The 134,471-nt window shown below is 54.8% G+C and overlaps 10 protein-coding genes and 1 long non-coding RNA gene across 33 annotated transcripts in view; 3 read left to right on the plus strand and 8 right to left on the minus strand.

The window, feature by feature from the left end:
• Positions 1-11,791: 11,791 nt before the first annotated feature.
• Positions 11,792-50,994, minus strand: CNTFR (ciliary neurotrophic factor receptor). Of its 3 annotated transcripts, none has more exons than XM_060013495.1 (10): positions 50,885-50,994; positions 41,893-42,003; positions 29,817-29,901; positions 25,469-25,702; positions 18,092-18,209; positions 17,752-17,918; positions 16,538-16,701; positions 12,998-13,178; positions 12,505-12,673; positions 11,792-12,413 (listed from the first exon to the last, which is right to left on the minus strand). In XM_060013495.1, coding segments are annotated over exons 3-10 (1,119 nt in total). In that variant the 5' UTR covers positions 41,893-42,003; positions 50,885-50,994; the 3' UTR covers positions 11,792-12,412. The 3 variants fall into 3 exon arrangements, with proteins under 3 accessions (XP_059869478.1, XP_059869477.1, XP_059869480.1); XM_060013494.1 differs by lacking the exon at positions 50,885-50,994 and adding an exon at positions 49,701-49,892; XM_060013497.1 differs by lacking the exon at positions 50,885-50,994 and adding an exon at positions 42,373-42,636.
• Positions 50,995-67,602: 16,608 nt separating this feature from the next.
• On the minus strand, positions 67,603-69,821 carry RPP25L (ribonuclease P/MRP subunit p25 like). Of its 3 annotated transcripts, none has more exons than XM_060013498.1 (2): positions 69,750-69,821; positions 67,603-68,942 (listed from the first exon to the last, which is right to left on the minus strand). In XM_060013498.1, the coding sequence occupies exon 2, from the start codon at positions 68,907-68,909 to the stop codon at positions 68,418-68,420; it is 492 nt and encodes a 163-aa protein (XP_059869481.1). In that variant the 5' UTR covers positions 68,910-68,942; positions 69,750-69,821; the 3' UTR covers positions 67,603-68,417. The 3 variants fall into 3 exon arrangements, with proteins under 3 accessions (XP_059869481.1, XP_059869483.1, XP_059869482.1); XM_060013500.1 differs by having other exon boundaries at positions 69,712-69,773; XM_060013499.1 differs by lacking the exon at positions 69,750-69,821 and adding an exon at positions 69,321-69,671.
• Positions 69,822-70,419: 598 nt separating this feature from the next.
• Positions 70,420-77,673, minus strand: DCTN3 (dynactin subunit 3). Of its 3 annotated transcripts, XM_060013502.1 has the most exons (7): positions 77,536-77,673; positions 76,225-76,309; positions 75,457-75,543; positions 73,519-73,602; positions 72,497-72,555; positions 71,826-71,885; positions 70,420-71,634 (listed from the first exon to the last, which is right to left on the minus strand). In XM_060013502.1, exons 1-7 carry the CDS (start codon positions 77,629-77,631, stop codon positions 71,545-71,547), a joined length of 561 nt encoding a protein of 186 aa, XP_059869485.1. In that variant the 5' UTR covers positions 77,632-77,673; the 3' UTR covers positions 70,420-71,544. The 3 variants fall into 3 exon arrangements, with proteins under 3 accessions (XP_059869485.1, XP_059869486.1, XP_059869484.1); XM_060013503.1 differs by lacking the exon at positions 73,519-73,602; XM_060013501.1 differs by lacking the exon at positions 70,420-71,634 and having other exon boundaries at positions 71,678-71,885.
• Positions 77,674-78,279: 606 nt separating this feature from the next.
• Positions 78,280-84,944, minus strand: ARID3C (AT-rich interaction domain 3C). 2 transcript variants are annotated; one of them, XM_060013504.1, is made up of 7 exons: positions 84,627-84,944; positions 82,719-82,791; positions 80,742-80,925; positions 80,303-80,592; positions 79,559-79,741; positions 79,237-79,326; positions 78,280-78,778 (listed from the first exon to the last, which is right to left on the minus strand). In XM_060013504.1, the coding sequence occupies exons 1-7, from the start codon at positions 84,942-84,944 to the stop codon at positions 78,678-78,680; spliced, it is 1,239 nt and encodes a 412-aa protein (XP_059869487.1). In that variant the 3' UTR covers positions 78,280-78,677. The 2 variants fall into 2 exon arrangements, with proteins under 2 accessions (XP_059869487.1, XP_059869488.1); XM_060013505.1 differs by lacking the exon at positions 79,559-79,741.
• Positions 84,945-92,555: 7,611 nt separating this feature from the next.
• Positions 92,556-95,164, minus strand: SIGMAR1 (sigma non-opioid intracellular receptor 1). Of its 4 annotated transcripts, none has more exons than XM_060014919.2 (4): positions 94,323-95,158; positions 93,997-94,197; positions 93,771-93,863; positions 92,556-92,721 (listed from the first exon to the last, which is right to left on the minus strand). In XM_060014919.2, the coding sequence occupies exons 1-4, from the start codon at positions 94,657-94,659 to the stop codon at positions 92,699-92,701; spliced, it is 654 nt and encodes a 217-aa protein (XP_059870902.1). In that variant the 5' UTR covers positions 94,660-95,158; the 3' UTR covers positions 92,556-92,698. The 4 variants fall into 4 exon arrangements, 2 of the variants coding, with proteins under 2 accessions (XP_059870902.1, XP_059870901.1); XM_060014918.2 differs by having other exon boundaries at positions 92,579-92,939; positions 94,323-95,152; XR_009519910.2 differs by having other exon boundaries at positions 92,594-92,721; positions 94,044-94,197; positions 94,323-95,164.
• Positions 95,165-98,083: 2,919 nt separating this feature from the next.
• GALT (galactose-1-phosphate uridylyltransferase) lies at positions 98,084-101,437 on the plus strand. Of its 4 annotated transcripts, none has more exons than XM_060013506.1 (11): positions 98,084-98,240; positions 98,540-98,709; positions 98,966-99,041; positions 99,132-99,180; positions 99,305-99,434; positions 99,586-99,642; positions 99,796-99,918; positions 100,203-100,335; positions 100,438-100,521; positions 100,842-100,996; positions 101,264-101,437. In XM_060013506.1, the coding sequence occupies exons 1-11, from the start codon at positions 98,216-98,218 to the stop codon at positions 101,342-101,344; spliced, it is 1,083 nt and encodes a 360-aa protein (XP_059869489.1). In that variant the 5' UTR covers positions 98,084-98,215; the 3' UTR covers positions 101,345-101,437. The 4 variants fall into 4 exon arrangements, with proteins under 4 accessions (XP_059869489.1, XP_059869492.1, XP_059869490.1 ...); XM_060013509.1 differs by having other exon boundaries at positions 98,105-98,435; XM_060013507.1 differs by having other exon boundaries at positions 98,105-98,344.
• Positions 101,438-103,041: 1,604 nt separating this feature from the next.
• On the plus strand, positions 103,042-112,533 carry IL11RA (interleukin 11 receptor subunit alpha). Of its 7 annotated transcripts, none has more exons than XM_060014923.1 (13): positions 103,042-103,099; positions 106,355-106,454; positions 106,740-106,800; positions 107,481-107,650; positions 107,788-107,902; positions 108,053-108,085; positions 108,171-108,337; positions 109,527-109,690; positions 110,495-110,636; positions 110,982-111,101; positions 111,220-111,316; positions 111,570-111,652; positions 112,117-112,533. In XM_060014923.1, the coding sequence occupies exons 2-13, from the start codon at positions 106,355-106,357 to the stop codon at positions 112,131-112,133; spliced, it is 1,269 nt and encodes a 422-aa protein (XP_059870906.1). In that variant the 5' UTR covers positions 103,042-103,099; the 3' UTR covers positions 112,134-112,533. The 7 variants fall into 7 exon arrangements, 6 of the variants coding, with proteins under 6 accessions (XP_059870906.1, XP_059870903.1, XP_059870909.1 ...); XM_060014920.1 differs by lacking the exon at positions 103,042-103,099 and adding an exon at positions 103,200-103,277; XM_060014924.1 differs by lacking the exon at positions 103,042-103,099 and adding an exon at positions 103,878-103,897.
• Positions 112,534-112,608: 75 nt separating this feature from the next.
• CCL27 (C-C motif chemokine ligand 27) lies at positions 112,609-113,331 on the minus strand. Its single transcript, XM_060013511.1, has 3 exons — positions 113,262-113,331; positions 112,986-113,121; positions 112,609-112,792 (listed from the first exon to the last, which is right to left on the minus strand). Exons 1-3 carry the CDS (start codon positions 113,329-113,331, stop codon positions 112,732-112,734), a joined length of 267 nt encoding a protein of 88 aa, XP_059869494.1. The 3' UTR covers positions 112,609-112,731.
• A 3,270-nt stretch (positions 113,332-116,601) lies between these two features.
• LOC132427453 (uncharacterized) lies at positions 116,602-119,483 on the minus strand. Its single transcript, XM_060014932.1, has 4 exons — positions 117,559-119,483; positions 117,193-117,260; positions 116,883-116,942; positions 116,602-116,759 (listed from the first exon to the last, which is right to left on the minus strand). The coding sequence occupies exons 2-4, from the start codon at positions 117,237-117,239 to the stop codon at positions 116,603-116,605; spliced, it is 264 nt and encodes an 87-aa protein (XP_059870915.1). The 5' UTR covers positions 117,240-117,260; positions 117,559-119,483; the 3' UTR covers position 116,602.
• Positions 117,209-134,471, plus strand: part of LOC132427455 (uncharacterized) — a 23,980-nt gene continuing 6,717 nt past the window's right edge. Inside the window, exons 1-4 of one of the 3 annotated variants that reach the window (XR_009519912.1) lie at positions 117,240-117,347; positions 124,957-125,084; positions 127,291-127,550; positions 127,641-127,753. This is a non-coding gene — a long non-coding RNA (uncharacterized lncRNA). Of the gene's footprint in view, positions 117,400-124,956; positions 125,085-127,290; positions 127,551-127,640; positions 127,754-134,471 lie in introns of all 3 variants that reach the window. The other 2 variants (XR_009519913.1, XR_009519914.1) reach the window with 2 other exon arrangements.
• CCL19 (C-C motif chemokine ligand 19) lies at positions 131,792-134,404 on the minus strand. 2 transcript variants are annotated; one of them, XM_060014929.1, is made up of 4 exons: positions 133,269-134,404; positions 132,465-132,591; positions 132,144-132,237; positions 131,792-132,053 (listed from the first exon to the last, which is right to left on the minus strand). In XM_060014929.1, the coding sequence occupies exons 1-4, from the start codon at positions 133,504-133,506 to the stop codon at positions 132,033-132,035; spliced, it is 480 nt and encodes a 159-aa protein (XP_059870912.1). In that variant the 5' UTR covers positions 133,507-134,404; the 3' UTR covers positions 131,792-132,032. The 2 variants fall into 2 exon arrangements, with proteins under 2 accessions (XP_059870912.1, XP_059870911.1); XM_060014928.1 differs by lacking the exon at positions 131,792-132,053 and having other exon boundaries at positions 132,078-132,237.

Below are 134,471 nucleotides of genomic sequence, written 5' to 3' on the forward strand. Positions count from 1 at the left end.
GAGGAGGTGCCTGGCCTCAGCATTGGGTGACCCAGGTTGGGGCCCAGGGAGTACCCAAGGCCCTGGGATCGTACCATGGTCTGTGCCCAGACAGAGAGGCCTTGTGTAGAGAACAAAGGGGCCCAGGGCTGCAGCCAGCAAGTGGGGGCAGGGTAGACACAAAGCAGTTACACTCTGGGACAGGCAAACTTGCCATGTTCTGGGGTTCCTATCTCAGAACCGTGCCTGTCGCTGCCCCCTCCGCACTTACTCCTTCCTCCTCCTGCTTTCTCAGCTCCCCTTCCCCGCCTCCCATCACTCCTCAGCCGCTGCCCCCAACTTCTGCTCTCAGCATCCCTGAAGCTGGCTCACCAAGGTCACTTTCATCTCCTTGTCACAGCCAATGAATACTTTTCTGCCTTTATCTTTGTTGACTTCTTGGCAGCAGGGAGGCTGTTGAGCAGTGAGGCCCTTCTTGAAACCCTACCTTTCCTTGACTTCCACGAAGCCACTCTCTCTGGGAACGTTTATTCCTCCTCCTAAAATGACAACTATTGTTTATGAAGCACCCAGAGCTGTACGTGCACCACAGATATCCCTCACCTTCATACAGACCAGGTCCATGGAGCAGATGAGGGAACCGGGGCTCAAGGCAATCAGGGGGCTTTCCTAAGGCTCTACAGCAGCAGTGATAGCCTGGATTATAACCCGAATTTGCTGCATTGCCCCCAGCTCCGGCATGCTGCTTGGCTGCCTCACCTCTCGGGTCCCTCCTCAGCCTCCTTGGTGGGCTGTGCTCTCTGCACCCACTCCCCTCCCCTCCCCTCCCCTCCCCTCCCCTGCTGCTGCTGTTGTTACAATATTAAGAGCTAAGATTTATGGAGTGTTTACAACATAGTAGGCACTGTGCTAAGTTCTTTATACACATCATCTCATAAAATCCTTACAGCCCTATGAGGTAGGTGCTGTTTTCCCATTTTCCACTTAAGGAAACTGAGCCTTAGAGAGATTAATCACCAGGTCAAAAGGAGCCCGGGTTTGTCTGACCCCAGAGCGCATTCTTGTAACAACTGGCCAGATGGTTTCGTGCCTTACATTTGACATGTCTACATCTGACCTCGGCTACCCCTTACGTGCTATGTAACTGCAGGCAAGTGATTGAATGTCTGAGCCATGGTTATTATCAACTTCCCCAGAGTCTGTACTCCTTCTGTGCTCACCAGTTCAATAAACAGTCCTACCATCTTCCAAATCAACAGGGGTTGCAAGTGACTCTTCCCTCTCCACCCCACATTCATCAAGACGTGGGGTGGAGAGGGAAGGGAGAGGGCAGACTGTGTGCTCTTCAAAGCACAGTTCTCCAAACTGGTGGTTACCAGTGGGGAAAGGGAAGTGGGGAGGGAAAACAGAGAGGTAGGGGAGTAAGAGGTACAAACTATTAGGTATAAAATAAGCTACAAGGATATACTGTACAACACATAGAATATAGCCAATATTTTATAAAAATTATAAATGGAGCACAACCTTTAAAAATTGGGCTTCCCTGGTGGCGCAGTGGTTGAGAGTCCGCCTGCCGATGCAGGGGACGCAGGTTCGTGCCCCGGTCCGGGAAGATCCCACATGCCGCGGAGTGGCTGGGCCGGTGAGCCGTGGCCGCTGAGCCTGCGCGTCCGGAGCCTGTGCTCCACAATGGGAGAGGCCACAACAGTGAGAGGCCCGCGTACCGCAAAAAAAAAAAAAAAAAAAAATTGTGAGTCACTATATTGTATGCCTATAACATATAATATTGTACAGCAACTATACTTCAATTTTTTTAAGAATGAAAAAAAGGCCAGGAAAAGCTCAGTAGTCACTGCCCCAGCCCTAGTCCTTCGACCTGCTCTCAGGCCTCACACATCATTCACTCAAAGCGCCTCACTCAGGCCTGCTGCTGCTCTCATCACCATGGGTTCCACATTCTCTTCCTCCTTCCCATCCTCTGCATGGCCCCCAGAGCAATCTTTCCCAAACACAAACCTGGCCAGGCCTCCCCAGCCCCCAGGGCCCCCTGACTCTCAGCAGAAGCCCCTGAACCTCAGCCTGGCTTTCAAAGCCCAGCCTGCCCAGCCCCACCTCCTCTGCTACCCCAGCTCCCGCAGGAGGGGCCTCACATTCCTGCCCTTACCACCCCCCACCCCGGGGCCGTGTCCCCTCCCTCTCCACAGTCCTCCCCACAACTGGTATGTGTTCCTTCTGGTGACACTGAGCCCAGAGGTGGGTGTGCTCAGGTGTGCAAAACTGGTGATGTTTCTCTATTTTAGAAACTAAATAATTATATACACGAAATATATATTTATATATAAATTATATACATTTACATAAATATATAACTGTATTTTATAAACTAAATATATGGTTGCACAACAATGCGAATATACTTAACAGCACAGAACTATACACTAAAATGGTTAAAGTGGTAAAACCAAACCAAACCAAACTAAATGTAACTCCTCTCCAAGGTCCCAGTCCCTGGAGCAGTAGGAAGGTCATTTTGGGGGCCCCTCCTCACCCCATCCTCTCTAACTGTGCAGAGGTCCTGGGTATTTGATGCTGTGATTCACATGGTCTCTGCTGAGATTCCCAGGCTGGAGCTCAATGTCCAGGAGCCTCCCTTCCCAAGCCCACCCTGACCCCTCTCCTAGGGCATCTTTAGGGAGTGTTTATGGGTCCCATCTGCCCATGCAAACGCAGACCCCCTCTTCATTTGGAGGGACTCTCTGGATGGCTTTGCCCCCTCTCCCCTCTCCTTAGCAAAATCCCCGCAAGAAGCTTAGGCCTTCAGAAGGCAGAGTCAGGAAGATGTCTGTGGCTGGCTCAGCCTCGGGCCTGAGATCCTCACCCCACGAGACAGGGAGAAAAAAAGGCCCAGCCTTCTGCCTGAGACAGGAAATAGAAGACAGGCGGCAACTCAGCGAGCTAAGCCGGCACACCAACACCTGCCTCAGGCGGTCAGATCTCTAGGGGGCAGCAATCAAAAGGTATCTTTTCCTGCTTGTACAGACACACACTAACACACAGACACATAACCCATAATCAGAGACACACAGCATACAAGCAGAGACCTGTATGCAGAAACAAGCTTAGCCACAGACACGGGCATGTGCATGAAAACACACATCCACATGGGACACATGTGTCTAACACTCACTACACACATATTACATATCCAGGAAAACACACTTAAAGAGGTTCACAGGTCTCCATAATGCACACACACACACACACACACACACACACACACAGACGTGCCCGCCCAAAGGTAAACCTACCAACAGACTCAACAGTTGTCAGCAAATGTGTTTTGGACCAATGACCGAGGAAAGAAGTCAGAGAGAAAGACCCAGATCAGTTTTCTAGAGATTGGAAGAGTGTGTGTTATGTGGAGGAGAGGCTGGTGGGAGAGAGCCAGGTAGAAACAGGGAAGGAAGAGATCCTGACACCAAGGAACGAGTGTAATGATTATTTATATGGTTCCACCTACTCACCTAGCCCTCATTTACCCATCTGTTCATTTAATAGTTACTGAGCTGGGTTCTCTGCTGGGCTTGGTAGGCAGAGAGCCTGGTCCCCAGCCCTGTCCTCGCAGGCATGAGCTGTGAGGGAGGGAGGCCTATCCGTGAGCAGCTGTAACAGAGATGGCAAGTGCTGTGATGGGGGATACACACTCTGGGCAGCAGTGGAAGGTAGGCAATGTCAGGGAAACTTGAATTGAATAGTGAACAAGTAGGAGTTGGGGGGATGAAAGAGATGGGTGAGGAGCTCAACTTAGGCTAAAGGAACAGCATATAGGAATGTCTGATATTAGTTTTCTGTTGCTGTTTTAATAAATTATCATACATTTAGTGGCTTCAAACAACGCAGATTATTCTCTTACAGTCTGAAGGTCAGAGGTCTGAAATCAGTTTCACTGGGCTAACGTCAAGGTGTGGGCAGACTTGGTTCCTTTTGGAGGCTCTGAGAGGACAATCAATTTCCTTGCCCTTTCAGCTTCTAGTGGCTGCATGTGTTCTTTGGCTTGCGGACCCTTCCTACATCTTCCAGCCTCTGCTTCCATCATCCCATCACCTTCCCCCCTGACTCCGAGGACTCCTGCCTCGTTTCTATTTGGATGGCTGTGATTACATCCACAGCACCTGATAATCCAGGATAATCTTCCCATTTTAAGAGCCTTAACTTAATCACAGTTGTAAAATCCTTTTACCATGTAAATTAACATTCCCAGGTTTGGGGAATTAGGATATGACTTTATTTGGGGGCCATTATTCAGCCTACCACGGGGTGGGGGTGGGGTATATGATCTCACAATTTTCAAAACATCCTCTAATGTAAATCTTGTTATCTGCAGATTGAAGAGGAATCTGAGGCTCGAGATTAGGTGATTTACCTTAAACCAGAAGAGATAGATAGATTGATAGATAGATAGATGATAGTCTTTTAAAACTGAAACAAGTTACATGCTTATTATTTTTAAATGATTTATAAGCCCTATAAAAGAATACAGAGAAAAATGCAAGAAGTCACTCAAAAATCTCACCACCCAGAAATGGTCAGTATTAACATTTGTGTGCAAAAAGCATTGAGAGATTGAGAGAGAGAGGTAGAAATAGAGCCAGACAGATAGAAAAATGAATGAGACATACTACAGAAGCTATTTTCTTAACCAAAGTACAAAGTGTACCGTTACTTGAATTTAATAGAGGGGAAAGAAACTAAAGCGAAAATGAAGGAACAGCTGAACTTCAGCTAATATTCCTTCACCTCAAAAAAATATTCATTCTTAAAAGACCCCTCTCAAGAAAAACGATTTCAGTTAAGAGATTGGAGTAGGAGTTTTACAATTATGTTTCAGTTTTATACGCATATGAGTCACTCTGAACTGTGAAAGAAAATGTGATTAGTACTTCTGCCCTCCTTCGCACTCCTTTTCTCCATTCCAGATTATATTGCCAGTGTTGTTTTTACTTTATCAGGCTTTATAATATTTACATTCTGTTCTGCAACTAAAATTCCTAAGGTTGAATCTTAATCTAAATGGAGTTAAGTCCTTTTCCCATGAATTTCCCTTTCTCAGCCCCTTGTTTTGATTCATCTCTTGGCCGATTGGATTTTGTCATTGAGTAGTTTTTCCAGAAGGGCTCACGAGTTCTGTATCCCCAAATTCATGACTGAGAGCAACCCCTTGGTTGGTTAGGTTTTGGGGTGATACTTTCTACCCTCAGAACTTTGTAGATTTTGATTCATTATCTTCATTTGATGAATGTTATCTTGGAGAAATCTGAGATCAGACTGAATTTTCCCCCTGAGATGACTTGCCTTTTCTGCCTAGATTCCTAAAGTATTCTTATTTTATCCTCTAAGTTTGGTTACTAAATCAGTGTGTCTTAATGTCAGTGCTATTCCGTATCAATTCTTCTAGCATATGGTGTGCACTTCCAATCTGAATATTCAGTTCTTCCTTCATTTCAGGGAAAGCTTTCCTGTGTTTCATACCTTAATAACTTTTTCTGTTCCATTTTTGGAACCTCAACTTTAGGGCTGCTAACAGTTATGCTTATGGTAGCTTGTCTTCATCCTATCTATTAACTTCACTCTAATTGCTTTAATATCTTTACCTTTTCCCATCACATTTACTCGATCTCTCAAGCCTTTCCTACACATTACTTTGGTGTCTAGTCGTATCCATTCTGTGTTTTGCTGTTCCTGGTTTATTTATTACATCTGTAATGGTATTGTTTTGGTCCTTTATTATTTTCCCTTAGTTCCGTGATCTCCCTTTTCATCTCATTCTGTTGTTTTTATCTTGTCTTTGAGTTCTTGTTCTATTGATTTCATGCTATTATTAAGGCCTTTTATAACAGGAAGAACTTGCCAGGAATCTGCTTTTATTCCTTTGGTTGTGTTTTCTTCTAGATTGGGCTCTTTATCTATTTTTGCATTCTGTCCTCCTTGTTCCTTTCCTTCCCTCCCTCCCTCCCTTCCTTCTTTCCTTCCTTCCCACCTGCATCGTGGCTGTGGTCTCTGTGCCTAGAGGCCATGCCCTTTCCTTCCCTCTTACATCTGCCATGGCTCACATTTGGCACACCTCTCCTTGCTCCGGAGTTGAGCCCCTTCCCATCTTGTCTGGACCAGTTTATCTTCCCCTGGGAGCTACGGTTTAAACGTGGACTGTTGCTCTCACACCCACCCGCCCCATTTCTGCAGCCTGAGGGTGGCTTTGCTGGGGCTGCCTGCTGACCTTGATGGGGCCTGAGCGCTGCCTCTCCTCTGAGGCCCTGTTAGACATGCTGCTCCAGCTGGCGGGTGGGGCACATCCGATCCTGTGGGCTTTGGCTTGCCGCCCTAACCTCAGCCCAGCACCCTGGAAGATGCAGAGCCAAGGCAGCTCTTCCTGCCTCTCCCGAGGTCTCGTGGAGGAACATAGGGGCTTCCATTTACAAAGGGTTTTTTCCCCCAGATTTTTCCTAAGGCTACCTACTTACTCAACAGTCCACATCTCTCAGATTACAGTATATTAGTGAGAATTCTTGGTGTTCTGTTGACTTGCCTTTTCTCAATGCTACTTTGGGGCATGGGGTTAGGAGACACACCACTCACTCATTGCACCAGAATCTTCTGTTATTTTCCTTGGCTATCACATTTTAAGGTTTATAAAAGGAATTTCCAGGCTTCCCTGGTGGCGCAGTGATTGGGAGTCCGCTGCCAATGCAGGCGGCACAGGTTCGAATCCTGGTCTGGGAAGATCCCACGTGCCGTGGAGAAACTAAGCCCGTGCCCCACAACTACTGAGCCCGCGTGCCTAGAGCCCGTGTTCCGCGGCGGGAGAAGCCACCGCAGTGAGGGGCAGGCGCACCGCAGCGAAGAGTGGCCCCCGCTCGCTGCAACTAGAGAAGGCCTGCGTGCAGCAACGAAGACCTAACGCAGTCAAAAATAAATAAATGAAATAAATACATTTAAAAAAAAGAAGAATTATTTCCTTGTTTGGTTGGACTTGAGCTGGTAACAGCATTTTTGTTTTGGTTTGTTTTGGCTTTTGTTCAGTTGTTAGTGGGTGGGTAGGATGGAGTGGAGTGATTCTGTGACTGTGGCGTCACTTTGCCGTCCTGTCTCCGAGATTCCCAGACTTGCTCTGTCCATACCTCCCCCCTCAGAGCCCTCCTCTGAGCAAGATCCTAGCAGCACCGCCCCCATCACTTTCAGGTCCCAGAGGTGAGACAGGGGCCCGCCGGACTAGGCCTCAGCACACAGTGGGTGCCCAGCCCACGGTAAAGCGGAATGAGCAGGGAGTGTCTCATGCGGGCAGCATCAGAGGGACCTCAAATGCTTCACAGGAGCGCATCGGGCAGGGAACAGCATGAACCAGGGCACGGTGATAGGAGAGGTAGAAACAATGATCGGGGATCGGGGTAGGGTGGGGTGAGGGTGAGGTGTCCAGCTGAAGGAGTGCCAGCTGAAGGGAGCAGAAGGAGAGAAGCTGGAGAGGAGGGCAGGCAGGGCCTAGGCGTGCAGACTGGCCTGGGGGCTGCCCCTGTGTGTGACCAAAGCCCTTAGTGTCTGGACTCTCGGGGATACTCTAGTGGGCAGGGGCGGGCACAGGTAGGGGAAGCCTGGTCCTACCTCTTCTCCCCATCTCAGCCCCTGCCAGGGAAACTTCTCTGACTGAGCCACTCCCATGGCCTCCCTGTCCTGGTGTCCCAAGAGGCTCCTGCTCTCTCCACCACAGCCACAGGCAAGGCCTCCGCCCAGCCACACTGGGCACACACGGACACATCACAGACATGCCCCCTGCTCACCCAGTCACACAAAAGCATAACTGCACAGCCGTAAACTTGCCCGTGATGGCGCAGTGACACACGCTATTGCCAGCACACTTTGCACACAGCCCTGCACTGTCTGGCTCCCTCTGGGGCCTTTGGCTCTGATTCTCCTGAGAGCTTGCCCTGCCCCCTGGTGGCCACTCCCCAAGCCACTGACCTTCTGGAAGGACCCAAACGGTCCACCCCCTCCAGGGCCTGGTTCCTGTGCAGAGAAGCTTCTAGCCTTAACAACCTCTCCCCTCAGACTGGTGCCGTCTGACAAGCCGTCTCGGACCCACTTGCTCCCAGGTAGGCCTCTCCTATCAGGCCAGCGCTGTTAGGTGAGGCCTTCTCAAACAGGCTGACCAACTCTCTCAGTCTCCTGGGGCTGAGGGGTATTCGGTGCTAAAACTGGGCAAGTCCCAGGCAAACTACGACGAGTTGGTGAGCCTATTCTGGGACCTGTCTGCCTCCAGAGTAGCTTCTCCTGAGACTGGACCCTTCAGATGCTCTCTGGATCAGCCTATCCCCTCAGACTGGCCCTCCCAAACACGATCTCTTCAGCAGTGTGTCACGCACCAGTCTCCCCTCAAACTAACCCTGTCACGCAGGCCCTCTCAGACCCGCTCAACTTCAGGTTAGCCTTCCCCATCATAGTGGCTGTGTCAGATAAAGCCCCTTCCAGCCTCTCTCCTCAGACTGGCTCCATCCGACTCCTCTCCTCAGACCTCCTTCCCCTCCACCCTCCTCTGAGGAGAGGAGAGGGATGTGAGGACTACACTCCAGCCCTTCTTGCCCCCAGGTCTTTAGCCTTACATCCACAGGCAGGTGCTACCACCTGAAGGTCCTTTCTCTACCTGTCCACATCCAGTAGCTCTGGCCTGTGGGCACAGTGAACACGTGGGCCCCAAGACATAGAGACACACAGGTGCAGGACACGGGGCTGGGTTTGCAGCCAAGCATTCCGTTCTCACCATGTGACAATGAACTTTCTCAGAGTCCCAGCCTAGGGAGTTAAGTGAGCTCACCGGCTCTGAGGGGTTCTCAAAGCCAGAGGCTGCACGGAGGTATTCCTGCCTGCTGTCTCCCGACCACCTTCCCCCTCCTGGCTGGCTGCTGGGAGGCAGACATGGGATGCATGTGCTGACAGCTGCCTGCCCGGGAGACTGAAGGGCAGGCAGGCGGCCGAGAGGGGGCAGCAGAAGCCAGGACAGCCCCCGGCTCAGGCCAGAGAGGCACAGCAGTCACAGGCTGGGGTCTGGACCAGGGCAGGAACACACAGAGGGAGGCAGAGAGGGAAGGACTGCCAGACTCAGGGAAGAGGAACAGAGACACAGAGCTGGTGATGGAGATAGACACACAGAGAGACAGAAACACAGAGAGACAGAGAGACTCTGAGATGGAGATAGACCCGGAGAGACAGAGGGAGGAAGGCAGAAAAAGAGAAGACTGAGAAATAGGAAGGAGGGACAGAGGCAAAGACAGGGATGGCGACAGAGAAAGAGACGGCTAGAGAGACAAAGAGGGCAGCAGAGACAGGAGACGTAGAGAGAGAGAGATGGGAGAGGGACATGCAGAGAGAAACACAAGGACAGGGACCAGGACAAAGACATGTTCAGCGATAGGCATGGGACGGAGACAGAGACAGGAATGGGTTCAGAGAGGAGAGGATGGGGCAGAGACAAGTTAGTGTTATAGGAATGGGGCACAGAGGAGGGTTCCCATCCCCAGTGCCCCTTGAAGGAGGAAGGAGAACTGTAGTGAGCTGAAAGGCTGGGCTGCTGTGCACCTTGGGCCTGGGATCCAAGTCTCCCCCTGCAGTGCCCCCAACCCCCAACAGCAGTGTTTTCATTCTCCACGTTCTGATCTAGCTCCAAGAACTGATGCCTATAGTTGTCCCCAGCTCCCCAGAACCGCGATGAGCTACAACGGATGTGGAAGGGACAGCAGGCAGAGGCGGCAGCAGACAGACGGCAGCCAAGACCCTCCAAGGCGAGCAGCCCCTGTGACCTCGAGGGCCAGGACCCCCAAGGAGGGATGACCACCTCCGGGCTGAGGTCCAGTCTGGTCAGAGGCAATGACACTGCCCCTCCGGCCACCTCAGGGCTTAGGATGGGGCTGGGTCTCTCCCTTGGGGTTGGGGGCAGGGAGACGGCCCAGTCCTCCTCTCCATCGGCCTCTGAGGCTCCAGCAGTCCCCCTCCCCTCCATCTCCTCCCCAGGCCCCACGTAATTGCTTTCCCATGTTGCTAATGATGCCCAAGCCCTGGGTGGGCGGCGGGTGGGTCAGGGCTGACCAGGGCTCTCAAGGCAGGAAGGCAGCACAGGCCAGAGACTCCTTAATTCAGCCCTCCTACCGCAAGGACGGGGAAGGGGGAGGTTCAGACCCACCCCGGGAATACAATGTCCTTCGTGAGAGTAGGGGACCCACTACTCCCTCCACCCCTGCTGGACCTGGAGTGCAGGTTTCAGGCCCGAGCCACACCTCAGAGACCAGACAGACAGAACTGGGGGTCCAGGACACAGAGACAGGTCCACAGCCACTGCTCAGGATGTCCATCCTGGGAGCCTCTTCCTGTGGATGAGCCGTGTGCTCCCACAGCTGGGGCTAAGCTATTCGGCTTGAAACGCCACAGGCCTCTCTCCCCTGACACCGGCCTTCGCTTTCCATGCCATCTCCCGCCTGGAACACCCGTCTCGTCCTCTAGTGCCCAGCCTGGAGGAGAGCCAGCCACCTTCGCTCTCAGCCCCTCACCCGCCCGGAGTCCTGTCCAGGCCTGACTCATCAGTACTCCTGGAACTGTGAACCCCTCCTCCCAGGGCATCATCCCAGGCTGGAAGCGAGACCAGCAAAGGAATGCTCATTTCCTGACCCTGGTCTGAGGAGGAGGGTTTGAACTGGGGTGCACGTGTGACTCGGCGGCAGCAGCTCAGTGGCGGTGCGCGGCTCCGTGCCTGCCTGGGCGGTGGGGGCTTGGCTGTGCGTGGACCAGCGTGTTCTGGCTTCGACTCCACTTCTCTTTTTGCTCCAGCCGCCTGGAGCGTGGCCAAGCCCGGCTCCCGGGTTGGGGCTGTGGCCTAACCCTTTGCCCCCACCCCCAGGCCAGAGGTGCCGGCCAACTTGGCCCCAGCCCCGGGGATTCTCAGCCAAGGAGCTGCAGGGAGGCGGCTCCGACGAGGGGGCCTGGACCTGAGGCAGCCGGGGGCCTCTCCTCCCGAGGGGAAATCAAAGGGATCCTGGAGTCCCGGTTTGGGGACCGGAAGGGCGTGGCGCTGGCCCAGAGCCTGAGTACCCTGTAAAGCCGAAGCCCGCTCCCCTCCCACTCACACTGAGTCCTCACTGCAGTCTAACCCTGGGGTAAACCTCGCACTCCACGCTTCCCGTCCTGAAGCACCAGGCCAATGCCTGGTCACGTGCCAAGTGGCCTCCTTCGGGCAACCTCCCTGCCTGCCCAGGCTACTCTGCGCTCTGCACGCTCAGCCCTGGCTGAGCTCCAGGCCTGACCTGCTGGAACCCCGGCCTGTGTCTCCTGAATGGCAGGGATGACAACCCCTCCACCCCGAGGATGAAACCCGGCCTCCTCCCCTTCTTGCACCTCTGCCCCGTGGGTAAAGCCAGGCCTGGGCACCCGTGGAAGGCAGCTCCGGAGATGACCCCTGACAGACCTTGGCCCTGCCAGGATTCAGTAGCCCCCGGCGATGACTGGATGCCCCCGGCGTGGGACCTGCCTCACTGGGGCCCCTCGTTCCCCAAAACTCTGCCCATGGCCTCCAGGGAGCTCTACACTCCAAAGAGGCGGGAAGCCCTGTCCACGGACACACCTGCCTGAGAGCTGAGCTGCCTCTCCCCACCTGTCTGGAGAGGGCTGTCTCTCTCCAACTCTAACTGCTTCCCTCCTCCAGGCCTGGAAGGGGAGAGGTCCTTGGACAAGGGCTACCCTCCCAAAGTGGGTCCGGTCCAAGGACTCATGAAATGGTGACGTTTAATGAGAACCCCCCACCCCCGTATATACATCTGTAAAAAATTCAAATACAGCAAGTTACCACTGAGTCAGACTACAGGGGACTGACAGGGCATTAAATACTGCGGGGCAGGAGCAGGAAAAGGGGAGGGTCGTACAAAACAGGGGCGGAGGCGGGGCACTGAAGAGTGTGGGTGCCGGGGGAAGGGGATGGCCGGGCCCCCCCAGCGCCAGGAGCTTATAATCTGATGGTGGCAACAGAGACCCTGGAACAGACAGGAGGCTGGGACAGGAGGCGAGACTGTGATGTGAGGGGCTCCCCTCAGGCCCCCCAAGGGCTCCTGGGAGTCGCTGGCGTTGGAGGGCCCAGCCCCAGGGCTTAGGACGGAGGTGTGGGTGCTCTTTGGTGGGTGGGTTAGCTGCATGGCCCCCTGCCCTGAGCAGGGAGGGGGGCCGGCGTGGTGTGGCGGGGCTGGGGGGCGGCAGGCCCGGGCCTGCCGGGGTCTCTACAAATTGTGTCTCGAGAGAATGCCGAAGGTCCTCCTGCCCGTGTGCAAAATAGAAACCAGGGTGTTCAGGCTCAGCTCCGGCCTCCTGCTCCTCTGCAGGTGCGCTGGCATGTCCTCACGGGATGCCGGGCTCTGGGGGGACAGGGCAGGAGACTGTGAGGGAAGAGGGTGGGGTCGGGGTCCCCTCGGGCTCCCCTCCACCACCCAGCCTCACTCCACTTACCAGATCAGGAGACTGCCGGCAGCGGCGGCAGCGGCAGCCAGGGCCAGGGTGACAAGGACACTGATGAAGAAGGGCGCCGAGGGTCCTCCGCCGCTGCCCAGCTCCCCGGGGTCACAGATCTTCGTGGTAGGCGGGGGTGCCAGGGAGCTGGTGGTGCTGGCCGTGGTCTCTGGGGAACACGGGGGAAACTCAGAGCCGGGCCGGGCCGGGGCTGGAGTCCCACCTCCATCTGGGGTCCACAGGCACACTGCTCCTGCTTCTCCTGTCAGACAGCCCCTGCCTCACCCATCAGGCAGGTCTTTGCTTCCCCAAGGCACCCAGAGGCCCCCTCCATCAGAGGCCCCTACCGAGAATGTGCAGACAGCAAGGACGAGTGACAGCGGGGGCTGGACAGACCGACGGGAGTGTGCCAGCCGCACAGACTGTGGAGACCCCTGGGGCAGATGCTCCAAGTCCCGGGAGGAGAAGGAGGGAGGCCAGGGGGCGGGCTCACCGGGGGCCTGGGCCTCGGTGGTGAGGTGTCGTGGCTCCTCAGTCCAGGGTGTGGCGTGGGCGGCCACACTCCAGTCACTCCACGTCCCAATCTCATTGTCCTTGGCGGCCACCTGGATGATGTACTCCTTTCCAGCGTAGGCGTCCGTGATGGTGTGCGCCGTGCCATCCGACAGCTCCACCTGCAGCCAAATCACGGGGTGGGAGTGTATAGGGACGGCGGACCCTGGGGGGAGGACACTGAGCATATCCCTGGGAGAGTGAAGACTTCTCCGGGAGGAGACCGCACCCCCCCCACCCCGCCTACCAACAGGGAGCAAAGACAGTCCTGGGGGAGGAGATCTTTAAGGAGATGAGAAATGCCCCGAGGGGAGAGTGAGGAGGACTTTAATCAGTGTCTTCACTCTGCTGTCACCCCAGCTCTCTCACTAGCCCCAGCCCAGCCCCGACTTCAGTTCCAGCTGGAGGCGACAAGAGGAATGGGGTGAGACAGGCGTAATGTTGTGCTGCCCTCTCCCACTCCATCAAGGAGCTGTTTAAAGGGAAGGTTACAAACGCAGGCATGGAGCTAGGCTGCCCGAGTCCAAATTTTAGCTCCATCCCCTACTAACTAGGTGACTAAGTTACCTAACTTCCACATGCCCTGCGGTCCTCATCTGTAAAATGGCGTTAATGATCGCTCTCACAGGGTTGTAAGGAGGACTCAGGCACATGGTGAGCACCAGAGAGACTTCAGCCAGCTCTGTCGTTACCACGGGTTCCAGCTCAGAGCCTGGGCTCCCAGATGCCTGGTGCACCCACCAGCCTGGCCCCGGCGGGGTTTCCCCCTCAGGGTGGCCTCACTTACAGTCATCGCCCTGCCTGAGGTGGAAAAGGGGTGGGGGGGGCAGCTCCTGGGGCGGCAGGACAGCAGGACAGCTGCTCCACTTCCTCCTGGAGGCATGGCCACCCCACCCCTGCCCTGGCCGGCCCCATCCTGAGGGTCTCCCCGCACCCTCCAGGCTGGCCTGCCTGTCCGGCGCCCCTCCCAGGCCCAGGCTGGGCTCTGGTTCATCTCAGCGGCACCCGCCGCCTCATTAAGGCGCCTCGTAAACAGGGGCAGCCGGCAGGGGCGGAGGAGGGCCCCCCCCCCCGCCCCTGCTCTGGGCCACGTCTGGCTTCAGGGCATTTTTGGTCCCTGTTACACTCTTCCCCCAAGAAAACCAGGGTCTGGGCTACCTGACCTGACAGTCTGTGAGCCCATGTGCGTGTGTGTATGTGGATTCGTGTGTGGGCAGCTGGGTCCAAGTGGGGCAGGAAAGCCTCCCAGTTCCTCCAGGGGTTGTGAGCCTGAGATAGGAGGTACTGGTAAAGGCCAGAGTCGGTATGAGAGCCATTTTGGGCCCAGATCTGGGCTCAGTTAAGTTCTACTCCCAGCCCTGGAAGATCGGTGGGCCCCAGAGACCCCCCTCTCCTGGAGTTGGGGCCCAGTTCCACCTCTGGTCCCCCAGGCCCCTTCTGCTCTGCAAAAACCCCCTCTGGCTAAGTAGCCCTAGCTCATTCCGCTCCTTCTCCCTCTTCCCAGGATTTGACCCTCGGGCCTCCTCCTTTGATTCTGTCCCCCGGATCTCCACATCTGTCTTTCCCCAAAGGGAGAGGGCCATGGGGAGCAGATCAAATTACCACCTCACTGGTGGGCTTACGGTGGGCAACCAACCATACCTCTAGGAATGTAGCCTAGAAGCACAGTGCCCTCCTGGAAGCCACATCTCCTAGGCCTGGGCCCTTCTTGTTAGGTTGTCACTGATCCCTTAATCCACCCCCTTAAGAGAATGGCTCCACAACTGTCAGGAATTCCCTAGTTGCTGGCATCCGCCTTTCCTAGGAGTCCTCCATCCAGTCTGTGGCAGCAGACATCAAACATGCCCTCCCAGCCTTCCTGCTGAGTTAGGCCCAGAGCAGAAGATGCAGGGAACCCATGCTGGGTCCCAGTACTCACCTCCCCCTTGTCCATGCTGAGACAGCCCCTGCCAGACCTCACGGTGCCCATTCTTGTGTAATTCCTGACCTGTATCTCTCACATCCTCCTGAAAATCCAAGTGATGTTTTTCTCTGCTCTCCCCTCCACTGCCCCTCCCAATCATACACCTGCCTCTCTCCAAGCTTAAGGACTGGGGAGAGTCCATTCTGTTCAGAGCAAAACTCAAGTTCAAAAGAGCCATAAATCTAGTCAACCACAATACCAATGTGACATGGAGCAGGGATAACTTGTGCCACAGGCCACTCATGTTCTTGCCACAGAGCCCACATATTTTGCTCTGCCCGCCTCAGCGTTGGGGTCAGCTCTGCCCACGGTGCAGGCCAGTGGGTGGCCTTGGCATGTTAGTCACACGCACGTAGGGAGCATGGTTCCTGCTGGGGGCCACGTGTGTGCGTGCATGTTCCCGTGTGTGTGTGGTAGGCAGTGTGCCAGGTCCACTGCAAGGCGTGTGCACTGCGACGCGCAGGGCTGCTGCCTGTAGCTAGTTAGCAGGAGGGGGGGGCTTGTGAAACTAGACCCTGGTTATTAGCGATGCATTAGTCGCGGGCAGCTGGCCAGGCGGGAGGGACTCCGGACTCTGTCAGGGAACATATGAGCATGTAAGCAGCCTTTGTGGGAGCCAGGCCTGCAACCAGGACAGGCGCCCTGGAATCGAATTACGCGCTTTAAAGGCCAGCTGGGAGAGGCGCAGGAGGAGATGAGGTTGGAACCAGGTGGATGCAGTGGGGGCACAGGTTGACCCTGGGTGCCAGCCTGGGTTGCCCCAGGGCGCACCTTCCCAGCCCCAGACCTAGCCCACAGCCCTATGGGCCACATAGCGCCCACAGCCCTATGGGCCCAGGGCCCTCAAGGAGAGAGAAACTCAAGTCTGCCCCAAGCCCCTGGCTGCTCCCCAGAGCTCGCTCTCGTAGCTTGATCAATATCCCAGACCACAGCCCCCTGTCCACTGCTTCGTTCCCGGTCCAGACCACCTTCTGACCCATAACTTTAAGCTGACCTCTAAGGTGGACTTGACTTTGGGGAGCCATGACACTAATCACGGCCTGAGCTCACACCCTGGATTGAGCTTGACTCTATTGCCTGATTCTGACCCCTTGAGCCCATCTGTGAGTCCTTGAGGACAGGGACTATCGTGCCCCTTGGGTCCAGCACAGGCTCAGAGCCTGGCCCAGAGTGTAAGAGGGAGATGTCTGATCAGGGCTGAAGCCAGAGGTAAGAAAAGGGAAACACTGCCTGCCATCTGCCTCCCAGCATTTCTCTCCACTACCATGCGGCGCCACAACGACAGATGCGTTCCTGTTGCCCTAATGGGGGTCACCAGGAACCCCTAAGGACCTTAGATCAGGACACCTCCCTCAGCTCCATCCATCCTTCCAGGCCCACCTGGTCCCTTCTTTCCCCCGGAAAGCCTCTCTGACTGCCCTCAGGCTTCACATGGGAACAGCCGGCAGCAGGGATACAGGGGCCTCCCACACCGTGTGGCTCTGATTCAGGCTCTCGGGATCTGGGCAGGGTACTCACATGCTGCCACTGGTCCAGGATGAGGGGTCGATAGCGCAGAAAGAACTTGAGAGGAAAGGACTCGGGGTCAGGCCAGGTCGAGGGGGTCTGCCATGTCACCTCTAGCCGGCGAGGGTTGCTGGGCACTGGCCGGGCTACCACGTTTTCTGGAGGGTCAGGCTTCACTGTTGAGGAAACACAGCTTCAGCACCACACTGATCTCTTGGAACAACCCCATTTCGTCAACCCCAGCCGCCATGTCAACCAATGCACATCAGTAATCATCGCTCTTCTCTGTTGTCCATTTTGGCAACCACCGTTAACAACCGTCTCATTACTTCCACCTTTCACATCCCTGTCATCACCAATGACGGTCACTACAGTCACTGTCACCAGCTCATGCTATCAACATCCTAAATTTCATCCCATCATCAACCCCATCCTCATGATGACCAGCACCCCAATTACCAAGCCTATGTCATGCCCTTCCACTACCCTCGTCATCACCTGGATCGCCCCAGCCTGTACCAGCATCATACACTGCCCCAAGCCTGGCTTTTCACCTCAACTTTTCCAGCTCCAAACTGAGACACGGCCTAGCTTGGAAGAGGCTGGGTTTGAAGCTGCTTTGTGGGTCAAAGGTAAAAGACAGTCCACAGGTGTTGCAGATCTGGGTTGGAAGTGGGCTGAGAATCTGATGAGAGCATCTAAGGGCCCAGCTCACATAGCAAGAGACTGGCTGGGGATCCAGCCATGCTGGGGTGGGGGCAGGCGGAGGCACAGGGTCTGGCTGGGATGGGGCAGGGGCGGGCAGAGGGTCTGGCTGGGATGGGGGTGGGGGGAGGGCGGTATCTGTCCCAGTCCTGTCTCCTGTTCTGACACCTCGTTCATCACAGGCCGTAAGGAAGCCATTAACGTGGGGGGGGGGCGGAGTGGAGGCTGCAGCTGCACAGGGGTCTGGCCCAGCCTGCCCCCCTCCCCCTCCTGCATGCTCTGGGAGCCAGAGAGACGATGGGAAGAGCCGCTGGAGAGGTCTCTTGGCCCCGGCAGGTGAAGGACATCCACTCAGATGTTCACGGGTATATGCATGCCACGCACATGTGTACACATTATACGTTCCACATATACCTGGGCACACAATGTGGACACCCCCACCAATGCTCATATACACGTTGGCAAACATCCACTTACTCCCACTGGAGCATGCAGTGGGGACCCGCCCCCTCCCCACGCACCAATGGTGAACTCATCGAAGGTGATAGCTGTGGTGTTGTGGCCCAGAGCGTTGCTGACACTTATCGAGACCTTGTACTTGACGGTGGAGAACAGGTGCATGTAGCGGATGTGGCAGCGGTTCTTGAGGGCCGGGTCCTTCTCACAGACCATAATCTTGGAGCCATGCCTGGGGAGGGATGAAGCCCAGGCACCGTTACCAACATCAAGGTCGGGTAGGGCAGAGGCTGGGGGAAGGTCAAGCCCAAGGCTGGGCTAGGGTCTGGACTGAGGGCATGGTGGGGGGCCGGGGGAGAGGTCAGAGGTCAGGGTCGGAACCAGGTCACAGGTGCATCTACTCACAGCACAGTCACATTGAAGGTGTTGGGGATGTAGGTGGGAGAGGGCAGATGCCAGCTGCAGTAGAAGCCCTTGGGATAAGTGTTGGAGCGGCAGCTGAGTACGGGCTCCCGCGGCGGCACTGGGGGTGAGGACAGCACAGTCAGGACATTCTTGGAGCCCCCAGTCCCCTGCGTTAGTGTGGGGACAGGTGGGCCCCAGAACCCCAGCTCTCCCCCTTCAACCCATCAGCAATGCCAGAGATGGCGGGGGGAGAGTGCTGTCAGCGAGGGTCTGAGGCTTCCCAGGCCACAGAGAGCCAGATGTTTAATTAAAGGAAAACAAGGGCTGTATGGAGAGAGCCCCCCCACCTGCTCAATGGAGGCGGGAACGTGGGGAGCAGGGGGCTGCAGGCCTCAGCTCATCGATCACAGGATGGAGGTGATGTCTGGGGGAACCGGCCCCAGCCCCAAATCTCCTGCCACACTGCATCCATTTCCAGAGGAAGATTGTGCAACAGAGGCCAAGGGGGGTTCTTGACCGGGTCCTCTGGTTGGTGGGGTGATCAGGGTGCACTCCCTGGAGAAGAGACATCCCAGGCTTCCCCTCGGGAGAGAATGAGAAACACGAGGACAGGCCTGGTGGCTCCACATGAACGACAGCACTGGGCGGCTGTTCATATGCATACATGTCACATATGTGTCTGTGTGTGACGTGAATGAGTGACGTGTGATGGAATGTGGGTACGTATGTAGGAATGTCTATGTGTGTGGCTCTCAGAGCACATGTCTATGTGTGACTGCATGTGTGTGCAGAGAGAAAGCTGCTGTTCCCTTGGTGTGTACCTCACCCCAGCCCCAGCCCCCAGCTTCTCCATCACAGACACCTAAGGAAGCCCTTTAGGAAACTTCCTTGGTGATGCAGTGGTTAAGAATCCACCTGCCAATGCAGGGGACATGGGTTTGAGCCCTGGTCCGGGAAGATCGCACATGCAGCGGAGCAACTAAGCCCGTGCGCCACAACTGAGCCTGCACTCTAGAACCTGCGAGCCACAACTACTGAGCCCGTGTGCCACAAATACTGAAGCCCATGACCCTAGAGCCGGCGCTCCGCAACAAGAGCAGCCACTGCAGTGAGAAGCCCGCGCACTGCAACAAAGAGTAGCCCCCACTCGCCACAACTAGAGAAAGCCCGAGCGCATCAACGAAGACCCAACACAGCCAAATATAAATAAATAAATAAATTTATTTTAAAAAAGAAAAAAGCAGCCCTTTATGTGGTCAGCACCTGCCTTTACTCTGGGGAACGCGGAGGGCCAGAGAGGGATGGGAACCTACCTGTGGTCACACAGCAAGCCAGAGCTGGTACTAAACACCAGGACGGGGATACCCACCAACACGACCACACACACATACTTGGGAAGTCCTCTCTGCTGTCTAACCACTCTTTTTGCTGCTGTGAGCACTTAGACCAGCTGTCCCACCCTCGGGCATTCGGTAAGGCATGAGGACAGCCGGCTCAGGTTCCTGGAAGGAGGCAGCTTCTGTGATCTGACCCAGGCAAGGCATGTCCGTCCACGGCTCCAGGGACACTGACACCTCCCTCCTGTGCCCCCCCACCCCGCCCTCTGCCTGACAGGTGGACAGGAAATGGGAGGGGGGCAGCTCAATAAGCCAGGGACGGTGAGGGGGAGTGCATGTCCACGCTTGCTGAGTGGCCGTGGTGATACTTGGGGAGCCGTGGGCTTCCATCCAGTGTGCACGGGATTGTGAATGGCTGTGTGTGACTGCATGTACACGTCCAGTATATGTGAGGTATGTATGTATTGGGGCCGAACCCCCAGGGCCCAATCTGGCTTTGCAGCAGGAGAGATGAAGGCGTCAGAGAGGCATGAGGGGAGCTTGTATGTGGCAGGTGGCATGGGCTACGCTGTGGGCAGAGGTGGCTCCAGCCCCTGGCCTGCAGGGGAGAGCTGGAGGCCAGCTGAGCCTGCACGATGGGCAGCCTGCTTTCTGCCCGCTGCCGCCTGCCTCCCCGGGGAAGCCTTCCTGGCCCCACGTCCATCTTGTGTCTCTTCCATGTTCATTCTGCGCGCCTCACGTACGCCGTGCCTATCTGCCCAGGGACACAGAGGCATGGTAGGGGGGGGTGGCCAAGGACACAGGAAGCGCCTCGTGGGGGCCTGTGGGCCAGGCCAGAGTTGGCAGCCACCCCAGGAGGAAAGGACATTCCGAGGTTGGCTGAGAAGCCTCCACTGCCCCCTCCTACCACCACCCTCCCTTACCCCCAGCTTCAAAGGAGAAGGGCACTGGGCGGGGGGCGGGGGGGGGGGGGACTGAAGCCTGCAGAGTCAGCTCCCTGCCACCTGGGACTCTTCGGAGGGCAGAGCGGGCCATGGCACTGGACTCGCAGGCCCCCGCCCCCGCCCAGCCTCCCCACTGGCTGGTTTCCTCCATTTCCCTCTGACCGTCCTCTCTCCCCTCGGACCAGTCTCCCCTCAGACATCCCCCCGCAAACCAGTTCCCCTCTCTGACTGGGCAGGTCATGGGGGGCGGGGGGGAGGGCAGGCAGGGCTTTGTCTGTCATCTGGCTACTCTTGCCTGGCCCTGGGCCCTGAGTAGGGAAGGGCTTGGGTTTCCTGACAGGGACCAGGTTTCTCAGAGGGAAAAGGAGGAAAGAAAAACAAAGAAAAGGAAGAAAAGGAGTGACTTGCTGCAGCTGGAGCCCAGCTGAGCGGCCGGGTGGGCGGAGGTGGGGGTGCTGAGAGAGACCAAGTGTGAGGCTGTGGGACAGTATGCAGTGAGGAGGCCTGCTGGGAGCGCGCTGCAAGTCAGGGGAGAAGCTGTTTGTAAGAGACGGCCATTGTGAGGCTGTGTGCGTAACTCCGAGAGGCTTCCTGTGTGTAACTGGGACTCCGCAGCAGCGTCACTGCGATTGGCTGTGCGTGGCTGGGTGACTGCATTTGTGTGGGGCTCGGGGTGAGGCTGTGTGACTTAGGGATTGTCTACACGTGTGAGGCTGTGTGGCTGAGGTCCTCCGTGCAAATGCGTGTAAATGCGCTGCTGTGTGTGAAACGGTGACAGCAGGACTACAAACCTGAGACCCTGCGTATGAGACGGAACTTAGGTCTGAATGCATTTTTCAAATGGTGGGTGTGGGAAGGTGCCCAGAATTCCAAGTGTGTGCACACGTATGAGCTGAACACCGTGTGAGAGCGTGTTAGAGGCTGTGTGTGAGCAAAAGCCCATACACATACGTGTCATGATATCACATACAGGCATGCTCCTGGATGCCCAGCCTTCCTGAGTTGCCCCCATGGGGGCTCCTGAGATGCCCAAGTGACAGCATCAGCCCGTGGCAGGGTGTCCCTGAGTCCCACACGGGGGCTGTGTGTGCGTGTGCATGCGTGCGTGTACCCCCGCTGGCCCAGGATTTGTTTGTTTTCCTAACTGGCTTGTTTTTCCATGTCCAGCCCACCAAACCGCATGTTTTTCCTCTCATCTCGCCAGCCCGCCTGGGCTGGAGCCCCCGGCATGCACGAGACCTGCCCGCCGGCTCCGAGAGGAGGAGGGGCAGGCTGCCCACACCCCTGGCCAGGCCAGATCAGGCCAGGCGGGGCGGGGTGACCCTTGCAGCTCCAGCCCTGCCCGGGCCGCACCCACACTCCTCCTCCTGCCTGGCATTCAAGGCCCACGGCCTGTGCTAACCTTATCTCGTGACATCCCTCAAGGCACCCCAACTTCTGGACTCCTAAATGCCCGCCTTCTACCCGTCTTTTCTCTCCAATTTCTTCTTCAACCACAGGCTGCTCTCTCCTTCCCCACCAAACAGAGCTGAGGAGGAAGCGATGCTGAACCAGGGGTTCGGGAGTTCCTGTCCTGATCCATCAAATACAAATATTTTAAAACTGGACAAAGAACTGTCTATTTAAAATTAGTCACTTAATCTCTGATTTATTTCAGCTTAAAATCAGAATGACATGGAATTAGCAGTGTCTAAGGAAACAAAAGGATGCTACTAAAAGGAACCTTGCGATCCTGTTTCCTAATGTGGGGGATCCTTTCATCACCCCGGGTAGGGGCCTCCTTGCTGGTTGTGACCATCTGCCTGAGGGCAGGAAGGTGGGTCAGGAGGAAGCAGTTCAGGGATCAGCCTGGTTAAGGGGACTTCCAACGGAATATTTTTATGATCAGGTTCCCTTGGAAATAGAGACATGAAAATCTTACATGTTTAGGATAAATACTGAATAATTTTTAGTTTGAATGGCCCACAAATCAGGGGTAGCTCTGTCCTGTTCTCTGAGCACTGGCGAGAAGGATAATTTGATATTGAGTGTTGCCAAACCCAGTCTCTTGTTACTAATATAAAGTGACTGAAACAATCATGGTTAATGTCCCCTGTTCCTCTGACCAACTCTTTAGAAGGAAACAAGGCAATGAGAGATAAGTATCTGTAACTAATGCTACAGCCAACTCATGGCCAGCTCTCCTCTGACAGGCAGGGCCTGGGGAGTGGTCAGCACTATATATAAAAGGTCTGGGGCTTCCCTGGTGGCGCAGTGGTTGAGAATCTGCCTGCCGATGCAAAGGACATGGGTTCAAGCCCTGGTCTGGGTAGATCCCACATGCCGTGGAGCAGTTAGGCCCGTGAGCCTCAACTACTGAGCCTGTGCGTCTGGAGCCTGTGCTCCGCAACTAAGAGAGGCCGCGATAGTAAGAGGCCCGTGCACCGTGATGAAGAGTGGCCCCTGCTTGCTGCGAAGACCCAACACAGCCAAAAATAAATAAATAAATTAATTAATTTAAAAACTTATAAAAAAAAAGGTCTGGGCTCTGGTCACAAAGGGCAGCTGTGGGTATGGCTGCAGGCATTACATCTAGACCCAATCCCCTTCCAATGACCTCTCAAAGAAAATCGAGTCATCAGGAATGGGGGCCCAGAGCCACCAAGGCCCAGCCATCACATCCAGCCTTGTCCATCCTGAGGACTTCTGGGACTCGAACTGAGAAGACAAGGGTATGGGTGACTTGTACCAAGTTGGCCTCATACTCCTTGCATGCCACTCAATATATGGCCTTTTCCCCATGTAAGGGCCCAGGGCTAGGCTGCGTGGTCCACTTCTAACACACCCTGTGGTGGGCCAGGGAGGACTCTGGTGGGCTGATCCTGCATATCTCAAGCTGGCCGACAGGGGTCACTCCACCCTCGGTTTGCAACTAAGGCGTTTCGTGATGACTGCCATCTCTCCAGTTTAAACACATAAAAAAGCTTTTCTGTGGGGAAAGGAACATCCCTACCAAAACATACGTGTACCTCTCCTCTAGCCCCACTGACGGGTCAGTGTTGTGGCGGACCCCGAGCAACACTTCAGCCTAACATTTCCCACGGTTGTCCACACCAGTCTCCTGATAGTGGGGAAAGGGCCTGCTCCCAGGTCCCTCAAGCATCTCCTCCCCTCAGTATCTCCCAGGAGTAAAGAAACCATCTCCAGACAGTGGGGTGCATCACCCAAGTGGGATGAGGCCGGAGAAGCTTGAATCCTTGGCTCAAGAAGAAAAGAAACTATTTTCAGAGTATTTACTCTGTCAGTTGGTGCCCCTGGCTGACCTCCAGAGGCCTGCCCAGACGACCGCCAGCAACACTGATAACCTCACCGTCCCGATTCTGCAAATGCCTCCTCGGAATCACACTCACCTGCTCTTCCTTCTACCTTCCTGCTGGCTCCTTGTGATCTTTCATCTCTTTTTGTGGCTCGTTTCTTCCATCAACCCCTTTTACAGTGATGGTCTTCAGGGCTGGGTTCTGGGTCCTCTTCTCTCCTTACCCCACAATCTCACCCTTGGCCATCTCACCCCCTCCCAGAGAGTTAATGCTGACAACCCCCCCCCAAATTCCCATCTCCAGCACAGGCCTCTCTCCCCGAGTCCCAGACCCTTAGATTCACTGGCTACCAGCCATCAACTCCCGGCTGTCCCCCGGGGACCACAACCCAACATGTCTACAGCAGATGGTGGTGCCGCAGATCCCTCACCCGTACCCGCTGACCGCTTCTGCAGTTATTTGCCTCAGAGCTTTCTTTGGCCACCAAAACCTGCATTGCCTGTCAGGGCATCAGGCCAAAAGTGCTGGGGAATTAAAGCAGCCCCACCCCGACCCCTTAGTGTATAAGCATCTGAGGCCCCGCACTCCCCAGGCAGGAGAACTCTGAGGCACACATTCTGCCTCGGCTCCCAGGGCTCCCCCAGCGGGTTAAGCGCCAGTTGCCCAGAAGCAGTGGCTAGATAACTCCCCCTTTAATGGCTAGCTTAACTTCCTTTTCTATCACTTTCCCATTCCCTTGTGATGTTTCTGTCACCTGCCAAATAGACCACCTGTATGCAAACTCTCACCTGATTCTAGGGAAACCAAAACTGAGACACCGTGTAAACGGAACACGCCATCTCCTCCTCCAGCTGACCCTTCCACCTTGTCTCTGTTGCAGCGACTGGTACCACCAGCCGTCTTGACTCCTCCCCCTTTCTATTCTCCTGTCCTCCCTACCTCCAATCCATCACCAACTCCTGGAGGTCCAATCACCCCCTCTCAACTTCCCCAACTCTATGCCCCGGTCCTAGGTCCCCCTCATCTCTCCCGCATCCCAGCAACAGCCTCCTTCCTGGCCCTGCCTTTGCCCATCCACCTGCCTCCCCTCAGCACAGAGAGAGGGACCTTTTAACATGACTCTGATCGTGTCACTCCCCAGCTTCTAGGATCATGATCTGCCCCGTCCCCTCCTTCAGCAACCTTCTGCCATTTATACCAACCCAAGTGGCCTTTTCATGCCCTCCCAGCCTCTGAAACCTATGGTCACACTCAGCTCTCTGCCAGAAAGAACTTTTTCAGTGTTTCTTCCAAATCTTCCAAGTCTCCATGTGCTTCACACTCCAGGAAGCCCTCCTTCTTCCCTGGAGCTTCCCAGAGTGCCACACCTCTACCTGCATAACCGTATACCCCATTTTCTTCCCTAAGGTCCTCAGGGCCAGACCCTGTGAGAGGACACAGTGGAGTGAGGCCACTCCAGCTCGGAGCTGTGACTCTAGGATTCTTCCCCACCAGGCCCCAGGTGGGCCATGCCTGCCAGCCCTCCTGTGCCCATCTTGTCATAGGGAACAGGATTTTAGGATCTCAAAGATCTCCAGTGGGGGTGGATACAAGTGCAAAATGCCAGGGGTCCGCACTTGGGGTGAGACTGGGCTCAGAGGTCAGAAGAGCAGGCTCAAATAGGATCAGAGGGCAAGGGTCAGGGCCTCCACCACTACCACCAGGAAGGGGCTTTGAACCGGGCCAAGGGTCTGGGCCTCGTGGACAACGCCCTTGAGTGAAGTGGGAGGTCAAATGAGGGGTGCTGGGAGTAACACTTACAGCCCACATTTAGGAGGACTTGGTGGCGCAGGTGCCAGGAGTCGCGGTGGAAGCAGGCATAGAGGCCGCTGTGGCCCAGTTCCAGGCCACGGAGCACGAGCTGAGAGCCGTTGAGCAGGTCAGGGGCCAGGTCTGTCCCATTCACCCGCCACGTCACAGCTGCATCCCAGTTCGCCGTCCCACACGGCAGAGTCACGTCTGAGCCCAGGCGTTCGTACTGCACGTGGGGTGTCTCTGTGGGGGCCGGGGAGGGCACAAGGCAAAAGCCACAGGTCACAGCCCCGCCCAGCACCCCCAGGCAAACGTGCACGGATGAGAGCCCGTGAATGTGCGAAAGTGAGGAGTCCAGGCTGAGACGCTATGAGTCTCACGGTGTGAGTGTCCTGGGGAGATGAGGGGTATGCAAAATTCCTGTGCGGCCGTACAAGGGTACAGGCATGTGAGTGCCTCCAAATTCGCACGTGTGTGTGCACATCTGGGGACTGTGTGTATGTGTGTATGTGTAGAGAGTTTGTGTAGCATGCTGCGAGAGAAGACCCAGTTCACCTCCAGTCCCCAGGTCCTTTTAAAAGTTTTCCTGATCCCCATGACCCCAACGTCTTGCCACCAACAGGCCCAGCTCCAGTCACTGACATCTGCTACCCAGGCAAGCTGGGGCTGAGGGGCCCCTCTCCTGAACTCCTCCCTCTGTCTCTTCCCATCTCTTCATCTTCCCCATCCTCGTCTTTCTGTCCTGCCTCTCTCCCTCTCCCTGACTCTGAGTCCCTGACAAGTCCCCCGCTCCCAACCACACAGGGCTGGGGCAGCAGCAGGAGAAGGGAGAATGGGCAGGGTCCCGGACAGGAGCCCTAGGGAACTCCTAGCAGCTGTCAACATCATCATGAGGCAGGAACTGCTCAGGGTGTGGGTCGGGGAGTGCTGGGACTGAGGGAGCTCTCTGACCATTCCTCTCTTGCCCCCAGGAGGGGCCTGTCAGAGGCAAAAGCAAACCCCAGCCCCGGCCTCGGCAACCCAGGCGTGATGGACAGAGCCCAGGAGACTGGAGTGGAAGGGCCGGAGGGAGCACCTGTCGAGAGGCAGCGCTAGGTGGGGGGGGCGAGTGGGACAGAGGAAGTCTAAGGCACCGGTTCTACAGACAGCCCCAGAGAAGCGGGCACCAGGAGATGCGAACCTACCCTCCTCATCCTGCCCCCCAAGCCTGGAAGGACAGATGCTTCCCTGGTCCCAGCCAGATCTGTGGAGTGAGGGTGGGAGGGGCAGAGCGAGGGGGAGGGGGGCGGGGTGGTGGTGGCAGCGGTATGCCTTGTTAACACTCCTTCACATTTCCCCTCCAGAGAGCCACCCTGCCTAGCTGGGGGATTTTCAGAGGCAATTCCTGTTAACAAGCCAATTAAGTTGGGCCAGTGGCCTCTTAATTAGACTTGTTAACACCACCAGGACTGCAGGGGGTCGGGATACCCCACCCCACCCCGCCCCCGGCCCCATGCCGCCGCCCCCTTCCCTCCTTTATAGACCCCTCCCCAGTTCTGCTTTTCTCTGTGCTGAAACATCTGTCCCTGTTTGCTGCCTCGGTCACCCTCCCTGGGCCGGGGATCTCTCTGTATCTCCAGCTCTCTCCCCCGCTGCCTGTCTCTGTCTCACCCCTCTCTGAGCCTCTCTGTCCCTGTCAAAGGAGAGGGAAGCAGGAAACCCAGCCAGACCTGACCACTCGTCTGTGGGGCCTGGGACCAGCCGAACAGAGGATGAACAGGCGGAAGGGTGGTGGCCGGGGGGCCTTGGAGGCCACAGCTGTGAGGCTGGACCAGAGACTGACTGGGGGCCTCCCTCTGACCAGAGGCCCAGTGTCCACGGCTCAAGCCATAGAGCCCCCCCAGTCCACCAGCCCTAGCCACGGAGCCCCCCTCCAGCCTCCCTTCCAAAAACCTGGAGCTTCCAGGAAACACGCCAAGCCCCTCTCTCTGCACACACACCGCCCGCCCCCCCCACCCCCGCCCCAGCAGAGAGACTGCATCCAGCGGCCTGAGGAGGAGGCTGAAAACTGACCGTCGTGGAGGGGGCGTGGCCAACACGGTCCCAGCAGCAACACATCGACACTGACCAACAGCAGCTCAGAACTAACACGGCCCCAGTATGGGCCTTTAAAACTGGGGGGCAGGTACAAGCCGCAAGATGAGGAAACCAACCCAACAGCACAACGGATGCAATGGCAGTGGGGTAACACGTGGGGAACCCTGTCTGCCTCACAAAGGAAACGGAAACACAACCTGACAACAGTGACAAACCAACCATGTAAGGGCAGGGCAGGAATGAAAAAATGACAACACAATGACAGATGACAACTACAGGCCACAACGCAGAGGCAGAGGGGGTAATGTGACATGACAATCACACAGTGCCACAACTGTTACAATACACACAGCCATGCAACAGCTCCAGAGATGGCAGTGATTTAATCCTTTGTCTCTGGACAGCTTTCCTCCCACCCCGTGGGTGCCCCTACTGATGTGCTGTCCATTTCAGAAATTAAATCAAGCAGCAGGGGGAGGATGGGGTTCTTGGCCCTGACGCGGTGACAAATGCTCCAAAGGAATCAGCTGTGAAAAGGTTGTTAGAAGCCAGGATAAGAGACAGAGACAGGATGAGGTCATGGACATCGAAAACACACAGGGATAGAGCTGACAGCTCCCTCACACCTGTGCACATGGGCTCACATGGGGACCACACGCCGGAAACAGTCCCCCCAGGCGTCCTAAGCAACTTCACATCACCACACACAGGATGAAGACAGTCACCACAAAGAAGAAAAAGCACACCCAAGACAACCATCCACAAGGTCACAGCTACGCAGGGACACTGTCCCACTTCAGGGACGGTAACACCTGATAAAAGGTCACGTGCATGCACAGGAAGGGCACTGTCACATGGGGACATGGTCTCACACACAGAGAGACAGTTTAACAGGGACACGAACACACGAAGAGACAGAAACAAAGAGAAACTAACAAACTATCACACATGGGGTACAGTCTAAACCATAAGGACACAACCCCACAAAGGCCACGGTCACACATCAACTATGTCACACACAGGGCACAGCCCACAAGGATATAACTACACAGAGAAACACACCCAAACAGCGACAGTCTCGCTCACACAAGAACACAGTCTAACGCACAAGGACAGTCTCACACTCTCAGAGATGCCGCTTACGCCCACACACAGGGCAGGGGCGAGGCCAACGGGAAAGACCGCTGGTGGGCCTAGGCTGGTCTGGTCAGCACAGAAGCCCCAGGCAGGCCGACTGCAGGTGGGGGTCGATGGGCTGGCCTGGTGGTCCCTTCAGTCCCTGCCCACTGCGGAGCAGCCCTGGGGCAGGCCAGGCTCTCTCTGGGCCTCGGTGCTGGGCTCATGAGGAAGAGGCCACAGGAGCCTCGACCTACTGCCCTCCTTGAACCCACAGCCTTGAGGGTCATGGAGCTCAGCCATTAGCGTCTGCTCTGCGCCTGGGCCCCAGAGATGCCCCCACCTTCTCTGCCTCTACCTGAGCCAACTGAGGTGGGGGGCAGGACACAACCAAGGGGGAAGCTCCCTACACTTGGAGCCTCCCTTGTTCAAGGAGTTTCGAGGTCAGACCTCGTACTGACGTGGCTGTCTGAGGTGCTGCCTCAGACGCAGAAGGGCTAGTGGTAAAGTTTCCCAGCAGGGGTGCAGCTCCTTGCCCCGTGGAGTGTGAGGACTCAGTACTCACTGGACAGGTGGTAGGGGAAGGGCAGGAGGCTGCCAGTGGCGCAGCCTGAGTGATCCCTGCCCCCTCCAGCCAACCCAGCTCACTGACTGGGCCCCTTCCTCGATGTGCCAGCCCTCTCCCACTCGTCACCCTGCCCATCCCCACACCTTGTTCTCAGTCTACCACCTCTGTCCCTGTATTCCTTCTGGGATAAGGAGAAATATTCTTACCCACTGTCTCAGTGCCTCCCACTGCACCCCCATAAATCCGAGGGGACCCCATTTCACCAGATACCGTACAGGGCCCTACCCCTAGCTGCCCCCAACTCCCATCCCACCCACCTGTACCTTGTATCAGTGCTAGTGGGCAGAGGGACAGATCATCTCAAGCCAGAGATACCATCAGCATGAGACCGCCCAGGAGTGACTGGGGGACTGTGTTTACGGGACGACATCAGTGGGTCACCCTGTATATCAGTGTCACATGACTCATGTTCACGTGTGACGATGCCAGCCTACGGCAGTACGTGGCTCTGGGGTGGGTGAGTACAGCTATGCTGGGGAGGGTTCACGCTCAGTTCCCAGAGGGGGTCAGCAGGGAGCTCCCCCACCCAGCACTCACCCTGTGGACTGTGTCTCTGGGCGTAGACCACGGCAGCGGCAGCAGCAAGCACGGCACAACAGGCCCACGGGACAGGAACAGCCATCTGTTGGGAAAGAGTGGGCGGCGGGGAAAGGGGCAGCATCAGCCGAGGCAGGAGCCTCCTGGGGAGCCCCCACTCCTCTCAGGCAAGACTGGGAAACCCCAGCCCCAGGGCCAGGGCACCTTGACCCCAAATGCCCTTCTTTCTTTTTTTTTTTTTTTTTGCTGTATGCGGGCCTCTCACTGCTGTGGCCTCTCCCGTTGCGGAGCACAGGCTCTGGACGCGCAGGCTCAGCGGCCATGGCTCACGGGCCCAGCCGCTCCGCGGCATGTGGGATCTTCCCGGACCGGGGCACGAACCCGCGTCCCCTGCATCGGCAGGCGGACTCTCAACCACTGCGCCACCAGGGAAGCCCCCAAATGCCCTTCTTAATGGGGCTCAGGATCCTCTTCAAGCAACAGAAAACATTATTGGCATCTGTAGGCAGAGGTCTGCGAAGATGGTAGAAGGCAACCTACAATGGTTTGTTGTTCATTACAGCCGCTGGAGGCAGGATGGCTTACAGATCACTGGTAATGCTAGGGCCATTTTTCTAGGAAAAAAATAACTTCACTGGTAAGGTTAGCTAATTAGCCATAAACATCACAAACTGAAAGGGTGATGTTCTAACTTGATTGGAGGTCTACACTTCTCCAAATTGCCTTGAAGAAAAGGCCGCCTGCCACGCTCCTGGGGAGAGAGCCCCTCGGATCTGCCCCTGCCATGTTCCCCCTACCCACCCCCATCCCCGGGTGAGTCTTGCCCCACTGGGCTCTGGGAAGTTCACAGAGCAGCAGGGTACCAGGGCAGTGGTACATTGTGACCAGGTCAGATGTGGCTTTTGCTTTAGTGGACACTAAGGATCATGAGAAGGATGAGGGGTCCCTGTCAGGGACCACAGCTCGTCCTTCAGCCCAGAAGCCTGGGAGCCCCAGCCCAGCAGATACGCATCAGTGTCTACACGCTCCCATGTGGGAACACAAAGCACACTCAGGACATGTTCCCAGAAGCCAGGATGGATCCAGTGGCCCCCCTACCTGCTGTCCTGCTTCCTGGGATGGGTCCAGCTGCCCTCATCCCACTCCACCCCAGCACATGCCCATACCTGAGGGCAGGGAAATAACTATTTCCTGCAGGAAAGGTTCCAAACCTGATTCTCCTGCCCCAGTCTGAGGAGAGAGGGGGACTGTCAGCAAGACAGAAGCAGAGATCCAGAGAGGGACACTGCCAGACACTCAACCACGGCCACTACCAGAGGTACAGCCAGACACACAGCAAAGACACTAGCCAGAGACACTGCCCAAAACAAGAGACAGAGCCCCAGGAAAAGAGCCCACACACAGACTGGAGAGACTGTGTCAGGCACGATCAGACAAAGCCAGAGAAACAGGTAGACAAACCAGATAACCGGCCAGAAACACGGCCAACACACAGCCAAAGGGCCCGCAAGAAACCCTGTGAAAGACTCGGCCAGACGCAGGCAGACATATCAGAGAAAGAGTAAGCAGCACAGGCAGAGAAACCATCAGCAACAGAGCCAGAGAGCCAGAGACACTGTCAGAAACCATGCCAGAGAAACTGCCTGACACACAGGCAGAGAAATACCAGAGGAACTGATAGACACAAACAGGCATACACCCAGGAAAACTGCCACTGAGAGAGCCAGAGACACAGTCAGATGCTCAGTCAGGAAGTAGCCATACCACTCAAAACACTGCCAGGGGCATGCAGGCACACAGTCGGACACACTGCCAGACAAACAGCCAGAGACACTGCAGACAGAGCTACAGCAGGGGAGACGAGTGTGGCCGTCAGCCTGGAGCGGCGGGTGGGGGAGCCGGAGAGAAATCTGACTTCCAGGGCCTCCTTTATGGGAAGGGCTCCTGCCTACCCACTGCTACACTCGCCCCTCACCAGGCGAGCCCTCCCCTCTGCACCTGGTGCTCCTCCAGCTACAGCCGCAGGAGCTCTGGCTGCCCCTCCCTGGCACAGCTCATCTCTCTAGGCCCCAACTGGCCTCGGCTACCCCTCCCACATCTGTGACCCCTGAGGCCTTTGCTACCACCTGGCCTAGCTCCTGACCCTCTGCCACTCCCCCATCTTTAGCTACTCCTCAGGCCTAGGAGGGTAAGACAATGGCCAAAGTCACAGTCAGCAAGTCGTGGGGCGAAGAAAGGAACCCAGGATGAACCAGTGCCAAACTCAGAGCAAACGAACCCAGGATGAACCAGTGCTAAACTCAGAGCAAACGAACCCAGGATGAACCAGTGCCAAACTCAGAGCAAACGAACCCAGGATGAACCAGTGCTAAACTCAGAGCAACCGAACCCAGGATGAACCAGTGCTAAACTCAGAGCAAACGAACCCAGGATGAACCAGTGCCAAACTCAGAGCTGGGGCTGGAGAAAGGGAGATAGGAGGCTGGAGGCCTATGTGGTTCCCCAGCTCAACCCCTGCAGGGCGCCCTCAGACCCTCCCCGACCCTCTCTGCCGTCCACCCATGCCGTCTCCTCAGAGCCAGCCCACTGCCCACCACATGGGAGAGGAACCAGGCAGAGTGGACAGAGGTTAGATCACAGAATGGGAGTAGAGGGACAGGGTGGTCCTCTGCTCCCTGCTCCTTCCTGGTCCCAGTTGGGAGGGCCATGTGGGTGAGGAGATGGCCTGGCATGAGTGTAAGGCATACAAGCAAACACACACACACACACACACACACACACACCCGGGTCCTCACAGGGGGAGGGGAGGCTTCTTCATCAAAGTCGCCTCCATCAGCCCGATGAGTTACTGTAAGGGCCGGGCCCTGGGCCAACGGGGCTGCAGCCATGGGAGACGGGCGCTGCTGAGAGCAAGCGCTGCAGAGAGGGGGGATGGGGTACCACGACAGATGCTGCACGGTTGGGGACACCCAGAAAAGGGAGAGACCCAGGGAAGGGGGAACAGAGAGGCAAGGAGAGAGGGAAAGCAGTGAGCAGAGACCCTGAGGGACAAGAAAAGAACAAGACAGGGAGAAATGGAAGAAGAGGCACAGGAAGAGAGATAGGGAGCATAGGAGATGGGCAGAGATTCAAGGACAGAGGGAGAGACAGACCCAGAGAGAGTGACAGAGACCCCAACAGGGTCTCTGTGCCCACCTAGAGCATCTCTCCAAGCCCATCCACCTCCTGCAGTGTGAGGAGAGGATGCCATCAGTGCAGCAGTGCTGGTTGATCTGAGACAAGAGCAGGGCTTCCTGGGGGCGGGAGGGCTTCTGCCTATGAATCCAGGAGCCCAGCCCCCAGGGCATAAGGGCGGACAAAACCCCCATCCCATCCCACCTGCAGGTCCAGGGGGCCCCAGGCCAATTTCACTTCCCTCTTCCCTCCAAGTCCCCGCTGGACCCATTCCCTGGTAGGGAAGCTGAGGCCAGAGGCATCCAAGCTACACCTCTGCCCTACCCTAGCTCACCTCAGGCCACCCATCCCAGGGCAAAGAGCATCTTTCCCAGAAACTTTCCAAGTCCACACCCCATGGCTCTGGGATAGATCTGGAGCCTAAACCCCATAAAGCCCCAGATGAGGGCTATGCAAACTGGCCCAGGCTCCCTGCAGACCCTTCCAGAGGCCCAGCCTGGCCGCCAGCCCCAGACCCAGAAATGAGGAGGGAACAGAGGGCACCCCACTAGCAAGTGCCCAGCAGCCCAAATCCCTTGTAAACAGAAGCCCAGCACCTCTCCTGACACAGAACCCCACAGTGTTGCCACACACATACACACACACACAGGTGACACATCAAGAGACAACCCTGGGCCCCCAACTTACTGTCACTGTTCCACCATGACACAAAGACATTACACACTGACAACACCACCCAGTGAAAATTACACAGTTGCACAGTTGACAATGACACACAGGGATAATGACAGTCACCACAGTGACAATGATGCAGTGAGTGACAGCCACACACAATGACATCAACAAACAAGGCAATGACACCTGTTGACACTGACACAGTCACAATGACAGTAACCTCAGAATCAAAGATGCAATGAGACTGACAGTCACATAGGCTAACAATGACAGTGACATCCACAGTGACACAGGGATGTTGGCAGACTCAGTAAGACAGACAGTCACGCAGAGTAACACCAGCCCTCAGTAACGCTGACACCACGGAGGCTGACAGTCGCCAGCAGGGACACTGACACAGTGATGTGTTCCAGATCAAGGACCTCAACTACCCAGTTTCTGGCTTAGGATCCAGGGCCCAAGACCCTTTTTGCCAGCCCCAGCAGGAGCTCAGGTGCCCTGCACCTCAACCCTCAGCCCCTGCCCAGCTGAAGGCAAAACCTAAGAAAGGGAAGTGTGAGTCTGGGAAAGCCTCTATTCACCCCCGCATTAAGTTATTCAGCCCAACCCTGGGGAACCCCTGCCACATCCAGGATGGGACTGGGGGTTCTGGGCACCACTGCCTGGGGCCCAGCTCTGACTGTGTGTGTGTCGACGTGCAATAGCGTGTTCTGAGCTTCGGGCTTCAGGGTGCTGGTTGGTGTGGGTGTGTTGAGGGTCAGGTAGGTTCAATCTGGCCTGGACAATGAATGAATGGGGAGGCCCCACGTGGTACCTCCGAGAAACTGAGATCCAATGAAGGTCACTGGCCTGGACCCCACCCCCCTCGGCCTGGGGCTGGGGTGAGGTCAGAAGCATCCCTCTGAGGGAGGGCATCTGGCCCACAGCAGGGGCCAAGGTGACATCTCCATAGCTTCCAGTCTCCCTTGGCAACCCCAGACTCCAGGATCCCCCAGGGTAAGGGAAAAGGCACTCCGTGTTGGGGCCTCATCCCCTTCTTCTCTCCCTACCACAGCCCTAGAAGATGCATCCTGGGAATGAGGCAAGAACCCAGGGCAGGACGACCCGCTGATTCAAAGGCCTAGGAAACTCTAGGGGCCTCAGACCTGCAGAGGAATTAGGATGGGGGAAGACAGACACCTACACTTGGAGACAGAGAAGGAAAATGAAAGACAGGGCAGGGGCAGAGACAGGGACAAGGACATGGTGGACAGGGAGGAACAGTGCTGGCTGAGGGGGCGGCTGGGAGAGACAGTCTGGGCGGGCGGGAAGCTCCAGGATGGGGAGGAGGGGCTGAGGCCAGGAGGCCCCCAGATCCCACCAGGCCTAGGCAGCCTGGACAGCGTGGGCGGTGGGGGGGGCAGAGGCCTGAGCGGTCCAGAGGCTGGGGGTGGGGCGGAGGCCAAGGATGGAGGCCTGGCCCCTGGCAGCTGGCCCAGCAGGCCCCCCATGAGGGAGGGGGCGGGCCTGGGTCAGGGGCCAGCTCCTGGGCTGGGGCCGGCTGGCCATGGGGCAGCCTCCTACTCCCCATGGTGTCTCCCCCTGTCTCTTCCTCCTTTCTCTCTGAATCCAGATCTGGCCCTCCTCTCAGCTCTCAGTGCCCCCACCCTAAGTGGCACAGGACCCAGAAGCCATGCCTGGGTTTAGGACTCAAGCCGTATCTCCTCCTGGGCTACCCATCCCCACCCGCTCCGGGAGCAAGCCCCCATGCTCAGGGGAAAGGACCCCACCCAAACATATGCCCCCCCTCCCCCACAGAAGGGGGCAGGAGAAGCTGAGCACCAGCGGGAGGGAGGCCAGGAGGGAGGCAGGGGGAGCGGTCCCCCAGCTCCAGCCTCTGGCTGAGGCTGTGGAAAAGGAGGCGGCCCAATGTGAGTGAGTTGGGGGGGGGTATCCGCACCTGCTGTTGTGACCTCCACAGCCGGAGATGGGGGCCTGGGGGGGGGACAAGATTCCGATGGATTTTGGCAGCAGCCCGGACTCTGAGCGCTCAAACCCCCCACCCCCCAGCCTCTTGCACCGTGGGGACCCTGAGATCAGCATGTGCGTGCCCTGCTGCACGTGTGTGCGGGCGTGTTGCGGGCCTCCCATATGACGGGCCTGGCTGGGCAGCTGGGAGGTGTCCTGGGGAGATGGGTGTCTGAATCCCACCAGCCGTGCGCACATGTGGAGCCCCACTCGGGGCCCTGCATGCTGCCTGATGACCTGGGCACCGGCTTGTATATGCTCACATATGCAGGCCTGGACTTAAGCAGCCCTCTCGGTGCAAAAGGTCTGGGCTTTCCCCCTCAAAAGTCATCTGATCCAGCCCCCTGCCTCTCAAATGGGAAGCAGGAAGGGGCAGATAAGTTCATATCCTCCCTTTGGGCACATGGGCTCTGGATAGCTTCACAGCACCTGAGGTGCAAAGCTCCAAATCCCTCATCCCCTAACCCCAGTCCAGAATCCCTTGTGGCTTCTAGAAGAATCAGGAGGATCCCTCTATCCAGAAAAGGCCCACACACCAGTCGGGTTAAGTCTAGGGGGAGTGGGGGCTTGGGGGCTGGCCTTCTTGGAGGGACAGATGCTGCAGCAGGAGGTTAGACAGCTGGAAGAACTCCATGAAAGGCGGGGGATGGGCAGAGCAACAGGGTTGACTGAGACCTCCCTCCGCCAACAGGGGTGTGGGCTCGCAGCAGATGAGGCAGGGGCAGGAAGGAGGCTGCTGAGCCCTCCATGGAGACAGAAGGATGGACAGAATAGCTTTCCAGACTTGGGGGCTGGGACAAAGACCTATTTGCCTCAGCATCTCCCACTACACCCCACCCCTGGCCCCATCACTGCTATGGTGCAGACACACCCTCGAGTATATACACAGAGGTTGATGCTTTGCAAGCTTGTGTGTACACGTGCGCGCGTGCACACGTGCGCACACGAACACACACACACACAAAGGGGGGGTGGGGGTGGGCAGTGCATGTGAAGCATTGATGTGTAACGAAAAGAACTGAAGATGGTCTTTCCGACAGAGCCAGAGGTGAGCAGGGGAACAGAAATGTCAACTGTCTTCACGTGCGCTGCTCTCCCTGCCCCCCCAACACGCACGCACACTGCACACACTACTTCTGAGGAAGCTTCTGGTCTGCTGGGCAAAAGCAAGCCGTCCTTCCTCCCCCTTCCTCCCCTCCGCACAGTGGGGAAGCCAGAGCAATCTGTTCCTGATGGGTAAACACAGGCATGAGTATGCGCGCACACATGCTCACACACACACCCGCGATTCAGGGGTGCGTGACACCCAGTGCTCACTTCACCCCAAGATGGGACGCACACTCGGGCTCTCACTACCACTGGCAGAGCCTCCCAAAGTCCCCCACCTCCACCACACACAGCCAGAGCTTCACAGACACACCCAGGCAGCCTGTCGCTGACACAGGCACTTGGAGTCTCCCATCACAGCCACTCATCACGGCCTCCCACGTGGACACCCGCTGCCACAGCCTCGCACATGCTGGTATGCGCGCACACACGAATCACAGTCACAGTCACACACAACAGACTCTCTCACACGCACTCAATCAAAACAGTCCTGGTCTCACATATGGATACCAGCACACACTCAGAACACTCACCCTTCCACACAGATAACAGAGCACCTCCAGAAACGCGGAGCCCCCCTCACCCCCCGGCACCCTCAGCCCTCACACCCCTACGCTCGGCAGTGGGAAATAGATACACACTCCATGCTGGGACCTCGGGTTGCCTGGCCTGTGCCTGGGGGAAGACAGGATAAAGCTCAGGGTGGCCTAAAGCAGGAAGGGAAAGTTCCTGAAAATCGAGGAAACAGACTATTCCCTACTCGGCTCCTTCCTCTCCTAACCCTGCTTTTGCCAGTATTTGGGAATGAGGGGAGATCCTGGCCAGAGCAGAGGGGTGAGGGAGCCCCCAGGTGAAGAGATGGTGGCACTGGTGGCAGCAGGAGCCAGCAAACCCCAGAAACCAGCCTGCCCCCAGGGCCCTCCTGCCTCACCTCCTCACCCCCTCTTTTCCAGGATGAGGAGAAGCAGCAGCTCTCAGCCTAGCCACCTGCTGAGTGACCCCAGGCCTCTTCAAAACCTCTCTGTGCCTACAACTGTCTATAGGGCACCTGAATGTCAGGCCTGGCTGCAGGAAGGGAGGCAAGGGGAAGGAGATGAGGCCTCGACCTCAACCCCCAGCCCCTGCCAAAGCCCTGTCATCACTGTCAGACCCCAAAGAGAGATGGGGACAGCACTGGCCAAGCCAGTGCTCCTCTGACAAACCACTGAGGACAAGAATCCTAAAGTGTCCTTGGACCCTGCAGCCCCACCTCCCATCACAAGAGAGGACGCTGTGTCGCTGTCCAGGCAGAAAGGAATCCAGGCTGTGCTGGCAGGGCCCCAACTGGAGAACAATTGGCAATGCTGTTGACATCCTCACCACTTGCCACTCCAGGTGTAGCTTGAGCCCTGATGCCCCATCCAAAAGTGAGTCTGAGAGGGCTCCATGGAAGCCAGGCGGGGGAGCAAACACCGGGCAGCAGAACCTAAGGAAACCAGGCAGGGCGACCCCATAAAGCCAGGTGATGGGGACTTAGGAAAAGCAGGCCGTGGGGACAAAAGAAATCAGGCAGCAAGGTCTGTGGAAACTAGGCGACAGGGCCCAGAAGAACATAGGCTGTGGGGGCCAAATGAAGCCAGGCCGCGGGGACTGAAGTTAGCTAGGAGGTGGGGACAAATGAAGCCAGGCGAGAGGCCCACAGAATGGGAGAAAAGAAAGCTATCAGGAGCTCATGCCCTCTGTCTAGATGTCCCCCACACCCTGGGCCTCTCTCTCAGTAGCCCCCTTCCCACCCAGGTGCTGGTCCCCTCCCCCAGGCCAATGCACACAGCCAGAGCCCCCTCCTCGCTCAGAGGCCTGGTCCAGTTGCAGCCACTGGGCCCCGGCCCCATCCCTGGGACCTCAGGAAGTCCCAGCCCCTCCCACCGGCTGCAGAGGAGGGGGGCTGGGGGGGGGAGAAAGAGAAGAGAAGAGAGACAGCTTGGCAGAGGGAGGGCCGAGCAGCCGCGGGGGGCGGGGGCCGAGAAAGGAGCGGGAAGCGGCGAGGCGGGCTGGCGGGCGGCGCGGGCGGGGGCGTCTCTGCCGCGGGAGCGGGGGTGACAAGTTCTCCGGCCCTGCGGCTGCGCGGCCACTGACCTGGGTCCCCGTGCAGGCGCCCAGTAGGTGCCTCCGGCGCTCCGCGGGTGCGCCCGGCCGCCCGCGGTCATCGGGCCCCTGGGGTTCGGGGCTGGGGCCCGGGCGGCCCGGGGAGCAGGCGTGTCCCCCCCCCCCCCGCCTACCCCCACCCCCGAGAGTCCCGGCGGGCGGGCGGGCGGGCGAGGCGGCGAGCGGGCCGGGAGGAGGGGAGGAAGGAGCGCGCGGCGAGCGAGCGAGCCGAGCTAGCGGAGGGAGCGAGTGAGGGACGGCAGGCAGTGAGGTCATCCTTTGAATCTAATTGTCTGAGTCAGGAGGAGATGTGGCACTCGATGCAGGGGGAGGGGAGGGGGAAGGGACCCTCCCGGCTCCGGGCCGGGGCCCCTCCTCACACCCAGGGCCGGCCGCGGCCTCCCTTCCCCCGCCCAGGGCCAAGTTGTCTCGGGCCAACTGGGACAAACCCCTGCCCGTCTCACTCAAGGCTGACCTCTGCTGCCATGGGGGCTCCAACCCACATCGCCCCCAGAGAGCAGCCACCTTTCTATTCTCTGGGGGTGATGGGGACCCCCTCCCGGCCCAGGTTGCCCTCCCGCATGTCTGAGGGTAATGGGAAGCCCCCATCCCACCCCCAGGTCGTATTTCTGCCCTGTGAGGATAAAGGGGGAACTTCCACCAGCCTTGCAAGGGACCTTCGTGCACTCTAGAAACGTGGAGTCCCCAACTCTACTCCCCAGGTGACTTCTTGCACTGGGAATTTGGGGGAATCTGGACATTGAACCGAAGCTCCCCTTCCTGCCTCCTGAGAATGACAGTGCAATGCCTCCCAGTCCTGCACTTTGGGGGGCATGAGGACCCCCAACGGAGCCCAGGGTCTCTACTCTGCATGCCCAACTCTTCAGGAGGGGCAGGAGCCAGGCCCGAACCCCAAGGTCCCCAGAGGCTGCTCAGGGGAGCAGGTCACTCAAGTGGTGGGAGGGCAAGACGACAGTTGGGCCCTGGGCCTGTCAGGTGTGCACGCACAAGCACATGCACACATGTGTACACGCACATGGGGGGAGACCAGGCGGCTGGGGACACTCACACCGAGGGCCACACACCCCTCCCCTCGCCCCCATGGAGGAGGGGTGATAAATATTTAAGCGGCTTTTAGCTCTGAAGGGGCTGAAGCTGGGGGAGGGAGGGGGATCCACAATGCCTGATTAATGGGGTTACCGGCTTGGATCAATCCATCTGCCCGCCGCTCCCTCTTCCCTCCTCCCTCCTCCTCCCTCCCTCCGCCTAATGCGCTTTATCAGGAGACGCTTTTCTGACTTGGCAGCGTCGGGTGTTTTAAATAGACCCATTTAGAGCAGGGGTTGGGGGAGAAAGGAGGGGGGGAAGGGAGACAGAGATTGAGACAGGCTGGGAGACAGAGATGAATCAGGAGAGAGAGACAAGCCCCGGAAGAGAGAGACTGGGAGCGGAGAGACAGAAGGAGATACTGAGACACGGAAATAAGAGGCTGCGGATGACACTCCCACGGAGGCTGAATGGGGCCGGGGGGTGGGGGGGTGATGGTGAGGCCGAGGGGAAGCTGGGGGGCTGAAGAGTAGAAACAAACAAACTAACAAAAGAGACAGACAGAGAGAGAGGAAAGGAGTCACCGACAGCAGGAAGAAACCCAGAGACAGGTTCTCTGCAAGGGCTGAGTGCTAGCCTGGGAGACAGCAGATATCTTTTATTTCCAAAAACAGTTTTTCATCCACTTTGTTAAATTAAAAAGCTGTCTTTAAAGTGGTGCTGGAGGTGCTGCTGCGGGAGGGTGGACGGAACTGCCAAGTCTTCCCTCTCAGCCTCCTCGTCTGCCCCCACAGAAGCTGCCTCAGCCCTAGCCCCCAGGGGTATTCTCCAGCTCCCCTGCTCTCTGTGATCCTCTGGGATCCCCAGGGACAGGGTCAGGGCATCTGAGCTACTGTTCATTGGCAGAAAGTCCTTCCTGCTGTCTGGCCTCAGTCCCTCCTGCTGCAGGGAGCCCATTCTCTTGCCTGACCACTAGCCTTCTCTTCTCTGGTCCCAGTTCCAACGCCCTAAGATGTCCCCAGTCGGAGGGAGGATTATGGTCCTCACAGCTGAGCAGCTCACTTTCCCAACCGGCCATCACACTCCTTCCAGGTGTGCTCCCTAATACTGGGTAAATCTGAACTTCTGTCAGACACCCCACTCCAAGTCCCTAGGTCTTCTGGGAACAGTGAGACAGAAGCTTAACTCTCTCCAGCCTTCTGGAGCCTCCCTTCCTCCTCTTCAGAACCCCAGCTCCATTTTGTCCCTTTTATGGCCATGTTGTCAGCCTGGATACCCCCCCCCCCGCACCCTCAACAACACCCCATTCCTAGTTCTGAAGGGTCAGCAACCCACCCCACCCCCCCAACTCCCAGGCCAGGAAAATGGCCAGTCTGTTTGGGAGCTGAGATGAAAAGCCTGGCCGGCCTTTGTGGGCCTCTGGCGGGTTTCGGACAATAGGCCCTTCCGTTCCGCTCCAGCGCGCCTCGATCCCATGGACACCCCCACCCTGGGGGCTGCCAATCCGGGGGCCTTGCCTGGTCGGAATGAAAGGCGGGGAGAGTCAGGCCCAGCCTCCGAGGCTGGCCTCAGAAGATTCTGGACTTTCTGACCCTCTATCCTGCCTCCTCCAAGCCCAGCTGCTCCCTGTTGTCAAGCCAGAGAGATGCTTTGGGGGCAGAGAGGGAGCCTGACAATGAGACGAAACATACTCCCACATCCAGATTCAGCTCCCTCAGTGCAGAACCCAATTTTCTGACCCGGCTTTGCCCTTGCCTGTGTGACTGTGGGTAAGTCTCTTCCCCTTTACTGGCCTGTCATGAAAAGCCTCAGGAGGAAGGAGGAGGGGAGAGCAGGAAGAGATCTCAGGCCCTCCTTCACTCACATCCCCAGACCTACAGCCCCAATGCACCTGCCAGATGCCCTGAAACTCACCCGCCTCCCCTGGGTCCCCAGCACACACCTCTTCACCGCTGGCCGCACACGGAGCACATCAACGTCCTCCTCCTCCAGACCAAACTCTTCCTGAGACTTCCAAAACCAAGGGGGCGGGATGATGTGACAAGGCTCGATTCTAGAAGGGCAAAGGGCACAAATCAGAGGCTACAGAGGAGACCTTAGTCCAACTCAGAGCTCACTTCACACTCACAACCCCACTGTGAGAAGGAGAGACTGAGGCAGGCAGCAGGGAAGTGTCTAGAAGAGAAAAAGTTGGGAGTGGTCCAGACTCCCTGCAGCACCCTTTGCAGACCTTAGGTTCTGAACCACAGGGACAAAAGTAGGCCAGAAGCCAGTGGCCTGACACCACACATAGATACACACCCAAAGACAATCCAAAATCCCCACAACCAGTTCACAGACACAAGCACCTCCATGTCACACACATTCTCCCATGCGTACTCATACAGAGACCCATGGCCCCCAGCAGGGCATAAACACCCACCATCATACTGTTTTCTCCTCATCACCACTACGATTTATTGAGCATCTGTTACGTGTCAGGAACTGTTAGGCACTTTATATGCATGATCTCATTTAATCTTCATGACTTCTCCGTGAGGTAGGTTCTACTATTATTCCCATTTGACAGCTGAAAAAACTGAGATTCGGGGAGGTTAACTTGCCCAAGACGACACAGCTGATCCGTTCCAGAGCATAGATATGAGTGCAAGTCTAGCTCCAAAGCCCTTCTGCTATACCAGTCTGCCTCTGCAGATCTCTCTCCCACCAGCACAGTGCCTTTCCCAATAACAATAGGAACAGCTAACACTTGCTCAGGGTCCTTGATGAGCCAGATACCATGCTGAGGACTTAACACACAGTTTTGGCAGATGAGAAAACTGAGGCTCAGAGAACAAAAGCGCCTTGCCCCAAGTCACATGACTGGTAGTTGGTAAGAAAGCTGGCTGTTCTGAAAGTCACTGTTGCTTCTAGGACTCCACTTACTTAACAGAGCCCTCGACGTCTACAAGACCCCGGGAGACTCTCAGGGTTCAACTGCTCCTCTCCCCGCCAAAACAGGTCCCAGATGTGTCTGCCAAAGGCATGATCAAGTGCCTAAACACATACCCATGAGAAAGGGACTCCATGTCATCCAACCCTGCCCAGAGAGGCAGAGGTACCACCAAACAGGGAGAGATGGCCAGAAACGAAAACAAGGTGTTAGAGACAGGCTGGCTGGTGGTAACAGATACAGACACACCAACAGATAGGGAGGCCCAAAGAGAGGAAGACAGAGACAGACACACGGGACCAAGGAATGACAGAGACAGTGGGAAAAGGAGACAATAGAGGGAGAGGAGGATACAGGCAGACGTGAAAAAAACACTGAAGGATAGACGCAGACATACAGACACGTATGGAACCATCCCACCTTCACAAGAAGAAAACTGTGAAAACAAACAAGACTCAGGCAGTGTGTGGTACGTGTGTAAGTGTGCGTTCGAGTGTGCCTGTGTTGGGGGCATGCAGAGTCTGTATCGCTACACACATTACACCAGCTGCTTCCAGCAATTTCATCTGATTAATAATAAATGCCCCGTAATTACAGCCACTCCCCCAGCCCTTCTTCCTGTTTTTTTGTCAGCTGCCACCAGGCCAGCCCCCTGTGGACCCCATGGCCCCCTCCATCCTCACCTGCTGTCTTCTACAGGGCTGAGAGGACATGGGCTAGGGAAGGAGACCAGACTCCCAACCTGAGGGAGAATACCCATTTCTCTATCTTGGATTAATGCCCAATGCTCCCAAGCAAAAGGTCATTTCCCTTAGGTCTCACTCAGAACTCTCCCCCCTTCCCTGGGTATAACCTGTAACCCCTAATGTGGCCTAGAGGCCCAGGTCTGGGGACACAGAGAAAAATGAACTCTGGACTCCCCTTGCCCACTCTTCATCACTCACTGGCTGAAAGAAGTCTCCATTCACAAAGCTTCCCCAGCCTCGGAACCCCACAGGCTCAAAGGAGGAAGGGACCAGGACAGCCCCCCTTTTCCCACCCCATCATTCCAACCCAGGCAGCCCCAAAGTCTCTGCCCACTTGTGTACTCTCACGCTTTGGACACGCCATGGCTCCGCCTCCATTCCTGAGCCCCCCCAGGTCCACCTCCTTCCAGGCCTCCCACCCTAGCTCTCCAAGGCAGCTCTATCAGAATCAGCTGCGGGTTTGTGCTGATCTGTTTCTAATCGCTGGGGCCTGGTTCACGCTGGCCCCCACCCCCCAATATTGATTCCATTATTTGGAGAGTCATTGACGTCAAGGACCTGGATGGGTGCCAAAACCGCCTTCTCTCAGGGCCTGGGCCAGGGCCCAGCCACTCATCTCGCGATTTCACGGAGGGGCCCAGAAAGGTCAGCTCACCGGCCAGGGTCACGTGACATCTGCCCTCAGAGGCTGGGGCTCTTCTTACCTTTTGGGGCCCACTGTGCAGTTCCTTTCTCCTGGGGGAGAGGGGCTACACAGAGGCATGGGGGTCAGAAGTGAGGTGGGGACCTATAGAATAGGGTGTGGAAGAACCTCATTGGGTCTTGGGCTGCAAGGAAGAGCTCTAGGAGGTAGGGATGGAGGCAGTGGCTCAGAAAAGGCTACTTGGGGAAGATTTTGTTCTTTGCCACACACTATTTTGGAACATCCTGAAGCTGGACTTGAAATGACTATTAGAGTACTATTGACTACTCGATTTTTATGTCTGATATCAGATGTATCTCCAGGCTCTCTGAGAAAGAAATTCTCTGCAGTGCAGGGTAACAGTTTACCCTAAATGTTGCCATCATTTGACTAAGCGGCACCACTATTTTATAAACCTTTGTTCCAGATAAAACAAAGGCTCTGTCTCCTGTGCAACTCTCGCCCATGCTGCCTCAGTTTCCCCACACTCTCCCAGTCTCTCGTGCCTCTGTGCCTATCCCATCAAGATGCAGCCACTGCTACACTGACCCACACCAGCAACTCCCTGGCTCTGGCTGGACAGGGTATTTTTAGGATCCGAACCCTGTGTTCTCAGACAGACATTAATAACCAATACAGACAGTCCGTGGTGCCCACAGCAGCTAAACAAACTCGGAACCCAGCCTCAAAGGCTCAGACATGGGGTCCACTGCCTTAGCTACAGTCCAAGAAACCCAGACCTAGAGAGAGCAAGGGACATGACATGCTCACAACCACGTGGGGAGAAAAGGACTTTCCCATCTTCTGAAAAATCCTGAAGCTGAGGAGCGGACAGAGGTGACCTCTGACCTCTGCCACAGAAGCAGGGTCATTGCCCTGCCCCAGTCTCACCTAGTCCAGACCTTTTCAAGGAAGAAGCTGCCTATCCTTTGCACTCCTTCCCTGAAGGCAGGGAAGTCCTTCCTTTAGTCTAGCTGCAAATCACTCAGGGGTCCTTTGAGCCAAACAGGGTTATACAACAGAGGCTGTTGGGTCTCAAGACACAAACCCCAGAGAGTCCCCTCTCCCCATGGTCTGTCCCACTCAATGTTCATTCCTCAACATTTCCTGAGTGCCTAATCCCTGCCAGGTCCTGTGCCAGGAGTTAGGGACATGGTCCTGCCCACCAACAACACTCAGTCTGGCAGGAGAGAAAAAGATGTATTATTTACTCAGCAGTGCCCCCCCACTGTGCCCCTGGTCTGTGACAGGGGCAGGGTGGGTGGATGGTAAGCAAAGCAGACCCCAGTCCCTAGGTCCCAGAGTTCACAGGCAATTACTATGCAGCCTTGGTGAGTATTGTGAAGAGGAAGTACAGGTAGCGTATGGTGGGGCATGCTGACTTCTTCCAGGACTGAGGATGCTTCAGTCCATTCCTAAACCCCAGGACGGGCCCTTGGACTGCCCAGAAGTCACCACCGTAGTCTAACTTCAGTTCCTTCCACTGTAGCTCCAGCCCCAGCTTCTGGGAGCTGGTTCCCCGCAGCAGCAGGGTCTAACTCTTCCCCACATCTGCCCCAGCTCTTCCTCCCACTCCTTGGCTCTGGTGACCCCAAACCCAGCATGCCCTACGCTTTGGGGGTTCTCTTTGCCCTCTGCAGAGGTAAAGGGGGGTGACGACCTCAGGGCTCTCAGCTCACAGGGACCACTAGGCTCCCCAGCCCCTCCCCACAGGAAGCCAGGAGCCAGGGTGGGTGTGGTCACCCCGGGCCACGGGAGTTTACACAGCTGAGGTCTCCACCACTCCCCCCAACCCCACAGCGGGTCTGGAGGAGGGGTCAGCTCTCTCTTCTTAGCCTCCTTGTTCTCTGGGACGCCCCCCCTCCCAACCAGGCACACAGGGTTCCCCCCCACAACCATCTGCATTTCAAAGAAAATACGCTCCATCTGTTTCCGATTCATTTACACTTCAGCTCGCCACGGGGCGGCAGAGCAGGGTGCTTTGCCTTCGAGCGCACCACCCCCATAGGGGGGCTGGAGAGCACGTGTCCCCCTCTGGGACAAGGAGCAGTTAACAGCCTAGCCATCTGAGCCTGAGGGCCAGGTCCCTACTTCTTGGCTCCCAAGGGGTGCTCCTGTACTTCAGCAGCCCCGCCCACTGGCCTCCACAGCGGGAAGGTATATAAAGCCCCCGGCAGTGTCTCCAAGGCAGGTGCAGGCCTAAGGTTGGTTGCAACCTGACTCAATTGCCCCCCCTCCCCAGGGCTATTGCTCTTTCGGGAAGAAGCAGAGTGGAGAACGCTGGGCATACCCTGGAGACAGGATAAGGACTCAGGCATTCCAGGAGACACTGTGAGATATAACATAACTTGGTCCAACCCCTTTCCAGCCAGGGCAGAGGAGAGAGAGGCGGGTGGGTTCCAGTCCAGTCTCCTCCTCCAGCCACCTTCTCACCACAGATCTGGGGCTACCATCTCCCTTAGAATCAGAGATTCACCAACCTGGAAAGGTCAAAGGAGCCAGAGGTCTACCCCTCACCAAGTCAATCTTCACACCTCTCCCAACCTAAGGATGATTGGGATGGGGGAGATGCCTTGGGAGGACATGAATCTCATTTCCCCATACCTGACCCTCTCTATCACAGGAAGGGTACCCAAAACTATTTAAGGGGGATGTACATGGGGAACTCTAAGGGTACATGTCACCCCTGTACCAAAAGAGCCACTCAACCTTCCTGCTGTGAGAGCCTAGTCTCCTCTGGAAGAAAAGGCAGAAAAATTTAACTGGGTCAGTGTTTCCCACCGCCCCCTCCATCAGCCCACAACCCAAGTAAGAGATGTGACCAAACATGTTATCTCCTCCCCTCTCCACCTTTGGAGAGGACAGATCTTGTTCCTGTCCCCAACTTCCCTGAGACACACCTTAGCATGGGTGTATTTAACTGTGAGTTCTAAGTTCCACTGGGAGTGTGAACACAATCCTAATGTGGGTTTGAATGTGAGCCCCAGATGGAAGGGTAACTGTGTGTGATTCTAAGTGTGAACCCCAGGGCTCCCATGTGAATATGAAAGCCTCAAGGTGCAAGCATGAGTCTGAGTGTGAGCCCTAGGTCCCTAGTGTGGGTCTGAGCACAAGCCCCAAGATGGAAGCAAGTTTAATGTAATTGACAGGGATGTCAATCTGAGTGTGAACTCCAAGAGGCAAGTATACGTTTGACTGTGAATGTAGGTCCCAGTGTGCATGTGACTGTAAGCCCCAGGACGGAAGTAGGAGTCTGTGAACCCCAGGATTCCCAAACAAGTCAGTATAGGCATTAGAGACTTAGTGTTCGTGTGAATGTGAGCCCCTGGTCTTCACGGCTTTCTGAATGTGAGCTACGTTTCCCCATGTGAGTCTGAGTGTGAGCGCTGGGGTCCCTTTATAAGTCTGGGTCCCTAAGTGATCCCAGGATGGAAGTGAGAATCTTGCATGTCCTAGTGTGAATCTGAGGGTGAACTGATGTGAGCATGAGTGTATCATCCCCAGTGTCCTACGTGAGTCCTTGAGTTCAAATGTGGGCCCCAGGTTCTCCATGTGAGTCTGAGTGTGAGCCTCAGAATGCGTGAATCTGAGAAAGCTCCAGGGTCCTAGTGTGAGTCCCACTGTGAGCCCTAGGCCTCCAGTGTGTTCTGAGCCTGGGCTCTAGGTCTCAATGTTAGCCTATGAGCCTCAGGACAGAAATGTGAATCTAAAGTGTGAGCCTAGAGTCCCAATGTGAGTCTGAGTGTAAACTACAGGACTGAAGTGTATCACTGGACATGACAAGAACATAAGTGTGAATCTGAGTGCAAGTCCATTGTCCTGGTGTAATTCTTGGTGCACGTCCATATGAGTTTAAGTGTCCCAGAGGAAAGCTGAGGATGAATTCCAGAGCCCCTAGAAGTCTTGAGTATTAACTTTAAATTCCTACTTTTCACATAAGGCTCAGGGTCCCAGTTGGAGTATTAACTGTGATGGAGTGTGAACTTTGGCTGCATGTCACTGATCCTGACCAGGAGCCCTAAGAACCAGTCCAGAAGATTTGTGTGGGTTTTGGCAGTGGAGCAGGGATGCGCAGTTTATTGAGACACAGCCCCCTCCACCCGCCAAGCCCCGGCTAGCCCTACAGCCGTAGGAATATCCAATTGTTCAAGTCCCACCACCCCCGTACATACATTGGTACACCATCACACCCAGAGTTAGACACACAAAAATGCACTCAGTGTTTCAGACCCCCTGGACAAACAGCAGTTACAGATGCACAAACACACCCAGCATTTCATACTCCCACCACTTCAGTGATTACAGCCACACGAATACCCTACCGACACAGACACAAATATACCAAGTATTACAGGCAACACAACTAGTGTTGCAGACACACTCCTACAGCGGCATGCAGACACACACCCAGTGTTGCAGACAAGCTGCCAGACACACAGACACACACAGAGGCTTCTCAAAGAGAGAGACTAGACGGAAAGAGAAAGAAAATCCTGAATTTTCAACAAGGCGTGAAATAGTCCTACCCGCCTGAAGCTACTGAAGGGGGGGAGGGGGTCTAGGGAGCGCTAGAGGAGAGGCTCGGGAGAGGAGAGAAGAGGAGGCGAGGAGGAGAGCTGTCCGTCTGGTGACCTCCGCGCGGCCCAGCCCCCACGCACGGGGAGATACACTCCTCCGAGCAATACAGGGATACCCAGGCCGGCTCATGTAGAGCCGCACTGTGGGAGACACACACCGGCGGACTCACAAAGAGACGGGGATACACCACAGGCGGACCCACACGGACACACAACACAGGAACACTTACAAAGAGATACTGGAGGAGACCCACTAAATGGAGATACATCCAGGCGGACTCACGAGAAAACCACAGGCGGGCTCACGCTGACACACACACACACACACACACACACAAGCGGATTCACACGGACATACATACACTGGCAGACGCGCAACCGTCCATTCACACCCCTGGGCGCTTTGAAGTCCAGATTTCTGCTGGAGAAAGAAGCCGCCTCTGGGCGCGCGGGGGTCACTGCGACCCCCCAGCTCCGTAATTTTCCCAGACCCTGCGCGCGGTGCTGAGCGGTGAGGGAGAACAGGGAGGCTAGGGCAGTTGGCCCCTGCCACCTCCCGCCAGCCGATTGTCCGCCCCCCCCCTCCCACCACGCCCAACCCCCGGCGCGCCCGGACGTGGGGGGCAGCTTCTCCTGCGCCCCCGCCCCCGAGTTTACGGGCAAAGTTTCCCGTGAACTTTCCTGTCCCCTCCCCCCCGGTCTCGGGCCCATGCACGTCCCCTCCCTCTTCCCGCGCGCACGAGGGCCGCGGGTCTGTAGGTCAGCCGGAGGGTTTGAGGGTCCGGCCGCGCGCGCTCCGCGCTGGGTACTCACCGCGCCCTCGGGCCGCCGGGGCTCCGCGCCTCGACCTTCGACCGCTCCCGGCAGGGAGCGACGCAGGGAGCGCGGAGCTAGCACCGCTGCCAGATCCTGCCGCCGAGCCCCGCGCCGCGCCGGCTGGAGCCGCCGCGTCCGCTGCCGCCGCCGCCGCCGCCGCCCGCTCTGCACCGGCTCCCCGGCGCTCGGCGGCTTTAACCCCCCCATCCTCCTCCCTCCCTCGCGCGCTCCCTCCCTCCTTCCCTCGCCCATGTGACCGCGGGCGCCCGCTCGGCCGCGCGCGCCCTCGCTCCCCTCCCCCTCCCGCCTGGTCTCCCCGCGCCTCGGCGGCCGCGCGCCACGACCCCCTCCCGGCCACGGCCCCCGCGTGCCTCCGCCTTGGCACGCTCCCGCGCCTGGCACGCGCGGCCCGCTCGAGCGGGCACACTCATCCTGCGTAGGCCTGTGAGCCCCCGCTCCCATTCGCCTCGTGCTGGCACGCACCCTCCCCACCGCGGGCACACTCGCCCGCACTGGCACGCTTGGCCCCCTCGCATTCGCCCTCTCTCGGAAACGCCTTCCAGACTGCTGTAGTCCCCGCGCTTCATGTGCAGCCCCGACCGCGGGTCTCAAAAACGCGCACGCACACACACCCACACCCACTCCGCTGGCTCCCCCAGGGCCGCTGGGCGCACACCCAGTCCCCCCGGGTCGCTCATTCACACTCACTCGCTCACTCAGCCTTGGCCAGGTCTCCGCTGCGCACACTCCCGCACGTTCAGGCCCTGACTGCCTCGCACCGACACCCTGGCACACCCCGGGCCAACTCTCGGGGTCCTCTGGCCGGCATCTCCGTGAGAAGAGCGCGAGCCAGGGCCCCCAGGCCCCACTTTGGTCAGGGTAGGCCATAGGTCTCCGCGCCTCCCTTCTTCCTATCGCCCCCCAACAACGACCCCACCTCACACCCCGCCCAGGCACAGACACTTACACCCCTCGCGCTGAAGGGAGGAGGCTATTTGCTCGCATGACCCAGCATGGACCAGGCTGGGAACCTAGGCCCTTGCCTCCCACCAAGTCTCCGGTGACACGCCACAATTACCCTCTCCTTTTTCACCCCACCCCCCACCCCTGGACACACGGCCTGAGGAGTGACCGCCAATGGGATGCGGGTCTTAGGGAGGGTGCGCCCTTTATGCCTGGACCTGCAGTGCCGGAGCGCGAGTGCCAGAGTTTGGCGCTGGAGGTTCACCCCTCGAGTTTCCCTTCGCAGCCTGGGCCTCTGAGGGGCGGGTGTGCTCACTGCACTGGCCCCCGCGCCTCCGGTCTGGCTATTACATGGGGGATTAAGGTTAGACAACCTGACTCCTTCTGAGGCCACAGGAGAGCGCAACAGAAAGGGTGAATGCCAGCGGCGGAGAACGAGTGACCCGCCCCCATTCCCACCCCACGGATTTTTCACCTGACCTTTGACCCATAATCCCTGCTCCTAGCCCCTCCCAGGAGCTGCGCAAGGCCTGGGGGCGGGGAGCGGGGAAGGAAGTATCTCGCTGCTTCCTCACACCCTTCCCTAGTAGGCTGCCCAGAGCGCCCGGGCCCTTTCCCAACAAATGCCTCAGGGACTCCCATTGCAGAGGAAAAACCTTCTTCCCGCCACTGCCCGGGCTTTTCACTTTCACTTCCGTGGCCGCAGAATCCCCTCAGTGCAACCGGCAGGGGTCAGTCGGGGCTGTGGCTCAGAGAGAGCCGGCTGGGGCTTAGGGACACACAGAGAAATAGTGGCGCCCAGCTGAGATCCAGCTCACCCCCACCCACAGTAGGTGTCCTTTATCTGGTCTCCCCGGGCCCGGAGCTTCCAAGTACCCAGGCCGCGGGCGGGGACGAGGTGGTGGGCACCAGGAAGGAATAGAGACGGTGCGACAGAATCTGTGTTGGGGGGGGGCGGAATTACCCCTCCCCCGGCGCCGAAACTAGGCCTGGGAGAGGTTGGGTTCTGGGGCGGGGGGGCCCCTCCCCTCGAGGCGCCGACGGGCGTCGAGATCTGCGGGTGGGGTGACTTGACCTCCGGATACCCCCGTGTCCTGGACTCAGCCTCTTTCTGCCAGGTTGAGAGCAGTGGGGAGTTCCGCCCCGGACCAACGTCACCTCTCCACCTGGGACGCCTGGGCTGCCGACGGCAGTGCCCAAGTCCGCGGGTGCTGGGGCAGGGTCCCTGCGGGGCAACCGGGGTCTGGCAGCCGGATAAATCGGTGTGTCAGAGGATTAGCCAGGACCAGAGGCGTACGTCGGACCGGATCCCGGCGTCGGTCGATCTCTAGCTTCTCCCGGCTCAGTACCCGGCGGCCGCGCCCGCTTCCCCAGGGCCGCAGCGACACCTGGCGGGCGGTGCGAGACGCGCGTTCTCTCTCAAGCTGCGGCTCCAACAGAGAGGCAGCGCCCACCTACTGAGCAACCGGGGTGCGGCCCCCCTCTCCCTCCCTCCGCTACCGCCTGGTCCAAAAGCGATTCTCCTTGCATCTCAGCTGGGGCAACAGATTACTCGTGGGTTTCTGCTCCTGCTGGCTCCAATGCTTTATCTGCACATGAGCTTCTGAGCTTTCTAAGCTTCCGTGTTGAACCCTCCTGGACCCCATTTCCCTGGGGCAAAGCCAAGCCTTGTTGGCGGCTCTTCAAAGCCTTGCAAGAACTGGCCCTGTCTCCTCTCCAGCTTTATTAGGCGCCCCTATCCCCAGTATCCCCAGCTCTGCACCAGCCCCCCTCTGTCTCATGGCACCGCTATCCTTAAGCCAAACCCCAATTCGCTGACACCCTCTCCCAGCCCTACCCCATCTTCACCATCTGCCTCTCCTATGAGGGGCAGTGGGAAATAACGCCCCCAGTTCAGAGCCCTAGTGTCCTGCAAGTGATGGTTATCCCAGATTTGATAATTCTGGAAGGCCTTGGGAAACTGGGGAGGGGAGAGGTTCCCTGGAACCTTGACTTTGTAAAACTTCCTGGAATTTTACACCCACCATGAAAGACTTTTGGCTCCACCCTGGCAAGTGACCTTAACTTGAACCACCTCCCATCCCCCTTCCCCAGAAGATAACTGTGCCATCCCAAGCCTTTGGGTAGCAAGGACCCTTCCCCATTCCTGCTGTCCTCAAGGAAAGAGAGCCCCCACCCCACCTACCTTTTCCAGTACTCCTTCGGGAAATGGTGTTTATTTCTAACCTGCTATGCCATCAAAAAGGTCCACCGTGAGGCACATACCTGGCTACCCAGCATCACAGACACTCACACGAGCCTCTATCTCACCTACAAATGCCAGGCATAGGCTTCCCTCGTGGCGCAGTGGTTAAGAATCCACCTGCGAACGCAGGAGACACAGATTCGAGCCCTGCCTGGTCCGGGAAGATCCCACCTGCCGCGGAGCAACTAAGCCAGAGCGCCACAACTACTGAGCCTGCGCTCTAGAGTCCGCGAGCTACAACTACTGCACCTGCGTGCCACAACTACTGAAGCCCGTGCACCTAGAGCCTGTGCTCCGCAACAAGAGAAACCACCGCAGTGAGAAGCCCGTGCACTGCGATGAAGAGTAGCCCCCGCTCGCCGCAACTAGAGCAAAGCCCACGGGCAGCAACAAAGACCCAACGCAACCAAATATAAAATAAATTTTAAAAAAAATGCCGGACACACATTATGTAAAGTCACACACCTGGCCTCAAAGAGTCAAACTTGTATATTGAACCTCACTATGGCACACTGGGAGTCAGGGACCCCAGCTTGGGGCTGGGGGTTAGAGGTCTCAGAAGGGCGGGACTCCCCGAATCACGCACTTATACACCATACCACACATAGACACAGTCACCCACACAATCATGTACTCAGTCACACCACGTGTCACACAGGCACACACGCAGAGTCACACACGCTCTCAATCACACGGAGTCCCACACTGGCGTTTGGCGGGTCCGGGCGGGCTCCAGGAGGCGGTTACGTAAACGCCCTCACAGCCCCCCTCCTCGCTCCCCCTCACCCCCCTCCTGCTTCCTCATGCAGTGCCAGCGCCCGGGGCTGCTTGGCTGGGGCCCGGGAACAGCTCGGCCTCGCAGAGGCTCCAGGCGCCGAGAAACCTGATCCGACACAGCCCCAGGCTGAGCCAGGGAGGGGGACCCAGAGCACGCCCCCCCAACACACTCAGGGTCCAGCTCAGCCCCCCAGAGACGACTCACACACATCCCGGGACAGCATCTAGGCCCCACTTACAACACTCCCTGCAGACCCCCTTCTGGAATCCTGTCATCTGTATCGCCACCTGAGTGTGCCCCGAACCCTCTAATCTCTGGCACCAGAAAAGGGCAAAGATCCCCTAAAGGTAGAGAATGGGTGAGAGCTGAAGCCATAATGTTGGTGCCTAAGTAGTCAGCCTGGAATTGCTGAATACTCCAGGAGTTCTCTGGAGCCATCTCCTCTTCCTCCCTGGGGTTCTCTAAAGCCACTGAGAGATAGAGATGCTTTCACTCCTGCTCCAGGCCCCCTCAGATTTGCTGCCTACCGATCCCAACATATTCTTTCAGAATTCTAAATTATCTGGATAGTTCCAAGGCCCCCCTCCCTCTCTTTGATATCTTTCCTTCCTCCTTAGTTGGAAGTTCTAACTCCAGTCTAACCCCAGTTCCTCCTGTTTTGCTAAGAAGGAAGTTTGAGGGCAACCTGAGACATTGGGAATGAAATCCCTGAAAGGAGGAAGGATTAAGGCTCAGGAAGCTCCTGAAAGTCAGGAGTCTAAGAGAAAGGGAGAGACTGTCTGTGACCCCCCACCCCCACCCCAGCATAACCCTCACCCCACTCTGCAGCCCAGACTCAATTTTTCACAATAGCTTTTATCTGCCTGGGCTGCCCAGGCCCAGGCAGAAAGGGAATTTCCCCCTATGTTCTCTGTTAATGAACAAAACATTTCATGTTGAAATTCCTCCTCTGCCCCAGCCCAGTGTCTCCAGGGCCCCCCAGCCTGACCAAGCAGGGGTACCACTAAGAGGTGAGTAACAGAGTAGGGGGCAGCTCCCAGGGGAAGTGTAATTTACATTGAGGGGGCATCTTTTTCATAAATAATTAGGGTGGCTTTTTTTCACTTTTGGCTAAAATCAACCACTCCTGTGGCAGCTTCCCAGAAAGGGCGGCGGGAGGGCAGCCGGAGCTGTCCCAAAGCCCAGGACATGGCCCCCCTCCCCTGGGCGAGGAGCCTTCCCCAAGTTGTTTTCCTGGTCTCTTCCTCTTGGATGTTTTTTTTGATTATTAATCACATTTTCCATCTGCAGGCTCAGTCCAGAGCCCCTCCCCCTGGGGTCAGGGCTGGACAGAGAGAGGACGAGCGGTCTCCAGGAGAATGAGCTGGGGATAAGATGGGCAGTGACCCCTGGTCCTGGCTGACTGACTCGAAAGAGGTTGTCCGTGGCACGTCACAGATCACACCTTCACCACCCTGGTATATAAAAGGATGTTCGTCAGTACAAGTGGAGTGAATGAATGAACAGGTGTCCAGCTTTCACAGCACCCAGCTGGTGCTGGAAGGCAAAGCCCCCAGGGTCCTTCCCCTTATGCTACAGACAGGCAAACAGCTCAGAGGGGGGAGTCACCTTCCCAGAGTCATACAGCAAGTTAGTGCCAGAGCCAGAACAGGACCCCAGGAATGCTGATGGCTCCTCCATTCATAAGGCAGTCAATAAATATGTATTGAGCACTTAGCATACGCCAGGCATTGATCTAAGAGATGGTATATAGTAATGAACCGAATAGACAAAAATCCCTTCCCTCTCAAGGATGTGGAGCAACTAAAACTCCACACACTGCTGGTGGGTGTATAAGTCGTTACAACCGCTTTGGAACACTGTTCGGCAGGATCTACTAAGCTAAACATATGTATAGCCTATGACCCAGCAATTCCTCTCCTAGATATATACCCAAAAGAAATTATTGTGTATGTTCACCAAGAGTGTTCTTAGTAGCTTTATTCATTATAACCTCAAACCGGAAACAACCAAATGAATGAATAGATTGTGATATAGATACAGCAAGGGAAAAGGACCAGCTATAGCTACACACAACAGAAATGGATAAAGCTCCCAGCCGAATGTTGAGCAAGGAAAAAAAAAAAAAGAGAACCAAACACAAAAGAGTATGCATTGAATGATTTCATTTATATAAAGCTGGAGAACAGGCAAAACCCATTTATGGCGATAGAAGCTGAAACTGCAGTTACCTTTGCTGGGGGAGTGGGAGGTTTCCAAGAGTGTACATACATATGTCAAAATTTAAGTTGTGCCCTTAAGATTTGTGTGCTTTACTGTTTACTTCTTGCCTAAAAAAAAAAAAAAGTTTAAAAAATCTCCTGCCCTCATGAGACTCACATTCTAGTCAGGTAAGATGGATACTAAAAAAAATAGGTAAGTATTTAGTTTGTCCATGTGACAGTGCCGTGTCTGACTCCACAGGCCCCTCAGGGAAGAGATGACAGCCTAAATGTCACCTAAGAGAAGCCTAGACTAAGCCCCTCTGCCCTCCCCCAGAGTGCCATACTTTTTCCTTAGAGCAGTTAGTGTGATGTTCACCTACCTAGTTACTTGCGTGGCACCTGTGAGCTCCATGAGGGCAGCCCTGTGGCCTCCACCTCCAGGCACCTAGAGCTGGGTCTGGCACAGAACAGGCGCTCCTACCATGTGAAATAGGTCTAAATAAATGTTGAATGAGTGAATGAATGAATGATGCAAGCAGAACCTGGGGGAGTAGAGTCCCAGGATACAGGAGAGGGAGCCTATCTGAATGGGTCACAGCCTCGAGGGATAGGAAACAGGGTTTGGTATCCAGTAAGGGTTTAAGCAGAAACCTAGAAGGCAGAAGGATGAGGCATCCTGAGTGGCTCAGAGACCACATCCTGAAGTGCCTTTGGTGCCAAGGTCACACAGGCCTGGAAAGGCATAAAGTAGGTGAGGAACAGAACCAGATTTGCCTTCTAGCGAGAAAGTTGAGTCTGCTGGTAGAGGGTGGTGAGAAGGGCTAAGGCTAGAGGTGGGACAGCTGGGGAGGAGGTGTTTGCAGTGACCCGTGGGAGAGAGACCTCCAGCCTGATCGGGGCAGGGCCATGGGGCTGAAGAGATGGTGCAGGGCTTTGGGGGACAGAGGGTGGGCACTCAGATTCATCTTCTTCATCTGCTCCCATGGCCCCTGGAGGCACCCCCATGTTGCCCTATACACAGAGAACAGGACCCCTGGACACTCAGTCCGGGGTCGGCTCTCCCAAGGCCCCTCACCCCAGGTGATCCCAGGCTCCGGGCTGTCTGGAAAGAGAAGCAGATGGTCAGGGAGGGGGTAGAGGATCCAGAGGTGTTGGGGAGAGAGGGACAGGGGAGGACAGGGAAACTAGGGGTTAGCAGCTCTGTGTGTCAGAAGATGGGAGCAAGAACACAAACTTACACAATCACAGATGAAGTTTTTCATCTTGTGTTGCAAAAATTTGCATGAAACTAATTCCCTGCTCAGAAACACAAAGTCCCTCCCTCCCTCCCTCTCTCTCCCTATTCCTGTGAGCCCTGATCTCCCTCACCTCCCATTCTTCATGGGGGAAGCACATGTCCTTAAAGGATTGTCCCTGTCCAGTGCCAGCGCACCTTGATCCCTGCTGCTGTAGAGCTGCCTCCCTGATCAGAAGTCTGGGATTTCCAAACCAGACTGAGGGCCATGTGGCCCCAAGACTTCGTCTCCCACAGCTCCATTCCTGGATACCCTGTGATTCCCTGGGGCAGAGGGAGAATAGAGAAACTTCCCCCCAGAAACTCAACCGTGGTGATTCAGAAGACAAAGATTAGAGATTTGGAGACTGAATGCCAGAGACACCAAGCCCCAGGGAAACAGACAGAGGCAGCGGAGGAGTTCAAGAGGGAAAATTGAGTTAAATTCAGCTCAACAGCCATTTATTAGCACCTACTGTGTGCCAGGCCCAGAGGGAACACTGTGTACAAAAGCACAGAGGACTCCCAGGTTTTTGGCATGAGTGGCACAGAGCTGGAGAGGGGATTGGGGCTTGACATGCCAGCTGAAGCGTCTGTGGGATGACAGCCAGCAGGGGCGAGGATGGAGAGGGCAGAGAAGTTGAGAGAGGGCGGGCGGCTGGAGGTGTGCAGTCTCTCTTCCACAGCTCCCAGGGCCCTCTACTCTGGCTCGTGCTGGTTGCACGGACATTCATCAGCATCTCAGACTGACCTGAGCACTATGAGGGTGCTGGAAGAGGACAAGATAGATCAGGCAGCAGGGAAAGGGAGTGACGAGGGGGAGGGGAGGAGAAAATTGAGGCTGAAACCCTGGGAAGCATGATTAAAAGACAGACAGGGCAGGGAAAGGGTTAGCCCCAGAAGCAGAGGGAGAGCCAGGAGTCAGGGTTGTCACGGGACCAAATAGGAGTCTGGTGAGGCTGAGAAAGAGCCCTGGGCTTTAGCAGCCAGGAGTGGGATGTGGCCAGCGGGGCCAAGCTGGTGCTCTGGAGCTGGCTGAGGTAGCCCCTCCACAGGGGCCTGTGAGCGGAGGGTGGGCCCCCCTTCCCCAGCCTCCCTGCTGTCCCGGAGCCCTACTTGGTCTGGCACCTCTCAGCCAAGCGCAGGGGAAGCAGAGAACGGAAAAGCTCCCCTGCCTCCACACTTCCATACGGGAGTCCCTGGTTTCTGGTCTTCTCAGAAGGGTCCTGAGCCTTCTTGAGCTCGGAAGCCCACAGAAGTCAGGGAGCCCTGGAGACCCTGGGGGTAATTGAAACCAGGGCTAAGACATTAGAAACCATAACGCTGACTCCCCAGCTCCCCCGGGATAGCTCCTGATTTCTTTCTTGCCAGATCCTCCCTGCCGCTGACAGCTCAGCCCTCTAGGTCCCCACGGGCTGGGCCGATGATCCTCTTCCCCATACCAACCAGAAAGGGCATCCAACCAGAAGGCAACCAAGGCCAGCCCTCGGGGACCTCCCCTGTGTGCTCAGGCAACCTCAGTGTATACTAGGCTGACACCCCATATCAAACCATCCCCAAATTCTAATCTTGATCTCTTATTGCAAAAGCTATCGTAGGGGGCTGAAGTAAGACAATGGGAAGGATTTCTCAATAGTGAAAGAAAAGAGAGAGGTAGGGATGTGGGGCAGAAGTGCCTCTCAACTAGCATGCTCCACAAGGACATGAGAAAGAAAGAAGGAGTCTTCAAGCCTGGGCCCCACCAGAACCAGGTGTTGGCTGGGCTGGATGTGAAGCAGGAGCAGGGCAGGCTGCACCCCAGGGTGGCAGGGAGAAGGAAGTTCCCATAAGTTCTGTGGCCCAGAGTTCCCCTTCCGTCTCTCTCCCTGCTCTGATGTCTCTCTCTGTCGCAGTCCTTATCTCCGACAACAAGGACAGGAAGCCGCCCGCATGTTTGCTGGCCTGATGGGAAGGCCCTCGGCCTGCACAGCTGCCTGATGATTCCAGGATTCCCAAATTCCCTGGGAGTGCTGCTGTGGGAGTCTGTCTCCACCTGTCACTAGGTCTGCCTCTCTCCTTGGCTCTTCAGAGGGACTGAAGGGATCAAATACTTACTCCACCACTTAATGGCTTTGGGGCCTCAGGCAAGTGACTTAATGTCTCTGTGCCTCAATTACCCCAGGAGTGAAATGGGATCATAATCATGCCTAGTGCCTAAGACTGTTGTGAAGATTCAGTTAAATGAGATAATCCAGTCAAGTGACAAGCACCAGCCTGGTGGGTACTAGAGCCCCCTCTGGCTCTGGCTTCACCCCATCCCTTCTCTGTGTCTCGTCTGTCAGTCTTTCTCTCCATCTAGCTAGCTACCTCATTCTCTGTCTCTCAGTCTTTGTCTCTCCACCTTTCTCCTGACCCCTTGTCCTCTCCCCGTGTCCAGCTCTGCCTGCAGCCCCCCAGACAACCCTGTTTGACCCTGCTCCAAGCCGGGTTGGCACAACTGGCCCAGGTCGAGTGGGGTGGGGTGTCTGGGGAGGTTTTGAATTCACACATGGAATTCCTGGCAGCGGGATCACACCCGGGCCTGAACGTGGGTGAATCACAGTTAGTGGGAAGAGTGATTGTGTCTGTGTCCTTTCTGGAGGGGCAGGATTGCTGGGGGCTCAGCCTGGCAGCCTCTTGGAGGAGGGGGGACTTGCCCTGACTGCTCTGGCCACCCCTGTACTTGGGCCTAAGCCAGATCCGCCATATATAGAGCCTGCTTGGAGGTAAGGCAAGCTGCCCAGAGCCCAGGACCAAAAGGGGAAGCCCTCCACCTCTACATAGGGTGGTCTACCTGCCCTCAAAACACTCTGGCCCTCCCTCACCCCAAGTCCTGTTCTGAGCTTCCCATACCCCATTCCAAACTGTATGGAGGCGTGTCTCTGTCTCTCTTAACCTTGATCCATGACTCTTGCACCCCCAAACTGAGGCCACCAGGGATAGGAAACTGGGGGTTGAAGAGTCTAGGCTCCTCACTTGGACCAAACAGCCCCTTCTTGGGAAGGCAGGGATACAAAAAGTCCAGATGTCACTTCTATATCACTGTTTATCTGTGAAGGCAGAAGGCACCTGTGAAATAGGTATTCTATAAACATAAACCAAATGAAGGAGAGGCAAACAAAAGACCCCAAACAGGGAACTGGATGGCTGAGGCTGCAGCAGGCAGGAGCATGGATAGGCTGTGGCAAGGCTGCTGTTTGACTCTGTGGCTCAGCAAGGAGTCTTCTCTGGGGGCCAGGATTGGTCTCAACTAGCCCCAGACGCCCCCATACCTGGGGCCCCACCAGGCCCCTCAAGTCAGCCCTTGGGCAGAGGGCCAGATGGGTGAACCACTAAGACTTGTCTCTCAATTCCCTATTCCCAGCACATCATTGCCTCAAGGTACCCACCAGCTTCAAGGAGAGAGAGCTGTGGCTACAGATCCAGAGAGGGAGAAACACAAGTAAGGGTCACACAGCAGGCAGAGGCTGGGAGCCCTGGTGTCCTGGCAGTCAGCCTGGGTCTGTCACGGGGATCCTGTGGCAACACTGTGACAGGGCCAGACCAAAAACAGGATTTTATGTGGGGAGAGCGCCTAGGAATCCTTGAACATGTGGGCAGCTGGGCCAGGGGTGGAGCATCCCATCAGGCAAGGGCAGATGTGCAGCTTCCTGTCCTTCCCATCAGATGGAGACAAGCATTGGGATAAGAGGTTCAGAGAGACAGAGCAAAAGAGAAGAGAGAGAGAACCTGGGAGAGAGACCAAGAAATAGACAGAGTCAGACACAAAAATAGAGCTGCAGAGAAATACAGATGTGAGTCAGAGACACAGAGAGAGAGAGATGCAGAAGGAGGGAGAGTCAGAGACACAGAGAGAGGGAGATGCAGGAGGGAGAGCTGTGGAATTAAAGACACAGAGACAAAGATAGGGAGAGACATGGAGTCAGAGAGAAACAGTGTCTGAGTCATAGAGCAACTGTGACATGGAGTCAACAATATACAGACACAGACACTCAGAGACTAGGAGACAGAAAGGAAAAACAGTTAGGAGGGAGAAGTAGAGATGGAGAAGACAGAGAGAAATATCGAGAGAGGCAGAGAGATGGAGAGAGAGCAAGGCAAAGGGAGACAGACTGAGACAGAAAATGAGATCAAAACAGCAGGAATGGGGAAAGCAGGCGACAGAGGAGAGTCTCCAGGTCTCCAGTCTCTCCAGCCTGGTCTCCCTAGGGTTTGGACCCCCCACTTGCTATTCTTTGGTTTCCATAGCAACGGGGGGGGCAGCACCAAATTTGCACATACATTTACATCCTTTCTATCTGCATAATTCAACAGGTCCGTGCATATTCATGAGACTGAATGAAGGTGACTCTCAATCCCTGCTCAAAACCTGGCTGTGGCGCCCCCTTCTGGCAGTATGCGGTCATGGCTCCAGGCCCAACCTCGCAGGCCCTGACCCGTCCCTGCCAGACCCTGCTAACAACATCTCCCCTGCTCCCCAAACACCCCCCCTGTACTTCCTACCTCCAGACCTTTCCTCAGGTGATGCCCCTCTGCTTTCTAGGGATGCCCTTCCCTCGGCATCAGTCCTGCCGACAGTACACATGCATGCACTTGCATACACACTCACATGTGCGCACATGAACTCCGGTGGAGGGGGCATGGCAGCGAGTGACCAGTGCTCACCCTGGCTCCCTGGTGGAGGAGGCCCCTCAGTCACACTCCCATCTGGAGTCAAAGAAGAAGGTGCATGAAGGGATAACACTCAGAGGGACTGGCGTGTATGCTGAGCTGACGGCTACAGATCTACCAACTGAGAGGGACCTAGGACATTGCGGCCTCCACGTGGAAACTGACAGAGACCTGGTTCCAGCCAGAATAACCAGAGGAGCTAGGATAGAGCCCAAAGGAGTCTCAGGAACAGAAGGGCTGAGGTGGCTCAAATGGCAGGGGAGAGGCTGCCTAGGGCCAAGAACCCTTTCAAAGTGCCAAGCCTTGAAAGCTTTTGTGGGCTGGGAGGGGCTTCTCCAGGGCCGTCTCCAGCCATAATTTTGGCTTCACCATCTCCCCCTGGATCCCTGCAGCAGCCTCCTCACTGCTCTCCCTGCCCTGTGTCCCCAATCCACTTTCCACACTGTAGCAGCCAGAGCTCCCTCTGAAACATCAATCTGATATCCCACATCACTCCCTCCTTATCGCCTTCAGAGACCTCCATCACTCTCAAGAAAAAGTGCAAGCTCCTTGGCCAGGCACTCAGGCCTTTCCAGTCCAGCACCCCACCCTCCTCTGAGCCTCATTCCTCATACTCCCCGCTTTGAACTTCATGCTCCAGTGATCATCTCTAAGCTCTTCTCACCTCTGTGCCTTAGCTCATGCCTGCCCTTCACCCCGAATGTCCTTTCCACTTTTCTTCCAGCTTTTTTTTTTTTGTCCGTGCCGGCATGCAGGATCTCAGTTCCCCCATGCAGGATCTCAGTTCCCCCAACAGGGGATGGAACCGGTGCCCCCTGCGTTGGAATGTAACCAATGTACCGCCAGGGAAGTCAAAGCTCTTATTCAAGATTCAACACAGGCATTACCTCCTTCTCTTTGAAGCTTTGCCTGTCCCTAAGGACTGGACGAGGGATTCTGAACTCCTGAAATCTAATGAGCTTCCCTAATTTCTATACTTACCGCACCAATAATGAAATCACCTATATACATGGCTTATAGCCCTCATGGGGCTGGAGCTTCCGAGCCCAGTGACTATATTTGTCACATTATGGGTGATAATTAGCTATTTGTTGAATAAATGAGAGGTCACTAAGTCTACTGAAGGCCAAATATCAAGCCACTACTACCCTGTGTCCCGACTCTGCACAGACCCTACAAAGGGAAGGGATGGGCCATTTCTTCACAAATGCTGTCATCTTGTGGACAGACTCAGAAGTGCAGCCAGACATCACCTGGGAGTGGTGATGCCTTATAGCATCAGGCCTGATCCCAGAGTTCCAGGCAAACAAGAGGAGAGTGAGGAGGTAGGCCCTGAAGACAGAGTGCCACTGGCATCCTCTGAACAATCTTGATGAGTTCTAAGCAGACAGAAGGCAGAAAAATCTCATGGCAAGTGGGAAGAGTGAGGAGTTAGTGTGGCCAGAGCCCAGAGTCCAAGGGGACCAAGCTGAAGATGGACTGTGGCATGTAAGTGACCAATAAAGGGGATCCTTTAAGGCCATCCAATGAATGAACTTGGATCTTGTCTTCTAATCTGGGCATGGAGAGACTAAGGGAACAAAAGAATGACAGATGTGGGTATGGCCCAGAGGCTTAGCCTCACACTTGGAGACTCAATATTCATTCACTTATTAAATACTTATGGGGCACCTACTATGTGCCAAGCAATGTTCAACATCCATAGGTTATATCACTGAACAAAACAAAGATTCCTGCCCATCTGGAATTTACATTCTCATCAGGAGGAGACAGACAGTAAACAAAAGCATTAAAGAAGTAAATTATATTTGAAAGAAAGAAAGAGAAAGAAAGAAGGAAAGAAAGAAAGAAAGAAAGAAAGAAAGAAAGAAAGAAAGAAAGAAAGAAAGAAAAAGAAAGAAAGAAAAGAAAAGAAAGCAAGCAGGGTAAGGGATATCAGAAGTACTTGACTGCAGTTTTAAATGGAGTGGTCAAAGTTGGCCTCATTGAGGTGACATTTGAGCAAAGACTTAAAGGAGGGAGGGAGACAGCCATGCAGGTATCTGGCAGAAGGGCATTCTAAACAAAGGCAACAGCCACTGGCTTGGTTTGGACAGCTCAGAGGGGAGTGAAGCAGGGAGACCAACAAGGAGACTGTTTTAAGACAATGATGGGCACAAATCAGCAGAGGCTGTGGGAATGGAGAGAGACCTAGGAAGCAAAATTGTCAGGACTTGGTGCCTGTTTGCATATGGGAGGTATATAACTCCTTATCATATTGGTCTGAAGGCCCCACTTCAAGGGGACTCGCCGTACATGCCACCTCCAAGGCAGGTAGTGAGAATGCTCAGCACATTCTATCCTGGCTGCTCCCTGCCTCCTCCACGTACTGTCCTCCCCAGCCTCTTAATTCCTCAACCTCATCTTCAGTGACTTTCCCTCCAGGCCACCCAACTATCTACTCTCATGCCCGCTAGCAAGTCCTGTCAGCTCGTAAAACTCTCAAGTTCACTGACTCCATTTCATTCTTCAGCTACTGTTGTGTTGAATTGCATGCCTCCATAAAAGTATATTGAAGTCCTAAGCCCTAGTACCTCAGAATGTAACCCTATCTGAAAATAGGATCTTTATAGAGGTAAGCAAGTTAAAATGAGGTCATTGGGATGGGCCCTAATCCAATATGACCAGCATCCTTATAAAAAGGAGAAATTTGGACACAGAAACAGACACAAAGGGAAGACAGTGTGAAGATGGATGACTGGAGTAATGCATCCAAAAGCCAAAAAGGCCAAAGGCTGCTGGCAAACCAGAAGCTAGGAAGAGTCAAGTAAAGATTCCCCTGCAGGTTTCAGAGGGAAATGGCTCTGACAGCTTGATTTTGGACTTCTAGTCTCCAAAACTGACAGTACAGTTCTGTTGTTCTAAGCCACCCAGTTGGTGGTACTTTGTTATGGGAGCCCTAGAAACTGGTACAGCTATGATACCCTATCCCAGTTCTCTCATCTACTCCACCTCACCCCACCCCACCCCACCCATTTTCATGGGGTCTAGGCCACTGACCCCTACCCCTTTCTATCTTCACTTCTTTCCTGACCCAGTTTGGATTCCTTGGGCCTTCACCACATACACTTTCTTGCTAGTCTCCTCACTATTCTTCCATCATTTCTGCCCATCTTAACCTAGTACAAGAATGCAACAGTGCTTCCTCTGAGTCTTCACTTGTCCCGTGGGTGCTGCTGGAGCGCACACACCCTGACTGATATTACAAGTTCATGATCATCAGCCTCAACTGGGCTTTTAGCCCTGACTGGTCATCCTCCTGTACCTCCCTAGGTATCTTTCCCAATTGCAACAACTATCTCACCAGCCTCCTTGCTCTACTCTCAGCAGCAGAGCTGGACTCCTGCTTCAAGAGATTAAAAGCCTTCTGAACTCTGAATTCTCTTATGTCCCACCTTTACCTCTTCACCCATCTGCAGGCATAGCCATCCTCAACTCCTTCCCTCCTGTTCCAGGGAGTCTGCTCTCCTCTTCCCTTTGTGACAGCCATACCTCCATGCTCCAAGGCCCACTCCCTTTCATCTCCCCCAGGAGTCTCACTCTGAGTTAGCCACAATCTCCTGCACCTTTAATCCCTTTCCCTATTGGCTTCCCCCATCAGCCTACAAACAAGTCTCTGCTAATTCATTAAACAAATAAATAAAACTCTCTCTGTATCCCAGTCACCTCTCCCCTCCCATCACAATAGTTTCTTGAAAAAGCTATCTCCACTTCCTTACTTTTTGTGCCCTTACCTTTTCTAAGAGATTATGGAGGAAGAAGCCATACTACAGTGAATTAAGGAGAAAGTGGGAAGTAAAGAAATTGAATCAGCAATTATACGTAACTCTTATGCTCCCTCCCTCCTAAGCCTGGTCAGGCTTTCTGACTCTAAAGGCCTCACCTCTCTCTGGCTCCCTCCCTGCAATTCCTCCTGTAGGCCCCAACTAGGCCCTGTAGAGGTCAAACAGAGAAAAGGCCCCAGAACCTAGCCATCTCTCCCTCAGCCTGTGTCCTATCTCCTGATTCTCTGAACTGCAGATCCTGTTCTTCCCAAGGGATTCTGACCCCAGCTCAGTTTCCCTCCACACTACCCCTGCCATCACCCTGGAGACCCCAGGTGGTGCCTTAATGATGAGCTGCCCAATTGGGAGCCCATCCTAGGACTCCCAGAGCTTGTGATGCCACCTTACTGAATCATTCCCTCAACACAGGTCACTATGCTTATTCCATTGATCATTCCACCAGGCCACAGCAGGCTAGGTCAGGATGGGATGCTGAGCCACAGATCAATAGTCTGCAAGAAGCCTGGTCCCAGAGCTCTGGAGACCAATGATACTCAGATAGTTGTTGACAGTAGAAGACACTCAAGTGGAGACGCTCAGCGAAAAGGCACTATGCAGAAGCTGGGTGGGAAGAAACACCCTGAATTAGCCACAAAGAGAACGGGGAGAAGCCACACAGTTGCTGGCAGCAAGACACCGAAGTCATGACCACAGCCTCAAGGAGTGCGTTAGATGCTTCATGGCCCTCTGCAGTTGAGAGGCCCAGCTGGGCAGCTGCTGAGAGGGTTTCCTGTCTCTCCTAATATCCCCTGAATCTCCAGCACCCACCCCTCCACTCTGGGCAACTGACCTCAGAAAGCAAAAGATGCAGTGTTCAAAGTTTTGACCACAGCCTGCTGGCCCTGTGGTCTCCTCATCCCTGCTCTAAGCCCCTACTGGCCCTATCCCCTCAGCCTATCACTTCAACACTCAAACTGCTGTGCCCACCCTGCCACATGGGCCCAGAAGAGCCCGAACTTTGTGCTTTCCTGGTGACTGGACACCCAGGCTACTGGACACAACGGAGAAGACCTTAAAATCCAGTGGGAGACGCAATTCACTCAACTCTTCACTGAGTCTACTACTGCCCACAATCCTGTTCTGGTTCCTGTACCCCACTGGCTACCAGTGCAATCTTCACCGCTCTCCTCAGGCCCCTGACCTGACCATGGTGAACCTGAGAGTCTATGGCCAAGATGAGACAGAAAAGGAACAGCAAGGGGTAAAAAGGAAAGGATGAGACCGGAAGGGAAAATGTGGGACTGAGGTTATGTTTTTAAGGAAAAGGCATATTTGTAAGCTGGAGTCATTAATAATGAGAGCAATTAACATTTACAGTCATCCCTCGGTATCCTCAGGGAATTGGTTCCAGGAGCCCCCATGGATTTTTTTTTTACCAAAATGTTTAAGTTTCTTATATGAAATGATGTAGTACAGTCAGCCCTCTGTATCCACGAGTTCTGCACCCACAGATATGGAGGGCTGAGTGTATACAGGCCCAGGTGGTATCTAAGAATCATATGTATATTCCTACATTTAATCCTCCTAACAAGCCTACGAGGTGAGCACTTGTTTCATGGATGAGAACACTAAGGCACAGAGCAGTAACTTGCCCAAGGTCACACAGCAGTAACTTGCTCGTGAGTGGCAGAACCAGGATTAAAATCCAGGCAGCCTGGTGCCCAAGACCATGATTTTAACCACTATACTATAATACAGGCATTCTTCAGAGATATTTTGGGTTCACTTCCAGACCACCTCAATAAAATGAAGATCTCAATAAAGCGAGTCACATGAATTTTTTGGTTTCCCAGTGCTTACAAAAGTTATGTTTACACTACACTGTAGTCTATTAAGAGTGTGATAGCATTATGTCTAAAAAAACAATGTACATACCTCAATTTAGAAATATTTTATTGCTAGAAAATGCAAACCATCATCTGAGCCTTCAGTGCGTTACAGTAGTAACATCAACAATCACTGATCATAGGTCACTATAACAAATATAATAATAATGAAAAAGTTTGAAATATTGTGAGAATTACTGAAATGTGACAGAGATACGAAATGAGCAAACGCTGCTGGAAAAATGGCACTGACAGACCTGTTCAATGCAGGCTTGCCACAAACATTCACTTTGTAAAAAATGCATTATCTGCAATGTGCAATAAAATGAGGTATATGCTGCAGATGGAGAAAAATGACCTGGCAGAGTCCTTAAACCAGCCCAAAACAGGAAGCAGCCAGCCACCCAGGGGTCTAGACACAGTCAGGTTACTGCTTGAGGCTTCTTATGGACTCTAGATCCTCCCAGCACCAACCTGAGCCTACCCTTCCTGTCTCTAGCCTGTGAGCTCCTGGGGGTCAAGAGCAGGGACTCCCACTCCCTTAATCCCACCTCCACACAGTAGGCCAAGCACAGGCTCATCAGACGAATGGGCAGAACCTTTATTTCCTAACCCACTCCTTGGACCTCTGTCAGAAGGTAGATCAGAGGCACCGTAGGTAGAAGGCAATCCAGAACCCGGCAGAGACACCACACCTGTCACTCTTCATAGCAGTCCGTTTCCACAAGCCAGAGGGAAGTGGAAGCAGGACAGGGAGGCCCACTTCTGTAGACTCAAGTCTTGTTGGGGGTGTTGAGCAGTTACAGAGGCTTCTCAAAGAAGGCCCAGCCATCCTAGACATTCAGGCCTCGAGAACAGCTTGCCAGCAGGTCTTCAAAACCGGGTGTCTCGAGCCCTTCTTCGGGGTCGGGGGCCAGAGCTGGAGGTAGGTGTGGGGCCCAAGCCAGGGGGTGCCCCCGGGGGCTGGTAGCCACACTCATTGGGGTCCAGTGGATCTCGGCTGAGCAGTACCCATACCGCAGGTACATGGCGGCGTACCGTGAGGGGATCTAGGCCTGCGTCGGGTGAGGTTGGCACCCAGCTGTCCTCGGTCTGCAGGAAGCGCAGCTTGGTAAGCTGGTGCAGGCCTGGTACCCGCCGTTTGACAATCTCAGCACAGCTGACAGCCTTGCCTGCAGCCCGGCCAGAACCTGAGAACACCACATGCCGAGCACTGCCGCCCTCCAACCGCCCCAGCGCCAGGCCCAGCAGGTTGCGGATTTTGCTGCCATCTCGGACCCGCATCTCCAGGGTATCAGGCGGTAGCTGGGGCATCGGGGAAGGTGCTGGGAGTTCCACAGAGCCAGCCTTCCGGTAGTGCTCCATCCGGCTGCTGTCGTGTCTGAATCTTGCTGCCCACTGCAGGGAAGTGTCAGAGGAATGCTAGGCAGGGTGCCCTGGGCCACCCCCCACCCCCCAGCCCGGCTCTCTAGGACGTGGGCCCACTCCTCATCCCAGATTTCCCAGAAACAGGACCATATGCCCTCATCCCCAGGACAGGGGGCCACGCCTGCCTCACCCTGGGAGGGGGCTGTACCCCATTCCTCTGGACAGGGCCATAACCCTCCCCCGACCCCGGAGTCCCTGCGACAGGACCAAATTCCCCAAACGCTGGCCAAGCCCCCTCATCCCAAGCTCCTTAGCACTGGGAATGAACTTCCCTCATCTGGGGCTCCTGGGGACAGGGCCCGGGCCCTCACCCGAGACTCCCTGAGAACAAGGCTGAGTGTTCCTCACCCTGGGCTCTCCAAGCGGTGACAGGGACAAGGCCCCTCACTTCGTGCCCCCAGAGGACAGGACCAAGCCCCTACGCCACAAGCTCGCCGACACCGAGCCAAGAGCCCTCATCCAAAAGCTCCTCAAAAACAGAAGTGACCCCCTCCCCCACTCCGGGACCCTTAGGACAGGGCCGAGCACCCCTCACCCGGAGATTCCCAGGGTCGATCCCCCCAACCCAGGTCACTCAGACACCCAGGAACAGGGGCTTGACGCCGAGGGCTGCTCGAGCTAACCCTGGCGTCGAGTTCGCCGGCGGCCGGGCTCGGCGGTCCCCACCGCCACGGGCCGCCCTCAGTGCCCGGCAGGCCGCAGCGGCCCAGCAGCCGACCTCCCCTCTCCTCCCCCGTACCTCCAGGAGCCCCCACCCCACTGGGCTCCTGCTCTCACCACCGCATCCGAACACTCCACAAGCTCGATCCGAAGCCAAGATGGCGTCTCCCGGGAGCGCGCCGAGGCCGCGAGGCCGCGCTCGCCGGACGGGGCGGGGCCTGAGGGGCGGGGACCCCGGCGCCTCCGCCCGCAAACCGAGAGGTGGGGGGACGCCGGAGAGTGAGCTGGGCCAGGACGCGGAGACTCGGAGCGCTCGGGCTGTCTCAGCTGTTCAGCCCCGGGCAAGGAGCACTCCTATTGGGGCGGAGAGAGCCCTGCGGAGGAGAGGAGCGGCCGTCGGAGGAGTCCCGCGTCCGAAGGATGCGGAGGATTTGGCCCTTAGAAGATGACAGGGAGGGCGTTACCCGTTGAGCACACCGAAGCAGCAAAGGCGGAGCAGCGGCTTTCACTTTGGACAAGAGCAAGAGGTGCCGTTTGAAGTGGCCGCTGCTGCGGGGGCGAGAGCCTTGGCCAGCGAGTTCTGAGCTTGGACCTCACCCCGTGGGCACTGGCGAACCACGGGGCTTTTTCATCAGGCGCAAGTCAAACCAGTTCGTGTGCACAGCGCACTGTGGCTGCAGCACAGGCGGGGGCGGGCCGCAACCGCTGGTGACTCCAGCCCGCAAAATCCCGGGGGCATGTCCACGGAGATTCGTACGTTGCTCCGCGTATAATAAGCGCTCAAATATTTGTTATAAATCATTTATTGAAAGAATGAACCAGAGAAACAGCAGTGGGAATGGGGAAAAGTAGATTAAGTTGGAAGATACCAGGAGGTAGATTTGACGACTGTTCGGACGAAGAAGGAGGGAAGAGTCTAGGATGACTCCCAGTTTCAGACGTGCTGAATTTGAGATGCCAGTGAGACCCTGCTGGTGGGCTGGTGGGCTGGTGGGCAGGCCAGATGGAAAGGGGCCTGGAGCCGCAGCAGTCCCTGAGACCACAAGGGGGCAGCAAACACTTGGTGGAGTGAGGGACCATCAGTTTCTCTGCTCTTTAACATGCTCTCCTTTCCAACCGTACCACCGCCCCCCACGGCCCACCCCCCAAAAGCCCCGTGCATCCAAACCTCTTTTAGTCTCCCCTTCTCGGCTAATAGCACCAAGTAGGCTCCCAAGAGAGAAACTTAAAGGCTCCCCTCTGCATTGCACATGCTGCTCCCTTGGCTCTCAAAACGCTGCATGTCACCCTCCAGGGCTGCTTCCCACATTCCTTTTTCTTCTGTGCCCCCAAAGAACCCTGGTGCCACCTGTCCCTCCCCTTTTCCTTGACTGTCTCCTCACCTAGCCTGTACAGGGTAGGAATCAGGTGGACCCTACCTGTGTCCTCCCCACCTGGTATGGCATCTGACATTTAGAGTGTACTTGGTAAATGCGGGATAAATGGATACATAAAGGAATGTTCCACTCACATCAAGCAAATGAGAGCATTCATCCTGACAGCTTTACCTCTCCCGGAAAGCCAGACTAGGACGAGTATAGCTCTCAGTCCAACTAGGAGGAAGGCCAACAACTCTGGCCTATCAACCTCATCCCCACCACCATACCCATACAACATCGGGAAGCTAACACACACCTCCAGTGATCTGTACAGTTTATTGTCTTTGGAACAGGATACTGATGAGGGGAGGGGGTGCAAACAGCAAATCTCAAGTAGCCAGACCTCTGACCCCAGAGCCCCACCTGAGTGCAGACTGGTAGGCTGTGAATCCAATAAATACAGAGCTGCCTCTGCTCTGTCCTGTTACAAGGGCAGGTTGGCATAGGGCCTGGAGCCTGGCTGCCCCGGCCCACCCTAGGATGGGAAGCAGCCATCACTCCTCTGCTGGCTTCACTTGCTTGGCAGCCTCTAACTGGCAAAGTAGCTCATCCCACTGCACGAACTGCTTGGAGAGAAGCATTGTCTGGTCACAGGTCAAGGTGAGAACGGGCATCTGAGAGAGGGAGTGGAGAGGTTTGCATCTGCCTAAAGTGTCGAGGAGCACGGGGATAGGCAGGCTGGTTGGGATGGGATGAGAAACAGAGCGAGAAATGGAATAAAAGGACAGGGCTCCGGACAGCACTCCTCAGGGGCCTGGCTGAGCAGAAAGGATACAGTCTTGTTGTATTCCTCTAGGAGAGTCTTGGACTCCTCAGTGATCTCCACACACTGGTCCTGTGGAGCCAAGGTGTGGCAGAGAAAGGAGTTGGACAAAGCCCCCGCTTCCCACTGCCCACCTCATCAGGGACCCTAGCTCCTCATAGAGCCTAGAAAAGGTAATGTTTAACCCCAGTGCCAAAAGGAGCAAATTTCTAAAGAGGCACTTTCAGGCTCCAGTGTGGGTAGCCTAACTGCAGTCCTAAGGCTGATAGAAGGGGGGGGGGGCGGTGAACCACACATATAAGCAAATACTCCTGCTAGAATATGCCTCCTTCTCCCTGTCCCCTATTTCTGAACCCTCCTTGACCTTTACACTAGGGCCTGGGAATAGTGAAAAAACAGCTCTTCTACCATAGTTAAGGACACATCATCCCCAGGAATTCATGGGTACCTCCCAACATCAATCTGATACCTCCGGGTAGCCCTACTCTGGGAGGCAGGAGACCTGGATGTGACCGTAGGCAAATCCCTTCCCTTCTGGAAGGCAGATGGAAGACAAAGGATAAACCCTAAATTCCCGGAAGCTGACATCAGGGAGGCCTGAGGCTGCTTCCCCAGGAGGCAGGGGTGGGGACTAGGAGCCTCACCACCTCTACTTTCCCCTCCAGGCCTCTCCCCTCCCATACCTGCTGCTGGATGTGGATCTGGGCCAAGCGCTGCAGGTGGGCGGCATGCTCAGGAACGGCTGTAAAACACAACGCACACTGCCTAGTGATGCTTGTGCCTTCCCCCGGGACTGCTCAATAGTCTATTAGGTCTTCGGTAGGATTAGAGTATTGAGTGGAGAAGCTAAACAAACGCCAGCTTCATCGACCACTGCTTCTGGACGTGGTGGTGGGACTCCCTGCCCACCTCAGTCTTACTCTAGGACCCAAAGGGGAGGGGAAGGTGCAGGCCCCTAGAAGAAGACAAAACCCTGGGGTTCCCAGAGTTGCCCCATACACCCACCCCAGGGCTGTGAGCAGAGCCAAGTAAAGGAAGCTTTGATTATCATGGGATCTGTTCCTTTGCTCTCAGCCCAGCGGGACCAGGTCTGCCGGGCCTAGGGAACAGGGAGCCTGCAGGTGGACTGAGGATGAGTGCCAGGTCCCTAAGCTGGCCACCTGGAATCCAACACCCAGAGCCTCAGCAACCATGCTAGGCCCACAGCTTAAGGGTGTCAGATGCTCAGCAGAAAGCTGATCAGGGGTAGGGAGGGGGAGCTGGGAAAAATACCTCTAGAGACAGACAAGATGGCTATCTGGATTCAATTAAAGTCACTGTCTGCTTGTCAAAACCCAGGCCTAGGAACTGCACTAGGCAGTGCGGCAGGAAGAATTCACACACATTGACACACCTGGCAGGAACTCTTACAGTAAAATCTGGGCTCTGCAGCACCCTGAAGGACAGATGCTGAGGGGTGGGGTAGAAGACAGAAGGAATCCCAGAGTTGGAGGTCGCTGGCCTTACATGAGTGTCCTTGGTGCCAAACTGCCTGACATTCTGAAGCTGAGCTCTCTGCCCTGGAAATTTTAATCCCAGTGCAGGTGTCTGGTACCCCCAGGGTGAGATAAAGACAAGGAGCAGAGCTAGCCTGAACCCAGGAAAGTCCTGCCCATCCACCCACCTCCCCAAGTAGAGTAGTGGAGCTGCAGCCCCAGAGAGGTACCTTTGATATGAGTGCTGTCCAGCATGGGCACCAAAGCCTCCACCTGCTCCAGAAGCGCAACCTGGGAGAGGATAAACTGCTCCTCTGAGGCATAAACAGACAAGGCAGTGGCAGTGAGGCGAGCCTGGGCACAGCCACTCCCATGCAAGGGGCCGATGAGATGGCTGAGCCTGGAGCTTGGGGCAGCTAGTCTGCCCACTGCCCCCTTCGCTATGTGCACATTCCCCCAATCTGCCTCCACCTCTCTTGGATGCCTCTGGTCTGACCTATCGAGCCCAAGGAGCCTCTAAGTTCCTCCAAATCCTACCTTTCTCCAAGTTTTAACTCTGAGGCCCCTTCCTCTAGCTTCCTATCAACAAACTCAGAGCCCCTCCTAGGCCACAGGAAACAAAGTACTTCAGACTTGGGTACCCACATGCAAGGGCTCCTGGGAAGGTCTGAAAGAGGAGACGTGGAAAACTACCAGGCAGGTTCTGCTCAGTGGATCTGAGAGGCACAGACAATTACAAGTTCCTGGAGAGCTGGGACACTAACAGGACAGTCCAGTGAGGAAAGCAGGACTGGAATGACCCTGTGCACAGGGGGTTTCAGTGGCTGCAGAGTGGGAAGGGCATTCAAGAAGGGAGGACTGTTATGTCAAACATTTGGAGGCAAGAATGCTTGTCAATTAGTCGAGGAAAAAGAATTCATTTGGATGAACTGGAGCAAGGAGAGCACAGGAAACAGCTAGATGGGAGGGTAGATCTGGAAGTCTATAGAAGGCTTGGAATGGCATGCTAAGGAATTAGGAATTTATCCTAATAGGGAGAGAGACACACACACACTGAGGTTCCAAACTAAACAAAATGGCATGTTGGAAATGTGCTTTGGGAAGATGATACTGAACCACATGCAAGAAGGGGAAGACTAGGGTCAAGAAGAGGACTTAGGAGACTGCAACTATTCATGTACAAGGGGATGAACACTGAGGCAGTGGCGACAGGGAGGCATGGAGAGGCTGGACTTAAGAGTCAGTGCAGGAGGGACCTCCCTGGTAGCGCAGTGGTTAAGGATCCGCTTGCCAACTCAGGGGACACGGGTTCGAGCCCTGGTCTGGGAGACCATGCCGCAAAGCAACTAAGCCCGTGCGCCACAACTACTGAGCCTGCGTGCCACAACTATTGAAGCCCGTGCGCCTAGAGCCAATGCTCCGCAACAAGAGAAGCCACCGCAACTAGAGAAAGTGCACGCGCAGCAATGAAAACCCAACGCAGCCAAAAATAAATAAATTAATTAATTAAAGAAAATAATAATCGGAGCAGGAGAAGACCTCCTGAACTTGGCGTCTAAGCCACAGCAGTGGCTCAGGTATGTTCTGGTTCGCCATTGTATACCTCACACCTAGGATAGTCTGGATCACAGTAGATGATCACTTTTGAATGCATGAATAAACACAGGTGCTTGGCAAACCATACATCGTGGAGTGGCTAACTAACTGATAAGCAGACATTGCTAAGACAATAGTTCCTGCCTAGAATTCTGAAATCCCAGCGCTTTCTCACATGAAAGAAAGATGTTGAAACTCATGCCTATAACCTCGCCTCTCCCAAATGCAATGCTCTCTGCCCCTACCCTTTCTTAGAAGCTCCTATGTCTACTGAGCAGAAGTAAGGAAGGTTCCGAAGGAAAATCCTAGAGGCAGGCCATAGATAGAATACCGGAGTAGCTTCCACTGTGGCAGGCACCATGGTCTGCAGCTGGCTCTGAAATATACTGTACCCAGTGCCTACTAGAGGACCACAGGACCCCCTCCAGCCTCAGTCCAGAACCAGGCCAGATTCCAGAAAGCAGCTTCCAGGGCTGTATCCAGGAGAGGGCGGGCAGGGAAGCTATCTCTGTGCCCGACTTCCCCCACAATCCACATCCCCAGATGCATACGCACATACTGTCCAGCACTACCTGCTAAGATGAACTGCAGCTTAGAGGCATCAGGTATGGCAATGCGGTCAATGTACTCAGGATCCAGGTATTTGATCAGGTCTTCAACTAGAAAAGTAGCAAGATGGAAAATGGAATAAGGTTGGGGAGTGGGGATCTGTCTTGTGAGGGATATTAGGGGAGGTGTCAGCCTTGGGGAGACCCTTGAGTGAGGAGCTGACACCCTCAGCGTCCAGCAGGCCTCCACCAGGGCCCCTATCCCCACTTCCCTGTCTCTACCCTCTGATCACCTGCTGGCCAGCCTCAAACTTTAAAACCCTGGGGCCCTCAGCATTCCCACTGATCTATCCTCAAGGCTGGAAGGCACCTTGCCCCTCAGTGCCACCAAGACATGCCAGAGCTTTATCTGATTTCTAGTTCCTCAACAGGTTGCTAGCTCTGACATAATCAAAAAGGGCTGGTTGAGCCAAGACTGGGGCTCTCAGTGCCTGATTTCTTTCCTGCCTCTGAACCTTGCCTGTGGAAATTGCATACCCCTCGTCCCTCCTTCCCCCAGCGGACCTTTCAGGCAGAGCTCTTATCCCATAACTTAGGACATTGCCATGGGCTTGGGGTTTCACCACAAAGTAGAAAGCACACCCCAATTCACCATTTCATCAGGGCAATGTCTTCACCTGCTATCCCCAAAGGGCAACTCTAGTGACCTACTAGGCTGAAGAGCCTGGGCAGGGAACCAGGAAGCACAGGCTTGGGAAGGAGAACAGGCAGACACCTCATGGAAGCACTTACTCTTTTTGTACAGGATCTTCACCCTCTCCCTCTTGCTGGCGATGTTCCCCAAAGCCACCTGCACCTTGACCAGGCCATCGGCCACCTATTGGGGGAGTGGAAGTTAATTCCATGATTTACCACTTGGCTCAAGTCTTGGAAGACATAAGGAACCCTCATTCCCTCAGACTCCCAAACCTCCTTGTCCCAGCTATCGTCCCCTTCTCTAGTATTAAAAGAGATTCAACCCTACCTTCCGGGAATCCTCAGTGTGAAGGGGGAGATAATCATGTACTCCTTGGGGAGTTTCAAGTGTGACTGGGGAGGTGATGAACTACTTTAGAGTTTATGGGGCACTAGCATATACTATCTATTCCCTGATTCCTCCTCTTGGATGAACCTACCTAGGCTTTAAGGGTAGAGGATGAGGAATTCCAATATTAAAGGGTTGAATAGAGGGAGAGGCTACGGAAGTGTATGATATCACACAGGTTTTAGGTTAGAGGGTAAGGAATGACAATATTCAAGGGTCAGATATAGGGGGAGGCAAATAAGACTGCGTAGAAGCAGCCAGAGACGTAGGAGGAAAATCAGGAGGATTTGCGTCATAGATGTGAAAGGGAGAGAATGTTCTGAGAAGTCAGTTCTCACATGGGACACAATCTGTTAGTGACAACTAATTCCACAAGAAGTGTACAAACAGACATCATTACCTCTGAGGCACTCAACTCCAGGGTGTGCCTGACACTCCACCTTCAGTGAAAAGTCTTTCCATAGTTAAAAAGGGGATGGAAGGGAAACTGAGCTGCACAGTTGTCAAAATTCAGTCACTGGTGGGAAGGAGTGCCAGTCCATATCTGAACACTCAGTACCCAATCCCTTCCCCTCCTACTCCCGGCCCTCCCAGACCACACCTCTAACCCCCTGAAGCCTTCTTTAGCCACGTCCGGTCTGCCTCTTTTGGGGTCCTATGGACCTCTCTTTACACAATTCACTTAGCAATTACGCAGGGCTCCACAACGGCCCTTCCGGGCTTCAGCTCTTACTGAAACTCTGATTAGTCAGTTTCTCGAATGTGTCAGGTCTCCCCAACTACCCCGCGAGGGCAAAGGCGGAGTCTCCACAGTGAGCCCACCTCGGACTCACAGTGCCCTCCGTGGGAATGGCCTCCGAGGGCCCGATATGCTCCGGGAGGTCTCGAACCTTTGTTATTTCAAAGGTCGGGCTGCGGGCAACGGGACTCTGGAGCGGTAGCATCCATCTCGAGGACCAGGCCAGTAGACGGCTGTTGCTTTGCCCCAGAGAGGGACCATTGGACCCCAGATAGCTCACCTTCCGCGAGCCGCGAGACCCGCCCGGCCCGTACACCCAGCGCTCCAGCTCCTCCACACGGGCCTGTAGCCGCTGCACATCTGTCACAGCCGCCATAGCTCCCGCCGCTCCGCCTCAGCCAGGAACAGCCAGAGGGCGGGACGTCCGTCCAAATAGAGAAGGCGGGCCAATCCGAGTGGATGGGCTCCCCTGCATACAGGAAGTGATGCCACGATTCAGCCCTTCGATGCCGGAAGCGGCAGGCAGGGCCGACGAAAGTTGTCAAAAGCTGTCTTGTAACCTAGGCGACGGCTACCCGTCAGGCTCTACCTTAACTTCCAGCCCCTGCTCGTCAAAACAAACTTTGCCTTTATTCCAGGGTACCAAATTCCAGGGTACCAAAGAGGTTTCCCTACCCCATTCTCCGAGGTTGCATATATAAATATACCCATTATTCTAAGATTGGTCCATTCCCATAGAATAGTAGGAAGCCCCGTGAGTCTTCCTAAGGTTCAAGTTGGAGTCTTCTAAGGTTCAAGCGATTAAGTGTCGTGCCAAGGACACTCAACATTGTAGTGGCAGAATCGGGATTTGAACTCAGGCAGTCTGATTCATGAGACTGAGCTCTCCTACTCATGGCCTTTGCTATTCTGTCTTCTCTGAGAACCCCTGGCCCAACACAGCCTGTGCATACCACATAATTCCTCCCCGACCCACAGGCCCAAACAAGAAGGAAAGGAGGCACTGGAGAGGGAGGGACCGCAGCTTTATTATGCAGATGTGACCTGAGGGACATCTTCACAACACCCCAACTCAACCCTTCACCTGGCTCCTGAAGAGAAGCAGGTCTGACTTGAAGAGGTGGAGTCCTAGAGATGATATTGACACAAGGGAGCACATGAGGAGATGATGGGGGTTACCGGGGGAAGAACTCTTTGGTAGATGCTGCTGGAGTTGGCCAGGGAGGAGATGCCCTCCTTTTGCAATGAGGTAGATGTAACATCAGAAGAAATCTCTTTGGCTTCAAGTCCACATGGCATGGTTGAGGGGGGGAGTGGCCATTCCCAGGTCCTAGAATGGGCACCTTGGAAGAATGGGTTGGAGGGGTGTCTCCTCCCCCCCTCAGCAATGGGGTTGGGACTCTCAATTTCAGGTGTGAGCTCTCAGGGTGAGGCGCTGGAAGGGGGCCCCATCAGGGGTGGGGGTGCAGGGTTGGCTGGGCCCTGGGAAGCTGGCACGGGCTGGCAACGGGCAAAGAGGATGCCTGGCAAAGGGGTGAGGAGATGGTAGAGGGAAAACACAAGCAGAAAAAGGCGAGGCAAAGAAACAGAAGAGGGGAAAAAAAAGTCAGTGTCCTGATTGCTAGAACACCACACACAGAGCCCTGCCGTAACCAATGACGAAAAGCCCCTCGAGTCAGTTAGAGACTCCTGTGCCAATACAGATACCCTCCAACAACTAAACAAGAAATATTTACACTGATACATAGGCCCATGACAAGACATCCCATGGTATTCATGCCAGAGAGGTCATGCCTTGGATCCCATGCCATGTAGACACCCCCTTTAATCCATGCCAGTGTAGCAATCCCCTGAACCCCATGTTACCCATGCAAGTTTGGATATCTCTGAACCTCATGCTAGTAGAAAAAGTCTAAAATCCCCATGCCAGTGTAAATACCCCTGACCTCATGCCAGTATAGACAGCCTGCAGTACCCATACCAGTGTAGACCACCCCGTTGATCTCTAGGGCCATGTTGATACTGCTGATACCACTGCCTGCCAGATTGAGAGGCCCATCCAATTGCTCTTCTGTCCAGGAGGGGGCAGGGGAGTCACATTTTGGGGAATCAGACTTCAGACTTACAAGCTCCCCCCTCCATCCCTATAGAGAGCCCCCATTCCAATTCCGCCCCACACCTGTAATCACAGAGTTGTCTACTGAGGGATCTATCTGCCCCACCTCCAATGCCTATGGGGTGATGGGTCTGTCCTCCCTCATTGTACAGGCCCTAAGCCCTCTCAGCAACAAGCCCCTCCTCACCCCTCAAGGGAACCTTGCCACGGGGCAGGAAACTGGGGGGTGCGCCGTGTCGAGGTGGGTCCATGGGCCCCATCAGCACAGCCCTCTTCTCTGGGGGCTCCTCTGGTGCCACCTTCTCACGTGCAGGTCCAAAGGCTAGGCCCACAGGCAGTGCCAGTCGAGGGGTTGGAATTCTGCTCTCCTCTGAAAAGACAGGTCATTTAGCTCCCCTGACCCAACCAACCCTGTCTCTGCATCTGGTTCTCCCCACAGGCCTGGGACCAAGGGAGGTCATCCAAGCTCAAGCACCAAGTTCAATCTCCCCTCCCTTCCAGTCTCCGAATAGAGGCTCTGAAGCTGGAGAGCCCCAGAAGGCCAATATATCTGACTAGGTTTGTCCCAGACAATTTGGGGGATTTCCTTGCTTTCGGTTGTTAAATAAGCCAGGAAAAACAGGAGGCATAAACCACATGCAAATAGGAGCCCTGGTGTTGAATGAAGCTGCTCTGGATAAAGTACCTTTTCCTGAGCTTCAGGCCCACACCGCAGTAACCCATAACCCAGAGCTCCCAAGGCTTCATTGACCCCAAACATCAGGACCCCTAAACCTAAGCATGCACCAAACCTCAGTGCCCTGTCAGTCCTTACTGTCCCCATACTTCGATGCTCCCACACCTCAGAGTTTCCACGTTTTAATGTTCCCTATATCTCAGCCTCCCCCTAGGTCTCCGAGACCCTCAAAGTTCAGCCGCTCTCCCCTCACACCTTTCTTAATGGGGCTCGGGCTCAGCTGCGCGCAGGCGTGCGCCGGCAGGCCGGAGGCGGAGCCCCGAGCAGTGCGGGGGCCGGGCGTGGGCGCGGGAGGGGCGGGCCTGGAACCCGAGGCGGGGCCAAGAGTGCCCCAAGGGGACTGCCCCGCCAAGCCGAAGAGTGGGGCGTTGGTGTAAGCTTGACGACGGCCTTCCCGCCGGTTGCTGTCGATGGCGGCCTGGAGCTCCCCCGGGGAGCTGAGCGCCCGCGTCTCGCACTCGTACGGGTACAGATACTTCATGTACCTAAGGGCGGACGGGGTGGGGTGGGAGGCTGGGCCCAGCTGATCAAGCCCCACCCCCGGACACGAACCCCCGGGGCCCTCCGCGCCCCGCGCCCCACCCCCGCTCCCGCGCCTTGCTCCCACCGCTCGCGCGCGCGCGCTTGGCCTCACTGGGTGCGTAGAGTGAAGGCGGCCGACGTGATGGTGGTGGGCAAGCTGAGGCCGCGCGTTACCTCCCGCCACACCTTGCGGTTGATGACTTCCACCAGACCGCCCTTGGCCGTCACCAGGCGAAACAGCGCGTACAGGTCCAGCACCTGCTTCGCCATGATGGGCACACGGTTCACTGGCGTCCCTGGTCGGGGGGTTGGCAGAAAGTCAGGACACTAAGACGGAGACCCTGTCTGCGGGCATCCTCAGGGACTCGAGGAGTCGGCTGCCTGGACCTGCCTGGGTGAGCCCCAGGTACAGGGCGGGACCGTCAAGAAAGGCGGGGAACAGGGAGGGATGGGGAGGTGGGATTGCAGGCAGAGCCCACAGAGCCCCCAAGGCCTCCATTGTAGTAGGAAGGGTGGGAGGCTAGACCAGGGGTTGGCAAACTTCTTCTGTAAAGGGCCAGATAGATGGTAAATGTTTTAGGCTTTGCAGGCCAAACAGTCTGTCAGAACTAATCCACTCTGCAACTGCAGCCTGAAAGCAGCTATAGAGGATATTTAAAGGAATGAACGCGGCTCTGTTCCAATAAAACTTTATTTACAGACTCTGAAATTCGCATTTCACACGTCCAGAAATGTTATTCGTCTTTTAATTTTTTTCACTATTTAAAAATGTGAAAAACATTCTTTTCTCGTGGGCTGTTAGATTTGGCCCGCAGGCTTTAGTTTGCCAGCCTCTGGGGTAGACCATAGGAAGGACTTCCTGACTGTGCTGAAGAGCCAGACTCCCCTAAGCAGCGGCCCGGGGTGGCTGCCAGAGGCGGGAGGATGGTGGATGGGAGAAGAAGCAACCCCCGCCTCGGCTCGCCGACTCCGCAGTCCCCGCCGCCCCCGCCGGCCAGTCCTGACAAAGGGGCCTGTCTGCGCTGAGCGATGGGCCCCAGTTAATTCCTTACCGATCCCGTCCCCTTCCGCTGCCGCCTTTGGACCCGAACAATTAGCTGCGGCCTGATTAATGGGGGGAAATTATCGGTCCCGCGGGATCCCCTCCCCCCCGCACAGGGAGCAGAGGAAGGCAGGGACCTGAGGGAAGCAGAGCTGGGAGGAAGGGGGCGCTAGGATCTGCTGAGACCACCCTACCCCACCCCCCAGTGGAGGGGAGACCAGGAGGAAGGGGCAGGGAGGGGACGTTGGGACCAGAATGACCGGGCCTTTCTGGGGAGCCAAAGGACCTGGAGCCCCACGGAGGGTTCCTGGTTAGGAAGGGACCCGAAAGGGGTTCTGGGCCTGCGGTGGGGGCCTGAGAGACTTTGGCCAGCAGCTGCACTAAGGGAGGGGGGCAATGAAGCCAGTTAATTAGCAGCTTATCAGGCCGCACTCGTGGAGTGAGTTAATTAGCTTTGTAGAGAGAGATAATGAGTCAGTCTTCCGACCCATGAATCTGGGGAGAAGCCTAAGTGATGGACTGCCGCCCAGCCTGATCCCCTCCTGGACCCTTCTTGCATTCACTTCTGGCTCTGAGATTCCCGGAAAGGAATTCCTTCTCCTCCACAGCCCCTGCCTACCCCTTGAGAAGTCCTCCCTTCAGTCTAATTCCAGTCCTTCCTGATGCAGAACACCTTGGGTGTTTCCTGCCTGAAGCAAGGGGAAACTGAGGAGAGACAAGGCTGGAAGAGGACCAAGGCATTCCGATCCCACTCCCCCAATTCTGGGAACCCCCCCCCCACCCCAGGCCAGCCTCCTGCCAGTTCCCCCTCCCACCCTCCCAATTGATCCCACACTCATTAACCTGCCAGTGGGCTGGCCACTAATTAATCCCTGGGTGGAGAAGGGGGGCAGGGTCAGAGGTTAAAGACGCTGTTGAGGGCCCAAAGGATACATGCTGCCAAGCCCAGGCCTCTGCAAAGAGGACCCAAACTGAGGACTAAACCCTGGGGTTTCCCTTCCTCAAGCCTGGTAAGTGGGGGTCCTTCCCTTACATCAACCCACTCACCCCTCTTCTGCATGAAGCTAAACAGGTCATCCAGAAATTCTTTCCTCTTGGGGTCTGCATCGAGCTCGTACAGCTGGGGAAAAACTGAGGTCATTTTCCAGCTCTGCTACCCAGCCCCCACCCCACCCCGGGACCCTTTGGACTCCAACCCCCAGATTAAGGATCCCCAGCTGAAGGGGTAAGTAAGTTCTGAAATGTAGACTTCCTGAGAGAGCATTGGGTTCTCTCCCCTGGGGGCAGGTGTGGGCACTTTTTTTCCTGATACACAGAGACCCCTCTACTGGCCAGTGGTGCCCTGGGCAGCTCAAACCACCCATCTGGGAAGTAGGGGAAGAGAGAAAGCTACGGAGGCTTAGCCTGCCTTCCAGAGCCCCTGGGAGGAAGTCAGGCTGGCGCTGTGTTCCACATTGAGGAAACCGAAGATATATCTGAGCCACTCATTCACTCATTCATACCTGCAAGGGCTTCTTGCTGTTCACATGTTTGTGTGCCAGGGGTGGGGATGAGGGGCAGAGATGCCTCTAACCCATCCCTCAGGCAAGGTGGATGCTCAGAAAAGCTCCTGGATGGAAACCTTGGGCCCCTCAGCCCACATATCTTCCAGGAACAGCTTCCTGCACTACAGAAGCTGCCCCACAGAGGCAATGGCCCTGAACCACCCAGGATCTGTAGGGTCAGGACTTGAAAGGTCCAGGGGTTATCCCACCTATTCTCAGTCACCTGGAGCTCTACTTCCAGTATCAGCTCTCAAATACCCCCCAGGAGGGACAATCCCTAAAGTAACAGAGTCTTTTACCCAGAGTGACAGTCCCTGCATAACACCCATAGGTAACACTCCACCTGCCAATAAGAACTCTCAGAGCAAAAAAACACCCATGAGTAACAAACCCCAAAGATGCACCTCTAGATCTACACTCCCACAAGAACTGAGCCCTACGTCTTAAATGGATACCCACAAAAAACACACACAGTCTCCAAGTAATAATCCCCAGAATTACACCCAGGAGAAACAGTCGCTAGAGTCACATCTCCAGAGTAACAGAGCCCCGAGTAACACTATCAGTTTTACACTAACACCACAGAGTCTAAGCATAGATGAACACCTCTGGAAAATACCCAAAACCAACACCCTACGAGTAACACCACCAGAATAGCACACCTAGAATCTCAGCCCTGCATAACATCTTCTTAATGACAGCCTAGAGTAGTGCCTTCGAATAACATCCAGATGGGTTCCGCAGGGATGAAGTACCTCAAATTAAGGCCCTGTGAGTAAGGTCTTATCATTCCCAGCTGTACAGGAGCCCTTTAGTCACACTGCGGCTGTAGTGGCCATCACAGGCTGGGAACTGTCACCCATAGAACTCAGGCCAGGGAGAGGACATGGGTGGGGAGAATGTGACAAGGAAGAGATGAGGTGGGTATCAGCTTGCCAAAGGAGCGGCAACCTCCATTCCACTTCCAAGACAGAAGTAGACAGCCCAGGACACCCCCACTGGTCACTGGAATATGACCTTGTGACTTGATGTGTGAGAAGGTATGGTAGTGCTGGCACTGGAATCCCCAGATCCCCCTCCCTCAGAATCCTTGAAGGCTCCTGCACCCCTCCCACTTTCCCTTCCAGCTTCACCAAGAGCCTCCAGTCTGTCAGCCTCCATGTTTCTGGGCGTCTCCTGCACCTCACGGTGTGTGCCTACGCACTTCTTTCCATGTCTCAGTATGTCTGTCTCTCCCTCCCAGTCCCCGTCTAGCCTTCAGTCTTCCCACTGTCTCTCTCCAGGTCTCTATGTCTCTGTCTTTCCATCCTGCAGAGCGCAGTGGGGTGGGGGTGGGGGGCTACTGATCACCTTGCTCTGCTTTTGCCCAGAGAGTAGGAAGGGGGAGGGCCTGACACTGAGAGGGTCCTACCTGCTTGAACTGCTCCTCATAGGTCCACTCATGGGGATGAGGTCCAGGGGGCTGGCTGGAAGGTGAGCTGGTGCCCCGGGTCCCTGGGTGGCTCTCCTCGGCTGCCTCCTCTTCTGTGCCAGCTTCCTCTCCTTCCTCATCCTCTTGGGCATCCTCCTCTTCCTCAGCTCCAACCTCCCCCAAGCCCCCGTCAGGGGCCTGCAGGGTCCGGGATCCAGGAAAGGAAGGCCGCGGCGGTGGTGGTGGTGGGCGTGGAGGGGCCAAAGGCCCCACCCCCTGGGCCAGTCGGGCTGCCTGCTGTCTCTGCAGGGCCTCCATTACAGCTTCCAGGCGCAGTCCCCCCACTGGTGGGCCGGCTGGCACCAGGCGCTGCCCTGAGGAAAGGGCTGCCTGTGGAGGAGAGAATTATGCGTGTTGCACCCGCTCCCCCAAAGCCCCCAACACAAGGGGAGGTGGTTATGGATTCAGGGAAGTGCAGGGGGGCCATAAGGAAAAAGACAGAAAGACAGCTTTCTCAGAGGTGGACAGAGAGGTAAAAAGAGCAGGAGAGACAGAGACCAGACCCAAAGAGACAGAAACAGACGTTGACCGAGGACAGGTAGAGACTGAGCAGATCAAAGAGGGTGACAGGGACCAAGAAACAGAGAGAGATGGAGGAGAGAGAGATCCAACAGAGAGGGAGAGAGACAATGACAGGGAGATATGGGGATAGAAATGAGAGATGGCGAGAGACAAGAGACTGAGAGGGACCAAGGTGGAGGGTGACAGAAATATCAGACAGAGACAAGAATGGAGAAACAGAGACGGGGAGAGATGAGATTGATAGAGATATCCGGTAGAGAGACCGGGAAGGTATGAGAGATAGAGGAGCAAGAGATAAATATCAAAGACCTGAGTGACAAGCAGTCCAGGGAGACTGACAGACAGACAGAGGCAGAGGGAGACAAATACTGAGGCCGGGGTTGAGAGAGAACAGGCAAAGACCGACGCAGCAGGAGACAGAGACAGAAGAAAGAGATTAGAAATAGAGACCGGGCAAGACAGTAAATAGAGAGGGAGAGAGACAGGGAAAACAGACGGAGAGACGGGGCAGAGACGCAGAGGACTAGAACCGAGGAGGAGAGGGAACAGAGGATGCCGGGGGTAGAGCCCGGGACGGGGACAGCAGCGTCTCCACGCCCGCTCTCTGGCTCCCCGCGGCCACACTCACCAGCCTGGCGCGGCCCGCTGCCCCCGGCGTCTCCACGGCGCTCCCTCCGCTCAGCCCGCCTGTCGGGCGGCCCCTGTCTCAGCTCGGTTCCCTGTGCGGGGCCCCTGCCGTGCGCTCCTGCAGTCGCGCGCTCCTCTGGCCGCGGGGCGCTCACTTGCTGCTCTGCCGGCTGCGGCCGCGGGGGCGGGACCCGCGAGGGGCAGGGCGGGCGGGGGCGCAGCGGAAGAGGCCCCGGTGGGCTCTGACGCTTCCAGCCCCCCAACAGGTGTCTCCCACCCTCCATACAGCCAGATTCGGGGGTGGGGGGGAGAGGGCGCTGGAGTGCTGCTGGGAATCGTGCAAAGGAGAGTGAGGAGTCCACCACCACCGAACTCCGGAGCAGGGCCCCTCCCAGCCTCACAAGTCGGGGGAGGCGGGGTCCCCACACCCTTACTCAGTGCCCGGAATCCACATACAAACATTCGTGTTCACACACCAACACACCCTGTCGCAAGTTCAAGGTACACAGCCGCCCTATCTCACATACTTGGTTACATAAATACTACAGCGCCAAAGGCCTGGACAGGCTGTGATCTGAGGGGACTCACTCTGTGGGGTGCTGGGGTGAGACTGGAGGGCCTGGGCAGAACAGAAGCTTCTCCCCTGCCCTGCCCAGGTGCTGTCCCCAGCTGCACGCACGCTGCAGTTTGCACAATACGCGCACATGGTGGTGAACTCACTTCTGCACCCACACACTCAGAGGTCTCTGAGCTCATTCCACACCAGCAGCAGGGCACACATACCACCTGCAGGTACAAAGCCACACGGCTTTTAGCTCATTTGACGTTCTATTATGGAAATTTTCAAACATATACCCAAGAAGAGTGAATAATATAATGAACCTCTGGCAATCCTCAGAATTTCAATAGTGATCAGCATTTTGCCCATCTTCACATACATCCTCCACCCATGTTTGCATGACTCCCCAATCTCTAGCTCCAGACACCTTTAGCCAACTGCTCCAGGCCCACCCTACTCCCAGTTATCCTCCAGATGCTGAGATGCTGTTCCTCAGCAGCCCTGGACCCCACTCCTCTTAAGCACCCTCATCCGTTCCCCAGTTTCTTCCTGTGCGGAAGGGAATCGACCTACTAAAAGCATTGAGAGTCACCGGGAGGTGATGCCAAGTGTGTGAGTGAACAACACGCCTCTGTAGGAGTGATACCTGGCATAGGTGTGAAACTCTGCTGTATCAAACTCAGCACCAGGGAGCACCACCTGACCTCATTCATACCCAGTGAGGCACACTGGTCTCAGGGCCAAGATTCCTCTAGGGGGCAGAAATTCAGAGGTAACTTTTGCCTCCTCCCCAACCCTCTCCCAATGAGTCTGCTCCTCTCAGACCCAGCTTGCCCTGGTCTGGACCACCAGCTCTTCTCACCAGGATCTTGTGGTGGGTGACAGCCCCCTGCTCTGTCTCCAGCCTCCACCCTTGTCCCCAGCCCAGCTCCCACTGTGGCACTAAGTCCACATTCTCTGTGGCCCATCTCTGGCCAGCCACACTGAGGCTCAGTCCTGCTCACACTCCAGTGCCCACCCGCTCAGATTTCAGGTCTGACAGCCAGTCAGATCCCTCTTCCATCAAGAGGCATTGGTGATCCAACCACCTTCAGATCCAATGCCCCTGCCCCCATAGCTTGGCGTGGTATAAGTTCTCCTGGGGCAGAGTCCAGCCTCCTCCGCTGCCATCCCTCTCCAAGGCAACTCCTGTGCTCAGCTTGCCTCCCCACTGCGCCCCCCACCCAGCTTCCCTAGCTGCTCAGAAGAGAGAAAGTGCCTGGAGAGAGATGAAGGTAAGATTCCTGTTGGAAAGGTAGGAACTAGCTTGGGGACATTCCAGTTGAGGGTTTGGAGATTGCTTTGGAGGGGGTGGAGAGGGGCAAGGGACTTGGACGCTACTCCCAAAAGAAAAGAATCAATCAAGCATAGTAAATTCACCTTTGGGGTCTGAGCCAGGAGGGTACAACTGGGGAGGGCAAAGGGGAAGGAATAACCTGACTGGAACCTGGTTTCTCTCTCTCTCCATCTGTGAAGAGGAAAGGCTGTCTCAAACCCACACACAGCCCCCTCTGATCCTATACCTCACAGAGACAGACAGACTGACCTAGACATCCATTAATCCAACACATACTTACTGAGCACTTACTTTATGCAAGGCACTGTTGGACACAGGAGTAAATAAAACAAAGTCCTTATTATAATGGCATAATTCCAGTGGGGGAAATGTATATTGTGTCACATGGTGATAAGTAAAATGTAGAAAAATAAATCTGGGTTGGGGGGAATAGAAAGGGAAGGGTGCCATTAGTTACCTATTGCTGTGCAACAAATTACACTCAAACTTAGAAGCTTGAAAAAACATCTATGTTTTCACAATTCTGTGGATAGGGAATTCGAGAGTGGCTTAGCTGAGTGGTGGTGTCTTTCATGAGGTTGTAGTAAACATGTTGGCTAGGGCTGCAGTCATCTGAAGATTTGACTGGGACTGGAAGATCCACTTTGCTCACATGCTCTGTTGGCAGGAGGCTGTTCTCCCTAGGTGGGCCTCTCCATGGGAGAGGACCTCATACCAGAGTGTCCTCCCAACATGGCAGTTGGTTTCCCCCGGAGAGAGTGACTAAAGAGGGAAGAGTGCTTTTTATGGCCTAGTTTTAGAAGTCTCACACCGTCACTTCTGCCATATATTGTTAAAAGTACATAACTAAGTCCAGCCTGCACTCAAGGGGAACGGACTTAGGCTTCACTTCTTAAAAGGAAGAGTATCAAAAATTGTATGGAGGTATTTCATTTTATTTATTTATTTATTTGGTTGTGCTGGGTCTTAGTTGCAGCAGGTGGGCTCCTTAGTTGCGGCTCGCTGGCTCCTTAGTTGCGGCATGTGAACTCTTAGTTGAAGCATGCATGTGGGATCTAGTTCCCTGACCAGGCATCGAACCTGGGCCCCCTGCATTGGGAGCTTGGAGTCTTAACCACTGCGCCACCAGGGATGTCCCCTGGAGGTATTTTAAAACCAACACAGAAGGGCTGATATTACCCAAATGTTAAGGGAAGGACTCGCTGAGCAGAAACTGAAGGAGGGGAGGAAGAGCCATGCAGTCAGGAGAACAGCAGGTGCAAATATCCTGAGGTGGAAGTGTGATGTGTCAGAAGAAAAGCAAAGAGGCCACTGGGCTAGAACACAATGGCCAAGGTGAACGGTTGGATGTTTGGTCAGAGGTAACATAGACCTTGGAGCAGGTTCTTGGAGGCAGTGAAAGGCCTGAATGAGATGGGAAGCATTGCAAATGTCTGAGCAAAGACTGAAAGTCTGACTCTGGCTGTTGTGTGGAGAACCCTCCACAAGGGATGCAAGCATGAGGCTCAATTAGGAGGCCTTTGCAGTAATCCAGGCAAGAGATGATGCTGGCTTGGACCAGGGTGATAGCAGTGGGGGTGGCAAGAAGTGGTTAGATTCTGAATATGCTTTGAAGATAAACCAGACACGATCTGTTGATGTCTTGAATGTAGAATGTGACAGAATGGGAGGTATCCAAGATGACTCCAAGGTGTTTTGGCCTAGGCAGCTGGGTAAATGGAGGTACCCTTAACTGAGGCAGTAAAGACTACAGGAGGTGCAGGATTGGGAGAGAAATCAGTTCGCATTGAACACTTTAAGTTTGAGATGCCAATTAGATGACCAAGTGGAGATGTCAAGTGGAGATGAAAGTGGTCAGATATCCGAATCGAGCTCAGAGGAGGTTTAGACTGAGACAAAATATTAGGCATAAGATACATAGATGGTCCTCAAGATCGAAACATGTTGTTGCAAATAGCAGGGTTTCCTTCTTTTTCATGGCCGAATAATATTCCATTGTAGATATATACCACATTTTCTTTATTCATTCATCCTTGAGGGCATTATGCTAAGTGAAATAATCAGATAAAGACAACTGCTGTATGTTCTCACTTATATGTGGAATCTAAAAACAAACAAACAGGGCTTCCCTGGTGGCGCAGTGGTTGAGAGTCCGCCTGCCAATGCAGGGGACACAGGTTCGTGCCCTGGTCTGAGAGGATCCCATATGCCGCGGAGCGGCTGGGCCCGTGAGCCATGGCCGCTGAGCCTGCGCTCCTCGACGGGAGAGGCCACAACAGTGAGAGGCCCGTGTACCACACACACACACAAAATAATAATAATAAAAATAAAAACAAACAAACAAAAAGACTCAAGTCACAGAAACAGAGAACAGATTGGTGGTTGCCAGAGGCCAGGGGTGAGGCAGGGCCAGGGGGAAAATGGATGAATGTGGTCAAAAGGTAAACTTCCAGTTTTAAGATAAATAAGTCCTGGGGATGTAACGTACAGCATAATGACTATAGTCAACAATACTATATCGTATATCTGAAAGTTGCTAAGAGAGCAGGTCTTGAAAGTGCTCATCACAGGAAAAAGCTTTGTAACTATGTGAGGTGATGGATGTTAACTAAACTTATTGTGGTAATCATTTCACAATATAGACATATATGAAATCATTATGTTGTATACCTTAAACTAATAAAATTTTACATGTCAATTGTATCTCAGTAAGACTAGTATATAGACATATAGATGGTATTTATCTATTTATTTATGGCCACACCGTGGGGATCTTAGTTCCCTGGCCAGGGATTGAACCTGGGCCCCAGCAGTGGAAGCATCCAGTCCTAACCATTGGACCTCCAGGGAATTCCCTAGATGGTATTTAAAGTCATGAAATGGTTGAGATCACCTCAGAGCAGTGTAAACCTGGGAAGTGAGAGGTTGAGGAAATGAGCCAGATCTAGCAAAGGAGGCAATGAAGGAAGAGAGTAGTGTCCTGTAAGCCACAGGAGTCTTTTAAGAGTAACTGTGTCAAATGAAAGTGAGAAGAAATCAACACTGGACTTAGCAACAGAGATGGGGAGGGGCCTGGGAGCCTAGTCCTATGTGAAAGGTAGGGATGACAAAGGGAGCTGAGGCATCCGTAACAGGTGGGGGCTCTAAGCCTAGAGGCAAAGCTGGGTTACAGGGTGGGAGAAATCCTGAGGCTTGGCTTTGCAACCTGTGATCAAACGGAGAGGCCCCAGACAGGACCTGTCATGGCCAACACTGTGGTGGTGGTAAGGTGTCAGGATGGCCACCTTGCCTGGGCCTCACATTCATTCTGAGCCACATATTTAGACTTTTGATGTTGCTTCCAGATGGTTATACATGTAGTCTTTTATATTTTTACTCATTAGAATATCAAATTTTTAGAATGTACATTTTTTTATAATCATGTTCCTTCCATTTTTAATATAACAGAATCCTAAGAAGTGAGAGGCCTGGGCCTTGCTCATCTTCAGAACAGGGCCAGGAGGAGGGTGAGGCAAGTGCAGGACCCTTGGGAGTGTGTACTTCAGGCACCTCTCTGGCCTCATCCTAGCCCCAGCCCCCCACTACCTTAGACACCACCAGATAGTGTGCCTGCTCCCCAGCCCCGGGAGCCTCCACAGAAGTGGGGGGTCCTGGAAAAGGCAGACTGGAGAGAAAGAACTGCTCTGGGTGGACGTGGACATGATACCCTGGAAACCTAGAAAAAAGGAGTTGGAGAGTGACTATGCCTTTCAGCCCAAAAGTGGCTGCACACTGCCACCCCGTGGTCATCCAGGGCAGGAGTCCCGGGACTGTGCCCAGAACAGCACTGGCAGAGAGGAGACCAAGAGCAAGACACACACCACCTCACCCAGCCATGAATTCCTGAAATTGTGGCATTCAAACCTGGTGGAGAGAATCTTATTAAACATGCAGATCTCAAGGCCTCAACCCAGAACTGATCTCTGGGGATTGGGCACAATAATCTGTAGAGTCAACGAGCCTGCCAGGTGATTCCTGGGAACACTAAAGTATACAGTAAAAAGCTGCTGTCATAAACTGAATCACACAAGGGAGAGGCCTTCCTGAGGCCCCCAGGAGTTAGAGGTCCTCCTGCTGCTCAGACACGAAAAGAAATGAAACTGTTCAACAGGTCTTTATTGACAGACACAGATAGATGGACAGAGAATGCAGCAAAGGCAGTGTCTGGAAGCTGTAGTAAGTGTCTGTGTGTGTGCGTGCAGAAAAGGCTTTCTCTAGGCCAGCGGCAACCCCTTGGACCTGGGCCCACCTGTCTAGGTCCTCACCCCAGCACTGGGCCCTCGCTGAGGCCAGCCTCACCATTATACCCTGGAGGGAGGTATAACCTCAGCATTTGCCACATTCTTCTGGTTCTCCAGCTAACTTGGTTGCGAGGGTGGGGACAGGCCATGAGGGTACTTGCATAGCAGGGGAACAGAATGGGGTAAGGCATATGGTGAGGACAAGGAGATGAAGGGGAAGGGCATCACAGTTGCAGGTGAAGGGAGCCTCCACAGGCAGCTCCTCTTCTCCCTCATCCCCCCCCAATGGCTGCTGGGTTGAAGGGTCAGACCCAGGCAGTTTGTAATAGCCACCCCCATCCCTAACTCCAGAGCCTGACTAGGGGCAGAGAAGCTCTGGAAAGGCCTGAGTTAGTGAGTCGAGCTTGTGGGATATGTGCTCGAACATGACTGGCCCCTTTGGTATACGTGGGGGTCCCTCTCTGCATGGGTGTGAATGCGTAATGCTGCCGTACACACAGGATTCAGTATCTGAATGTGTGTCCCATGTGTTCCCATGACTATGTTTGGTTGTATGCATGTGTGTCCCTGCTCATACACCAGGAACTCAGTATCTGCATGTTGTGAGTATGTCCATGTCTTTTCACGTGGGCTCCAGCAAGTGGATGTGTGCAGGCCTGCCCGCTCCTGTCCATCCACAGGTCCTCCTTCAGGCCTGGCTGGTCAGGCGTCCTGGCCAAAGAGGTAGGTGGTGAGTTCAAGCCGGAGGCCCCGGGCATAGGCTTGAAGAGTATAGAAGAGGGTGAGGAAGTCCTGGGTGCTGAAGATTGTGTCAGCCAGCGCGAAGGCCAGGGTAGATGGGATGACACCCCGGCCGTACTCCACCATCCATGTGTTTGGCCCCCACTCCACAGCCGTTGCCTCACCAGGCCCGTGCACCACTGTCTCCCCTGGGGGGACAGGGAACACCCACATGAAGAGCCAGGCCCTGCCCTCCCATTGCCACCACCTCCCTAGCCTGTGGGCTCTCTAGGGGTAGGGAATGGAGAGGGAGCTTCAGGAAAGGAAAAGCCTTACCTCACTGGCCTGGCTGCCCATCTGCAAGGGTACGAGGCTAAGGTGGCCACTCTTAAACTTTCCTGTGTGGCATCACCTGGCTCATGTCCTCTCTTGGGGGAAGCTTCACCTGGCCCTGCACCATTGTTTGGGAGTCATGGAGGTCTGCATTCCCAAGCCTAACTCATGTCAAGCAGAAGTTTAGCTAAACTTGGGCCTGTTAGATAGGGAGAGGTGAATATAAGACCTGCCAGGCTTTCTGAGAAATGTACCTGTTCAGTTACAATGTCGTAACTTGTAATATGCTTGTATATTCGTAACTTGTAATATGCTTGTCGTAACTTGTAATATGCTTGTAATATTCAACCTCAAACTTACTTAGAAGTCCAAATGTTTCATTATACGCAAGAGGGAAGACAACTGTCTGCCTTGTCTTTGGGGGCATGAGAGCATTTCTGATCTCCCCAACAACTGCTGGAATACTGGATCATTAAAATCAGACGTGGTTAACAGGGAGCTGTTATGTTTTGTTTCCATTTGACAGAGGAAGGCAACAGAGACCCTGAACCCTGCCTCAACCAACCACCTGGGGCTTAACTAGAGGGCAAAGGAACTAGGACGAGGGCCCTTCAACGCACCCCTTTTCCACGCCATGGCTCTTTCCTCCAACTATAGGCATCCAAGAATGAAGAGACCCACCTCTCTAACAGAGCCACCTTACCCACCTGGGTAGAAGACCTCGCTTTTGGTAGTGCCCTCTCTCCACTGGTGGAAGGTGCCAGAGATGATGGTATCCGAGATCTCAGCCCAATAGCGCCCTGAGAGACAATCAAATGGACACTGAATATCAGGGTATCCGCTCCACTCGACGGCCTGGCCGAACATCAGGAAGGAGGGCATGGGCCCTTGTACAGCCCCAGCCTCCCAGTCCGGCCCGCCGCCAGCACTGACCCGAGTGGCCGCTAGAGCCCAGGGCGGTGCCGAAGAGCAGCACGTACTCGGACAGGGAGGCGTGCAGAAGGCACATGGCGCCCATCCAGCCTCCCGCGTTCACGAACACCCACTGCAGCTCCTCGTCGGGCAGCACGTGGCCTGGGTGCAGGCGCCGCAGCTCCACGATCAGCCGAGAGAAGGCCAGCTCGTGGTCCAGCCCTGGCGGGGGCAGAGGAACAACCAAGTCAGGGCCAGCATCGGTCACGAACTGGGGAACGGTGCCCCCGGAACCTCCAGCTACGCCCGGCCCTCCCCAGCCCCCTACCCTCCACCTGCCGCCTCACCGGCGTACTGCCGAGCCAGCTGCGCGATCTCTTCATGCTGGAAGACGAAGCTCTGAGTGCCCAGCCAGTGCCAGACCACCTGGGCCAGCACAGCCGCGGCCGCCAGGAGCAGCGCGGCCCACGCCCACCGCCGGCCCACGGCCCACTGCATCCCAAAGGGCGGCCTGGCCCAGCGCAGCGCAGAGAGAGGTGGGGGCCTAAGGCTGTGACCCTCACTGCCTCCGTGTCTCTTGGCGCGCCGTCTACGACCCGTTCCCCCGCCACCGCCGTGGTACGGCTCGCCCTGGCCAATCGGAACTGCCAGGGCACCGGGGCACCGCCTCTCGGGTCGAACCATTATCTCTCGGAGAGCCGGGTGCGCCGAAGGGCGGGGCGGTGCCGCGCGCGTCAGGAAAGGGGGCGGGGCCAAGCTCTCCTAGCTGCAGGCGTTGGGGTATCTAGGCACGCCTCGCCTAGCGCCGTTCTACTTGGGGTTGCGGGGGTGGCGGTGAGACCCAGAATGGACTGGCCCGCCTGGGCTCACTGACTGGTGAAGCAGGCAACCCGGAAGCAGGGCCTTCCGGACTTGTGATGGTTAAGGCCCGCCTTTGCTAGCACAGGAGGTGGGAAGGAGGCTCTTCTACTTGGGAACGTTACGGAAGGCTTTTGGAGGCGGTGACACCTGAGCAGTGTCTTTAAGAGCGATGGGAAGGGCATTCCAGTGAGCCAGTGAGACCTACTCCAAGAGCAAAGGCACCAAGGAGAGACAGCGTGGGGTCTTCCGGGGGCCAACAATTCATTCTTTATTCTGAAGTACAAAATATGAGAGGAGGGCCTTGTAAGCCAACTGAAGGTTATCGGCGGCGGCGGCGGGGATTGTGGGGGGAGGGAGTGAAAAAGGAAGAGAAGCAGAAAAGAAACAAGAGAAAAGAGGCAGCATAGTGCTGTGATAAGAAAGACACTCTGGACAGGACTGACTGTGTTAAAAGCCTGGCTCCCGCCACCTACTGGTTGTGTGATCTTGGGCAAGTTACTTAAACTCTTTGTGACTCAGTTTTCTCATCTGTAAAATGGGATGAATAAAAGTACATACCTTTATTGTGATGAAGACTAAATGAGTTAATATTTACAAAGCAATTAGTGTCTGGCATGTGGTGTCATATGTGTTAGTTATATCAATAAAACATAAAGCAGAAGAGAACTGGAAGAGTGTAGCCTCACATGTGAGAGTAATGGAATGGTCAACACAGTCAAATATAATTGAGTGGTCCTATGAAAAGACTGGAAATGGTCATTGGGTTTCTCAGTATGGGCATGTAGCAGAGATTATGCTATACATTCACAAATCCATTCCTTTTGCTCTTGGGCAGCCAGTCTACTTTGTAGTTAGGTGAGGCCATGTGATTGTGTTCTGTCCAATGAAGTATAGGCAGAAATGACATATGCCATTTCCAGGTCTGGCTCGTAAAATCTGTGAAATTCTTGACACTCACTTTCTTGTCTTATCTAATATAGTTACATACAATTAAGTAGTGGAGAATTCCAAATGCTGCATGGGACAGAGCTCTCCCTCTCTCCCACAATGGACCATGGTACTAAGCCACTGAGTTTGGAGGTTGTTTGTTACAGCAGCTAAGATTATTTACGCCGACTACTACAGGGCAAAAAACATGTTATAGTGTACTGTGCGGGTAAGAGTAGAGGCTGGGAAGATGAACTAATTTTTGAGAAATTTAACCAAGAAGGGAATGATAAAAAAGGGATTATTTAGGGCTTCCCTGGTGGCGCAGTGGTTGAGAGTCCGCCTGCCGATGCAGGGGACACGGGTTCGTGCCCCGGTCCGGGAAGATCCCACATGCTGCGGAGCAGCTGGGCCCATAAGCCATGGCCGCTGAGCCTGCGCGTCCGGAGCCTGTGCTCTGCAACGGGAGAGGCCACAACAGTGAGAGGCCTGCGTACCGCAAAAAAAAAAAAAAAAAAGAATGCCATTTGCGGCAATATGGATGGACCTAGAGATTATCATACTAAGTGAAGTAAGCACATAATGCTGGGACTTCCCTGGCGGTCCAGTGGTTAAGACTCCACGCTCCCAATGCAGGGGGCGCAGGTTGGAAGCCTGGTCGGGGGATTAGGATCCCACACGCCGCACAACGTGGCCAAAAAAGAAAAAAGAAAAGAAAAAAAAAAGCATTTACAAAAGTAAATAAGCAAATAGTTAAAAAAAAAAAAAGCTGATAATGCTTCCTGTTTTTCTCCATCTTGAATTCCCCTCAGGGCGCACCACAGTTGTGGGGGCAGCCGCAGCACTGATGCTGTAGCAAAATTTGTTGTTTACTGAAATAGCAAGGCAACATTCCCTTTCCACAAAAAGTGTATCTTTTATCCCCCTTACATCCCTATTACACGTGCAGCCAGTGGGACATGTAAAACTCTGGTTTCTTAGCTCCCTGCTCCCTGCCCTCTACCTAGTGGCCTCTTTAGATTCCAGTCTGAGGCCCCTGGGCAGAGATAAGGTAAATGACCTATGACCCAGTTTTTACATCTGAGCTCAGCAAAACACCTGGCTTGTCCTGGCCTGGTTTGGGGGAAGGGCCCTCACTGCTACTTCCCAGTTCCTAGCTCACTAGGTTTCTATCTTAAGGCTCACTGAGGGAGTTTCCTGGTGGCCTAGTGGTTAGGATTCTGGGTTCTCACTGCTATGACACAGGTTCAATCCCTGGTCAGGGAACTGAGATCCTGCACACGGCATGGCCAAAAAACAAACAAACAAACAAAAACTCACTGAAGTCTCAGAGGCATTTCAAAGTATCAGGAAGAGCTTGGAAACTTGGGTTGAAATCTCAGCTTGGCCACTTATCCTCTGGGTGATCTTGAGGCCTCGGTTCTCCACTGTGAAATGGGGAGGAGGTTCAGACAATATTTAGATGGCTCTATAAAGTGTCAGGGGAGGAATTAATTTGAAGTTTATCCTAGTGTTAGCCAACTGGTTTGTTCCAAGGAAAAGTTGGAGAAGGGACAGGGGTGTGCAAAGGAAACACCTCTGACCCCACCCAGATTGTGGTTGGAGCTACTGATAGTCCTGTCCTCTCCACATTTTCAGATTTCTTATAGCCCTCTTACCCTGACCACTTCTTGTGCTTTGTGTGTGTGTGTGTATATGAGAGAGAGAGAGAATATGATTACTTAGCCCTTTTTTCCCAAACCCGTTTCTGCTGCCTGGTGGGGCTAGGGCATGGTTACGGTGAGGTACCCACTCCTCCAGATAATACCTGAAGCCAAGGTTTAGCTGAAGCAAATCAAGCCCCACAGCCCCTCACTCCCACCTCCTTGCCTTTCCTCTGCCAGAGCCACCAAGCAGGTGAGTGAGGTGACTGTGGATCCAGAGTTATACTCTGACTTACCCTAGAATGTAAGCTCTGGGAGGGCTGAGTCTATGCCTGACTCGTGCACACAGGAACATCCCTTTGCGCCATGTGGAGCCTAGGGGCCTGGCACGTGGTGATAGATAGTAAATATTTGCTGAATGACCAAATGAATGACTTTAAGAAAGCAAATAACTCTTGTAAGCATCCTGGAGCCGAGGGATCTGTGGTAAGCAGCTTTCACAGAGGTTCTTCCAGGGTAGTTAGTGGCTTTGGCCCTAGAGTGGGATCATCAAAGTCGCCCCCTGTAGCTGTAGGCAGTCCTGAACTCCGCCCCTAGGTGGCCGGGCCGGCCCTCAGACAGTCACGTGCTTGCGGCTGTCCAATCAGCGAGGGCGGGGCGAGGGCGAGGGCGGGGCAGAGCCGGGCCGACTAGGCGGTGGGGGCGAGGTGAGCAGGTAGAAGTTACCGAAGGTATCTCCACCCGGTGGCCTCCTGGCGCGCAGGGGAGCGTGTCCTGAGCAGCGCCGGCAGGCGTCGGAGGCGGACGCCATGGCTACAACCTTCCGGGCGAGCGGTAACCGCAGGGCGGCCGGGACTCGCTGGGAAGCAAAGCTGAGCCCTCCCCTTCCTTAGGAAGTTGTCGTCCCTGCCCGCAGGTCGGCGCGCCCACCCGTCCAGGCACGCGCGGCGAAGGGACACGCCGGTGTTGGGGCTGCAGGCTGATTGGCGCTGGGAACGCCCAAGCTCTGGCCTTTAGCTCCTGAGTAGGGTGGGGATAACAGGGTGCATCCGAGCTTGGGCCTGCTGGTGGGTAAGACCCAGGGGAGAAAGGGGCATAGGGCTTTGTGACTGATCTTGACGGTTTGCCTCCAGAGCATCAGCATATCCGCTACAACCCGCTACAAGATGAGTGGGTGCTGGTGTCAGCGCACCGCATGAAGCGGCCCTGGCAGGGGCAGGTAGAACCCCCGCTTCTGACGACAGTACCCCGCCATGACCCCCACAACCCTCTGTGTCCGGGGGCCACACGGGCCAATGGAGAGGTAAGTCTTTAGATCCTACATCTGCAGGCTGGGCCCGGGGGGAGTAGTTCCCCATCCACTGCCCTTAGAGCTTCTCTTCACCCTACAGGGGAGTGGACCCTAGCCCTTCGCCCCACAGGGGAGTGGACCTCTGAGTCATATCCCACCAAGTCTTTTTGACCTCAGAGTGGCCTTCTTCCCGCCTTGTAGCCTTGAAGCCCATCAGATGACTGGTGGTATGGGCCAGCAAATGCTTCTAGCCCATCCTTGTCTGTAGGTGAATCCCCACTATGAAGGCACCTTCCTGTTTGACAATGACTTCCCAGCTCTGCAGCCTGATGCCCCTAGTCCAGGTAAGTTGGATCTAGCTGCTGTTGGGGAGAAAAGAGGCTGGACCTTGTTGGGGGACTTCTGTTGCAGAGAGTGATACCCCTTTGTCTTAGGACCCAGTGATCACCCCCTTTTCCAAGCAGAGGCTGCTCGAGGAGTTTGGTAACTATGAATTTCCACTCTTACACCCTTCAACCCGAGGCCTGGACTGAGCACTGGGGTTGGGCCCTGCCCCCAGCTCAACGAGCCCTGTATCTCTGTCATCTCTCCCTCCTTTACCACCTAGTAAGGTTATGTGCTTCCACCCCTGGTCGGATGTGACACTGCCACTCATGTCAGTCCCTGAGATCCGAGCTGTCGTTGATGCATGGGCCTCAGTCACAGAGGAGCTGGGTGCCCAGTACCCTTGGGTGCAGGTCTGTGAGGTCGCCCCCTCCCCTAGATGGGCAGGGTGGGGGTGGTACAGTTTGGTTTTGGGAAGTGGCATTTTTATTTCCACAGGTTGTGTTTCGGAGGGGTTGACTTGCTGTCCTTTTGGCTATAAAGCTCCCTACCCCTACTTCATAGATCTTTGAAAACAAAGGAGCCATGATGGGCTGTTCCAACCCCCATCCCCACTGCCAGGTATGTGTGTCAGGGGCTTCAGTGGATATCTGGACTGAGTCCAAGACAGTGTGGGGTGGGGAACTGGAGTAAGGGAAAACAGAGGAAGTATGCTAGTGATGTGGAGGCTTGGAGGTGAGGGATACTGTCTGCTCTTCTCCTTCCCCTTGACAGGTGTGGGCCAGCAGTTTCCTGCCAGATGTTGCCCAGCGTGAGGAGCGATCTCAGCGGGCCTATCAGAGTCAGCACGGAGAGCCCCTGCTAATGGAGTACGGCCGCCAAGAGCTGCTCAGGAAGGTGGGAGAAAGCTGGATCTTGTGTCCCCAGGAAGCCCGTAACCTCACCCCAAAAAGGAGAGGTGTGTGAAGGAGGAGGGTAGAAGGGAAGTAGCAGAGAGACTTGCTAGGAGGACATAGCAGTAAGCTAAAGGAAAGGTGATGATGGCTTAGACTAGGGTGGTAGTGGTGGAGTGGTGAGAAACCATCGGTTTCTGGGTACCTCTTCTCTTCTCCTTCCCTTGCCTATTTGCTGACCCCCCTCACACCCACCTTGATGACCTCATCTCCATTTGGTCGGCCTAGGACCGTCTGGTCCTAACCAGTGAGCACTGGTTAGTGCTGGTCCCCTTCTGGGCAGTGTGGCCCTTCCAGACACTACTACTGCCCCGTCGGCATGTGCGGCGGCTGCCTGAGCTGACCCCGGCTGAGCGTGACGGTGAGTCTCCCAGGTGGGACCCTGGGGCCAGGCTTTGGATGGGGATGGTTCTGGTGGGGCCAGCATCTGGGCCCCAGACTGAGAGTCAGGCTCTGATTCCAGATCTAGCCTCCATCATGAAGAAGCTCTTGACCAAGTATGACAACCTATTTGAGACATCCTTTCCCTACTCCATGGGCTGGCACGGTGAGGCTTTTTGAGTACCCATATCTAACCCCAACACCATTTCTGGGCTCCTGGGTCCCAGCTTAGTGGACTGCAACTCCCAGCAGGCCTTGGAACACTTGCTGGGGAAGTGTTCAGGGCAGGGATGCTGGGACTGAGAGTGGAGAAGTGAACGTGGTGAAACTATGTCTCCCAGTGGGCTTTCCAATGCCTTGTCTCCTCTCTGGCAGGGAATGCTGGAAGATGTAGTTTTCAGGTACCTGCTGTGGTCTGGGGGTAAGAGCTAGGCTGAAGAACTAAGAAAGGACCCTTCCCAACTATCTCTGCCTTCTTCCCACCAGGGGCTCCTATCGGATCAGAGGCTGGAGCCAACTGGGACCACTGGCAGCTACATGCTCATTATTATCCTCCACTCCTGCGCTCTGCCACAGTCCGGAAATTCATGGTTGGCTATGAAATGCTTGCCCAGGCCCAGAGAGACCTCACCCCTGAGCAGGTGTGGACTTGGAGCACCCTGGGTCCTTGGGTCCCCTTTTCCCTCCTATTTCCTCAAGGGATCCCAACAATCATGACCCTGAGAATCCCCACGACCTGGGTATTTCTAGGGACTCAGAAGCTGACTCCTTCATCCTCTGGCTATTTCAGTGGTCGTTCTCACCAGCCTCCCCACCCTGCATGCTCTCCCCCAGTGTCTAGCGTCTCCTAGCACTCACCATTCTGGGCAGCCCTTACCCTCTCTGATTATCCCCTTTCCCCCTTCCAGGCTGCAGAGAGACTAAGGGCGCTTCCTGAGGTTCATTACCGCCTGGGGCAGAAGGACAGGGAGACAGCAGCCATCGCCTGACCACACTGACCACAGGGCCTTCTGCCTGAGGGAACTAGGGCCTAGGGTTTGGGCAGATGTGGGATCAATAAAACTGTGCTTCTCAAACTTTAATCACATATTCTAACACCAGAGGAGTGTGAACTCTGATCCTTGGGGGTCTGGGGTTAAAGGCCGAAGGCGTAGCTCCAGCCACAACTTTTCTTTGCCAGCAGATGTGCAAAAACTTAAGGGCACGACCTCCCCACCTCTTTGCCCCAAATCTCTGAACAAAATTAATACTCAGTGTCATGTCTGGCTTTTACTCCTAGAGTAACAAAGGCATCCCAGTTTAAAATGGTTTTAGAAACCTTTGTTCTTGTCTTTGGCTGAGGCTTTGGGAAGGCCAGAGTCCCCTTTACTACCATCCCTAGGGTGTCAGCTCACCAAGCTTGGGACTGAAGGTTTGGTCGGAGTGGGTGAGCAGGATCCTTGTCCCATTGGTCAGTGGCTAGACCCTAGGCTCCTGGCCAGAACCCTGGCTTTGTGAGTGGCTGCAGCTTGGCTCTGCTCCAGCCCACAGAGGCTGAAGGGGCGGGTAGGGAACGTGTACGTGGCTTTGTGTCCTTGGTCTTTCCAGACTCCCACGTGCAGCATGTATGCACGGGCTCTGTACACCTCTGTTGCCCCTGTGCCCCAATCATTGCACAGGGCAGAAGACAGCTCTGGCAGGGAAGGGGTGCCAGAGTTAGGAGCCTCAGGGCCATGGTAGGAGGGGATGGTTTTTGGAGTGACCCTGGGTCTACCCCCTCCCCTCTGGAGCTATTTCCCTGGCAAGACTGTAACCGTGGGAATAACAAGTCATACAACCCAGGAGACATGATGCCACCTAGGGTCCTCCAAACTTTTAGGTGAGGACAGGAGCTTGTGAGTAATGCGGGAATGGCCAGAACACTTTTTGTCTCCATTCTTCTCAAGGGAATTGAGTCTCTGGGAGGGGAAATCACACAAGGCTGGACAGTGATGATCTGACCCAGGAGAACCTTGGCTGCCTGCATTCCGGTCCAGGATTCTTTCTTCCTAGAGACCCTGGAGGGGAAGGGTCAACTTGGAGTGTTACCCTGGTTTGGAAGAAGCTCAGACAAATGTACACATTTCCCTTGAGCCCGCATTGGCTGGGGAGTGGAACCCTGGATGGGAGACATACATAGGCGCGCGCGCGCACACACACACACACACACACACACACACACACACACACACACACACACACACACACACACACACACACACACACACACACACACACACACACACACACACACACACACACACACACACACACACACACACACACACACACACACACACACACACACACACACACACACACACACACACCCCCCCCCCCCCAATCCTACACCTTTTATTTGCATGCATTTTGGAATCACCTGGGGAGTTTTAAACAGTACTGATTTAATTGGAGTGTGGCTTGAGAGTTTTAAAACCACAGTGTCCAGCGACGTTTGAGACCCACTGCCTTACAACCAGTCCACCTCCTTATCTGGAGTCAGGGGCACCTTCAGCTTCTCTGGTCACCTGCCCAGTAGCTCCTAAGCCACTGAACTTGAGGCTTTGTTTGAGGACATCTGGGGGGTGGACGGGGCGGGGCCTGAGAGCTCTGGTCCTGCTGTCCCAGGAGGAGAGGCTTTCAGGCCAGAACCCAGGAACCCGGCTCTAGACTCGGTCCCCGGCAGCCTCCTCAGTCCCGGACGGGACAGGAAGTGTCCGGCAGAGGTGGGTGTGGGGATGATTGGCAGTTGGAGGCTCCAATGGGTCGAGCCCCCCCATTTCAACCCTCTCCTTCCATTGGTGCCTGGGCGGAGCCGCCCCACGGCGTGCCCCAGGGCGGCAGGGAGTAGAGGCCGGGGCGGAGGGTGAGGACGGAGGGCGCTGGCGGCGGCGGCCGCAGAAGGTGAGGCCTGATGGGGCCGTGGGTGAGCTCGAGGGAGCCTTGCCAGGAGAGGGCGGGGCCTGGGGGTGTGGGATTTGAAGGGCCCGGAGTGACTGACGGAATGTCAGTGCGTGTGTGTGTGTGTGTGTGTGTGTGTGTGTGAGAGAGAGAGAGAGAGAGAGAGAGAGAGACTGCAAGGCTGTGTGTGACGCTGTCAGTGTGCGAAACTTCGCAAGTGTCGCTTGGTGAAACTCAGCTAGTGTGACTGCGGGTGTCGCTGTGCTGAGGCTGAGTCTGCATGTGGCTGTGCCTGTGTGGGATTATGTGTGTGTGTCAGTGTGCAGTTTGCGGGCAGAGACCGGGTCGTGCGTTTGTGTGTGTGTGAGAGGGCCTGTGACCACATCAGGGAATGTGTTTTGGGAAGGTCTCTGCGGAGTTTGAGACTGTGTCTGACAGCGTGAGAGTGCATGGCTGGGTTTGCGTGTGCCAGTGTGTGACTTCAGCATGGCAGAGGAGGAATGAGACTTGCACTCGGCGTGTGTTCTGTATCCTGTTAGACTGAGGAGAAGTGGAGCTGGGTTTGCACTTTGGGGACCCACTTCAGTAGCCAATGGGACTGACCTTTCTACTTAGTGGCCAGGGTAAGCAGACCATCCCCAGCACACTTGGCTCTCCCTCCTTCTTTTAGTGCTTGAGAATCCTTGTCACTGGTCCAGTGCTCCTTATTTTCTGTCTCCCTGTCTGACTCAGTTTCCTTATATTTCTTTTTCTCTCTCTACTACTGTCTTCCTAGAGCTAGTGCTCTGTGTGTCTTCACACTTTCGTCTCCCCAGGTATCTCTGTGTATCTGCTTTTTAGTCCTGCCTCTCATGTTCTCTGCATCTCTGTCTCTCTCTCTGTGCCCCTGTGCCTGACTCCCCTGTTCACCTTTGTCTCTTTGGCTACCTGGGGGCCTGAAATGGTGATGAGATGGGGGATCTGCCGTGCTAAGAGCTCCCTGGAAGAGGGGGCTTACGCTATGATGAGGAGTTGCTTTTAGAGAGTGCTGTGACCCCCCCATCCCAGGGCGGAGTGCTAAGTGTGTGTGTTTGGCTGTGCAAGGAAGAGGGAGATGTGTGTCTGTGTGTGTGTCTGGGTATGTGTAAATGTTTAAGTGTCTGAGCCTGGGTGAGGATGTCTGAGTGTATCGGTGTAACTGTGAGCGGCTGTGTCTGAGAGTGTGTGTCTGAGGGTAAGTGTGGGTCTTGTGTATCTGGCACCAAGGGACCAAAGGCATTTCCTGGTGCTGGGGCCTGAAGAGTAGCGGGGGAGGTGAGAAATGGCTGGAACGTCCAGGGGAGGGGGAAACTGGACTCTTTGGCTTTTCTTATATCCCCCAACATGGGGCCCTCTTCCCCTTAAAATACAGACAGCTGTGCCCTAAGGAAATATTTGCTGGGGAGTGAAAAGAGTGGGAGCACGAGTATGTGTCTGCTTTTTGATTTGACTGTGTCCGCGTGTGTTCAAGGGCGTATCTTTGTTGACTGTGCCTGGGGAGTCCACGCGTGAATGTGCCTGTGTTCTGCTGTGTGAAAACACAGGAACCTCTTGCTGACAGGGACACAGCAGCTCTCCTTTCCCTCTTGCTGTGCCTGGCTGTGCCTGGCTCTGCCTGTGGCTTCCTTTCCAGACTCGGGGGAGGCCTCTTCCCTTCCCAGGGCCTTGGGTGGGAGGGGGTGGGAGAGTAGGAGGGAGGAGAAAGGAGAGAGGAGGGGGCCTGGCTAGGGGCGGCTGAGCTCCATGGCCCAGAGGGGCGGGGGCAGGGAAGGGGAAGGAGGGGACGATTCTGGGGTCCCAGAACTGAGTAGAGCTGAGACGGGTGCTGTAGCTGGTGGGAGGAAGTCCTGGAGGCCATGGACAGTCAACCACTGGAATCATCGAGGTAGGGCAGGGCTGAGCAGGGTAAATGTGGCCGGGAGGCCGGGGTGAGCCACTAGACACACTCAGACAGACACACAGACACGCGGAGGTCGCTGCTCAGCTCTACCTGGGAGGGATTTGGGCTCTCCCTCTTCTGGAGCCCTCGCCCAGGGCCCTTTGCCCATCTGCGCCTTCTCCCACCCCCCTTCCCTCTTCCCCACTGCGTTCCTCATCCTGCTTTCTCCCATCCAGGATTCCCTCTCTCCTAGCACCTCCATCCCCCGTACACACATGGTTGGTTACCTTTTTGGCCTCTCTGAGATCCTGCTGCCCCAGCCCAGCCCTCACCTCGTTGAGCTCTCACTGCCTCCCAGTCCTGATCTCTGAGCATCTCTTTGTCCTGTGGCCTCCACCCCAGCCTCCTGTTCCTGCAGCCTCCCAGCTTCTCTCAGCCTCCTCTCCTGTCCCGCCACCCTGTCTCCATCTTCTGGCTCCTCGCCCACCCCCAGCCTCTGGCAGCAGTCAGGGCATCTGGATCTGCTTAACTCCGCAGCCTCAGCCTGCACCCTAGCCCCATCCGGCCTCACAGGCTCAAGACCAGCAAGATTCCAGAGTCAGGCCCAGATGAGCGGCGCAGAGCAAGGAGCCAGGCCCAGGCGAGAAGAGGCTTGGCAGCCAGAGCAGGGCTAGGCCTCATGGCAGGGGTACAGGGTGGGCTCAGACCCACCATGACAGTCCCACCCCAGGGTGATGAGGGCTGCCTCAGGTCGGTCAGAGGCAACGACTATCCCTGGGCCAGGTGGGATGGACACGGAATTCCCAACAGCTGGATTGGAGGAGTTAATGGGAGTGACTGAGCCGGTGCCAACACTTGGTGCCAGGGGTGGGTGCCAAGGGTGGTGCAGGGGGCGGTGCTGGCACAGTCTGTCGCCTCCAGCTTTTGTTCTGGGCCCTAAGCCCACGACTGAGAAGGGGGGGTGTGAGGGTGTGTGTGCGTGCGTGTGTGTGTACTCACACACAGCGCTGGGCGTATGGTGGAAAGGGGACCTTACGTCAGAGCCCCCAGTGATGTCTGATGTCCTTACCCCACTGGGCACCTGGTTTCCTCCTAGAAAGCCTCAGTCTGGAAGAGGGGGAGGCAGACTTTAGCCTCCCATCTTGGGAATGGGGGATCGCTGACCTTGCCTCTCTCCCCACAGATGAGCAGCAGCTGCTCAGGGCTGAGCAGGGTCCTGGTGGCCGTGGCTACAGCCCTGGTGTCTGCCTCCTGTCCCTGCCCCCAGGCCTGGGGCCCCCCAGGTGAGAAAAACTCTGCTCTATGACCCAACTCTGACCTGTGACTTGCCACCATCACCGTGGCCCCTCTCATGCCTAACCTGTCATCCCAACCCCTGAAATCCAGTCTGGCAACATCTCTCTACCCTGCTCTCTGACCTCTGTCTCCAGATTATAACATGATGTTTTGACCCCATGACCCCACTCAGGTCTTAAAAGTCCACCCCTTATCCTGTCACTGTCACAAAGTGTGGGGTGGGGTGGGAGAGAGGGAAAGGAAGAGCCTCTGCTCAGAAGTGCCTTCAACAGGGGTCCAGTATGGGCAGCCTGGCAGGGCCATGACGCTGTGTTGCCCTGGAGTGACTGCTGGGTAAGTGCTCCACCAGCCTGCTGGGCTGACAGGACCCTTTCACGACCCATTTCTTGACCTTGCCCAGTCCTCACACCCCTCCCATCCTTGCCCCTGTATCTGTAATCCTCACCTCTTTGTCTGTCTTAACCCTCAAACCATCCTTATTCAACAGAACATTCAACCAACATGTATTGAGCACCTGCTAAGTGCCTGGTCTATTCTAGGCCCTGAGATGCAGCAGTGCACAAGCCAGGCAAGATGCCAGGTAGTAATACCTGCAGGGCAGAAAATCAAAAGAGAGTGAGGTAGAAGAGGGTAACTGAGTGACCACTTTTTATTGGTAATAAGGGAAGGCCTCTCGGAGGAGGTGACATTGAAGCTGATTTCTGAAGGTTGGGGTATAAGCAAGCATTCCTGACAGAGAGAACAGCTAGTGCAAAGCCCTGAGGTGAGAGTGAGCTCTGCACTCTTGAACCAAAAGAGGCACAACCTGACTGGAGTGCAGTGGGGGAGGGGGAGACAGGAAGGTGATGAAGAAGGAAAGGAAGGCAAGGGCTAGATCACCAGGGCCTTTGTAAGCCAGCAAAAGGAGTTTGAGCTTTACTGCAAGCACTGAGAAGCCAATGGAGAGCTGTGACATGGTCGGACTCATAGTTTAAATCTTCCCTCTATCTGTCATCATCTCATCTCACCCCCAGGGCCCCGGTGTCCTGGTTTCGGGACGGGGAGACAAGGCTGCTCCAGGGACCTGACTCTGATCTAGGGCACGAACTGGTCCTGGCCCGGGCAGAAAGCACTGACGAGGGCACCTATATCTGCCGGACCCTGGATGGTGCACTTGGGGGCATGGTGACCCTGCAGCTGGGCTGTGAGTTGGGGAGGGAGTGTTGGCGGTAGCAGTGATGAGACATGGGGCTCCTGGGGGAATCCAGGCCCTGAGTAAGCCCTCTGGGATGGGTAGGGGCTGGGAACTTCTCGGTCTCCAGCTGCACCCTCTGCCTCTAGACCCCCCAGTCCGCCCTGTTGTCTCCTGCCAAGCAGCTGACTATGAGAACTTCTCCTGCACTTGGAGTCCCAGCCAGGTTAGCGGTTTACCCACCCGCTACCTCACCTCCTACAGGTGTGTGCATGATCGGTGTGTATACCTATATATTTGGGTGTTTAGCAAAACGTGGGTATGGGAGGTAGGTAAGGAGGTCCTAAGGAAGGCCTGAGAGAGAAGGAGGACCCTCCTTTCCTTCCTGACCTCGGATGGCCTCCTCCCTGCCAGGAAGAAGACGGTACCAGGAGCCGATGGCCAAAGGTAGGACATGAGGGGGAAGCTGGGGGCTCTAGCTGGGTACCACAGTGAGCATTTCCAAAGCTCAAGACCACATCCTCTCTCCTAGGATGAGTCCATCCACAGGGCCCTGGCCATGCCCACAGGACCCCCCAGGGGCTGCCCGCTGTGTGGTCCATGGGGCAGAGTTCTGGAGCCAGTACCGGATCAATGTGACTGAAGTGAACCCCCTGGGGGCCAGCACACGCCTGCTGGATGTGAGCTTGCAGAGCATCTGTGAGTACCCACTCCTAGAGCTCTCCCTAAATCCCTACCACAGAGACCCCAAACGGACCCCAGAGTACAGGTACCCCCCAAATTCAGAACTCTCCTCCCCTGAGCTCCCACATAGCTCCCTCCCAACATAGACCCATTTCGGCACACAGATGGCCCCCATGGAGACTAAGAACCCAGGGAGATCAGAGCCCAGGAGGCAGGCTTACATCAGCTTCTAGAGACTGCTGCCACTACCCCCTTCCCTACTAGTCCTTCCTGGCTGCCTAGCCCCAGTGCTGCCTCTCTGCTTCTAGGCCTTGTGCTGAAGGCACTTCTATCTCATGTCCTCCCTGCCCAGTGGAAGCCCTTGCTGGCCTCTCCTTCCTCTTGATCTGTGTGTGGAAGGGGGTCACCAAAGCGCTGGCTGGAATTTGGGCCAACTCATCTTCCTTGGATGGAAAGCAGAATCACTCTTTTTTTAAAAAATTTATTTATTTTATTTATTGATTTTTGGCTGCATTGGGTCTTCGTTGCTGCATGCGGGCTTTCTCTAGTTGTGGCGAGCGGGGGCTACTCTTCCATTGCGGTGTGTGGGCTTCTCATTGCGGTGGCTTCTCTTGTAGCGGAGCATGGGCTCTAGGCGCGTGGGCTTCAGTAGTTGTGGCACGCGGGCTTTCTCTATTTGTGGCGAGCAGGGGCTACTCTTCCATTGCAGTGCGTGGGCTTCTCATTGTGGTGGCTTCTCTTGTAGTGGAGCATGGGCTCTAGGCGCGCGGGCTTCAGTAGTTGTGGCACGCGGGCTCAGTAGTTATGGCTCGTCGGCTCTAGAGCACAGGCTCAGTAGTTCTGGCACACAGGCTTAGTTGCTCCGTGGCATGTGGGATCTTCCCAGACCAGGGCTCGAACCCATGTCCCCTGCACTGGCAGGTGGATTCTTAACCACTGAGCCACCAGGGAAGTCCCAGAATCACTCTTTAACTCACTCAACAAACATTTCAAAAATCCGTCCTCAGATCTTAGCTTACTTTATAATAGGGATGACAGATAGGTCCTGTGCCTAATGGATGATCAAGCTTAAGATTTCCCCAACCTCCTTGGAAGTGCCTCCCCTCAGGGACCTTTAGGCACACACCCATCTTCCCTTGGGAGGTGGTGGGGAAGGGATGAGTACCTGTCTTGTGCCCTGAATTTGTGTCTCCACTACCCCCAGTGCGCCCTGACCCACCCCAGGGGCTGCGGGTAGAGTCGGTACCTGGCTATCCTCGCCGCCTGCGTGCCAGCTGGACGTACCCTGCCTCCTGGCCCCGCCAGCCCCACTTCCTGCTCAAGTTCCGGCTGCAGTACCGTCCAGCACAGCATCCAGCCTGGTCCATGGTGAGGCCCTTGGAGTGCGTCCCAATCTGGGGCTGTGGGTCCTGTCTCTAGTTTCATGTTCCTGGGTGTTCTGCGTGACCAGATCTGGCAGGTAACTGACGCCCCGTGGCCTTCCCCTACAGCGTACTCTCCATGGGCCAGGCCTTGTGTTGGGTGCTGGGGTTGTAGCAGAGCCTGAGGGACCGGGCCTCTGCCCTGCAGGGCTGTAACTGATCTCAGCCCATCTGTGGGAAGACAGCAGTGATTTTTTAAAAATAACTTTTCTAGGAAAAGGAGTGCCTTTCAGCCAGAGGCACAGCCGCATACAAACACTCATATACTCAGATGTGGATAGAGGTGAAGTCCCACATCTGGAGATGGCAAAGATTGGCCAGCATCAGGCCTGCGGAGCGCTGCCTCAGACAATAACCAATATTTGTGGAACACCATCTGTCTGCCAGGCACTGTGCCACACATTTTACATGTATTATCTCATTTAGGTGTATTCACCTCTATTTTACAAATGAACAAACTGAGGCACAGAGAGAGGTCCAAGGTCACTCAGTAAGTGGTACAGCAAAGATTTGAACCCAGGCAGTCTGAAGTCACAGCCTGTCTACAAAACCACTGTGCACTTTTGTCTTCTGAACACTAGGTGTAGGCCTGACACCACCAGCCACCCTACGTGAGGCCCAGACGGCTGCATCAGGCTGACAGGGACAGGACTGGGAGGAAGGGGTGCTCTTTGCAGACTGGCTCTGGGGGGCAGATAGGCTGAGTGCTTATAACCTGGATAACGTGCCGACGAACCATCTGCACTGACAGGTGGAACCGGCTGGATTGGAGGAGGTGATCACGGACGCTGTGGCTGGGCTGCCCCATGCCGTGCGGGTCAGTGCCCGGGACTTTCTGGACGCAGGCACCTGGAGCGCCTGGAGCCCCGAGGCCTGGGGTACTCCGAGCACCGGTGAGAGACAGAGCCTAGGGAAAGAGCAGAGGCCCCGCTGCCCAGCATCTATCGGCGGAACTGCAGGCGCTACGGGGCGGCGTGGCAATTGCGGCCCCAGGCTTCACCTGTAGCTGCCTGCAGCCCCGCCCTAGCTTAAACCCTGCCCCAGATTAAACCCCGCCCCTCAGCCTCCGCCCTTCAGCCTCCACCCCTGCTTACATCCCCAGAAGCTGGCTCTGCCCTTTCAAGCTCCGCCTCCGAGGCGCCCCTGTGTCCAACCCTGGCCCTGGTCTCGCCTGGCGGGCCCTGGCCTCCGCCCCGACCCCGCATGGATAGTTCTCCTCAGGTCTCGTCTCCCTCCAGGACCCCTACCGAAGGAGATACCAGCTGGGGGCCAGCAACACGCGCAGCCAGAGGAAGAACCTCAGGCGGTTAGCCCTGCTCCCCCAAGACCGTCCCTCCTACCAGACCCGCGGCCACTTGGTGAGCTTGGGCAGATGGGCAAAGGTGGTAGAGGATGGGAAAGCCCCAGAGAGAAGCGGGCACCGAGTTTGGTCAGGCAGGCTTGCTCTCACAGCTGGCACATGACCCTCCCCCTCAGACCACAGAGACGCCCTGGAGCAGGTGGCTATGCTGGCATCTTTGGGAATATTCTCTTTCTTGGGACTGGTGGCTGGGGCCCTGGCACTGGGGCTCTGGTAAGTGACTGCCATTGGCCTCTCATCCTCTGATCCCACACAAGGGCTCTGATACCCATAGACCACACCCGTTCCCACCCCTCATGACTTTGCACTGAACGTGTCTGATTCTGGAACCATTCCTCCTCCTTCTCCCACCCCCAACTTCATGATTCTCACCCTTTCCTCTCTTGACCCTTTACTAACAAACCTTTTTGGAAGAGACTGAGATGCCCCACATTGTCAGGGAGACAGCTTCCTTTTTGTGCTCCAGGCTGAGGTTGAGACCATGTGAGAAGGATGGACCCCGAAAGTCTGGGTTCTTGGCCCCGATGATTCCGGTGGACAAGCTTCCAGGTGAGTATGACCTCTGGGAGGTTTGGACTTGGAGATGTGTGCCCTCATTTTGAGTGTCTGGATTAAGAGCCAGGTGCCTTAGTCATAAGGGTTTTGGGAATCAGAGTTGGGTCTCCTCATTCTTGTAACTTCTGGACTCAGGGATGGGCCTTTCGTTCTTGAGTCCCGGGCTCAGAGTTGGGTCTCTTCTGTCTCTTGCAGGATACTGGGGCTCCTAGATGGATTCCCTCCTCATTTTCAGGGTATTAGGCTCAGAGCTGGATCCCCTGCCTTATTCTTGACGTGCCTGGGTCCAGAGCTAGGTCCACTCCCTCATCTTCAGGGTATTGGGGCTTACACAGAGGTGGGCTCCCCTATTCATTTTTGGAGTGTTGGGCTCAGAGCTGGGTCTCCTCCCTCATTCTCAGGGAATCTGGGACAAGATCCAGTCCTACTATCTCCCTTGATTTTCCTCCTTCTTCTAGGAGTCCCAAACCTGTAGAGGATCTTGGAAGGCTTCAGCTGATTCCACCTATAACTCTGTCTTGCTGGTGTGGATGGACAGACAGGTGGAACCCAGGCAGGACAGTAGATCCCCACGGAGTGGGGTTCTCAGCTGGAAATTCTGTTTGGAGCTCATTTCTATGAGACTCTGTGTTCCCAACTTGCCAGCTGAAAGGTGCCTGGACCTCTGGCTTCATCTCAGAGTTGGCAGCCCACCTGAGGAATGTGTGTAGATGTGTATGTCTGTGTCCATGTGTGTCCACGTGTATGTGAGGCAGGGAACATGTGTTCTCTGCATGTATGTATATAGGTACCTGGGGAGTGTGTGTGGGTCCTTGGCTCTCGGCCTTGCCCCTGGCGGGGGTTGTGAAGGTGTGAATAAAGAGAATGAGGAGGTTCTTCTGTTTATTGACATGTCTCACAGCTCCGGACTCGGGACTCACAGGAGAATACACAGAACTTGGAGACCACAGTCAGAGACTACTGGGCGATGCTGCTTTATTATTTTGGCTACTGGGGGCCCCGGCCCATTTTCCCTATCATCTCCAAACTCAGTTGGGCAGAGTCCCCTGGAGCCTCTTCCCTTGGCAGTCAAATCACAGAGTCAGGCTGCGGTTCTGGGGGTGGATGCAGATGCTGCGTCGAGACAGGTGAAACCTGGGAAAGGAAAGGTCCAAAGCCATGGTCGTAGCTTGGAGATGAGGGTAAGGCCCAGGGGTTAGAAGCAAAGGCCAGATGAAAACCTGAGTTGGCATCAGAATTAGCAATTGGGGCGGGGTTGAGATCAGCATCAGGGGTTGGGACTGAGGTCAGAGTCAGGGGTCAAATCAGGGGCAGAGTCAAAGCACACACGAAGGCCTGGAGGTGACAGTCCCCATCAGCTTCCTGAAATTCCACTCGGATGACCTTCCTCAGTGGTTTGCTTGAGAGTGGCTGTCGGTAGAACTGAGTACAGCATGATGTAGTGCTGGGTGCCAGTGGCAATGCTAGGGGACAACAGGACCATGTGTTCGGAGGGCTTCTGACCCTAAGCTCCATCAGATAGCTGGAGGCTGGGCTTCCTGGGCCCCTTTCCCTCCATCCCATTCACCCAGACCCCTGGCCTTCTAGACCCCCAAACACTCACCTCCTCCAGGGTCTGGGCTTAGGAGCAACAGTAGCAGCAGGAGGCTGCTGGTGGGTGAGGGCCCCTTCATGATGCTCAGCCTGGATACTTCCTTCTTTCTCTGCCTCCTTCCCTACCTTTTATCTGGGTGCCTTTTACCTGGGGCACCAGGTGAGTCAGTGGCAGGTGAAGATGTATTGCTCATCCTGTGACACTCCTGGGCCCTAATTACCAGAGACCCCTGTGCCACAGACCCCCTCCTCTTTTAGGACAGTAATTTCCCATGGGCTCCTAAATCCTGGGCAGAGAAGCTGGGGAGGGGATTGTGCACATGGGGACTGATGGTACAGTAACTGAGTAAGGGCGGCCAAGGATCCACAGTGGCATCCAGTGATGGACATTAACACTCACATACTCATAGTTACACATTCACAGTCACACCTCAGTCACTCGATCAACCTCACATGGTCAGACAACCCCGGATGGAATCATACAGTCCCAATTATACTCAAAGTTCCACTCCCACACGGTTGTGTTTTCACAATCGTCCAACCACACGGTCACACTAGCACACCCAAATTCTGATGGGGGAATTGTGGGTGGGCTGGGAGCAGATGGCAGGCCAGCACCAACTTGCCTTCATTTCCCCCTGCCCGCTTCCTGCCCTAGCCTGCTTGTCTTATTAGGAAAAATTGATGGGAATGGCTCCCTAAAGCAAGCCCTTCTGACTGAGGAGGAGTCTTGCCTGGGCCGGTCACATTCAGACTGCGAAGCTGGGAGAAGGCCCTTTTTGGTGGTAATGGGTTGCCTTGGGGATACTGAGGTGTGGGTTGCTTTCCCCAGGAAGATGAGATAGGGAGGAAGGATGGGGTGGATATGGAGGGCAGGTGAGGGAAGATAAAAGTTCTTTAGTGCCAGGTTGCTGCTGTCCAACAGGTAAGAGACCCAAGCAATCTTACGTTCCTGTTTTTGCCTAGTCCTGTCCCAGACATGCCAGCCTCTTACCAGCAGGGACCTGGGGTTTCCAGCCCCTGGCTTATTGAGACATAAGATTCAAGAGCTCAGTTACCTCTCCTTTGTTCTATTCAAATGCCAGTTTCTCTCTATTGTGGGCCTGGAAGAAACCCCCCCCTCCCCAACCCCTACACCCTCTGCATCCCATCCTCTTGCTAAAGCCCCGACCTCCCTTTACCTTCCTGTCCCTTCTTTTTAAATCCCATATCCAGCCCTCACCCCCTCTTCCCCTAGCCACCCCCATCCCCACCCAATGCAAAACTATTCCTTATCTTCCTCCTCCTGTCCTTTCCAGGAAGCTGGGGACAGCCTAGGGTGGGGGCAAGCTGCTAAGTTTACTGCCCCTGGCACCCTGAAGAATTTCCCACTCCTGGTCTGGAGATTTGAACCCTCCTGTCCTGCTCTATATTTTACACATAAACTGATCATCACCCAGTAATCCAGCCCTTATCTGGTTGTTGCAGGGGTACCTTCTACAACCTTCTGCTCTGTCACCAGCTACCCTCTATGGGGCAGGCCTACTCTTGGGATGGGGACTCACACCTCCCTGGGCATCTTTCTGCTGCAGGGCGGCTGCAACAATCAGGAGCGACCCTAAGCTCGGAGAGTAGGGACTAATCCCCCTCCCAGGCTGAACGACTCGAGCTTCTCCCGCTCCTGTCCAGGGTAAGGCTTGGGGGCTCCTTCCCTGGAGCTTGTCTTGTGGATACTCAGGAAATCTGAGTATCTTGAGGGATTCTGAGGTGTAGGCCCAGGGCTGGACAGGGTACTCTTTTGTCAGGGTTCTCAATGTAGACATTGTGAGGAAATGCCTCAAGAGCCTGGGTCCATTCTTGAAGGTGGCCACAGCCCAGAGGTCACTCATCTTGAATTTCTAGTACCAGAGGCCTTAGGGTCTCTCACCCACCCTCCAGTCTGGACTTGTACCCCAGAGCTCGGGTGCACCCACTGAGGCACCATCATCTTGTCACAAATCTTCAGCTGGCTGGCTGTCACACACTTTGGAGTCTTTTCTGGACCAGTCAATCCAGAGGCCTGGGAAGGAAGAAACAAATTCTTCCAGGTATGCACCCATCTCTCCCCTTTGGCTTCTCCAAAGATAGGGCCAAGTCTCTTTTTTTTTTTTTTTTTTTTTTGAGGTATGCGGGCCTCTCACTGTTGTGGCCTCTCCCGTGGCGGAGCACAGGCTCCGGACGCGCAGGCTCAGCGGCCATGGATCACGGGCCCAGCCGCTCTGCGGCATGTGGGATCTTCCTGGACCGGGGCATGAACCCGTGTCCCCTGCATCGGCAGGCAGACTCTCAACCACTGCGCCACCAGGGAAGCCCGGGCCAAGTCTTTTTCCCAGCTACAACCTGCTATGGCAGGGTCAGCACCAGGCTGGAAGTTAGCTCTGACCCCACCCACAAACTGGGCAGTCCCTTTAACTTCATTCTGTGGTGCCCTCCCTGGTGCTGGGGCCAGTCCCTAACTGAAAGCAGACCCACTAGGAGTCCCTGACCCTTCATCACTTCAGGAACTAGTGGGTTTCAGCCCAACTCGGTGACAAGACCGAAAGGAAAGGTAGGGAGCAGTGGCCCTTGGGTTCTCCTAGGGAGGTTACACTTCGGGGGGCTGATGCCAAGTATCTATGTACCTTTGTTTTTTTTTTTTGGCTGCGCTGTGCGGCATGCGGGATCTTAATTCCCCAACCAGGGATCGAACCCATGCCCCCCGAAGTGGGAGCATGGAGTCTTATCCACTGGACCATCAGGGAAGTCCCTGATGCCAAGTATCTTTAAACTTGGGATCCAACTGGAGGAGCCAGAAGCTGGGGTGTTAACTGTAGGAAAGACCTCCAACAGTTCTAAGTCATTCCCCTATGGCAGGCCGAGGGTAGCAGCTTCTAGGAATCTTTCCCTCCTCTCACAGCCTACTTCCTACAACTATGGGCTTAAAATATTTTAGATCCACTCCCAGGAGAAGATTCTTCAGGCACCTGGCAAAGTCCTGTCTAGGAGGAAGGTGGAAACAGAGAGCTGGGATTGTGAGGATTTATGGATGTGGGGACAAGGCTGGGAGGAAGATAAAGCCAGGATTATTTAGCTCCCTCCATACAGACCACTCATAGAGATGAGTGTGTGTGTGGTGGGGCGGGGGGCTTAGGTGGTGGAAGGCAATCACTGGTAGTAAGGGGAGGCCTGACCCTGATGAGAGACCCTTAGGAATAATGGGAGCCTGGACACGGACGGACACCCTATCAAGGACAGAGGCCCTGTCAATACGGAAACAGCCGGCGTGGAGAGGGGCTCCCAGCCCGAATGGCGGCAGCGGCGGCAGAATCAGGAGGGCAGGACGATGGCTTTGGTTTAAATCTTTAATGCACCAGCTGGCTGGGCAGTGGCAGCGGGGGTGCGGCGGGGGAGGCTGCGACCGGAGCGCTGGGGAGCAGTGCCCAGTCCACTTGACAGACAGCTCATTAGGCCCCGCAGAGGCTCCAGCTTCTGCTCCCGAGGGTGCGCTGAGCTGTGGGGCGACCCGACACAGGCATGAGGCGGGGCGGGGGCTCCCGGCTTCCCCGCGATCGGTTCTCCCGGACTGAGCCTCGTCCATGCCCCGGGCGGGTCCGCGGTATCGCAGCCCCCTCACCTCCGCTCCCTTCGCCACATGCGCAGCCAGGGGAAAAAGTAGAAACAGCCCCAGTAGATCCTGCAAAGAGAAGGCAGAGCCGGGCGGGGCGGGGCGGGGCTGACCCCACCGACTCCGCCCCTTGGACGCCTCGCCCCTCTCGTGGAAGGCTCCGCCCCGTCTTTTAGAGGCGGTTCCTCCAGCCCACGCCCCCTAAGAGGCCCCACCCCTCCCGCTTCTCCCGCCCCAGAAACCTCGCGCCCTCCCCGCCCCTCCCCCACCACCCCGGAGCGGCTAGGTTCCTCCTCCGCAGAACCCCGCCTCCACTCACTCCTCCTCAGCCTCCAGCGCCACCTCGTATCTCCTCAATCCCGACATGTCCTGGGTTCCGAACGTCTCCTGGGGAGCGGCATGATTGGATCAAGGATTCCCCAATCCCGGATCCCCTTCTCTGTCATTCTCTGGACCAGTCTGACTTGTTCTCGGGTAATATGAGACAGGTGCCCCCGGGAAGACTCAGTTGCCACATCGGGACAGGGTAGGATTGAAGATTTGGGAGGCACTAGACGTTAAGGGATTGGGAGGTCGGGCACCTCGGGGGCATGGGGCATTTAGGGGGTTAGAGCCAAAGGCCTTCGAGGTCATGGGGCTGGGATATTTGGGGCCCCGGGTGAGGATTTTCGGGGATTGGGGTCACCTGGAGGGGGGCTGAGGGGTCGACGCAGCCTAAACGCCCACCCTCCCTGGCTCCACCCCGGAAACAGGCCGGTACGTTACGTCACAAGGACACCGTCACGCACTAGGGGTGGGGCTTGCCTATTACCCGGAAGGGGCGGAGCCAGGGCATTTCTTCAGAGGAGGCATAGTCCAGAAGGTGGAGCCAGAGCCTATCAATAAAGGGGTGGAGTCAGGGCTTATTTCTAAGAGGCAGGGCACGGACCCTCTTTTATAAGGGCGGAGTCAGATTTCGGAGCTCCACCTTGGGAAGACGGAGACCTCAGTACCAGGCAGCAAGAAAAGAGCTTTGGGACGCTTCCAGTACTCTTTTGCCATCCCCTCTCCTCTCTGTCTTCTTGGCTTCTGCTCTGACAATTGCCTTTCTTGTTTGCCCCATTCTATTTTTATGATTCTGGGCAGAGGAGGAATAGGGCTCCAGAGAGGGCCCAGTCTAGACAGGCCAGGCTATGGGAATACTTGTTGGCTGAGTGGCCTTGGCCAAGTCACTTCATAGTTAGAGGGTCACAGCCCTTCCTCTCTGAGCTGAGACCTCCTTTCTTGCGATTTTTGTTCCTGCAGTCACTAATCAACAAATATTTATCGAGTGACTACTATGTGCTGGGTGATGTGCTTGGGCATGAGGATACAGCAGAGAAGACAGGCACAGATTCTGCCCTCAGAGAGCTTGTCATCTAGGTTGGAGGGGTGAGGGCAATCAAAAGAGACAATAAGATCACTACAATAGACGAAACTGACTGGCTGGGGGCAGTAGAGGGTGCTTTGGTAAAGCCAAGAAAGAGCAATTAACCCGGTGTGGGAGGTTGGAAATAGCTGCCCTATTTGGTCTGGGGAGGGGGGAAGGGAGCCTTGTGGCTGGACGGTATGGGAGAGAATGACCAGAAATGAGTGAAGTAAAAGTTCCCTCAGGCTGAAGTGTGGAGAACAGATTCACCTATCCTCTTCCCACCATCCCACACGCTTTTCCCCTCTCATACCTATCTTCCCCTGCCTGGGCTACATACAGACAGGTGACAGACAGATCCATGGATGCCAGTGGGAAGCATTGCAGTCTGGGCATGGAGAAGCTGTGCTTCCACCGCACTCACCCTCACACTCACTCTCACAGTGACACTCCTGCCCTGCTGCAGCTGGGTCAAGTCTGGTGCACGGGAACAGGAGGCCTGGTCCCCAGGGCTTCAGTAATTCACATCCCTTCACTCAGATGCAGGGCTCTGTCTGTTGTATACTAAAGAATTTGGCTTTTGTCCCTGTTCCTGAGAGGGAGACTCTAAATCTTTGGAATATCTCAAGTAATACGCGTGTCTTTGTTATCTATGAGCCCTTTGGGTCACACCTGAGTTGATGCTAAGAGATGAGGTGACTTGGGATGAGGCCTGGTCAGCAGAAAGACCAACCATATCATTGCAGAATTGGGGCTTTGAGCCAGTCCATCAGAGGAGATCGAGTCATGTTGCCAACAATTCATTCATGCCTATGTATGAAATCTCAGTAAAAACTCTGGACACCAAAGCTCATGGAACTTCCTGGTTGGTGAACACATTGATGTACTGGGAGGGTGACATGCCCTCTGTGTCTCCATGGAGAGAGAGCATGGGAGCTCTGCGCTGAGACTCTCCTTGTGTGTCTTTTCATTTGGATGTTCCTGATATATATACTTTATAAAAAACTAGTTGTCAGGGTTTCCCTGGTGGCCCAGTGGTTGAGAGTCCGCCTGCCGATGCAGGGGACACAGGTTCGTGCCCCGGTCCGGGAAAGTACCACATGCCGCGGAGCGGCTGGGCCCGTGAGCCATGGCTGCTGAGCCTGTGTGTCCGGAGCCTGCGCGTCCGGAGTCTGCGTGTCCGGAGCCTGTGCTCCACAACGGGAGAGGCCACGACAGTGAGAGGCCCATGTACAGCAAAAAAAAAAAAAAAACAAACAAAAAAGTAGTTGTCAGTATAGCACTTCTGAGTTCTGTGAGTCATTCTAGTGAACTATTGGACCTGAGGGGGGTTTGAAGACCTCTGGACTTGTAGCTAGTTAGGCAGAAATGCAGGTGGCCTGGGGACCCCACTTGTGACTGGCATCTCAAGTGGGGGCAGGCTTGTTGGGACTGTGCCCTTAAACCTGTGAAGTCTAACACTAGCTCTGGGTTGTTAGTGTCTGAATTGAATTGCAGTACATGAGTTGGTAGCCGAATACCTTTCCACTGAGTGCACTCCCCACTGTCTCCATCTATCTAGAACATTTTTTCCCTTTCATAACTCCTCAGTAGTCTCCCTGTCCCCACTTCCCGCTCTTTGTCTTTAGCTCTGAGAACCTCAGCGCTCAACATTTTGGACAAGGGAAGGGAGTTGCATTGTCCCTGTTAGGGGAAGGTTTGCAGTGTCGTCCTCTTGAAGGCATTTGAACATCAGTTTTAAGGCTAGGGGTCAGAGCTTGGTTCAGGATTAGAGGTCAGAGCAAGGTGGAGGGGACCTCCCTCTTTCCCAGGTTTCTCCTTACTCCCACCTCTTCTCTGTGGTCCTAAGACTACTGGAGTGGGAAAGATGGGACCCAGCTGGTCCCCCAGATTCCCTGAGGACAATCACAGGTAGCAGGGTAAGGCTGGAGAAGATCTCCTCCCAGGTCTCCCTAGGCCTATCACAGTGACTACACATCCATCATCTGAGACCTACTCCTCTCTTCGACAAGCAGGGCTAAAGGGAAAGTTCTTTGGAAGCAGGTCCAGCTCCCATATCGCACATCTCAGGACTCTAGGGCTTCACCCTCCTGGCCCAGCCAGTACTGTCCCTCTCCCACATTATTTTCCTGTGCCCAAAACTGAGTCAGAGAATTATCGATAGCATGAGGGGAACCTGGCTTAAAACACCCCCTTCTGCCATGCCTTCCCTATCCTGGGAATTGAGAGGGGATTTCTGAGGAGAGGGGCTGGTTAACTCACAGGGACACAAGGAAACTAGAGATGAGGGAGGGGAGCAAGTGTTTCCCCCACCTGATGAGAGGGACCCAAGAGACAGAGACCAGAGGAGGAGACCCCTCAGGAGACACCAATTGTGGAGCGCTATTCTGTTTCCCATTCCCAGCCCTAGAGCATATGATATGACAAACTTAACTGTGAGCCCTTTTTTGTCTGCCTTTTCTTTCCATCATCCATCCATTTATCAACTGATCGATCCGTCCATCCATGTGTCCATATGTCTCCCCATCTTTGTCTCTTCATCAGTCCATTTTCCCATCTTTCCTTTCATCTATCTTTTCACACCTTCTTCTTCATTTATTCATCTGTATGTTTAACCATTAGCTGTCTATTTAATGCATCCATTCATCTATTTATCAGTTATGGTAATAATGAACATTTGTTGATACTTAAGTGCCATGCACCATGCTAAATGCTCTAAAATCATTTTCTCATGACAAATCTATGAAGTAGAATGCTGTGAGTGATGCTTTTGTTCATGCAGACACTTTTTTATACTCCTTTTCCTGGTTCCTTTAGGGAATTTCTCTCTCACTTCACGTAGTCTTGGTGGCTGTGTTCACCATAGTGATCTGATCAGAGTACTCCATTCCCTGGCCACTGTAATATATTGAAGAACTGAGTATGTGTCACAAGCACAGTTCAAAGCTTTTCATGAGCTTTGATGTTAGGAGAAAGAGGTCCTCTGTTTTGGATCACTCACTATACAAATGTGGACTTGAGGCTTCCAGTGGCCATATTTTCTGCTGCTAGAAGATCACCTGTCTATAACAGGAATGAGGCCTCCACATAAAAAGAATTAGAGAGAAGTCAAGTTAAAAGATGGAGATAACATCATTTGCATCCCTGGGTCCAACCAGTGCTGAAGTAGACCAAATCTTGATCTAGTTATGTGATATGACAAATTTAACTTTTTGCTTAAGCTACTTTAAGTTAGGTTTTTGTCATTTGCAATAGAAAGAGCCCTAGATAATGATCATTGTATTATTATCCCCATTTTACAGATGAGGAAACTAAGATCCAGAAAGATTAATTTACCCAATGTTTCATCGCTTATAAATGGCAGAACATTGGTACATATTTGGAGCAAAACTCTGATATACTACCCATATATGTCTGCCCATCTGTTGGTTCAATCCATCCATCTATCCATCCATCCCAGTTATTTATTTATCTGACCATCCTTCAATGCTAAGACACCAAAGGCAAGCAGACTTGCCAACTCCAATTTGAGGCTGGGTTTGGATCAGAGGTTAGCAAAATTTTTGTTAAATGTTCAGCTAATAAATAAGGTTTTGTAGGCCATACTGTCTCTGTAGTCACTTCTTAGCTTTGCTGTTATAGCCCCAAAGCAGCCATAGACAATATGTAAATGAACAGGCATGGCTATATTCCAATAAAGTTTTATTTACAAAAACAGGCAGCAGGCTGGCTGGGCCATAGTTTGCCAATCACTGATCTGGATCAGTGGGGAAGACACATACGTTCTGTCATTGTTGGGAACATGAGTAGGGAATGGAAACTTATATTCCTTGCATTTGCCATTACTAATGTAGTGGAAACAACAGGGTTTTTATACTCAAACTCTTGTATTTGAATCCGGTTTTAGAACCCTGGACAGTCGAGGGAACGGGATCTGTAAAATGGGAATAATATGTATCTTGTGAGGTAGTCCATGTGCCTGACTCACAGTGGGTGCATTCAGTGGTAGTTAGGTCCATCCCCTTTTCTCATTCATCACCTCCCATATATTACCAGCATCAGGGGGGCTGTCTCTTTTTAGGGTGTCCTGGGATGCAGTGAGGATAGTTCAACCTGGCTTTCTGAGTTCAGGAGCCCAACTTCTAAGAATGCGCTTTCATACGAGTTATATAGATTAAGCTCTTGCAAACTCCAAATTTCTCTTTTTAGTAGCTCTACCCCAACTCTTCTCCGTACTGTTCCACAACTGTAACCACTCCAGTGCCCAGCAAAACAAAAGGCTCTCTAGTCAACAGACCCCATTAGACTGAGAGGCAGTTTAGGTACCTTCTTTTATTAAGTCCACCATTCATGATATTACCCTGTTCCCCAGGTGGCTTTTTAACATATTTCTTCCAAAAAAATACTCTTCTCTAGGAGGAAAGATTGTGTCCATGTGTGTCTTTGTGTCTGTGTGCCCATGACGGTTTGTGTGTAATTGTGTATGTGTGTCTATATGTCCCCTTGTGTCCGTACTGTGATTATATGCTTAAATGTCTGTGGTGTGTCCTTGGTAGATGTGAGTGATTGGCACTGTGTTTGATTATATGCCTGTGTGTGTGTGTGTGGGTATGGCTGTATGTGTGTGGGTAAGGGTGTCCCCACTTTTGTGTTTGTGTGTATATGTGTGTTCTGTTTAATCCATCCCATTGTGGCTCTCAACCTCACAAGGCCTGCAGGGGGCATCCAGTGCATAGGGAAAGGGGATGCGAGGCTCCTGGCCTGTGCTCCAACCTCATGGGGCCTGCAGAGGGCATCTAGTGTCTAGAAAAAAATGGGTTGTGTGGCCTGTGGAAGTGGAGCTCTGGTCTGAGGAGCCTGGGCTCTCTTATTCCAGAAAGGAGCTGGAAATGGGCAAGAAGCCTGATGACTCAGCTTCTGAAAGTCCCTGATCCTAGGAGGGGGTCTGCTTCACCCCGCAAATCCTTCTCCAAACCCTCTGTCCATATCCAGAGGGTCCCGGCCCAGCCTGCAGGGCAGAGCTTGTCCCTTTAGTCCAAGTGTGGGTAGGATATTGCACAGCACTTCTGGAGGTGACTGGACATCAGGATTGGGGGAAGTCTTGAGCAACAGTACACCCTCCTTCTCTGCCTCCTGCCCTCAGCAGCTTGAAGGACTGCCTCAGCCACTGCCAGGATTTCCTGAACATCCCCTCTCCTTCATTTTCTGCAGTTTGGGCCACTCTGGGCCCCAGGGTTTCTGGGCCTGGACTGAGCTTTCTCAGGAGACATGCAGGAAACAAGGGCCTCTGAAACCAAGCAGAAGGTGACCTGTGTCGCTGGTGATGAGCCTGGGGGGTAGGGGGGCCAGAGGGAAGGCAAGGGAAGCTACATGTAACAGGGAGCTCTGCAGAGCCTTGAGGATGGGTGAGGCAGGAGGTAGGACATTCCAGGTGGAATGAACATCAAGCACAGAGGTTCAGGAGGGACAGGGCTTTGTGATTAATCCTGATGTGTGTGAGGCAGCAGAAGGCAAGTGGTGTGAGAAGCTATGTATGTGGGGGTAATCCCTGGGGTACTTGGGATACCTCCTGGTGATGCCATGCTCAGTGGTCAAAGTTCATGGAAGACCCCTGTAACCTTAATCAGGCAGGACCACCAGGGACCAGTATTCCCTGGGCATGAGGTTTGGGTCCCTTAGCAGGCATAGAATGTCAACCAGCTGAAGTGCCAGTTGGAGGTAAAGGGAATGAATCATAGAGGAAGTGTGGCAAACAGAATTTAAGATTCCTCCCTCATGGTGTGCATGTCCTGTATAATCTCCTCGCTTTGAGGGGATCCCCTTGGCCTCTTGGCCTGTGAATATGATGGGATATCAGTGATGTGGTTAGGTTATGCTCTATGGCAAAAATGAAGGGGCTTTGCAGATGTAATTAAGGACTCAAAATCAGTTGACTTTGAGTTAGTCAAAAGGGAGATTACCCTGGGTGGGCCTGACCTAATCAGGTGGGTGAGCCCTTTAAAAAAGTGTCTAGGGCTAAGAAATAAACAGCAGCAGCAGATGCTCTCATGTTGCCCTTGGAGAAGCAAACTGCCATGTTGTGAAGAGGGCCATGGAGCAGGGAGATGCAGGCAGCTCTAGGAACTCAGGGCTTCAGTCCTAAAACCACAACTGTCAACACCCAGTGAATTTGGAAGAGGACTCAGAGCCTGAGATGAGATGGCAGCCTGGCTGACATCTGAGATTAGCCTGGTGAGGCCCTGAGCAGAGGACCCAGTTAACCTGTACCCAGATTGTTGACCCACGGAAACTGTGAGATAATAAATTTGGGTTGTTCGAAGCTGCTGAATTTGTGGTGATTTGTTACACAGCAATAGAAAACTAATATAAGAAAGAAGTAATAAATTCTAGTTAAGCCCCAGGACTAGTTTCAGAGCTACTGACTACAACTTTTATTCATATTTCCTTCCTGGCTCTGAAATGTCCCCATTTCTTTAACTGACTCCTCTTTTCTTTCATCCTCCTTTATTCCATTCTTGAATATAGGTTGTTGTGGTAATATTACTACTACTCACCAAGATTCTGGTTTGCTTCTCCTCCTGGCAGTTGCTCCCTTGAAGTTAGGCATGGAGGTATGACCCACTTTGGCCAATGAAATGCATGTGCCATTTGTGGATAGAAGCATTTAAGGAAGGGTTCCCCTTGCTGTCTTGCCAGGCTGGAGTCAGCACGGAAACATGTGTTGAGATGAAAGAACATGCCAAGAGATCAAAGCAGCCTGGAATGTTGAGCCACCACATGGAGTACAGCTGTGCTAGAGATTGCCTAGACTCACAGCAGGCTTGGTATGTGTGCAGCACAGAATTTTGTTGTGTTCAGCCACTCAGATTTAGGTGTCATTTGTTCTTGCAGCCTCACCCAACCTATCCTGACCAATCAGGTGTGCTGCTGGTGGTCACCAGGTGTTGTAGAATAGAGAGATGAGATTACAGCAAAACTAGAGGAGGAATGGATGTCATTCTGAGTTCTTGGATTTAGATTTGGCTTTTGCTATGGGCTGAACTGTGTCCCCTAGAATTCATATGTTGAAGCCCTAACCCTCAATGTGACTATATCTAGAGATAGGGTATTTAGGAAGTAATTTAGGTTAAATGAGATCATAAGGGTAGGGCTCTAGTCTTATAGGACTGTGGCCTTCAATGAAGAGGAAGGGAGAGAGAGATCTCTGCCATGTGAGGACCTAGTAAGAAGGTGGTCATCTACATGCCAGGAAGAGAGCTCTCAATAGAAACCTACCATGCCGGCACCTTGATGTTGAACATCTAACCTCCAGAACTGTGAGAAAATAAATTTCTGTTGTTTAAGCCACTCAGTCCATGGTATTTTATTATGGCAGCCCAAGCAAAGACAGGTGTGGTAATTGCTAAGGCTCTGAAGAGTCTCTTTTTGGGGAGCAGTGAATCTTTTTGGTTGTATAAACAAAAGTGATCTTATGTTAGGTGACACCCTTAAAATGTTAAGTCTAGGGTTTGGTAAGAAGGATGCATGTTGATGTTGGACAGCCGTAGGGTGGATTATCAAGGTATTTATCTTTTTTTTCACTGCCCACAGTCTTAACCCCTTTCTGTGTTTGAGGAATTTCTTATTATATTAGTCTTACTTACGAGTAGATGTTGCCTTCCATCGTAGAATCCCCAAAGGATTACATTCAGCTCCCTGAATCCCAAGAAGATATCTGTCTCGCTTACTATTGTACCGTCAGCACCCAGAACAGTGCCTGGCGTGAATAACTATTTCTGGGTTCCAGACAGTGATGTAGCGTCACTTTAAACACAAGGGTTTGCCAGGGCTGGGACTCTATGTCATGGCAGCCCTAAGACCACTGGGGACCCTGTGTTAACAGATGCTCTGACACTTAGGGCTGCCATGCCAAGAGGTGCCATTTACATAGACTACATGGAAAACGGTGTTCCTGGAGTGGTGCATCGCTGCTGTCCTGCCTGATGGGCTTGGGTGTTCCTGACAGTGATAGGATTTCCCAAGAGGAATGGTGGCCTGATAGTAATGGGGGGACCTTGACATGAATGGGGCTCCTGTCAGCAGTGGGGACGCCAATAGGTGATGGGATGTCCTGCCAGGATTCCTGAATTGATGGAGAGCTTTACAGTGTTGGGTCCCTGGTAGGAAGGGGTGTCTTCCTCTTGGGGGAGGATCCTTGAAGTGATGGTCTGACAGGTATGAGGTCGGCAAGGTGATTGTGGTTTTGATGGTAATGGGTCCAGATTTCCAGTGAGTGCGATTTTGAGATCCAGAACTCTGGGGGGTGGTGGGTGGGGGGTGGGTCCTGTTGTCTGATAGGGCAGTGTCGAAGCTGCTGGGGTTACAGCCATCCTACTTCGGCCGGGTTGGAGCCCAGGGCAGCTCAGGTCTTATGCTTCCCCTCCGGAGCCATGGAAGACTCAAAGGTCCTAGGAATAGAAGTGGGCTGGGAGGTCTGACTCCCCCATCTACTCTGATCCTCAGAGGTTCCACCCCATGCTTGGCCCCTCAGGAGATGGAAGCAGCCCTCAGAAGCAGGTCCTTCAGGATCTGATCCGACGCTTGCAGTCCTCAGAAGCTCTGCCCTGCAGGGGCCCCAGCCAGGCTGGCTCAGAGGCCCCCTGAGAGGCCCAGTCCTTCCAGAAGTCTCGCCCACAGACCCCTAGTCCTTCCCCTATCCCTGCCCTCCAGATCCCAACCCTGCCCTCCATTCCTCCTTTCCTTTCAACATTACCAGGTCCTGGCCTTTGCTCTTCCCCTGGGAATGGAGGTAAGAAGGTGGGCATAGTTGTAGGCTGAGCCCTTTCTCCACTGCTCCACTCCTGGAAAAACTGAGGCCTGAGCAGACCTTGAGAACCTGTGCCCACTTCCTCCTGGAGGCTCTGGGGAAGCAGGCTCCCCTTCTGCTGGAGAGGCCGGCCCAGGAGGCCTCCAAGGGGCATATCTGTGTCTGAGCTCAAGCACTGGGGTCCTGCCTGAGACCTTCAGCTTCTTCTCTTGTTTTTTCCCCAGCTCTTCCTAGGAAGCCAAGCCTTTCTACCTCATCTGGACATCCCAGCCCCCAGCCCTCAGCCTAAGTGCTACCCGTCAGGCAGACGGGCTGCAGTCTCAGCTTTGCCACTCACCAGCTGCGTGGACTTGGGAGATCACTCTACCTCTCTGTGCCTCCATTTCCTCATACATAGAATGGGACTAGTGATCCCCACCTCGCAGGGTTGTTTGAGGATGCAATGATAATGCACATAAAGGACTCAGCTTGGAGCCTGCACATGGTCAGCACCTCAAAGGAACGGTTTTCCCTGTTCTCTGAGGGCCACTTCCTCAGACCTGCACCTGCTGTACTATTTCCCATTTTCATTTAGGAGGTGGATCAACTCAGAGAGGTGGTATGTGCGGTAGCTAAGAGTCAGATTCTGGAGCCCGTCTGCCCAGCCAGGAGCCCCAGCTCTGCCACTTTACCGGCCATCCAGCCTGGGTAAGTTATTTAACCTCTGCACCTCAGTTTCCTCAGCTGCAACACAGGAATGATAATAGTGCTTAAAGCAGTGCCCAGCACCTAGTAAGCACTAGTGGTGATATAGCTAGTACTACAGAGCCAAGCCCTCCCACGTGGACAAAGCCTCAGGAGGCATCACGAAAGTTCTCTGACCAGAAAAGTGCCTGTTTCTTCTGACAGAGGGCCTCTTGGAGGAAACTCCCCACTTGGGAGTCCTGCTCCCTTGTGAAGCTCTTATTCCCAAGGTTTTCTGGCTGTTTCTGAGTTTCCCGGAGGCCGGAGAAGGGGGTATGTCGTGGAGGCTTGCCGAGAAATTGAACATGAGATGATGAAAATCTGATCAAAACCGTATGGAGCTGGCTCTGACCAAACACTTAGCCATGTAACTGAGAGAGCCCCCATCCCGAGAACTGGATGTGCTCCAGGTGTGAGCGGTGGTGGGGTAATCGTGGGAAAGGGTCATGTTCAATTCCATTTTCTGTTACTCAGATGTGTACTAGGCCTTGTTCTGTGCCAGGCCCTGGGCAGAGCAATGTTGGCAGTTCCCTGGGAACTCTATCAGGGAGCCTTTTTTTTTTTTTGGGCTGAGAGGCTTGTGTGATCTCAGTTCCCCAGCCAGGGATTGAATTGGGGTCCCGGCAGTGAAAGCACCAAGTCCTAACCACTGGACCATCAGGGAATTCCCCCGTGGATAGGAAGCTTTTTGTCTGCCATAGGGGTGGACAAAAAGGCTGGAAGCTCTCTAAGTAGGGATGTCAGGTCCCTTTAGGGAGATGTTGGCTAATGGGACCACAGGACTTCAGGTAGGGAAGTGTCACTCAGCTGCCTGCCTTAGACCTGTAGCAAGTGCCGTGTGCCCGAGAGAGGAAGGTGTCTACTTAGAGGCAGGCAGCAAGGCCCCCATATCCTGGTTAGGGAGCTAGGAGTCCACCCCAGCCCTCAGAGAGCGGGCAGCTTCATCATTGTCAGGTAGGCAGGCCCGTCAGAACTTGAAATAAAGACTCAACACTTGTCAGTGAATCATAGTGAAACAGGGCAGGTGTTGATTAGATGAAATCAGAGTGCTGAGAATGTTTAAGTGGATCAGGACAAGTCACAGGTTGCTGGGCTAAGCCCTCCTGTGTCTGGCAGGGAGGTAAGGGAAAAAGACCGAGTGTCTGGGAGGGTTGGTGGCTGGGGGTGGGAAAAACAGGGAAGGAGAAAGCTGGGAGGAAAGGCACTGGCTGGAGAAGAGGTGGGGAGGGCTCAGGCTTCTTCGAAATTCTTCACCCTCCAGGCCTTCAGGGTCCAGCAGGGGGCTGTTCCAGCCACTTCACCAGCACCTAGATTATTTTCTTTCTTCCTGAACCTCAGCTTCCCCTTTATTCCCAGAGGGTGGTCCCTGGGGCCCCGGGAAGTGAAGACTTTCCTTTCTTTCTATTTTTTAAATAAATTTATTTATTTAGTTTTGGCTGCGTTGGGTCTTCTTTGCTGCATGCGGGCTTTCTCTAGTTGTGGCGAGCGGGGGCTACTCTTCGTTGCGGTGCGAGGGCTTCTCATTGCGGTGGCTTTTCTTTGTTGCGGAGCAAGGGCTCTAGGTGTGCGGGCTTCAGTAGTGTGGCATGTGGACTCAGTAGTTGTGGCTCACGGGCTCTAGAGCGCAGGCTCAGTAGTTGTGGCACACAGGCTTAGTTGCTCCACGGCATGTGGGATCTTCCCGGACCAGGGTTCAAACCCGTGTCCCCTGCATTGGCAGGCGGATTCTTAACCACTGCGCCACCAGGGAAGTCCGAGTGGGGACCTTTCTGAATGTGCATGACTTTGGGGAGACTGTGTGAATGCTGGGGAGGGTTAGCCTAAGATCCAAAGATTTAAGAATTAAGTCTTTGTTTGGAGGGGCTCTTAAAAGTGAAGCCCCCTATCCCCTACCTGACAGATGGGGAAAGTAAGGTCTTGGAGGGGGCAGTGAGGAAGGGACTTCCCCAGAGTTGCACAGTCAGGGGCAGAAACAGGATTGGGGGATTGGGGACCGGGCATTGAGCTCATGACCTGTTCCTGCATCCCTGCCCCCCCCCCCCCACCTGTGGCAGTGTCAGGGAGGTGGTGTCCAGGTGCCTCTCTCCTGGTAGCACCTCCTCAGTGCTCCCACCCTCACCTTCTTTACTCCATCTGTGTGTTTCTGCAAGTGTCCAGAGGGTGAGTTTGTCTCTGCCTCTGTGGCAGGCTGAACTTTGCTTGGTTTCACTGGGGACCCAGAAGGATTTGAGGGGATGTACCCCCTCCTCACACCTGTGTTTGTCCTCTGCCTGCTGCGGTGCAGGGCATATGTCCAAAGAGTGTCCACAGCTGTGACCTCTGGAACTCCATGGTTGGCTGACTTAATGGATGGATGAGTTGGTGGGGGGTGGGTGGATGGATGGGTGGAGGTCTAATGGATCAGAGACAGCTAGATGGATGGCTGCATGCATGCATGAATGGATGGGTAATTTCCCCCAGGTAGCAGAGCCAAATTTCCTGGCTATACCAGTTGTTCTTGCAAACTTTCCCCATTCCACCCACTCCTGTGACTCCAAGACCTGATTTATCTGAGGTTCTGGACACCTCGTCCTAGGAGCAGAGGTGAGGAAGAAGCTGCTATGCTCTCAGCTCAGTGAGGAGGGGCTGGCACAACCCCTCACTGCTGCTTCCCTTCCAAGTTTGCCCAAGCCTGCCCAGGCCTGCTTTTGTTACCAGATAAGGTATATGGTGTAGTGGTGGCCCCTGTTCCCAGGTGAGGATGCTCAGTCTGGTGTACTAGCTGTCATCCCAACCCCAGGGGCACAGACTTGCTGCTCCCAGCTGGACAGGCCCTTAGGGGCCATAGTTGGGCAACCAGCCAGCTTTCCCAGAGGACTTCCCGGGCACGAGGAGTTCATTCCTCCCAGAGCAGTCTTGTGAGATGTTCCAAGAGTCGAGGGCTTTTGTCTCCCAGAGCTGAGACTCCTTCCCTGTGACTCCTCTGGTCTCAGTGTTGCCTTGGCCCTGGAGCCCATGTGGCTATGAGGTGGTGGGGGTCCCCCCATGCTGAATCTCCCCAGCTCTCTGGCTGTTCCTTTTTCCTTCCTCTCCCACTCTGACCTCTGGCTCCCAGGTCTGTCTGTCAGTATCCCTGAGAAGCATGGCTCCAGGATTGCCACGTGGACCCAGATGGGGCTGGACCTGGCCCAGAGTGACTGGGTGAGAGAAGAGGGCTGGACTGGAGGTCAGATTCTATATGGACAGATGGGCCCTCATCTCTGGCTGCTGACCCTTTTCTTACATATTTATCTGCTCTCAAGACAAATATTTATTGAGTGACTACCTTGTGCCAAGCCGTGTACATCATGCCAGGGAGACAGTGGAAACCAAAATAGACAAGATCCCTGTTCAGGAAGGCTGACAAACTAACAATTATAACTCAGCATCTTGAGTGCTGCAAGAGGAGAGGAGCAGAGGGCTCTGGGAGCTTGGGAGGGAGGGAGGCTGCCTAACCCAGTGTGCAGTCAGGGAAGGCTTCCTGGAGGAGGAGTCCTCCAGACCCAGATGGGAAGCCAGGCAGGCAGAAGAGAGAGAAGAGTGTTCCAGACAGAGGGAATGGCTTGGGTGGATGGGTTCTTTCTCCCCAAGCAACAGAGTTGGGCCTCCTGGCCCTCCTCCAGCCATGAGAGCTGGTTCCCAACAACTCCCTTCCCCGCCCCCAGTGACACCAGATCCCTGAGACACCTGGATGCTTGAGCACCTGTCCTGGAGGGCAAAAACTCAGAGGCCTGAGAGAGTTTGGGTCATTCAGGGGACGGGCACAGGTTTAGTGTTGCTGAGCCGTGGAGTGTGATAGGGCTGTGAGGAGACGTGAGGTGGGGCCCTGATCGTGGGAGCTGATCCTGAGAACACAGCATATTAGGTGGAGGTCAATGAGGACGTTGCTTGGGCTGCAGGGTGGAAACTAACCCGGCCATCCCACCTCCCCCTTCCTATCACAGTCCTCCTGGACAGACAGCAAACAGACAGCAGACAGACGGATTTGTGGGTACCAGCTGGGCTTTATTGGAAACACTGCAGTCTGGGCATGGAGAAGTTGTGCTTCCACCACACTCATCCACACTCACACTCACACTCACACTCCTGCCCCGCCCCAGCTGGGTCAGGTCTGGGGCAGGGGAGCAGGAGGCCTGGTCCTCCCTTCTGGTCCTTGGTTCCCCAGGGCTTCAGTGATTCACATTCTTTCCCTCAGACACAGGGCTCCCTCTGGGGCTATCATGGGCTACCTGCTGTAGCGCTTTCCCTGGGGGAGGAAGGAGAGGCAAAGTCATGGGCTGGGGTCTTGGACAGGGGCTTGCAGGGAGGAGGCAGGGCTGGGGAGGGCCAGGCTTGCCTTGGCTGAGTTCTTCTGCAGTCTCCGGATGATGCGGCCCACCCAGGGCTGGTCTAGGGGTGCACAGAGCTGGTGACCTCTCAGTGTGGTGAACCTGGAGACAGAGGTCAGAGGTCAGAGAAAATAGAGCCCTGGAACCCAGCTTCCTGGCAGACCCTGGTGTGAGGGGTAGCGGCTGGGGACCACACCTAGGAACCTGTTTCAGGGGCTTCCTTGCAGAGGTTGGGCTTGGCAAAGAGAAGAGAGATAAGAAGGTGGGGGTGGGTTTCCCCAGGGGCTGATGGAGGAGGTGAGGTTAGTCAGGCTTGTCCCGCAACTCACACAACAGCAGACACACTGCAGCCATTGTTGATGAGCAGGTAGCGATAGGCTCGCACCAGGAATCCAGGGATGGGGCGCCGGGCCACAGACAGGCAGCAGTCTTCAGCGTCGTTGGCATCTCCCAGAGCTGGGGTAGGATTAGTGTCAGGACACAGGGACACTGAGGAACGGAGGCCACAGCCCTCACTGGCATTAAGGATGCCTGTCTGTGTGTGGCGGCAGCTAGACCTGATTGATATTCGCTAAATATATTGAAGCACTTCTAAGCAGTTCGGCAAACGACCGCTGTCCTGAGCCCCACAAATGCCCTCCTGCTGATCACCCCAACTTCTTTCCCAAGTCCTTTCAACTTCCCCACAAATGGAGAGTTCACGCTGGTTACAGTGTCAGTTGGGGGAAGGATGTGGGGTAGGGAAGGGGGTGGGGTGGGTAACAGGAGGGGGGCATTAGCAGAACTTAGGAGTTGTTAAATTTTTTGACCCTTCTTAGACCAGTGTCTCCCATTCTCTCCACCTTAAGAAAGTATATACTGTTCTCTCCCGCCTGTGAAACTGAGGCAGCAGGAAATAGAGCCTGAAGAGAGGGGGGTAGTCATAGGCCCTGGATACACCAAGAGACAGATACACATGGGAATTCAGGGACCCAGGTACACCGCCACTCACAGGCACACACACGGGGCACAACCCAGGTTCACTGAAACATGCAATCCTAACTCACAGAGTCCCTCACGTCCAGCGTCAAGCAGTCTGAGCCCTAGACACCCCTGTTACTTGCCCCCCACCCGAAGCCTCCCCTCAGCCTTACCAGGGGAGGTCCAGAGAATCAGCAGGCTGAGGGCTAGTAGTGCAGCTGCATGGGATGCCATGGAGGATGAGCGGAGACTGACTGCCAGCAAGCTGTGAGCGTGAGTGAATCTGGGCAGAGTCTGTGTGAAGCCGAGGCCTGGCTGGGAGTGGGTGAGAGTGCCGAGAAGTGCGGTGTGTGAAGGGGTCTGGGAATGCGAGAGTGGATGAAGCTGGAGGAAGCTGTCCCTTCCACCCATTTATGGCCCGGAACTTTCACTTTCTCTGCTCAGAAATTCCCCTCCAAGTCCGTTCTGTGGATTCCCCTCTGCCCCCCTCTTTCTGATGGAAACTGACCCTGCCCTCCCTCTTTTCTTCTCTTCTGCTTTCCTTGGTTTCAGCTCTAAGAACCTAAGCAGCCTGCAGTCTGGCCAAGAGAAGGGGACCTTGTGCTGTCAGCTCCAGAGAGAGAGTCTGCACTATCACCTCCCTGGTGGCATTTGTGTCATCAGCCACAGGGCTGGCCTCTAGATGATGGTTGGGATGGAGGGGTCTGAGTGAGGAGCTGCGTGCCTTTCCCTAGGTTTATCCCTTATCCTCACTCTCTTCTCTGTGGTTCTTCTCTCTGGTGCTGGTGGTGATGAAGAAGACTCCCTGGTGCCCTCAGAACAACCATGGAGCCTGGGGTAGCCTCCCCAGGTCATTACAGTGCCTGCCCATCCATGGTCTGGGAACCAGTCTCTCCCTTGAGACAAGCAGAGTTGAGAAGGAATGTTCCTTGGAAGGAGGCCCACCACCTCTTCCCACATCTCAGACCTCTGGGATTCAACCTCCTGACTCAGCAGCACTGTCCCTTTCTTGAGTTACCATTTTCATATGCCCAACACCTGGGTCAACAGAACAGCTGGAGGGAGCCTGGCCTGGCATAACTCCCTTCATCTTTCCCTTCCTCTGGATCCTGGAAACCAAGAGGGGATTTCTAAGGAGAGGGGGCTGGCCAGCTCATATTCACACAAATCCCCAAATTCCAAGGAATAGACAGATGGGGGTGGGGACAAGTGATTTCCCATCTTTATGAGAAAAACTGGAGATAGATCAGAAGTCCTCAGAAGAGAAATTAATATGTGGGACACCCATTCACCCATCCCTACCCAAGCTCTGAACCCTCTTTTGGATGGGAGAGTGTTTCACTCATAAGTTTCTGGCTTATTTTCCTTTCCATCCA

Source organism: Delphinus delphis, chromosome 6, assembly GCF_949987515.2.
Source record: "Delphinus delphis chromosome 6, mDelDel1.2, whole genome shotgun sequence".
Lineage (NCBI taxonomy): Eukaryota > Metazoa > Chordata > Mammalia > Artiodactyla > Delphinidae > Delphinus > Delphinus delphis.

What these genes read in the sequence shown, in the direction of transcription:
- GALT (XM_060013506.1), top strand. Translation starts at nt 98,216, where the DNA reads ATGGCTACAACCTTCCGGGCGAGCG. An exon ending in GAGGCTGCTCGAGGAGTTTG is followed by an intron (nt 99,181 to 99,304) that starts GTAACTATGAAT and finishes TTTACCACCTAG; the next exon opens with TAAGGTTATGTGCTTCCACC. An exon ending in GACCCCGGCTGAGCGTGACG is followed by an intron (nt 100,336 to 100,437) that starts GTGAGTCTCCCA and finishes CTCTGATTCCAG; the next exon opens with ATCTAGCCTCCATCATGAAG.
- LOC132427453 (XM_060014932.1), bottom strand. Translation starts at nt 117,239, where the DNA reads ATGTCGGGATTGAGGAGATACGAGGTGGCGCTGGAGGCTGAGGAGGA. An exon ending in GCGCTGGAGGCTGAGGAGGA is followed by an intron (nt 116,943 to 117,192) that starts GTGAGTGGAGGC and finishes TTCTCTTTGCAG; the next exon opens with GATCTACTGGGGCTGTTTCT. An exon ending in ATGTGGCGAAGGGAGCGGAG is followed by an intron (nt 116,760 to 116,882) that starts GTGAGGGGGCTG and finishes GTCGCCCCACAG; the next exon opens with CTCAGCGCACCCTCGGGAGC.
- CCL27 (XM_060013511.1), bottom strand. Translation starts at nt 113,331, where the DNA reads ATGAAGGGGCCCTCACCCACCAGCAGCCTCCTGCTGCTACTGTTGCTC. An exon ending in AAGCCCAGACCCTGGAGGAG is followed by an intron (nt 113,122 to 113,261) that starts GTGAGTGTTTGG and finishes GTTGTCCCCTAG; the next exon opens with CATTGCCACTGGCACCCAGC. An exon ending in TGTCACCTCCAGGCCTTCGT is followed by an intron (nt 112,793 to 112,985) that starts GTGTGCTTTGAC and finishes TTCCTTTCCCAG; the next exon opens with GTTTCACCTGTCTCGACGCA.
- SIGMAR1 (XM_060014918.2), bottom strand. Translation starts at nt 94,659, where the DNA reads ATGGTTCGACCCGAGAGGCGGTGCCCCGGTGCCCTGGCAGTTCCGATT. An exon ending in GCTGGCTCGGCAGTACGCCG is followed by an intron (nt 94,198 to 94,322) that starts GTGAGGCGGCAG and finishes TGCCCCCGCCAG; the next exon opens with GGCTGGACCACGAGCTGGCC. An exon ending in AAGCGAGGTCTTCTACCCAG is followed by an intron (nt 92,940 to 93,770) that starts GTGGGTAAGGTG and finishes CTGTCCCCCCAG; the next exon opens with GGGAGACAGTGGTGCACGGG.
- CNTFR (XM_060013495.1), bottom strand. Translation starts at nt 29,901, where the DNA reads ATGGCTGTTCCTGTCCCGTGGGCCTGTTGTGCCGTGCTTGCTGCTGCC. An exon ending in AGTCCTCCTAAATGTGGGCT is followed by an intron (nt 18,210 to 25,468) that starts GTAAGTGTTACT and finishes CCTCACCCCCAG; the next exon opens with TGCCGCCGCGGGAGCCCGTA. An exon ending in ACCTTCAATGTGACTGTGCT is followed by an intron (nt 17,919 to 18,091) that starts GTGAGTAGATGC and finishes ATCCCTCCCCAG; the next exon opens with GCATGGCTCCAAGATTATGG.
- ARID3C (XM_060013504.1), bottom strand. Translation starts at nt 84,944, where the DNA reads ATGGAGGCCCTGCAGAGACAGCAGGCAGCCCGACTGGCCCAGGGGGTG. An exon ending in ATGAGGAGCAGTTCAAGCAG is followed by an intron (nt 82,792 to 84,626) that starts GTAGGACCCTCT and finishes GTTTTTCCCCAG; the next exon opens with CTGTACGAGCTCGATGCAGA. An exon ending in TGGCAAGGTTCCCTTGAGGG is followed by an intron (nt 79,327 to 79,558) that starts GTGAGGAGGGGC and finishes CCTCCTGGACAG; the next exon opens with AAGAGCAATTGGATGGGCCT.
- DCTN3 (XM_060013501.1), bottom strand. Translation starts at nt 77,631, where the DNA reads ATGGCGGCTGTGACAGATGTGCAGCGGCTACAGGCCCGTGTGGAGGAG. An exon ending in GGTCTCGCGGCTCGCGGAAG is followed by an intron (nt 76,310 to 77,535) that starts GTGAGCTATCTG and finishes CTCCCCCAATAG; the next exon opens with GTGGCCGATGGCCTGGTCAA. An exon ending in AGATCCACATCCAGCAGCAG is followed by an intron (nt 71,886 to 72,496) that starts GTATGGGAGGGG and finishes TTGGCTCCACAG; the next exon opens with GACCAGTGTGTGGAGATCAC.
- RPP25L (XM_060013498.1), bottom strand. Translation starts at nt 68,909, where the DNA reads ATGGAGCACTACCGGAAGGCTGGCTCTGTGGAACTCCCAGCACCTTCC.
- CCL19 (XM_060014928.1), bottom strand. Translation starts at nt 133,506, where the DNA reads ATGGGTGGAAGGGACAGCTTCCTCCAGCTTCATCCACTCTCGCATTCC. An exon ending in GATTCTCTGGACCTCCCCTG is followed by an intron (nt 132,592 to 133,268) that starts GTAAGGCTGAGG and finishes ATCCTACCCCAG; the next exon opens with CTCTGGGAGATGCCAACGAC. An exon ending in TGCAGTGTGTCTGCTGTTGT is followed by an intron (nt 132,238 to 132,464) that starts GTGAGTTGCGGG and finishes CTCTGTCTCCAG; the next exon opens with GTTCACCACACTGAGAGGTC.
- IL11RA (XM_060014923.1), top strand. Translation starts at nt 106,355, where the DNA reads ATGAGCAGCAGCTGCTCAGGGCTGAGCAGGGTCCTGGTGGCCGTGGCT. An exon ending in CCAGGCCTGGGGCCCCCCAG is followed by an intron (nt 106,455 to 106,739) that starts GTGAGAAAAACT and finishes TGCCTTCAACAG; the next exon opens with GGGTCCAGTATGGGCAGCCT. An exon ending in ACCAGACCCGCGGCCACTTG is followed by an intron (nt 111,102 to 111,219) that starts GTGAGCTTGGGC and finishes CCTCCCCCTCAG; the next exon opens with ACCACAGAGACGCCCTGGAG.